Here is a 142,177-nt window from a genome sequence, read left to right on the forward strand (position 1 = left end):
TCTGAGAAGTTTCTTTTCTGGATCAGCGGAAAAAACATTGGGTTAGGGTTAGGCTTGGAGTAAAAAGAATAACAAAAATGCTGCTATTTTTCAGAAGGGGTGAATGAGGCTTGGATCAAGAAATAAAGATTCCTTCTTCCCTTTCTTGATGGACATCAGATCCTCTGCCTGCTAGATCAACACAATATCCAGCTTTATTTTATACTGCTTTACATATACTTTGCTCTATACTGCTTTGGTAAGACATCTGGTTTCGGTCACCACGGTACAAAAAAGGTGTCGAGAGTCTAGAGAGAGTGCAGAGAAGAACAACTGTTATGGAGGGTTGGTAGACCGCAACCTTCTTTTTTTTCATTTTTTTTTTTCTTCATTTTATTAAATTTGTATACCGCCCTACTCCCGAAGGACTCAGGGCGGTGAACAGCCATAAAATAAAACATATAAATACAAAATTTAAAATGGAGATAAAACAAACTAAATAAATTTGGCTGAACCATTTTAAAACCCCAATAATTTAAAACCAAATTTAAAATTCCCATTTAAAAAGAGGAAAAGTTTAGGTCAGGCCAGCTTGATGGAATAGGAACGTCTTAAGCGCGCGACGGAAGGTACGCAGATCCGGAATCCTCCGTTCTCTCCTTACAATTCACCAAACAGACAAGTCTCAGCAGAGTTTAAACTGAGCTGTTTTTATTTACATAAATAAAACAAAGTCTATTAAAAGAACATCGGTAGTCAGTTTTCTTTTGCAGTGTCCAGTCAGCTCTTTCTGCCATCGCTCTGTGCGATTGGAGTCCGGGTCTTTCTTCCTCAGAAGGAGGAGGCTTTAGTGACTTCAGCTTTGCCTCTGACCCCGAACTCAGTTGCCTGCTGGCTAGCAGCTCTTTATATACTGTCTCAGTGGCAGTTAGAAAAGCCCGGGAGATTCAAAGCCAGGAGCTGCGCTCTGATTGGCTTATTCAATTATCGAAGCTAAAGGTCATTAATAGGCACAGCAACTGGGAGGGAATTTTTCTCTCACAACAACAAAGATACTTAGGGGACTGGAGGCTAAAACATAGGAAAAACGGTTGCAGGACCTGGGAAGCAACCTAGAACTAAGGAGAAATTTCCTAACAGTTAGAATAATTCATCAGTGGAACAACTTGCCTCCAGAAGTTGTGAAGGCTCCAACACTGGAAGTTTTTAAGAAGAGATTGGACGACCATTTCTCTGAAATGGAATAAGGTTTCCTGCCTGAGCAGGGGGTTGGACTAGAAGACCTCCGAGGTCCCTTCCGACTCGGTTATTCTGTATTCTGAAATGATGAGATGCAGCTCAGCTTCAACATATGGCAGAAGAGAAAGCCCATCCCCCCCCCCAAAAAACGGAGAAGACTTCAACACCATCCTATTCTACGAGTCTTAGTTTAGAGATAACTAATTAGACTTGAGCCTGCTGGGAAGATTTGACTTGTTGTGTTTGTAATGCAGCTTTTCGGGGGGGGGTTCTTCTTCAGAATTGGCACTTTAATATATTGGAGAAAGCAAATCTTGAAGGGCATGTGTGCTCCAGTGGATCTGGGTTGATTGGTTTGACTGGATTTTGGTCTTTCAGCTGCAACCTTGGCCATGTTTTGGTCTTAATAAGAGGTTAAAAAAAAGAAACCTTGATTTGGATAGAGAGATAGACTTGATGCATCAAACAACTGCCGTGAAATCTAGTTGAGAGGCCCTTTTCCACACTGAAATATCCCTTGGATCTGCCAGCTCATAGGTGAACCTTCATACTTTGGGGGTTTTACATCTGACCCTCAAGTGTGAGAGAGAAGGTCAAGTTTTTTTTCTTTCTTGGCTCTGTTCCTGTTCATGTTTGTCTGAAGCCACAGGAAAAGCTGCATGTTCTTCTGTGAGTTTAATGTCAGAGAAAAAGCAAAATAAAAGCCAAAAAAGAGATGCATCTTGTGATTTTTCTTTCCCAATATTTCTTAGACAGCAGACTCACAAAAGGCTCTGAGAAGAGCTGCGACTTCCCTTGAGTCAGTCCCCCAACGCAACGACCAAGGGAGGAACTGCGTCATCAGACATAAAATTAAATAAATAGGGTTCTGACTTATAGGGGCCTCTTTCTTCTTCTCCTGAATTCAGCCTATCCTTTGTGGTTTTGGGTGGGAAGAACATTTGGAAGTAATGATGGGCCTTATCCCTTCCAGAGATGACCACTTGGCCATCTTTTCCACTCCGTGTTCAACTACTTCTGATGAACAGTTTAATAGTGGTTAGGTTTCTGAGCAACACTTTGGAACCTGGTAATTAATTTTGAAGATATGGCAAAGATGCTACGCTATGGATTGGCGGAGCTGGAGATGAAGGATCTTCTGGATCGGAGGTAAAAGAGGGGTTTTGGGTGCTGGGGGAGAAGCTTTGAAGCTGAGAGTAAAAGCATCATGTAAAGGAAATTTGGCATTTTGCTCTAAGTTTTGTCAGTTCCAGATACATTATGTTATTTCTGGCTCTTCTTAAGTTCCGTGGTTGCACAGAGGACTTGACAATGGCACGCCTAGGACCGGAGGCGGTGAGATGCCCTTGTGAGATTGCAGAAAAGGTTTTCTGTGGTCAAGAAGGCTTCAGAGCTGATCGCTGGGCCTGCTACGTGAAGAGGAGGGTGATAGAGAAATGTTGATGACGTGCTTCCTTTCTTGCTGTTCGCTGTCAAGAAAAAAGGCCAGGTTATCACCCTCAGTTCAGAAGCAGAGCAGCGGTGGTGCTGAGAAGACCTCAGCTCCACAAAATGGACCGTTTCCTGGAGAACGGAAGCCACCCGTGGAAGGATCGGTTGAACGTTTATCGCTTCTCTTGGCCTTCTTCAGCTTCTCTTGTTCCCACCATAAACTGTGTGGCTCGCTTCTTATTTCTTCCAGTTTTTCTCCAGATCCTTCTGTGTGAATCGACCGCCCAAGGTAAGCTTCATTTCTTCGCTTCTACTTTTTCCATTTTCTGAGATAAAATGGGAGGAAGGATCCGGAGCGGAAGATTTCTCTCCCAAGAGGTAGAGGGGAATAAATCCTCCCTATCACGCTTAGGAATTTGTGGTTAATATCAGAAGAATAGATAAAAGAGCTATCACTGTGGTATACAATCGCTGACTATTGGGGGCGAATCATTGGCCCCACGGAAAGGGCTCACAACTTGGGTGTCCTCCTGGATTCACGGCTGTCTTTAGAAGAGCACTTGACGGCCGTGACCAGGAGGATTTTTCATCAGGTTCGCCTGATTCCCCAGTTGTGTCCCTTTCTAGATCGGGACTCCTTACTCACGGTCACTCATGCCCTCGTCACCTCCCGTCTGGACTATTGTAACGCTCTCTACATGGTGCTCCCCTTGAGGAGCACTCGGAGGCTCCAACTGGTGCAGAGTGCGGCCGCACCGGTAGTGATGGGAGCGACGTGGCGCTCCCATGTAACACCTCTCCTGCGCGAGCTGCACTGGCTCCCGGTGGTCTTCCGAGTACACTTCAAGGTTTTGGTTATCACCTTTAGAGCGCTCCATGGCTTAGGACCTGGTTATTTACGGGACCGCCTGCTACCACCAATAGCCTCCCACCGACCAGTACGCTCCCATAGAGAGGGGCTCCTCCGGGTGCCGTCGGCCAAACAATGTTGACTGGCGGCCCCCAGGGGGAGAGCCTTCTCTGTGGGGGCACCTACTATCTGGAACGAGCTCCCCCCAGAGATACGGAGGATCCCGGATCTGCGTACCTTCCGTCGCGCGCTCAAGACTTTCTTATTTCATCAAGCCGACCTGACCTAAGTCTTTCCCCTTTTAAATGGAAATTTTAAATTTGGTTTTAAATTATTGGGGGTTTTAAATTTGTTCAGCCAAATTATTTAATTCGTTTTAATCTATTTTAAATTTTGTATTTATATGTTTTATTCTATGGCTGTTCACCGCCCTGAGTCCTTCAGGAGTAGGGCGGTATACAAATTCAATTAATAATAATAATAATAATAATAATAATAATAATAATAATAATAATAATACACTGAAAAATCTCCCTTTTTCCTATTTTCCTTTTTCTTATTTCTGAGGAGTGATTTTTTGTTTTTTGTCTTCTTTCCGAAAAAGAAAATCTCCATCCAGGAATTGTTTTTTAAACCGCAAAATAGAGAAAAGACTCCAAAGAGAAAGACAGCCGTTTGTATTTGATGAACAGAATAAATAATGAGATTTTGCTCCTTAGAAACGTTTATTTTTCTCACTTCCTTGCCTGAAATTTTAGAAATTTTAAATGTTCTTCCCTGTAACTGTCCTTCAAGTATTGGGAGATGCTATCGTAGCTCCCCTAATCCTTCTCTTTGTTAGACTAGACAAATCCCCTCAATCGTTCATCGTATAGTTTAGCTTCCAGTCCCCTTATCATATTTCTTGCTCTTCTCTGCACTCTTTTTAGAGTCTCAACATCTTTTTCATATCACGGTAAGCAAAACTGGACTCAGAATTCCAGGTGTGGCTTCACCAAGGCAGAATAAAGCAGTCCTATCACTTCTTGTGATAGAATAGAATAACAGAGTTAAAGGAGGTCTTGGAGGTCTTCTAATCCAACCCCCTCCTCAGGCAGGATACCCTACACCACTTCAGACAAATGGTTGTCCAATCTCTTCTTAAAAACTTCCAAAGTTGGAGCATTCACAATTTCTGGAGGCAAGTTCTTCCACTAATTAATTGTTCTCACTCTCAGGAAATTTCTTCCTAGTTCTAGGTTGCTTCTCTCCTTGATGAGTTTCCATCCATTGCTCCTTGAAACTCTGCCTCTGTTGGTGCAGCCTAGGACTAATATGGCTTTTTTGGCAGCTGCCACACACTGCTGGCTCATATTTAAGTGAGAGTCCACTAGGACTCCAAGATTCCTCTCACAATTACTACACTTGAGCCAGGTTCCACTTATTCTATACCTGTGTACTTGGTTTTTTTTTCTTCCCTGAGTGTAAAACCTTACATTTCTTGCATTTTGCTGGCCAGGGCTCAATGCTCAAGTCAGTCAACATGCTAACGATGAACGTTTTACCTCAGGATTTTTCACCTGGAGATTCTTGACCATAGATTAAGCAAAGTGCACGTCCCCTTTCCTTGGTCCAGTAAAATAGGCCCATTTTGCCAAATTCTTTATCACAGTCACAAAGTCACAATCGCCAGTCTTCACTAGCATTTCCTGTGACTTCGACATTTGTGGTCAGCCTCTTTAACTTCATGCGGCAAGTATCAAGTAGAAGTTAACCAAGTTCCTATTGTAACAATGGCTCCGTCAAGCAAAAGCATCGACAAAATGATTCAGATGGATTCAGATCTCGCTGACGCTAATTCACGGCACTCTTGCAATAGCCCTTTAATAGATAAATTAATAGGCCAGGCCAGAGACGTGAATCTGCAGGCAGAAGAAAGGATCTCTCTCAGAGGTGGGATTCAGCCGGTTCAGATCGGTTTGCCAGAACTGGTAGCGGAAATTGCGGTTGGGTTCGTCCACCCGCCCCGACTCTATGACATCCTATTTAGGCACGTTTTTTGAGGCAGGGTGCATGCGTGGAAGGCCAGGAGCATGCACTCGCTCACATTTGCAGAACGGTAGGGAAAGTAAGTGAATACCAGCCCTAATCTCTCTTCTGCTGAATTTAGGTAGAGGGTCCCTGTTTGTCAGCAGTATGAGACCCTCCAGATGTTACGGAATCCCAGCTATCATGAGCCCTGTCCAATATGGCCACTGCTAAGGGATGATGGGAATTGTAGTCCAGGGATACATGCAGAAAGACACGTTTGGTCCATCCTTAGCTCTCAATAGGTCTGTGTTGACTTGTCTGGATCTATGTTAAAGAATTGTTCATTGTGATTGGTAGAGTTGTTGAGAGTAACGGTCTACTCTCTAGACGTCAGACGTACACATACACGTTGGTTTAATGACTATGGGAAACCAGGCCTATTGTTTTTGCAGAATTGTAAGACATGCTAGCCTGTGGAGAAAATACATTGACTATGTTTCTTGTCAGGGTATGAAGATTTAAGAGCTGTAAGCTGATGAGAGGTTGTAAGCGGAGGCAACCGGAACTGATGCAACGGAATGAGGGCAGCATGTCATACCCTGACATTTCTAATCTCATGAGCTAGGCTGAAGCTTGAGAATTGTATTCTAGAGACAACCCTTAGGAACTAGGACCATAAAAGGTAACTCGTAAAAAAGGGCAGGGGGTGATAGAATTAGAGTAGTGGGAAGTATAATCAGGGGTGGGAGATAATGTATTCATTTTAGACCAGGGGTGAAATCCAGGAGGTTCTGACAGGTTCTGGAGAACCGGTAGCGGAAATTTTGAGCAGATCGGAGAACCAGCAAATACCACCTCTGTCTGGCCCCAGAGTAGGGAGGGAATGGAGATTTTGCAGTATCCCTCCCCTGCCATACCCACCAAGCCACGCCCATCAAGCCACACCACACCCACCAAGCCACGCCTACAGAACAGGTAATAAAAAAAATTGGATTTCACCACTGCTTTAGATGCTTCGGATAGGTAGTTACGACATGAGTAGTAACCCAATGAAGAAAAGGTGAGAGGTAAATTTGCAATAGAGAATATAAGGCAAACATATTGATGATTTAACTCCGCATTGGCGACAGGAAAGGCATCCGGCCAGAAAACACTCAGCTCCATTCAGTTGCCCAGACTCTACCCGGCAAGGATTTATGGGGTCTTTAAAAGATGATGATGATGAAGAGATCATTTGGTTGTTTCTGTCTACTTGTAGCCTGTGGGTTTCTCTTGGATTCTTGCAACACAATTCTGCTTATAAGCTTGCAAGGATTTTTATGGGATTCTTTTCAAATTTCCTTTGTTCCTCAGGTTTTCAGAGGAATTGGGCCCCAGCAGCTCCCACCTTGTCCTGGTCACCTTCTCACCAAACTCTCGTACAAGGAGAATATATTGAATTAATATGTTCCCCACCAGAAGGACAGAAGGGAGAGAAATACCTCTTTGATCGCATGAATGAAAAGGGTGACTGGAAGAGGTATCAAGAACAGATCGGAAATACTCTGCTGATTCCTGCATTGCGAATGGCTCCAAAAGCAACATTTTCTTGTTCTTACATGGGGAGAAACAGGGAAGGCAGAAGAGCTCTATCTCGAAAGAGTAAATCGGGTGAATTCTCTGTCATTGGTAAGGAACTTTCTTCTAATTTATAAAGTGTTTACATCAGGGCTTCTCCATCGTGACAACTTTAAGCTGTGTGGACTTCAACTCCCAGAATTCCATATGCTGGCTGAAGAATTTTGGGAGTTAAGGTCCACTAATTTTTTTCTCCAGGTTGAGAAATATTGTTCACATTGTTAGAAAGATGCCTAAGAGATTCCTACAACACAGAATGTTTCAAGGAGATTCAATGCTTGTGTTCATTAATTCATTAAATTAAATATATATATATATTTATTTAATTGTTCATGAAATAAAAAAGGGACCGTAAAAGATGTTCAAACAGACCAATTTGTTTTACGCCAGAAAGCTGAAGGAAATGTGATACAGGTAGTCCTCGACTTACGAGCACAATTGAGCCCCAAATATCTGTTGTTAAGTGAGAATTTGTTAGGCGAGTTTTGTCCCATTTTACAACCTTTCTTGCCACAGTCGTTAAGTGAATCACGGCAATTGATAAGTTAGTAATTCCGTTGTTAAATGAAACTGGCTTCCCCGTTGTCTTTGCTTTTTAGAAGGTCGCAAAAGGGGATCACAGCTCCCTGGGACACCGCAACCGTCATAAATATGAGTCAGTTGCCAAGTGTTTGAATTTTGATCACATGATCATGGGAATGCTGCAAAGGTTGTAACAGTGAAAAAGTTACTTTTTCAGTGCTGTTGTAACTTTGAATGGTCACTAAATGAACTGTCGTAAGTCTGAGGAGTACCTGTATTGCAGATTTTCACCATGTTGGAGCAGGGAGATTTTGGTGCTCCTTCGCCGAGATTCTGTCTCCTTAGACCAGCGGTGGCGAACTTTTTACTCACCGAGCACTAAACAGGTACGCGGGCTCCTCATGCATGTGGCTTTTGCGTGGTTCCCCCATGCGCGGTCATGCAATTGGCCATCTGTGCATGCGCAGGTTTCGCACAATTGCACCATTTGCACACGTGTGTGGTTTTGGCGCTCGCAATGCATGTGCGCAAATGCCGTCCATACATGTGCGCACTGCATGCAAGTACTCTGGCGTGCGTGCGCAAATGCGTGCGCATGCACAGGAGAGTTCTGAAGACCAGCTTGGTCCCCTGAATTGCGCGCATGTGCACCTGAACATCAGCATCTGCATGTGAGTCGGGTGACAGCTCGCGTGCCTGGAGAGATGGCTCTGTGCGCCACCTTGGCTACTCCTGCCATAGGTTCGCCATCACGGCCTTAGGCTATCCCTGACGAGTGAAGGTATATTGGTGAGATTTCAGGGATATTTCTGCCCCACTTTTCAGGCTGTGAAGCTGCCCAGCCTAGATTTCTTCAACCTCCTGATTCCAAGGAGTATATTATGAGGAAAGAGAACATGTCATCCATTCCTTTCTGTGTGGAGGAAAGTCCAATCGAGAACTCCAGTGAAGTTAGATGAGTTGATGGGTGTCAGTCAAGATAATCCTGGGACTGCCTGAAGGACGTTTGATATTCACTTCTTTTTCCCCTCTGGATCTATCTAGACCCTCCACCAGTTCCCAGCCTTTCTCCAGATCCTCCAGAAACCCTGTATCTGGTTGGGGAGAACATTACCCTCTGGTGCTCAACTCCCAACCTCCTTCTTCAAGGCCGGAGACGCTACCAGTTTTCCCACACAAGGCAAAACGAGGATCAGCCCTCTATAAAAGATCTGGATTGGCACGAAGGCAACATCTCCCTGGTCCTCACAGCCACAAGGGAAGATTCTGGATTATATAAATGCCGGTACCTAGAATGGAAATATGAGAGAGACATCTCTTCCAAGTGGAGTCGTCCGGTCTCAATTGTGGTGAGAGGTGTGGAATCTTTTTTCTTCATTTTGAAAATATAACTGGGGCTGTACAATCCTTGGTTGTATAAACAGAGGCGGAGAATCAAAATCATTTGAAGTATTAATACCGCTTTATAAAGCGTTAGTAAGGAATCCTACATCCTGGAATCCTACATCCAGTTTTGGTCACCACATTACAAAAAAAGATGTTGAGACTTTGGAAAAAGTGCAGAGAAGAGCAACTAAGATGATTAAAGGCCTGGAGACTAAAACATATGAAGAACGGTTGCCGGAATTGAGAATTGAGGTTATAAAGACTAGAGGGGACATGATAGGAGTCTTCCAATATTTGAGGGGCTGCCCCAAAGAAGAGGGGGTCAAATTATTTACCAAAGCACCAGAAGGCAGGACAAGAAACAATGGGTGGAAACTAATCAAGGACAGAAGCAACCAGGAATTAAGGAGAAACTTCCTAATTGCGAGGACAAGTAACCAGTGGAATAGCTTGCCACCAGACATTGTAGGGGCTTCATCACTGGAGGTTTTTAAGAGACTGGACAGCCACCTATGGGGTCTCCTGTTTGAGCAGGGAGTTGGACTAGAAGACCTCCAAGGTTCTTTCCTGATCTGTTCTGACTGATTGACAGTGGAGTCACAGCACCTCCAAGCTACAGTAATTCCCATTTCTTCTCTTCTCCAGATCCTCTGCCTCCCCCAGTGTTGAAGTTGCACCCTCCTTCTGGATCCCTGGGGATCTTGTCCATCCTGTGTTTGTCCAGCGAGAGCAACAACACCAAAAGGTTCCATTTCTCCCAGGATGGTGTGGAGATGACCTCCAGCAATGAAGAGCCTGTGAAGAGCAGCAGAGACTCTGGGCTTCTTACTCTAAATATGTCGGTAGCTTTTCTATATGCCAAAGATAACAAAAGCCTGCAATTTGCTTGCAGATATGAGGAAAACATAAATGGGCGCTGGATCATGTCTCCTTGGAGCCAGATGTTGAATGTCACAGGTGGGTCTTTTCAGGAGGTGGAGGCATCTGCTGCCTAAATTCCTGATTCACCAGTTGCGTCTGGATCGGGACTCCTTACGCACAGTCACTCAGGCGCTCGTCACTTCCCGCCTGGACTACTGCAATGCTCTCTACATGGGGCTCCCCTTGAGGAGCACCCGGAGGCTCCAACTGGTGCAGAATGCAGCCGCGCGGGGGATTATGGGAGCAAGGGGTCGCTCCCATGTGACACCTCTCCTGCGTGAGCTGCATTGGCTTCCAGTGGTCTTCCGGGTGCGCTTCAAGGTGTTGGTTACCACCTTTAAAGCGCTCCATGGCATAGGACCTGGGTATTTGCGGGACCGCCTTCTGCCGCCGATAGCCTCCCACCGACCAGTACGCTCCCACAGAGAGGGACTGCTCAGGATGCCGTCAGCCAGGCAATGTCGGCTGGCGACCCCCAGGGGGAGGGCCTTCTCTGTGCCAGCTCCTGCCCTCTGGAACGATTTGCCCCCGGAGATACGAAGGATATCGGATCTCCAGGTTTTTCGCCGTGCCCTAAAAACTTTTCCATCAAGCAGGGCTGGCGTGAAACCTCTCCCCCCCCCCTTTTTAATCTTTTTTAGCTTTTTAAACTGTCAAATGGGTTTTAGTTTTCAATGTTTTAAATTTTGGGGCCACAGTTATATAATTCTTTTAATAATTTTAAATTTTGTATTGGTATGTGTTTTAGTTCTGGCTGTGCACCGCCCTGAGTCCACTAGAAGGGCGGGATATAAATTGAATAAATAAATAAATGCAGAAGGAACACTTTGCAACACCTGATTTAACTATTTATTATACACTTTATGCAGTGGTGAAATCTAAAATTTGTTACTACCGGTTCTGTGGGCATGGCTTGGTTGGGCGGGGGGGTATGTAATGTGACTGGGTGGGCGTGGCCAATTTTTTTTTTTTACTTTTGAAACCATTTTTACATGTAAAACCATGTAAAAAAAATGCTTTCAAAAGGCTCTGACAATCCCAGCTGAGTTGCCTGATCGTCAGAGCTTGGATCGTCAGAGCCATTTAAAAGAAAAAAAGCCTCTGATGATCGCTCGGCTCAGCTGAGCATGGGGGGCGGGGCAGGGATTTTACTGCCCGCCGCCATTGCTACCTATTCACTCACGCCGGTCCGAACTGGGAGCATTTCATCCCTGACTTTATGTAACTGGCCTTGTGCTGGAGCACAGAGGTTAGGAAGGACAAATAAAAACCTATAGAAATGGCTTCTATGAGGTACCACAGAAGTGAGACTAAGGCAGCGGTCTACAACCTTAAACACTCAAAGAGCCATTTGGACCCGTTTCCCACAGAAAAGAAAACACCGGGAGCCACAAAACCCTATTTCTTGAGCAGCCACAAAACTAGCATATGTACTTGAATTAAACCTTCTGTTTTCTTCTGAAACTGCTCTTTTCTTTATCCATGGCTGGCCTACTGAGGCTTGAAAAGCTCAATAAATCGTGTGCAAGCGAGTGTCGCACATTGGCGGTTGCATATTTTGAGTGACAGGGAGCCACAGCAGAGGGGTGAAAGAGCCACATGTGGCTCCAGAGCTGCAGGTTGCTGACCCCTGGACTAACGCAAGAGGAATCCATTTCAATTGTACATGAAATAGCATCTAAACTTTCAATTACGGGGCACGGTTAAAATGTTCTACCAAGAAATACTTTCTAAAATCCTTCTCTTTTTTTTGTAGGTGAACCAGTTTGGAACCTAGATTTCGATTTTATTTGGAGTTATGCCCGGATGTCGATTCCTCTTATAATTCTGCTGGTTCCACTTGTCTTTTATTGCCGGAAGGAGAAAAGCAGTAAGTGAAGGGTTTGGGTTCAAGGGTTCCCTTATCTGGAGTCCTGATCTGGTTGGAGATTCTCTGGGGAGGCAGGAAAAAAGAGTCAGGTCAGGATTTGAGAGGAATGGACAGACATTACATGAGGTGTAACGTTAGGAGTTTTCGGAACTCGAACCGTTCAAGTTAAGGATTTCCCTTCCACAAGTCCATTTGCTTTGATTACTGTGAATACCTAAATTTCTTGACTTGATGGTTTCAACCAAAGAATTTAAGCTTTGTAGTACCCCCAGATATTTCTTTTAAAAATGGAGAAGAATAATTATCTTTATGGCCTTCAGTTTCACAGATCATTCATCGGCCAAGAAATTAAACGGACTTTAAGCCCAAACAAACAGATAGAGAGGAAGTAATATTTAAATAAACAAATAAAAAATGAAATATCTTAGAAGCCATTAAAGATTTCTCTAATCAAGTGTTGGAGGCAAAGTTTTAGGGGAAGGTCCCTGTAAGTTTCTCAGGAGCATCTCAAAATCATCGAGAATTTGAGAGAGGAAACTAGACTGCGTCAGATCTGATGCCGAAGGTCAATCTTTCTTTTCCTTGATTGGCTGGCCATCTTTCTAATCTAGGCTGTAGCAGATCAGTCAACCTTACTTATTCCTTAGAAGGCTGTAAAATGATGGAGAAACCCCTTGTTCTCAATGAGTTCCTGAGCTGCAGGTATGTTAAATACGGGAGTAACGTGTTCTTTCCTTACTTTGCCCAGATGTTGAGATCACATACAGTTGTACCAAGGACACCTTCACTCCATCTTCTCCTGAACCAACAAGGAAGAACCATCTTACACAAGAGAAAACAGACATTGTACAATAACCTTGTGTTTCAACCCAGAAAGAAGCAGCAAAATCATCCCTGATAGCAGCAAATTGTGTCTCTCTTGGTCCAGTCTCTTATTAGGCCTAAACATGGACCTCACCCTTGAAGAGACGATAAGATGCATCTCAGCTTCAATTTATGGCTGAAGAGAAACCCCATCAAAAAGTGGGGAGATCTTCAGCACCATCCTGTTCTACGAATCTTAGTTATGTCCAGACTTGACCATGCTGGGAAGATTTCTGTTTCTGTATTATTTTTCATCTTTCATATATGCTTTTATATATTAGCTTTTATTTTGCCTGTTCTCTTAAAAATATGCTATTTCAATATGATAGTGATATAATATACATATATGCTTAATATTCTATTATTTAGGTGCCTTAGAGCAGGCGTCTCCAACCTTGGCAACTTTAAGCCTGGAAGGACTTCAACCAGTGGTGAAATGTAAAATTTGTTACTACCGGTTCTGTGGGCATGGCTTGAACAGAAGGAAGCTATGCAAACTACTACATACGTGAACACACACATTCAGTGAGAGACCTGGGGTTATTAAAAAGCAGCATTTCTCAACCTTGGCCCCTTTAAAATGGATGGACTTCAACTCCCAGATTTCCCCAGGCAGCATATTCGGCTAGAATCAGAAGACGTTTCCCAGTGCAACGTTTCACCCCAGGCATTTCCAGATGTGGGTCCAGTTCAGTGGTGAAATCCGAATTTTTTTACTACCAGTTCTGTGGGCATGGTTTGGTGGGCATGGTGTGGCGTGGTGGGCGTGGCGTGGTGGGTGTGGCAGGGGAAGGATACTGCAAAATCTCCACTCTCACCCCACTCCAGGGGAAGGATACTGCAAAATCCCCATTCCCTCCCCACTCCTGGGGCCAGCCAGAGGTGGCATTTGCCGGTTGTCCGAACTATTCAAAAAGTTCGCTACCGGTTCTCCAGAACCTGTCAGAACCTGCTGGATTTCACCCCTGGTCCAGTTCCGTTTTTTCATCGCTGGGCCCCCCACTCGTCCCACAGAAACAGCTCCAGAAGTTTCTCATCCCATAATATCTCATAATATAATATCCCCCCTCTCCTCTGTTGCATTTATAGCACTCATCCCAAAGGAGCCATGGCTGAATAACCAGCTCCTTCTGTCCCTCTCCTCCACTTGGTCCAAACACCCTGATACCCGTCTGGGACATTTTTTTGAGGCTTTAATTCAGATAATCTCCCAGAATGCCACAGTCATTTTTTTCCCTCAGAATAAAAGTCTCTGTCTTCAACTCCCAGAATTCCCCAGCCGGCTTGGATGGACTCCAACTCCCAGAATTCCTCAGCCGGCTTGGATGGACTCCAACTCCCAGAATTCCCCAGCCGGTTTGGATGGACTCCAACTCCCAGAATTCCCCAGCTAGCCTACTGGGCTAGAACCAGAAGACACTCATTTCCCAGTGCAACATTTCACTCCAGGCCTTTCCACATGTGGGCCCAGTTCCATTTTTCCATCACTGAGCCCCCCACCCGTCCGACAAAAACAGCTCCAGAAGTTCCACATCCCATAATATCTCATATCCCCCCCATAATATCTCACAACATCCCATAATATCTCATAACATCCCATATTATCCCAGCTCTCTGTTGTGTTTGTAGCGCTCGCCCTCAAAGGAGCCTCTGGCCGATGACCGGCTCCTTCTGTCCTCCTCCTCCGATGACTGACCCGCCTGGCCCAACACCCCACCCCACCCCAACACCCCTTGGGGCATTTATGAGGCTTTAATTCAGATTATCTCCCAGAAAGTCACAGCCATTTTTTCCCCTCAGAACAAGATTTTCCCTCTCTATCTTTTCCCCTCAGGCTTTGAGATTTTTCTCCCCTCAGTCAGTTTTTTCCCGCCTTTTTCCCTTGGAATGCTGGGCCCTGTAGTTCTGCTCCCCTGCACTCTAATGCCCTCCTCCTGGGTGGAGCCTACATCTCCCAGAATGCCGTGCTCAGCTCCTCCTCCTTCTCCTCCTCAGAGCTTGAGGTGATGGCCAAGGGTGGCTCTAAATTCCTGCCTCCATATGCTGGGCCCCAATTAATATACATGGATTATTGCAAATCCCTTTGAAAGGAAGCGAGAAAGAAGGATAACTAAAATACAAGAAAACCCATGTTAGTTAACCAGTGCCATAGTACTACAAAGACCATGTTGTAAGTATTGCAAAGTCCATAAGGTGTGGCCCTCAAAGGGGCAGATTTATTTATTTAGCATATGGCTGGTCACACACAGTATTAAAACACTTCATTTTTACAGGTTAAAACAATTTTTTAAAAAAGCAGTAAGAAAACCTAAAAGGAAGACAGAAATAACATTTCAGAGTTTAATGCCGAGTTTGGAGATCCAGTCAGTACTGTCATTGTTATGCAGAGGAAGTCCCTAGAATCTCCTGGATACCTTCTGTTAGAGCATTCCCTCACTATATGTTGGATAGTCTGTCGAGGGGCCCCGCAATCACATTGTGCTGAAGGTGTCTTACTCCATTTATACAAGGAGTCGGCACACACCCTGTGAGTTGTTCTAATTCTGTTATATGTCACCCATATATGTCGGGGTAGGTTAAATCCTGGAGGTATGCTATTAGGATTAATATTTTATTTATTCATTTTATTTTATTCGGCTTATATGCCGCCCTATCTCACAATGGACTCAGGGCGGCTCACAATAAAACACAAGCCACAATAAAAATAAAGACTAAAATCTAAAAAATTTAAAATTAACCCTTAAAACCCTTAAAACCCCGTCATCAGTCCAGGTCAAGGGATTTGAAAAGCCAAGTTTTTAATTCCCGGCGGAAGGTGCAAAGGTCAGGCGCTAGTCGGAGCTCCAAGGGGAGTTGATTCCAGAGGGTGGGCGCACCAGCCAAGAAGGCTCTACCCCTCGGGGCCGCCAGCCGCCACTGTCTAGCCGACGGCACCCTGAGTAGGCCCTCTCTATGGGCGCGAACCGGGCGATGGGATGTTGTTGCTGGCTGTAGGTGGTCCGCCAAATATCCTGGTCCTAAGCCATGTAGGGCTTTATAGGTCAACACCAGCACCTTGAATCTCACCCGGAGGGCAACCGGTAGCCAATGCAAACCACGCAGGAGGGGTGTAACATGGGAGTATCGGGATTCTCCCATCACAACCCGCGCGGCTGCATTCTGCACCAGCTGAAGCCTCCGAGTGGTCCTCAAGGGCAACCCCATGTAGAGAGCATTGCAGTAGTCAATCCATGAGGATATGCTCAGAGATATCTTGGGGGGAATATCTACTCCACGCTTCCATCCACTTTTGTGTGGTGTTCTGACGATCGGCCATCAATTTAAGCGCTGTCAAGATTGGTGGATTTCTTGACTTTAATCGGCATTTTAAGAGATCAGGAATGTATCCATGAATGGGTAGAGAGGAATTTAACAGTGCGTACTCCCCCAGTACCTGGATGAATCGTCGTATCTGGATCCGTTCCAGTCGGGCTTCAGGCCTGGGTACAGCACGGAAACGGCATTGGTCGCGTTGGTTGATGATCTCTGGAGGGCTCGGGACAGGGGTTGTTCCTCTGTCCTGGTCCTATTAGACCTCTCAGCGGCTTTTGATACCATCGACCATGGTATCATGCTGCACCGGCTAGAGGAGTTAGGGGTGGGGGGCACCGTCCTACGGTGGTTCTCCTCCTTTCTCTCTGACCGGTCGCAGTCTGTGTTGACAGGGGGGCAGAGGTCGACCCCGAGGCCCCTTGTATGTGGGGTGCCACAAGGGTCGGTCCTCTCGCCCCTTCTGTTCAACATTTATGTGAAGCCGCTGGGTGAGATCATCCGTGGTTTCGGGGTGAAGTACCACCAGTAGGCTGACGATACTCAGCTGTACATCTCCACCCCGGACCACCCCAATGATGCCCTTGAAGTGATGTCCCGGTGCCTGGAGGCCGTGCGGATCTGGATGGGGAGAAACAGACTCAGGCTCAACCCATCCAAGACCGAGTGGCTGTGGTTTCCGACATCCCGATATAGTCAGTTGGCGCCATCACTGACTATTGGGGGCGAGTCATTGCCCCCCACGGAGAGGGCTCGCAACTTGGGTGTCCTCCTGGACTCACGGCTGTCTTTAGAAGAGCATATGACGGCCGTGGCCAGAGGGACTTTTTATCAGGTCCGCCTGATTCGCCAGTTGCGTCCCTTTCTGGATCGGGACTCGTTAAATACGGTCACTCATGCTCTTGTCACTTCCCGCTTGGACTACTGCAATGCTCTCTACATGGGGCTCCCCTTGAGGAGCACCCGGAGGCTCCAGCTGGTCCAGAATGCGGCCGCGCGGGTGGTTATGGGAGCGACGTGGCGCTCCCATGTGACCCCCCTCCTGCGCGAGCTGCACTGGCTCCCGGTGGTCTTCCGGGTGCGCTTCAAGGTTTTGGTTACCACCTTTAGAGCGCTCCATGGCATCGGACCGGGGTATCTACGAGACCGCCTTCTGCTACCAATAGCCTCTCACCGACCAGTACGCTCCCATAGAGAGGGGCTCCTCAGGATGCCGTCGGCCAAACAGTGTCGACTGGCGGCCCCCAGGGGGAGAGCCTTCTCTGTGGGGGCACCTACCATCTGGAACGAGCTCCCCCCAGAGATACGGAAGATCCCGGACCTGCGCACATTTCGCCGTGCTCTCAAAACTTTTCTATTTCAGCAAGCTGGCCTGGCCTAACTCCCCTCTTTTAAATTCTTAAATTTTAAATTTTTTAATTCGTGATTTCATAAATTGGGTGTTTTAATCTGTGTTTCGGCCGAAATATTTAATAATTTTAAGGGATTTTTAATATTTGTATTGTCTGTATTTTATCTTGGCTGTTCACTGCCCTGAGTCCTTCGGGAGTAGGGCGGTATAGAAATTTGATTAATAAATAAATAATAAATAAATAAACAGGATCTTACTCTACTCCTGAATGAGAGCTTCTTGTCGTCGTAAGTGCGGGGGAAGTATGTGACTAAGAACTGATAACCAGTAACTAGGTTTAGATTTTATGCACCCAGTAATTAGCCTCATCGTATGGTTAAGTTGAACATCAATAAGTCCTGTATGTGAGCTGTTTATCCATACAGGTGCACAGTATTTCGCTGCAGAGTAGCAAAGCCCGAAGGCTGCACATCGAAGAGTTGGGGCTGAAGCTCCCCAAGTTGTTCCGCATAGTTTTTGTAGGATGTTATTTCTGCTGTTAACCTTGGCAGCCATATTCTGAATATGTTTTTTAAAAGGCAGGGTCCTGTCTAAGGTAACCCCCAGGTATTTTGGTGTTACCTCGTATGGGAGCAGTTTGTTGTTTAGGTATACATTGAGTTCTCTTTTTGCCAATTTGTTGTTAAGGTGTAACTGTTTTACTTACACTTGGGATTAACCTCCATTGGTGGAAGTATGTGCTCAAAGTTGTAAGGTCAGCTGTCCTTGTGGCTATATGCTATTGCCAGGTCATCAGCATAAGAGAACTTTGTTGATAGCGTGGGTGGTATATCGGAAATGTATAAGTTTCTTTTAGCACAAAAAGTGGAAGAGTATTAATTCCTGGCCAACAACTGGACCATAGGCCAATATTTCTACTAGTTAGGAAGGGCAAAAGGTCAAGGCTGTAAGTTCTGAGTAATTTTGGTGGCCTCCCGAAGGTATGGCCCAGAGCTTCTCAATCCTGCCAGCTTGAAGATGGGTGGACTTCAACTCCCAAAAGTCCCCAGCCAGTCAGGACTTCTGGGAGTTGAAGTCCATCCACGTTCCAGTGGCCAAGGTTGAGAAACCCTGGGTTTCAACCATGTCTGTTCCGAAATACCTCAACAGAAGCAGAGCAAGCCCTCCATTCCTGGTGATCTAAAGGCTGGTCTTCTGAAAGTGGCCTTTAGAGAGAGGTGCTCATGGGGCTGTTCTGCTGGTTGCATGAACCCGGACCTCACTGTACATGACTTGGTATTCTTCCCTTGTCTTCGGACGATTCTTGGTTCTGGGTTCCAACGGGATCGTTGTAGATGACGTCCTGACCAAGGCATAAGTGAGCTCTGAATCCTAGAAAGCCAGGAAAAGACAAGCTTGAAATTCAACCAGAATCCATCATAAAGGAGACTTACTCACTTTTGTTTTGGAAGGTGTTTACAAGTGGAAAGTGGGTTGATTCTTCCAGCGTCCCATCCAGAATCCTGACCAACACTAAACAAGTGAAAACGGCAGCCACACCATACCAGGCCCAAACACAGATCCTCCACCTTCTGTCATCCAAAGAGCTCTCCTGGAGAGACTTCTACTGGGATACTATCCACTTTGATTTTTTTATGACCTGGGAGCAGTGGTGGGATTCAGCCAGTTCGCACCACTTTGGGAGAACCGGTTGTTAACTTTCTGAGCAGTTTGGCGAACTGGTTGTTGGAAGAAATCCTTAGGGCAGAGAACGGGTTGTTAAATTACTTGAATCCCACCACTGCCTGGGAGGATGAATCCCTAATACCTAAGATGCCCTCAAAGCAACCCTTCATATTGTATTGTATTGATCTACAAGCTCCCAAACCTTCCTAGTTTGGAAGTCAACAATTTATGAAAAATAAAACAAAATATTGGAAAACAAAGTCAAAGACTACTGGAGATAAAAGGGATGTTAGGCCTTGTCACTTAAGGGAGGAAGTAAATGAAGGTAGCCCTCAAAAATTGCTCTTCAGCTTCAGGTTTTATAATCTAGCGAGTGGAAGTCCTTCTCTCCTTCCAGAAATGGTTCCTCTTTCAAACTCCTCGAGCTCTCAGAAAGTTGTTCTATCATTCCATCAGAATTTCACTACCAGGAAATTTGGGGTGATACAAAAACAGCTCAGGAACTGCCCAGGATTCCTCAAATCCTTCATAAAAGGTCCTGCCCAGAAATGGAAGAGTCCTTGAAGTGGTTAAAAAGCTAAAGGTTCCCCTCGCACATACGTGCTAGTCGTTCCTGACTCTAGGGGGTGGTGCTCATCTCCGTTTCAAAGCCAAAGAGCCAGCGCTGTCCGAAGACGTCTCCATGGTCATGTGGCCGGCATGACTCAACGCCAAAGGCGCACGGAACGCTGTTCCCTTCCCACCAAAAGTGGTCCCTATTTTTCTACTTGCCTTTTTTACGTGCTTTCGAACTACTAGGTTGGCAGAAGCTGGGACAAGTCGCAGGAGCTCACCCCGTTACGCGGCACTAGGGATTCGAACCGCTGAATTTCCGACCTTTCGATCGACAAGCTCAGCGTCTTAGCCACTGAGCCACCGCATCCCTCTTGAAGTTCCCTCTTGAACTCTAGAAGTGGTTACCTACCTGTAAATCCTCCATCTCCAGATTCTCAGATCCGAGATCATTCAATCTGGTTTCCTCCTTCCCCTTTTTAGGATCCGATCTTCGTTGGCATCCTGATGCTTCCAGATCCGTGCAAAACAAGGACGACGGGAATAAACAAACATGACTTGCTCATCCTATCATATTATTTATTTATTCCATCATATTACAAACAAAGTAAAGGCGGATGCACCTTAAAGTTCAGCTTCCTAACAGTGAGAAGAATTTAACCAGTGGAACAGCTTGCCACCAGAAGTTGTGGGTGTTTCATCACTGGAGGTTTTTTTAAGAAAAGACTGAACAGCCACCAATCTGAAATGTTATAGGACAGTGATGGCGAATATTTTCGGCACCGACGGCCCAACCCAGAATGCGCATGCCTGTTTTTTGGCCATTTTGGGGGCCGTTTTCAGGCCGGCTTTCAGACCGTTTTTCAGGCCCAAAAAATGTCTTGAAAACAGCCCCAAAAAGGCCCGGAAACTCCCCAAAACACAGTCTAGTTTTTGGCCGTTTTCAGACCGTTTTCCAGTGCTCCAGCACCCATGAAGACCAGCTGGCTGGCGGAAACCAGAAAAGCACCTGGCGACGGCACGTGTGTCCACAGAGTGGGTTTTGCGTGCCACCTTTGGCACGCGTGCCATCAGTTCATTATCACGGGTATAGGAACTCCTGCTTGAGCAGGGGGTTGGACTAGAAGACCTCCAAGGCCCCTTCCAGCTCTATTCTGATTGATATTGATATTAAGAAGGGCCACCGTGCCTATCAGAGTAGCCTCCACTGCCTTGAAGAAGGACCTCTTGGAGGTTTACTCTTCCAAGTGGCTTCATCCACTTCTGCAATCAAGGCTCTTCTCTAGCCACACGAGTGGAGTGAAGGCAGTGGTGAAATGTAAAATTTGTTACTACCGGTTCTGTGGGCGTGGCTTGGTGGTGGTGGTGGGTAATATGACTGAGTGGGCGTGGCCAACTTTTTTTAAAAAAACTTTTAAAACCATTTTTTCTACAACCTCTTCGGCTGAAGAGGTTGTTTAAAAAATGCTTTTAAAAGCCTCTGACGATCCCAGCTGACTTGCCTGATCAGCAGAGGCTTTTCTTTTTTTTTAAGCCTCTGACGAGCCCACCTGACTTGCCTGATCAGCAGAGGCTTTTCTTTTTTTTTTAAGCCTCTGACAATCCCAGCTGACTTGCCTGATTGGCAGAGGCTTTTCTTTTTTTTTTTAAGCCTCTTTTTTTAAAAGCCTCTGATGATCCCAGCTGACTTGCCTGATCGGCAGAGGCTTTGTCTTTACTTTTAAAAGCGTTTTTTTGGCAGAAGAGGTTGTAGAAAAAATGCTTTTAAAAATAAAATTAAAAGCCTCTGATGATTGCGCGGCTCAGCTGGGCATGGGGGTGGGAAGGGATTTTTGCTACCGGTTCTCCGAACCACTCGCCGCCATCGCTACCAGATCGGGTGATCCGGTCCGAACCAGGAGCATTTCACCCCTGGGTGAAGAGTAGTTCCTGCTGCCTTTGATTGGGGCCTTGGACACCTACCGTTCTTACTCCTGCACCAGCAGAAGACCAGTGGGGCTCCCAGGAAGGGCACAAGGAGAACCAGCACTGCATAGACCATTGATGGGGCAAATAGAGCAGATGCAACTACAAAGGAAAAGGGGGAGAATTATCATTCTGCAAGATTTCTTTGGAGAGTTAAATCAAGTTTTGCAAAGTGTTCCTTCTACATTTGGGCAGCAGATGCCTCCACCTCCTGAAGAGACCCACCTGTGATATTCAACATCTGGCTCCAAGGAGACATGATCCAGCGCCCATTTATGTTTTCCTCGTATCTGCAAGCAAATTGCAGGCTTTCGTTATCTTTGTCCCATAGAAAAGCTGCCGACATATTTAGAGTAAGAAGCCCAGAGTCTCTGCTGCTCTTCACAGGCTCTTCATTGCTGGAGGTCATCTCCACACCATCCTGGGAGAAGTGGAACCTTTTGGTGTTGTTGCTCTCGCTGGACAAACACAGGATGGACAAGATCCCCAGGGATCCAGAAGAAAGGTGCAGCTCCAACACTGGGGGAGGCAGAGGATCTGGAGAAGAGAAGAAATGGGAATTAGCTTGGAGGTACTGTGACTCCACTGCCAACCAATCAGAACAGAGCTGTGTATAGTATAGTGTAACGCTCTCTACATGGGGCTCCCCTTGAGGAGCACTCGGAGGCTCCAACTGGCGCAGAGTGCGGCCGCTTGGGTGGTGACGGGAGCGACATGGCGCTCCCATGTAACACCTCTCCTGCGCGAGCTGCACTGGCTCCCGGTGGTCTTCCGAGTACACTTCAAGGTTTTGGTTATCACCTTTAGAGCGCTCCATGGCTTAGGACCTGGTTATTTATGGGACCGCCTGCTACCACCAATAGCCTCCCACCGACCAGTACGCTCCCATAGAGAGGGGCTCCTCCGGGTGCCGTCGGCCAAACAATGTCGACTGGCAGCCCCCAGGGGGAGAGTCTTCTCTGTGGGGGCACCTACTATCTGGAACAAGCTCCCCCTGGAGATACGGAGGATCCCGGATCTGCATACCTTCCGTCGCGTGCTCAAGACTTCCTTATTTCATCAAGCTGGCCTGACCTAAGTCTTTCCCCTTTTTAAATGGAAATTTAAAATTTGGTTTTAAATTATTGGGGTTTTAAATTTGTTCAGCCAAATTATTTAATTCGTTTTATCTTATTTTAAATTTTGTATTTATATGTTTTATTCTATGGCTGTTCACCGCCCCGAGTCCTTCGGGAGTAGGGCGGTATATAAATTCAATAAAATAAATAAATAAATAAAAATAGAGACTAGAAATAATGGGTAATAAAAATAGGGGTGAATTTGAAAATGGAAAGAATGAATATGATAATGTATATAGAATGTATAAAATCAATATGATTGTTAAGAAATATAATGTAATTAAAAGAGGAAGGGACAAGAAGAAAATATATATATATATATATATATATATATATATATATATATATATATATATATGTATGTATGTATGTATGTATGTATGTATGTATGTATGTATGTATGTATGTATGTATGTATGTATGTATATATATATATATATATATATATATATATATATATATATATATATATATATATATATATATATATATTGTGTTTTGTGTTTGTCATATTGTGTTATAATAAAAATAAAAAAAAATAAAAAAAAATAAACAACCAAGGATTGTATTAGCTCTTTTGGCTGTTGCTGCACATGGCTGGCTCATTAACAGTAACAGAGTTGGAAGGGATCTTGGCGGTCATCTGGTCCAACCCCCTGCTCACCCAGGAGACCTGTACTAGGGATTCAAACCGCCGACCTTTCTGATCGATAAGCTCGGTGTCTTAGCCACCTGAGCCACCTAGTCAGGCTCCTAGTCAGTCATGTTTAATTGATCGTCCGCTAGGACTCCAAGGTCCCCCTCACAGTTCCCGTTTTTGAGCCAGGCTTCGCCTCAGCTGTACTTGTGCCTTTGATTTTTCCTGCCTAAGTGTAAAATCTTGCTTCAAGGATTACATCATGGAAGACTTTCATAATCAGGCTCTAAATCAATAAAGCCCCCGTTACAGAAATCCACATTTTTAAAATGAAGAAAAAAAATTGCACACCTCTCACCACAATTGAGACCGGACGACTCCACTCAGAAGGGATTTCTCTCTCATATTTCCATTCTAGGTACCGGCATTTATATAATCCAGAATCTTCCCTTGTGGCTGTGAGGACCAGGGAGATGTTGCCTTCGTGCCAATCCAGATCTTTTATAGAGGGCTGATCCGCGTTTTGCCTCCTGTGGGAAAACTGGTAGCGTCTCCAATCTTGAAGAGGGAGGTTGGGAGTTGAGCACCAGAGGGTAATGTTCTCCCCAACCAGATACAGGGGTTCTGGAGGATCTGGAGAAAGGCTGGGAGCTGGTGGAGGCTCTAGATAGATCCAGAGGGGAAAAAGAAGTGAATATCAAATGTCCTTCAGGCAGTCCCAGGATTATCTTGACTGACACCCATCAACTCATCTAACTTCACTGGAGTTCTCGATTGGACTTTCCTCCACACAGAAAGGAATGGATGACATTTTCTCTTTCCTCATAATATACTCTTTGGAATTAGGAGGTTGAAGAAGTCTAGGCTGGGCAGCTTCACAGCCTGAATAGTGGGGCAGAAATATCCCTGAAATCTCACCAATATACCTTCACTCGTCAGGGATAGCCTAAGGCCGTGATGGCGAACCTATGGCAGGCGTAGCCAAGGTGGCGCACAGAGCCATCTTTCCAGGCACGCGAGCTGTCACCCGACCCACATGCAGATGCTGATGTTCAGGTGCGACCTTCTAAAAAGCAAAGACAACGGGGAAGCCAGTTTCATTTAGCAACGGAATTACTAACTTATCAATTGCCGTGATTCACTTAACGACTGTGGCAAGAAAGGTTGTAAAATGGGACAAAACTCGCCTAACAAATTCTCACTTAACAACAGATATTTGGGGCTCAATTGTGCTCGTAAGTCAAGGACTACCTGTATCACATTTCCTTCAGCTTTCTGGCATAAAACAAATTGGTCTGTTTGAACATCGTTTACGGTCCCTTTTTTATTTCATGAACAATTATATATATATATATATATATATATATATATATATATATATATATATATATATATATATATATATATATATATATATATATATATGTAGGTCTTTGGTTATTCGGGTCTTCTCCCACGTAAAATTGGAAGTGTCTTGGCTATATATATATTTAATTTAATGAATTAATGAACATAAGTATTGAGTCTCCTTGAAACATTCCATGTTGTAGGAATCTCTTAAGCATCTTTCTAACAATGTGAACAATGTTTCTCAACCTGGAGAACCAAATTAACTCTCAAAATTCCTCACCAGCATATGGAATTCTGGGAGTTGAAGTCCACACAGCTTAAAGTTGTCACGATGGAGAAGCCCTGATGTAAACACTTTATAAATTAGAGGAAAGTTCCTTACCAATGACAGAGAATTTACCCCAATTACTATTTAGAGACAGAGCTCTTCTGCCTTCCCTCTTTCTCCCCATGTAAGAACAAGAAAATCTTGCTTTTGGAGCCATTCGCAATGCAGGAATCAGCAGAGTATTTCCGGTCTGTTCTTTATATCTTTTCCAGTCACCCTCTTCATTCATGTGATAGAAGACATAATTCTCTCCCTCTTGTCCTTCTGGTGGGGAACATATTAATTCAATATATTCTCCTTTTATGAGAGTTCGGTGAGAAGGTGACCAGGACAGGGTGGGAGCTGCTGGGGCCGGATTCCAAGCAGACCTCTGAAAATCTGAAAAACAAAGGAAATTTGAAAAGAATCCCATAAAAATCCTTCCAAGCTTATAAACAGAATTGTATTGCAAGAATCCAAGAGAAACCCACAGGCTACAAGTAGACAGAAACAACCAAATGATCTCTTCATCATCATCATCTTTTAAAGACCCCATAAATCCTTGCCGGGTAGAGTCTGGGCAACTGAATGGAGCTGAGTATTTTCTGGCCGGATGCCTTTCCTGTCACCAATGCGGAGTTTTGTTCAGCAGATATATTCTCATCGTGTGCAGAGAGAAATATCCACCTCTACCTAGGATCGAACTCACGGTCTCCTGATTGTGAGGCGAGAGCTCCACCTCTAGGCCACCGCACCACTTACTGAATGATCTCTTCTCAAATAAAAATCTTTACAGGTAGTCTTTGACTAACGGACAGTTGTTTAATAAAAGTTCAAAGTTACAACAGACCTCAAAAAAGCAACTTACAACCCAGATTCAAAGTCCCGATAGGCACGCTCCATTATGGTCATGTGAGATTCGTTGTCTAGTTTTGAAATAAATAATCACCAGTCAAAACTTCCAAGAGAAAACAATGGTAATTTTATTTACTACTTTGCAAAGAGGGTGCCCCCACGCACACGCAGGTACAGTGGATACACCTTAAATCATCAATATGTTTGCCTTATATTCTCTATTGCAAATTTACCTCTCACCTTTTCTTCATTGGGTTACTTACTCATGTCGTAACTACCTATCCAAAGCATCTAAAGCAGTGGTGAAATTCAATTTTTTTTACTACCGGTTCTGTGGGTGTGGCTTGAGGGGTGTGGTGTGGCTTGATGGGCGTGGCTTGGTGGGCATGGCAGGGGAAGGATACTGCAAAATCTCCATTCCCTCCCTACTCTGGGGCCAGACAGAGGTGGTATTTGCCGGTTCTCCAAACTACTCAAAATTTCCGCTACCGGTTCTCCAGAACCTGTCAGAACCTCCTGGATTTCACCCCAGTCTAAAATGAATACATTATCTCCCACCCCTGATTATACTTCCCACTACTCTAATTCTATCACCCCCTGCCCTTATTTTATGGTCCTAGTTCCTAGGGGTTGTCTCTAGAGTAATTATCATATCAGTAAATTCTGACTCAGACCAGTTTCTAGCATAGCAGAGGCCTCTGATCCTAGCTCCTACGTACAATTCTCAAGCTTCAGCCTAACTCATGAGATTAGAAATGTCAGGGTATGACATGCTGCCCTCATTCCGTTGCATCAGCTTCCGGTTGCCTCTGCTTACAACCTCTCATCAGCTTACAGCTCTTAAATCTTCATACCCTGACAAGAAATATAGTCAATGTATTTTCTCCACAGACTAGCATGTCTTACAATTCTACAAAAACAATAGGCCTGGTTTCCCATAGTCATTAAACCGACGTGTATGTGTACATCTGACGTCTAGAGAGTAGACCGTTACTTTCAACATCTCTACCAACCACAATTAACAATTCTTTAATGGAGATCCAGACAAGTCAACGCATGCCTGTTGAGAGCTAAGGATGGACCAAACGTGTCTTTCTACATGTATCCCTGGACTACAATTCCCATCACCCCTTAGCAGTGGCCATATTGGACAGGGCTTATGATAGCTGGGATTCTGAAACACCTGGAGGTCTCATACTGCTGACAAACAGGAACCCTCTACCTAAATTCAGCAGAAGAGAGATCAGGGCTGGTATTCACTTACTTTCCCTACCATTTTGGAAATGTGAGTACGTGCCTGCTCTTGGCCTTCCGCGCATGTACTTTTCTGGCACGTGCGCCTTCCGCGCATGTGCCCTGCCTCAAAAACATGCCTAAATAGGATGGCATAGAGCCAGGGCAGGTGGGCGAGCCCAACCACGATTTCCGCCGAACCGGCTGAATCCCACCTCTGAGAGAGATCCTTTCTTCTGCCTGCAGATTCACGTCTCTGGCCTGGCCTATTAATTTATCTATTAAAGGTCTTTTGCAAGAGAGCCACGATGATTGGTCCATCTGTATCCTTGATGTGTTTGTTCGATAAAGCTATTTTTACAATCCGTCTACGTTGACATTTTTCACATGAAGCTAAGCAGCTCTGACCACAAACGTCGAAGACACAGGAAACGCTAATATAAGTTGGCGATTGTGGCTTTGTTACTGCAAGTGAAGAATTTTGCAATGTCGGCCCGTTACCGGAACACGGAAAGGAAACATCTTTCAATGTTCGGACTCTACAGTTAAGAATTTCCAGGAGAAGGTCCAAAAACAAAACCTTCCTTTTTATAAGACGTTGACTTAGAAAAAAAAAAACCAAATGTACAGGTACAGAATAGGTGGTGCCTGGTTCAAAAGCAGTAACTGTGAGACAGATCTAGGTGTCCTGGTGGACAACCACGAGTATGAGCCAACATGTTGTGGCCCATCAGCGGCCTGTGCAGCTAGTAGCTGATTCCGACAGCGAGGAGGCTGGTGTGGTGCTGCGCCAGCAGCATGTGCAGCTGGCACTCAAGTCGGACAGTGAGGAGGCTGGAGAAGATGTGGTGCCAGAGGCGGGGATTCAGCCAGGGCCTTCAGAACCTCCAGAAGCTCCCTTAAGTGAAGAAGAAGAAGAGGAGGAGCCTCTTCTCGATGCACGGGCGCGCAGAGCTGCCAAAAGGCAGGAGTGGCTCCTCAGGAGGAGGTCTCCTCGAGAGTAAGGCTTGGGGCTAATTGGACTCTCCCTTAGCCTATTTAAGGAGGAACGCCGACTGAGGCAATTTGCAGGGAACAACTTCGTTCACTCTCCTTCACGTCTGGATCTTAGTTCTTTTATCAGTGTCCTGCAAATTGCTTCTGGGCTTTCTGCCAATCCTAGTAAGATCACGATTATTTATTCTTTGGATTCTTGTAGGCTGTTCAGAAAGTTAATTAACAGCCTTTGTTTGAAAAAGACTGATTTAATTTAGTAAACTAAGGTTTGTACAGACTTTGTGTGTGCTGCGTTCTTTGGGGTCCGTAGCTGGGGCAGAACACAACTGCATGCTACAGCTGCCAAAATGTCCAATGCAGTTCTAGGCTGCACCAACAGAAAGATAGTTTCAAGATCACAAGAAGCTGATTGTACCATTTTACACCGCCCTGGTGAGGCCACACCTGAACGCTGCCCATCCTGATTCGAATAGAAGAGAGTAGCAGAGTTGGAAGGGACCTTGGAGGTCTTCTAGTCCAACCCCCTGCTTAGGCAGGAAACCCTACACCACTTCAGACAAATGGTTGTCCAATCTCTTCTTAAAAACCACCAGTGTTTACAACTTCTGGTGGCAGGTCATTCCACTGATTAATTGTTCTAACTGTCAGGAAATTCCTCCTTCGTTCTAAATTGCTTCTCTCCTTGATTAGTTTCCACCCATTGCTTCTTCTCCTGCCCTCAGGTGCTTTGGAGAAGAGCTTGACTCCCTCTTCTTTGGGGCAGCCCCTCAAATACTGGAAGACTGCTATCATGTCCCCCTTAGTCCTTCTTTTCATTAAACCAGACATACCCAATTCTAGCAACCGTTCCTTATATGTTTTAACCTCCAGTCCCCTCATCATCTCTGTTGCTCTTCTCTGCACTCTTTCTAGAGTCTCAATATCATGGAGACCAAAATTGGACGCCATATTCCAAGTGTGGCCTTACCAAGGCATTATGAAGTGATATATAACACTTCATTAGTGGTGGGATTCAAATAATTTAACAACCGGTTCTCTGCCCTAATGTTTTCTTCCAATAACCAGTTCACCAAACTGCTCAGAAAGTTAAACAACCGGTTCTCCCAAAGTGGTGCGAACCGGCTGAATCCCAACACTGCACTTCATGTGATCTGAATCCTATCTCTCTGTTAATGCAGCCTAGAATTACCGAGTCCACTTTCGGTCATAATAATACAAGAAAGATATTGAGACTCTAAAAAGAGTGCAGAGAAGAGCAACAGAGAAGATGGTTAGGGGACTGGAGGCTAAATCGTACGATGAAAAAGTGAAGGAATTAAGTCTAACAAAGAGAAGGACTAGGGAGAGATACAATAGCCTCTTCCAATAGGGACGCAGGGAAGTACATTTAAAAGTTCTAAAATTTCAGAAAAGGAAGTGAGAAGAAGAAAAGAGTGCCTTTGAGAAAAACGGACATTTCTGACAAGATGGCAGCCCAGTGTCTTCTTGAAAGCTTCCACTGATGAAGCTCCCACAACCTCCGAAGGCAACTTCTGTTCCATGGGTGGATGGCTCTCCCTGTCAGAAAATTCCTCCTTATTTCTAGGTTGAATCTCTCCCTGTTCAGTTTCCGTTCCATTATTCTAAGAATCTAAGTCTCATTATTCATCCTTTTCATCAGGGGCATTTCTCTTTTAGTCTTTTCACGTCTTTGCCACTTAAAATGAGCAAATGTTTGAAAAACGATCTGATTCCTGGACACGGATTTTTTTTTTAAAAAAAATAAGACATAGGATCATTTTTCACAAATGAGAAAAATTGGAAGAGTCCCTTGAGAGTTGGGCGGCATAGAAATGTGATAAATTAAAGTAAATTAAATTTCTGCTCGTGTCTCTTTGATGGCTCCTGTACCTGTTCTTCTATTAAGCACACATTCCCAATAATGGTGAAGATTTATTCCTCTCTACCTCTTGGGAGAGAAAACTACATTTCCAGATCCTTCCTCCCATTTGATCTCCGAAAACGGAAAATGGAGAAGCGAAGAAATTAAGTTTACCTTCGGCGGCGGATTCCCACGAGACGATCTGGAGAGAAATCGGAAGAATCCAGAAAAGAGCCACAAAATCGATGATGGGAACGAGAGAAGCCCAAGAGAAGAAGTTCACCTTCAACCCATCCTCCCGGGGATGGCTTCCATGCTCCACCCGATGGTCCATTTTGCAGAGCTGGGCTCTTCTCAGCGCTTACCACCGCTCTGCTCTCTATGCCGGGGGATGGAAAACTTGGGCCTGCAAACACCATCTCCTCTCAGCAATCGGCAGGAAAGGAAACACGTCACTGACACCTCTCCACCAGCCTCCTCTTCACGGAGCAGGCCCAGCAAGACCAAGCCAGCTCACAGCTCAGTTTGGAAGCCTTCTTGACCACAGAGCAAACTTTTTCTGCAATCTCACAAGGGCATCTCGCCGCCCCCAGTCCTAGACGTGCCATTGTCAAGTCCTCTGTGCAACCACGGAGATTAAGAAGAGGAAAAAAAATGTACGCTACAGGAACCATTTGCACCACTCAGGAGACTCTGAGGACACTCCAAGGGCTTCGACGACCCTCTAAAAAGGATGCAAAGGACCAGCTGTCTGCAAGGAATATCAATCCTTCCATTCCCCACCATCCCGTCAGAGCTGAAGAAGCTTCCTGGAGGAGAAGCGAAACGTCTTCAAAAGAAAAAAAAAACAAGGAAGTCCAGTTGCCTCTTGAAAAACACCTTTGGGACAATCTTGACCTGGATCGAGGGTACTATTTAGCAGTTTCTGACAGGTTCTGGAGAACCGGCAGCGGAAATTTTGAGTAGTTCGGAGAACCGGCAAATACCACCTCTGGCTGGCCCCAGAGTGGGGTGGGAATGGAGATTTTACAGTATCTATCCCCTGGAGTGGGGTGGGAATGGAGATTTTGCAGTATCCTTCCCCTGGAGTGGGGTGGGAATGGAGATTTTGCAGTATCTTTCCCCTGGAGTGGGCTGGGAATGGAGAAGGAGAAGGAGGAAGGAAGAAGGAGAAGGAGGAAGAAGGAAGGAGAAGGAGAAGGAGAAGGAGAAATGAAGGGGAAGGAGGAAGGAGGAAGGAGAAGGAAGAAGGAGAAGGAGGAAGGAAGAAGGAGAAGGAGAAAGGAAGGAGAAGGAGAAGGAGGAAGGAAGAAGGAGAAGGAGGAAGAAGGAAGGAGGAGGAAGAAGGAAGGAGAAGGAGAAGGAGAAAAGGAGGAAGGAGAAGGAGGAAGGAAAAAGGAGAAGGAGGAAGAAGGAAGGAGAAGAAGAAGGAGAAGGAGAAGGAGAAAAGAAGGAGAAGGAGGAAGGGAGAAGGAGAAGGGAGAAGGAGAAAGAGAAGGGAGAAGAAGGAGAAGGAGAAGGAGAAGGAGGAAGGAAGGAGAAGGGAGAAGGAGAAGGAGAAAGGAAGGAGAAGGAGAAGGAGAAGGAGAAGGAGCTGGAGAGTCACGTCTCATGAATGCTTGGATTGATTTTCGTGCAGCTGGCAGAAGGCTGGACCAGATGATCTTTGAGACCCTTCCAAATCCAGTATTGTAGGATTCCGTGAACTGAATTGTCTCTTTTCTCTATTAAATCACAGAATCGTAAGGGCTGGAAGCAGTGATGGGATTCAGCCGGTTCGCTCCACTTCGGGAGAACCGGTTGTTACCTTTCTGAGCAGTTTGGCGAACTGGTTGTTGGAAGAAATCATTAGGGCAGAGAAACCGGTTGTTAAATTATTTGAATCCCACCACTGGCTGGAAGGGACCTCAGAGGACTTCTAGTCCAACCCTTGCTCAAGGTAGGAGTCCTTATACCACCCGAGTCAAATGGTTGTCCAGTCTATTTTTCAAAAACCTCCGACGGGATGAAGCACCCACAACACAAGGACGCAGTCCGGAAGGCTTTAGGTGTCTCTGTTTGCGGCGGTTGTCATCTTGAAACCGATAGGTAGACAAACGAAAAGATCAACTCTCTTTCCGGTTAAGCTGGAGCCCTGGCGACTTCACAAAAATCTCTTTTTCCAGTTTAACAACAGCTTTACCCTTTCAAGATAATTAAAATTAACAGTACGTGCTGCCATCTAGCTACTTTCGAATGAAACGATCGCAAATACGGGGAATGATGTTAACTCACTTCAATTTATTCAACACGGTGGTGAAATCTAAAATTTGTGACTTCCGGTTCTGAGGGCGTGGCTTGGTAGGGGGGGGAGTAATGTGACTGGGAGGGCGTGGCCAATTTTATTTTATTTTATTTTACTTTTAAAACCATTTTTTTTTACAACCTCTTCGGCGAAGAGGTTGTAAAAAAAAATGCTTTCAAAAGGCTCTGACGATCCCAGCTGAGTTGCCTGATCATCAGAGGCTTTTTTTTTAAAAAAAAAAAAAAGCCTTTGACGATCCCTGCTGAGCCACACAATCATCAGAGGCTTTTTTTTTTTTTTACTTTTAAAAGCATTTTTTCGGCCGAAGAGGTTGTAGAAAAAATGCTTTTAAAAGGAAAAAGAAAAGCCTCTGATGATCGTGCGGCTTAGCTGGGCATTGGGGGGGCAGGGATTTTTGCTACTGGTTCTCCGAACCACCCGCCGCCATCGCTACCGGATCGGGCGATCCGGTCCGAACCGGGAGCACTTCACCCCTGATTCAACAGCATTCTAATTGAATTAAATCTAATTTTCGTTTTTGGATTGGTTCCATTATTTCTTTGACACCCACGCAACCATGCCGAAATAGTTCTCAACGTACGACCCCAACATTTATGTTGCTAAGTGAGGCAGTGGTTAAGGAGTTTGGCCCCATTTTGCAATTTTTTTTGCCAGATTTGTTAAGCGAATCACGGCAGTTGTTAAATGAGTAACACGGTTGTTAAGTGAAGCTGACTTCCCCATTGGTTGGAAGGTTGCAAAAGGGGACACTGCAACCGTCGTAAGTGTGAATCAGCTGTCAAGCCTCCTAACGCAAATCACGTGACCGTGAGGGATGCTTGCAACAGTCATAAGTGTGAAAAATGGTCATAAGACTTAGAATAACTTTATTGTCATTTTGAATATACGCTAATCGACGTACATTAAAATGAAATTTCTGTCAGGTTTCGTTACTATCTCAAAATAAATGAATTTCCAAACTACTGATCTTTGAGGAAATTTTCTCTTTATTGAGCATAGTGATCCGTCCCTGGCTCTTTCGCGGTCAACACTGACCTTTGCCCCCCCAATCCCTCCCTTTCCGATCCCCAATTCTCTGTGTCTCATTGGCTCTCTTCCAAGCCACTTTCCTCATCCCATCTCCGTCAGAACACAGGAATGTCCCCCCCTCCTCCCATCTCCGAGGAAACAGAATCTTCAAAGGAATTAAGTAGGCAAAAGTTCAAGCTTCTCCTCTCCTTTCAATATGTCAGCACTGGAACGCTGACAATTTCGTTGCATACAGCTCTCAAAGGGTCACCCCCTCCGATATACACTAAAGTCACTTTCTTCAGAGCCGTTGTAACCTCAAACGGTCATTAAACGAACTGTCGTAAGTCAAGGACTGCGTACCTGAATAGGTAATCCTCGATTGATAACTAAACTTGGGACCAGAATTTCCATTGCTAAGTGAAGTAGTTAAATGAGTCACGTCTGATTTTTTGACTTTTTTTTTTGCCACAGTTGTTAAGTGAATTACTGCAGATGTTAAGTGAATCCTGTTTTTCCCCCCCTCCCTCCCGCTATTTACTTTGCTGGTCGGAAGCTACCTGGAAAGGCTGCAAATGGGAATCACCTGATCCCAGGATGTTGCAACCAGGGGTGAAATCCAGCAGGTTCTGACAGGTTCGGGAGAACCCGTAGCGGAAAATTTGAGAAGTTTGGCGAACCGGCAAATACCACCTCTGGCTGGCCTCAGAGCGGGGTGGGAATGGAGATTTTGCAGTATCCTTCCCCTGCCACGCCACCAAGCCACGCCCACCAAGCCACAGCACGCCCACCAAGCCACGCCCACAGAACCGGTAGCTTTAAAAAAAATTGGATTTCACCACTGGTTGCAACCATCATAAATGACAGACTGGGCCCTATCTAACAAAATGTAGAGAAAAGTAAAGTCCTACACGTAGGCAAGAAAACCCAAAAGTACACATAGAGACTGGGTGAAACCAGGTTTAATGGCAGTCATCATGAGAGGGACCTTGGAGTCTTAGTGGACAACCAGCTAAATATGAGCCAGGAGTAATGTGGATAAAAGAAAGGAATCATACAGAGTCAGATATATGGGCTCTGGAGGACCCTCTCTATTCACATTATTATAAGGGGAAGACGTGCTTAGATACATGAACTCTGAGAGACCCTCTCTATTCACATTATTATAAGATAGAAAAGTGCTTGTTGGAGATTACATTAACAAACAGTTAAACCTCATTAAGTGGTAATATATCTTCTGATGAAACCTAGATGTCACGCAAGGACAGCCATATGGAAAACATCTGAATGACCTCACTGTGAATGACACAAAGACATATATGTTATAGTTACTTAATCCAATAAATTTACCTAAGCACAGCAGTAACTCTCCCATTAACAACTACAAGCATTTAAGGAAAAGTTGTGTGGCTGAGATAATTTTATAAACTAAAATTAATGGTTTAAGTAATTAGATGAACATATTATCCAATGTATGTAACCATATAGGGAAAATCGGACTCATGTTAACCATATACGGAAAATGTATGATCTCACTGAATCCTTTGTCTTAGAAATGTATAAAACCAGTTGTATCAGAGTTCTCCCCTTGTTCAAAGCTTCAGGTACAAAACTGGCTCTGAACCTTGCGCAATAAAACTGTCTCTGGCTGACCCAGGAATGTTGTTTGGTCTCATCATTCCACAACAGGAGTGTCCGGTGGCAGCCAAAAAAGCCAATACAATCCTAAACTGCATCAACAGAGGGATAGAATCAAGATCAAGGGAGGTACTAATACCACTCTCTAAAGCCTTAGTAAGACCACACCTAGAGTACAGCATCCAGTTTTGGTTACCACACTATTAAAAAAGACGTTGAGACTCTAGAAAGGGTGCGGAGAAGAGCAACCAGGATGATTAAGTGACTGGAGGCTAAAACATACGATGAACGGTTGCAGGAACTGGGCCTGGCTAGTCTAGTGAAGAGAAGGACCAGGGGAGACATGATAGCAGTCTTCCAATATTTGAGGGGCTGCCCCAGAGAGGAAGGGGGTCAAGCTATTTTCCAAAGCACTCGAAGGTCAGACAAGGAACAATGGATGGAAACTGAACAAGGAGAGATTCAACCTGGAAATAAGGAGACAGTGAGAACCATCAACCCATGGAACAGAAGTTGCCTTCGGAAGTTGTGGGAGCTTCATCACCGGAAGCTTTCAAGAAGAGATTGGACTGCCATTGGTCAGAAATGGTTTAGGGTTTCCTGCTTGGGCGGGGGGTTGGACTAGATGACCTACAAGGTCCCTTCCAACTCTGTTAATCTAAATAAATAGATGCCAGTTGAAAGCCCCCCAATTTTTTATATTTTAGTGTCTAGGTCAGGGGTAGGCAACCTGCGGCTCTGGAACCGCATGTGGCTCAATTCACTGTCGATGAAATAAAAGGGGTTTATCGGGACAAGGACTCGGCTTCGTGCTGCTGGGAAAGCCTAGGTCAGATCAGCTTGGTGAAGAAAACAGACGCTGTTGTTCACTTTGGAATTTGCACCATGCTTTCCACATATACACATACACCTCCATCTCTCACACACAAACACACACCCGCTCCTGCCCACAAATCACAGTTCAGAGTCCAGAGAGAGAGAGAGAGACCAAACAGGTCAGCGTGTCTCTTTTGCAACTCGACACAAAACAGCGACGAAGCAGGAAGAAACGATCTCTTCGAGCCGGCAGCCCATCAGCCCCTGCCGTGGGCACCATGGATCTTATCAATGCCTTGGCCCCCTCGTCTTTGTTGAAGTAAGTTCGTGGAGATGGGGGGGGCGGGGGAAGAGGTGGACGGTGGAGAGGTTGGGGTTTGGAAGTCTCGTCTTCCGATGTCCTTGTCATCCCGGTTTCTCCAGCTAGCTCTCAACGTCGTCTAGCCTACTTTGGTGGTTTAGTTGGATCGGCCGTCGCAGAGACCGTCTTTTCAACAGGTTACGGCAACCAACCCAAGGACGTTGGGGGACATGGAAGGGGAGGATTTCCCCCAGCCCTGTTTGCAGGAAATCAAGGAAGGCCCAGCAAACTAACTTTCCGACCTCCTGGTTATTTACAAAGATTTCACAGCTGGATTCAGCCGGTTCGCACCCCTTCGGGAGAACCGGTTGTTAAACTTTCTGAGCAGTTTGGCAAAGTGGTTGTTGGAAGAAATCATTAGGGCAGAGAACCGGTTGTTAAATTACTTGAATCCCACCACTGCCCATATGGTCGTCTGACTGAGGGGTTGCGGTTAGGGGAGAGGGTATATGTTACACAAACCTGGGTTCAAGAGACCCAGAAGGCGGCTTGTTTCAGCGATCAATTCAGCAGAATGTCGGTTCTGTTGGAGCTGAAAAGGGGGAGGAGAGAGAGAGAGAGATAACCAAGTTACACCTGAAATAACGCGAGCAGCATCTGAAATCAAAATGTCTTGGCCTTGAGTTGGCCAACCCCTGAAGAAGATTCGAATTCGGAAGCAGGGTCAATGTTTAAAACGGATCGCCAACGGAAGAGGTTTTCCGTTCTGAATTACCTCTTTTTTTTTAGAGCGGGGATCTCTCCACACTTGGCAACTTTTAAGACTTGTGGACTTCAACTCCCAGAATTCCCCCAGCCAGCAAAGTTGAAGTCCACTGTCATAAAAGTCACAAGATTGGGAAATCTTGTTCTAAAACAGGGGTCTCCAAACTTGGCTGGCGGAGGAATTCTGGGAGTCGAAGTCCGGAAGTCTTAAAGTTTGCCAAGTTTGGAGACCCCCTGTTTTAGAACAAGATTTCCCAACCTTGCCACTTTAAGATGCGTGGACGTCAATTCCCAGAATTCCTCAGACTTGGGGAATTCTGGGAGTTGAAGTCCATCCATCTTAAAGAGGTCACGCTTGGAAAACTCGTTATTTATAACCATAATGAAGGGGAAGAGAACTAAATATTAATATTGTGCCAACTCCCAAAACATGCATCAGATTAAATGGTTTATTTATTTTTTGTTTGTTTGCTTGCTTGCTTGCTTGTTTGTTTATAAATTTTATAAGCCGCCCATCTTACCTCAAGGTAACCCTTATTCTTAATAAGCCCAGCTCTACAGCAGCAACATTCATCCAAGTTTGGCTTATTTTTACAAATGCAAGGTAGGATCTGGCTTGTTTCATATTTCAGAAACTAAAAGAATCCACACTGCTCCATAGATATGTCTGTGCAATTCAGACGGACTCCCTTGCTACTCCATCACTACTCCATCCCTCCCTCTTTCTGGAGAAAATTACTTGGAATTTGGACTCTGCCCTCCACAGCTAAGGAGCAATGCTTCCAGTAATAAACAGTTCCACGTATTCCTGATCAATTGTGTCTGTTTGGGGAGCCCATTAGGGCTTATCTCTTAAAAATCAGGGACGGGAAAGTCTTCCAGAAGGACATTTTTCGTGGCACTGTAGAAGAGGAAGGCGTGTTTTTCTCTGGGCACTCTGCACGTGCCCCGCTGCACCACACTGCAAGATCACGTGACATGTTAATAGCGCTTTATAATGCCTTGATAAGGCCACGCGTGGAATATTGCATCCAGTTTTGATCGCCACGATGTAAAAAAAGATGTTGAGACTCTGGAAAGAGTGCGGGGAAGAGCAACCAAAATGATTAGGGGATTGGAGGATAAAATATACAAAGAACGGCTGCAGGAATTGGGGATGTCTAATCTAACGAAGAGGGACGTGGTGGGTCAGTGGCTAAGACGCTGAGCTTGTCGATCGAAAGGTCGGCAGTTCAGCGGTTCGAATCCTGAGTGCCGCGTAACGGGGTGAGCTCCGGTGACTTGTCCCAGCTTCTGCCAACCTAGCCATTCGAAACCCTGTAAAAAATGCAAGGAGAAAAATAGGGACCACCTTTGGTGGGAAGGGAACAGCGTTCCGTGCGCCTTTGGCGTTGAGTCTTGCCGGCCACATGACCACGGAGACGTCTTCGGACAGCGCTGGCTCTTCGGCTTTGAAACGGAGATGAGCACCGCCCCCTAGAGTCGGGAACGACTAGCACATATGCACAAGAGGAACCTTTATCTTTACTATATATAATATAGTATAGTATAGTATATATAATTTACCTTTAATTTAATGAAAAGAAGGACTAGGGGGTGACATGATAGAGGTCTTCCAATATTTGAGGGGCTGCCCCAAAGAAGAGGGGGTCCACCTATTCTCCAAACCACCTGAAGGCAGGACAAGAAGCAACGGGTGGAAACTAACGAAGGAGAAATCTAAACTAGAACTGAGGAGAAATTTCCTCATAGTGCGAACAATTAAACAGTGGGATTTCAGAAGTTGTGGGTGCTCCTACAATGGGGTGTTTTTAAGAAGAGCAATCTTCTTAAAACACTCCAATGTTACAGGGTCATAATGGTGAACCTATGGCACGCATTGCCCTAATTCAGCTCCGGTGTGTGCCAGCTGATTTTCGGGCCTTCCAAGCCCACCGGAAGTCGGGAAACAGGCTGTTTCCAGCCTCCAGAGGGCCTCCAAGGGGGTGGGGAAGGCCGTTTTCGCCCTCCCCAGGTTCTTAGAAAGGCTTTGGAGCCTGGGGAGGGCAAAAAACAGGCCTACTGGGCCCATATTTATTGATTGATTGATTCGGTTTATATGCCGCCCTTCTCCAGAGACTCAGGGCGGCTTACAATGCATTAAGCAATAGCCGCCATACTTTTGTATATACCTGCTTAGTAGGGCTTTCGCCCCCCACCCCCCAAGCGGTGTTCTTTTTTTATACAAAGTCAGCTTATTGCCCCCACAATCCGGGTCCTCATTTTATCTACCTCGGAAGGATGGAAGGCCGAGTCAACCTTGAGCCTGGTGAGATTTGAACTCGCAGTAATTTATTTATTTATTTTTATTTTATTAGATTTTTATACCGCCCTTCTCCCACAGGACTCAGGGTGGTGAACAGCCAAGAATAAAAAACATCACATCCAAAATTTAAATTTTAAAAAAGAATTAAACAAAATTTGGGCCCGATAAGTTTAAAACACCCCAACTAAAATCCATTTACAATTAAAAATATCTAAAGGGGGGTGGGGTTGTTAAGCCAGCCCGGCTTGATGAAATAAGAAAGTTTTAAGGGCACGGCGAAAAGCACGGAGATCTGGGATCCTACGTATCTCCGGAGGCAGGTCGTTCCAGAGGACAGATGCTGCCACAGAGAAGGCCCTCACCCTGGGGGTCGCCAGCCGACATTGTCTGGCCGACGGCACCCTGAGGAGTCCCTCTGTGGGAGTGTACTGGCCGGTGGGAGGCTATCGGTGGCAGAAGGCGGTCCCGTAAATACCCAGGCCCTAAACCATGGAGCGCTTTAAAGGTGGTCACCAACACCTTGAAGCGCACCCGGAAAACCACCGGGAGCCAATGCAGCTCGCACAGGAGAGGCGTCACATGGGAGCGCCCCGTCGCTCCCATAATCCCCCGCGTGGCCGTATTCTGCACCAGTTGGAGCCTCCGGGTGCTCCTCAAGGGGAGCCCCATGTAGAGAGCATTACAGTAGTCCAGGCAGGAGGTGATGAGTGCAGGCAGCTGGCAGCTAAGTGCTACTTAACAGCACTTTAGTCCGCTGCGTCACCAAGGCTCCTTATCAGGCCATCACATGCCAAAAGCAGGGGGAGCACGGAGGCGTCGTGCACGCATGCACAGGGGGTGGGGCGCATTGTATTATGGGTATGGGCACGCACGCACGCGGGCCCCCCGCACCCCCCCCCCACTTTGGGCACGCAACAGCAAAAAGGTTCGCCATCACTGATATAGGATTTCCTGCTTGAACAGAGGGTTGGACTAGAAGACCTCTAAGGTCCCTTCCAATCCTGTTGTTCTGTTAGTCTAACAAAGAGAAGGACTACGGACGACATGATAGTATCTTCCAATATTTGAGGGGCTGCCCCAAAGAAGAGGGGGTCCACCTATTCTCCAAAGCACCTGAAGGCAGGAGAAGAAGCAACGGATGGAAACGAATCAAGGAGAGAAGCAACCTGGAACTAAGGAGAAATTTCCTGACAGAACAATTAACCAGTGGAACGCCTTGCCACTAGAAATTGTGGGGACTGCATCGCTGGAGGTTTTTAAGAAGAGACTGGACAACCATTTGTCCGGAATAGTATAGAGTCTCCTGCTTGGACAGAGGGTTGGACTAGAAGACCTCCCAGGTCCCTTCCAACACCGTGATTCTGTTATTCTCCCTCAACTCAGGTCGGTCTCCAATGCGGGTTCGGAAATCTCCCGCCGGGTCTGGACCCCGAGCCCTCCGCCCCAACGGCCGTTCCGGGTGTGCGATCACAAACGCAACATCCGCAAAGGACTGATGGCAAGCACTTTGGAAGACTTACTTAACAAGGTTCGTGTATTAGTTCTGCGTAGTTTTTATTGTTTTAAACTCTTTGACGATTATTATTTTGGTTCGTCAGCCAGAGCTTCAAAAATGCTGGATTTGGTGTTTTGGTCCACCTAGCAGTTCCTTCTCAAGGACCCGAGATAGACAGATGTGTTTGTGTTAATTATTATCATCATTTTATCTCCCAGAAAATGTCCCCCCCCCACACACACACACATAACTGCTTTGAAGGTCAGGTGTAACTCACAAAGCATTCCTGGTCTGCTCTCGAGTTGCCACGGGCAGGAAAGTGGGAAGGACTGACGGAGCAGTTCAGCAGCCATGTTCAAAAGAACATTCCAGGCATTTCTTCTTCAAGGGTTGGATCTCAGATTACCAAAGCTGGGTTGTGAGGCGTGTTTCCTACAGCCCGCGAAAGTGCCTTGTTGGAGAATGTGATTTATGACACAGACTGAGAGAAGGGGAAACAGGGTCAGAAATTGAGCCGTAAATTACGTGCAGCAGAGTTGACTTCACTGGGTAGATGCTGACATGTTGCTCCTAATAAATAACTGGATTTCTTTTGAAACTTGGCTCGGGACTCATGAGTTAATTAGGGCATCTATCGGAACCTCGACAGTCAAGTTCTGAATTAGCAGCAGGTCACTCCAAGTCCACCTCACTTTTCCCTATCTGTGAAATGGGCATAAAATCTTGATGCACATATTTAACGCATCAAAGAAGCAATTTAAGGAAGATGGGGGCGGGGGAATGTGTCTTCGCCCTTGCATGCCTCAGCTTGGTCGGTTTCTTGTTTTGTAGGCCAGGGAGACCCTCTTGATCTCCGGCATGGTTTTCTTGGTGCTGGAAGAAGATGGGACCCTGGTTGAGACGGAGGAATTTTTCCAAATCCTGGAAGACAACACAGCCTTGATGGTGTTGCAGAAAGGACAGAAGTGGACTCATGGCAAGGTGAGTGTTAGCCAATCAAATCGAGAAAAGACTGGACATCCATTTGGGCGATAGAAGGTCTCCTGCCTTAGATACCTGGGGGCTAGACTTGAAGACCTTCAAGGTGCCTTCCACCCCTATGAGTCTAGTATCTATCTATCTATCTATCTATCTATCTATCTATCTATCTATCTATCTATCTATCTATCATCTATCTATATCTTTCTCTCTAGCTATCTATATCTATCACCTATCATCTATCATCTATATATCTTTCTCTAGCTATCTCTAGCTCTATTATCTATCATCTATCTCTCTATCTTTCTCTCTAGCTATCTCTATTTCTATCATCTATCATCTATCTCTATCTTTCTCTCTAGCTATCTATAGCTATATCTATCATCTATCATCTATCTCTATATCTTTCTCTCTAGCTATCTATAGCTATATCTATCATCTATCTCTATCTACCTACCTATATCTATTATCTATCCATCTACCTATCTACCTATACCTACCTTTCTCTCTAGCTATCTCTATCTATCTACCTACCAATCTATCATCTACCATCTATCTCTAGATCTCTCTCTAGCTATCTATAGCTATATCTATCATCTATCTCTATATCTTTCTCTCTAGCTATCTATAGCTATATCTATCTATCATCTATCATCTATCTCTATCTACCTATATCTATTATCTATCCATCTACCTACCTACCTACATCTATCTACCTATCTACCTACCTACATCTATCTACCTACCTACATCTACCTACCTACCTACATCTATCTACCTACCTACCTACCTACATCTATCTACCTACCTACCTACATCTACCTATCTACCTACCTACCTACATCTATCTATCTAGCTACCTACCTACATCTATCTACCTACCTACCTACATCTACCTACCTACCTACCTACATCTATCTACCTACCTACATCTATCTATCTATCTATCTATCTATCTATCTATCTATCTATCTACCTACCTACCTACATCTACCTACCTACATCTATCTACCTACCTACCTACATCTATCTATCTACCTACCTACCTACATCTACCTACCTACCTACATCTATCTACCTACCTACCTACATCTACCTATCTATCTATCTACCTACCTACATCTATCTACCTACCTACCTACCTACATCTATCTATCTATCTGAGGTTGAAGAAAAGTTTGGGCATCTATTTGTCCAGATGGTATAAGGCCTCCTGTCTTTGAACATCTGGGGGTTGGACTAAAAGACCTTCCAGCTCTGATGTTGTAATACAGCTTTTCACTGTTGGTTTTCCAATTTCACAAGCTTTTGGCCATTTCTATCATCACAAAATTATTCTAAACTCAAAAACGTTTCTTATTTTTTCACCTCAGTCAAAGGGGTCAGATGTGGGAAATAAATTTTGGAGGCATTCCAGATCAATTTGGGTCACGACCAAGGCCAACCACGCCCATCTCTGGTTTCCCTGCCTTTATTTCTTCATAAAATTTGGGTTTTCTGCCAGCTCAGCACCCCTTTTGTCACTTGTGGTGAACCGAAAGCTGGCAGGAAATGCCTCGGGTGCATTTTTTTTTTAAAAAACAAACCCCAAACCACAGTAAAAGGAGCTGCTAAAATTGGATTTGTCGGTTTGGGGTTTTTGGTTTTTGTGGTTTCACACAAACACACATCCTTTTTTTGGGGTTGCTTTGGTGTGGTGTTGCATTTTTCTTGTTGGGATCTCAATTTTGTTTGAATTATATATTCGATTTTGATCCTGCCTTTATTACTTTTATCAGTAACACAAGCAAAAATACTTAATCTTTCTATTTTCCTCACAAAAATAACAACCCTGTGAGGTAGGCTGAGAGAGAGAGAGAGAGAGGGAGGGAGAGAGACTGGCCCAAAGTCACTCAATTGCCTTTCATGCCTAAGGCAGGACTAAAACTTACCGTCTCCTAGTGATTGGGCTAAAGTTATCCAGGCGCCATTCATATCTAAGGCGGGACTAGAACTCACCATCTCCTGGTGATTGGCCCAAAGTCAGCCAGCCGGCTTTCATACCTAAGGTGGAACTAGAACTCCCAGTCTCCTGGTGATTGGCCCCAAAATCAGTCAGTCGATTTTCATGCCTAGGGTGGTACTAGAACTCTCAATCTCTCAGTGATTGGGCCCAAAAACAGCCAATTTTCATGCCTAGGGTGGGACTAGAACTCACCATCTCCTGGTGATTGGCCCCGAAATCAGCCAGTCGATTTTCATGCCTAGAGTGAGACTAGAACTCACCATCTCCTGGTGATTGGCCCCAAAATCAGTCAGTCGATTTTCATGCCTAGGGTGGGACTAGAACTTACCATCTCCTGGTGATTGACCCCAAAATCAGTCAGTCGATTTTCATGCCTAGAGTGAGACTAGAACTCCCAGTCTCCCGGTGATTGGGCCCAAAAACAGCCAATTTTCATGCCTAGGGTGGGACTAGAACTCCCAATCTCCCAGTGATTGGGCCCAAAAACAGCCAATTTTCATGCCTAGGGTGGGACTAGAATTTACCATCTCCTGGTGATTGGCCCCAAAATCAGCCAGTCGATTTTCATGCCTAGAGTGAGACTAGAACTCACCATTTCCTGGTGATTGGCCCCAAAATCAGTCAGTCGATTTTCATGCCTAGGGTGGGACTAGAACTTACCATCTCCTGGTGATTGGCCCCAAAATCAGTCAGTCGATTTTCATGCCTAGGGTGGGACTAGAACTCACCATCTCCTGGTGATTGGCCCCAAAATCAGCCAGTCGATTTTCATACCTAAAGTGGAATTAGAACTCCCAATCTCCCAGTGATTGGCCCCAAAATCAGCCAGTCACTTTTCATACCTAAGGTGGAACTAGAACTCCCAATCTCCCAGACTGGCCCAAAAACAGCCAGTCGATTTTCATGCCTAGGTTGGGACTCGAACTCACCATATCCTAGTGATTGACCCAGTCAAACAGGTGGTTTTATGGCTAGGTCAGGACTAGAACTCACCATCTCCTAGTAATTGACCCAAACTCACCCAGCCAGCTTTCAGGCCTAAGGCAAGACTAGATCTCATAGTCTCCACGTCCAAAATTAAGGCCACAATACTATTACTAGTAAAACTTTTTTTTAAAAAAAAATCACCCAGCCCCTTAGTAATTCTAAAGGGATGTATTTAAGGTAGGACAACACAAGTTGCTAGTCCTCAAGAGGCTAACAACAGGAATTTAAACCTACCGTAACTTCCTCAACCAGCGCTTTTGAGATGTCCTGTGATATCGAGACCCAGAGATCCCAGCCAACTTAGAATTGCACAAATGTCATCATCTTCTTTTAACGACCCCATAATCCCTTGCGGGGTAGAGTCTGGGCAACTGAATGGAGCTAGCAGAGTGTTTTAATGGCCAGATGCCCTTCCTGTTTCCGATGAGGAGTTTTGTTCAGCAGATATATTTTCTTCGTGCCCAGAGAAATATCTGCCTCTACCTAGGATCGAACTCACAGCCTCCCGATTATGAGGCGAGAAAGCTCCACCTCTAGGCCACCGCACCCCTCCTGCATTGCACCAAAGCGGCATGCGGTAATACCCCCTTTTTCCCTCCCAGAGCCTCAGTCGTTCGTTCGGCCTGAGCGGAGACAAGCCACGAAACAGCAAGGATATCGCCCGCATCACGTTCGACGTTTACAAGCTGAACCCGCGAGACCTTTTTGGCAGCCTGAACATCTCGGCCACCTTCTACGGCCTCTACTCGATGAGTTGCGACTTCAAATGCCTGGGACCCAAGAAGGTTTTGCGGTGAGCCCGGTTCCTTGGCCTCCCCCGGGGAGAAAATGCAGAGGGAGGTTTGGAGACGGCCCAAGAGCTTTCCGAGGAAGAGTTTCTGCCAATTCACGTAACAGGTTGGGAAGAACGCAGGAATCTTTTGTGTGGAAATGTGAGAAGAGAAAATTGGTGTTGAGAGACACTTCAGTTATTATAGGGATAAACCCATCTCCAGGTTGGTGTTTTTCGGTGATTTTCGGCCTTCCGGGCCCACCGGAAGTTGGGAAACAGGCTGTTTCCGGCCTCCGGAGGGGCCTCCAAGAGGGCGGGGAAGGCTATTTTCGCCCTCCCCAGGCTCCAAGAAAGACTCTGGAGCCTGGGGAGGGCGATAAACGGGCCTACCGGGCCCACCAGGCCATCGCGTGCCAAAAGCAGGGTGAGGTCGGGGGGGGACTGCGTGCATGCACGGGGGGAGTCGGGGCACGGGGAGCATTGAATAATGGGGGTGAAACTGTCTGCGCCACTCATTCTTCGTAACTTGACCTTGATAGATAATGTCTCTCCGGCAACAGAAGGTTCTCGTGCATTCCTTAGCTTCCCACACGCACTGCAAATGAAAGCGGAACTAGAACTCCCAGTCTCCTGGTGATTGACCCAGTCACCCAGCCGGCTTTCATGCCTAAGGCGGCACTAGAACTCACGGTCTCCTGGTGATTGGCCCAAAGTCACCTAACCAGCTTTCTAAGGCTAACTCACTTAGCAACAGAAACCTGGGGCTCTCTTGTGGCCGTAACTCGAGGACTAACTGTCCACACCTATGTTTGTGAATTCTTTTGACGGAAATCCCCTTTTTTCTTTCTTTCTTTCCGCCAGGGAGATCCTGCGGGTGGCATCCACCGTCATGCAAGGCGTCGGGCACGTCCTTTTGGGGGCGTCCAACTACATCCGCCGGCTCCTGGACGCGGGGGACAACTGGCACCCCCAAGTCAAGATAACCAACTATCAATATTGAGGCCTCCTGCCCCGCAAACCGCCGGAGAACCTCCCGGCTTCGAACTTGATCTCAAGGGAACCCACTTGATTCGGGAATCAGATTTAAAGGATATTTAAACCAGGGGTGAAATCTACTTATCTTCCCAACCGGTTCGGAAGTGCGCGCGCGCAAACTTTTCTGCGCACGCGCAGAGGGTAAAAAACAGGTAACGACGACCGGGGTGGATGGGTGGGCAGAGCCTCGCGTTGCCATCGCTACCGGTTCTTCAAACTACCGGCAGCCATCGCTACCGGTTCTCCGAACCACCCACTACCATCGCTGCCGAACCGGGCCGAACCGGGAGCATTTCACCCCTGATTTAAACCAAGGATAATCTTATCTGCAGATTTCTGTCCCCTTTTCAAAGATGAAGAGGGATTGATCCAGGCTGGCAAGCAGCATACGAGCGCTTCAGAATCTCCTCAGAAAAGAGCTTTTTGTAGGACTGCAAAACCCATCATCCCTGGCATTACGGTCACGATAAACCGCCTTTACGGGGCAATCAGGCTTGACAAAACCGGCCGACTGACCCGTATCCAGCAGCGCGAGGCTCTAATCAGCACGTTTAAGGCATAATCTTTTGCTTGCCAATGTTGGGCCCGTAGAGCCTCCAGCTCAGCTACCACTCTACCTGCATTTAACTGGGAAAGCGGAACTTACGACCATTCGCTTAGTCACTAATTAATACTTCTACAAGTAGTTCAGTAAACAAGTTGAAACTCGCAACGGTTCATTTAGTGTCGAGTTACGACGGCACTGGGGAAAAAAAATGTGATTTATGACCGGGTCTCGTATTTATGACCGTTGCACCATTCATTCCCTATGGTTACAAAATCAAAATCCAGGCGCTTGGCGACTGGCATTTACAGGTCGTCCTCAACTTACGACCACAATTGAGCCCAAAACGTACGTTGCTAAGTGAGTTTGGTCTCATTTTATGACTTCTCTTGCTACAGCTGTGAAATGAATTGCTGCAAGTGTTAAATTAGTAACACAGTTGTTAAGTGAATCGCATTTCCCCATTGAATTTGATTGTCAGGTCGCAAAAGGGGATCAGGTGATCCCGGGACACTGCCACCATCATAAATATGAGTCAGTTGCCAAGCAGCCGAATGTAAAATCATAGGATGCTGCAATGGCCACAAGTGTGAAAAAGTCACTTTTTTTAGTGCCGTTGTTAACGTCGGTCACTAAGCAAACTGTTGTAAGTCGAGGACTATCTGTATTTATGACGGTTGCAGTGTCCATACGGGATCGTCATCTGCAACCTTCCCAACCGGCTTCTGGCAATGGGAAAGCTGGATTTGCTTAGGGACTGCATGCTTCATTCAACGGCAGCGATTCCCTTAACAACCGGGGCCAAAAAATAATAATAAAGTGTTAAAATCAGGCGTGACTCGTTTAACGACCGCCTTATCAACAGAAATTTCAGTCACAAATTACGGCCGTAAATTGAGGACTACCTGTATTGCAAGGACCTACACTGTGCCTCTTATTCCTGCTGGTCAATATTTAGTCCGCTGATAATGGCTCCTAGTCCAACTTCCTACTTAAGACTTGCGGACTTCGACTCCCAGAATTCCCCAGCCAGCCGTGAGAATTCTTCAGTCCGGCAGCCATGCTGGCTGAGGAATTCTGGGAGTTGAAGTCCACCCATCTTCAACTTACTAAGGTTCCTAACAGCCATATTGGCTGGGGAATTCTGGGAGTTGAAGTCCACCCATTTTAAAGCCACTTAAGGTTGCTGACTCCCATGCTGGCTGAGGAATTCTGGGAGTTGAAGTCCACAAGTCTTAAAGTTGCCAACTTACGAGATTTAAACCCTGATTTAAACCATGGTTGTCAAACTCAATTTCATGGGGGGGGGAGGCCTGGGGGGGCGTGGCTAGTTTGGCACCACTCCCCAAACTGCTGGCATGTTTCCTCTTCACACTGGGTAGACCAGGATCGGATCAAACCATGTAGGCCGCATCCAGCTTGCAGGCCTTGATTTCGACAGGCCTGATTTAAACCAGCATTTCAAGGTTAGAGGAAGCTGAGGGCAAACGCAGATTGTCCAACCAATTTGTCTGCCTCAAAAGCAAGACATGACAGCTGCCTGCAAACAATTAATTGCCTTTAATACCTGCAAAAATATAAATAAATATCCATTTGAGAATAGAGTCAAGTTAAGGCGGTGCCTGGAGCCATTTTAAAACCTCCTGTCTTTTTCTTTCTTTCTTTTTCTTTCCTTCTTTCCTTTCTTTTTTTCTTTCTTTCCTTCCTTCTCTTTCTTTCCTTTCTTCCTTTCTTTTCTTTCTCCTTCCTTCCTTTTTTCTTTTTTCTTTTTTTTCTTCCTTTCTCTTTCCTTCCTTCCTTGCTTTCTTTTCTTTCTCCTTCCTTTTCTTTCCTTCCTTCCTTTCTTTCTTTTCTTTCTCCTTCCTTCCTTCCTTCTCTTTCTTTTTTTCTTTCTTTCTTTCTTTCTTTCTTTCTTTCTGACTACAGTTCCCATCACGAGCTATCCAAGAGCGACAGGAACGATTCCTATCCCATCCACATCCCTGAGGGCGAAGGAGACTTTTTTCAAAGGCTCTTCTGAGCAGATTCAGGCAGGGCGTGAAACACAAAGCCCGCTTAAGGAGCTAGTCCTCTTGATCCCATCGGTCGACAAAAAAAAAAAAATTAAAAAAATAAAATAAAATCCCGTCTTTGGCCAACCAAACCCCAGTTCAATCCTCCAAGATCTCGGCGAAAAGATCCCTCCGTTTCTTCTCCGCCTGCTGGTGGCTGTCCCAGTCCCGACGGCGTTTGAGGAAATGCGTCAAGGCGAAGTTACGGACGAGGTGGTGGCCGAAGGGGTCGTGTCGCAGCTGGGGCTCGTGCTCCGCTGGGAAGAGAGGGAGAAGAGAAGGTGGGGGGGGAAGCTAAAATTTGAGGAATGCGTTCACACGCGTCTTTTGTCCCGCTCGCAGCCACTGGAAGTGGGTGACTCCGAATTATGGCCTGCCAGGTTAAGAGAAGCTTTGTATGTTTTTTTTAACTCGGTGTTTCTCAACCTTCGGCCCTTTTAAGAAGTCTGGCCGGGGCCCTTTAAGCTATGCTGGCCGGGGAATTCTGGGAGTTGAAGTCCAAACATCTTACAGGCAGTGCTGTGGAGTCGGAGTCAGAGTCGGAGTCGAGGAGTCGGAGTCGGAGTAAATTTTGGGTACCTGGAGTCGGAGTCGGCAAACAATGCACCGACTCTGACTCCTACTAAATTTAGATTGGAATTTTAAAAAAAGCAAGTTTAAATGTCCCAATTCACAAAAAGTTATAATTAATGACTTCTCTACTGTAAGAATAAAGACCGGAGTCGGAGTCGGGGAGTCGGAGTCGGAGTCAGAAGTACAAAAAACTGAGGAGTCGGAGTCGGAACATTTATCTCCCGACTCCACAGCCCTGCTTACAGGGCCCGAAGTTGAGAAACATGGGGTCAACCCTGAAGCTGATTTGACCGAAGCCATTTTTAAATGGCTGCCATACTGCAGCTGAAGGACAGGGAGGGGGGGATTTGAGATGGAGGGGGGGGGTTTCTGTAGCCAAAACAATGTCTTTTCTCTTGAGAACCAAGGACATTTCTCACACCGAGGAAGGCGGAGTGATGCCATCCGGTTGCCGGACCACGCCGTGATGGGACCACGTGACCGATTGTTTTGAGAAAGTGAACAAACTTTTCATTAGGTGAAAACCGCGGGAATCTTCAGAGTCGGTTTTCCCCAGATAGGTGCCCATATGATAATTCCTAATAAAAGTAATCTTTGCGGAATCGACATGCCTCGGGAGTCTTGCCTGCTATAGATTTATTACCTGGAACCCTGACACGTGGCTTTAATTGAATGGACCCCTTTTCCAATATGCTTAATAACATATTTACAAGTTTAGTAAAAATACAGCCAGGGATATAGGGATCCTGTTTCCCCAAGGGTAGGGAAGAGGAAGGAAGTGGGAGGGGGAGAGGAAAGGAAGGTGAGGGAAGGGAAGGGAAGGGAAGGAAAGAAGGAGAGGAGAGGAGAGGAGAGGAGAGGAGAGGAGAGGAGAGGAGAGGAGAGAGTGAAAGGGTGGGGAAGGAAGGAGGGAGGGAGGGGAAGGAAGGAAGATGGAAGGAAGATAGAGGGAAGGAGGGAAGGGAAGGGAGGAAGGAAGAGAAAAGGAGGGAGGGAGGGAAAAGGAGGAAGGGAGGGAAGGAGAAAAATAGATAGGAAGGGAAGAAGAAAAATAGAAAGGAGAAGGAAGGAAGGAAGGAAGGAAGGAAGGAAGGAAGGAAGGAAGGAAGGAAGGAAGGAAGGAAGGAGAAAAATAGATAGGAAGGGAAGAAGAAAAATAGAAAGGAGAAGGAAAGAAGGAAGGAAGGAAGGAAGGAGAAAAATAGATAAGGGAAGGGAAGGAGAAGAAAAATAGAAGGGAGAGGAAGGAAGGAAGGAAAAAGGACGGAGGGAGGGTGGAAGGAGGGAGGAAGGGAAGGAAGGGAAAAGGAGGCAGGGAAGGAGGCAGGGAGGGAGGAAGGAAGGAAGGAGGGAGGGAGAGAAGGGAAAAGGAGGGAGGAAGGAAGGGAAAAGGAGGGAGGAGGGAGGGAGGGAGGAAGGAAGGAAGGAGGGAGGGAGGGAGAAAAGGGAAAAGGAGGGAAGAAGGGAAAAGGAGGGAGGAGGGAGGGAGGAGCAAAATAGATAGGAAGGAGAAGAAAAATAGAAGAAGAAGGAAGGAAGGAAGGAAAAAAATAGATAAGGGGAAGGGAAGGAGAAGAAAAATAGAAGGGAGAAGAAGGAAGGAAGGAAGGAAGGAAGAAAGGAAGGAAAAAGGACGGAGGGAGGGTGGAAGGAGGGAGGGAGGAAGGAAGGGAAAGAGAGGGAGGGAGGGAAGGAGGCAGAGAGGGAGGAAGGAAGGGAAAGGGAGGGAGAAGGGAAGGAAAGAAGGAAGGGAAAAGGAGGGAGGGAAGGGAAGGGAAGGGAAGGGAAGGGAAGGGAAGGGACCCGGAGGCTCCTTACCCAGCTCCTGAGCCAGCTCCCGTCTGGCTGGCAGGCTGGCTCTGCTCCAGATGGCATCCAGAACCCGGCTTCCATACTTGGAGCAGGCGAGAGGCAGGAAGTGGCCCTGAGAATCCAGAGCAAAAAAAAAAAGGGGGGGGGGGGGAAGAGATGGAAGGGTCGTTAAATCCAGGACCTGCTGTAAATAACGGCCGCGACGACGCCCTGCATTGTGCCGACTGCAGAAACGAAACGGGGACTTTTGCGGACAGAGGTTGACGCGTTATTGGCCAAGGACCCAAACGATTTCGAGAGGCGTTAAGAAAGATTTTTGCAAGGCCGCCAGGTGTGCCGATCGGGAAAAAAATAACACCTCGTAGGTCGTAGCTTTTTTTCACGACGACGCAAAAGGGGTTGAAAAAAATGGCAAATTGCCAAGGACGCCTCAATTTGCGACCGTTCGTTTCGCTTGACGTTAAGCGACTCGCCAAAAAAAAAAGAAAAAAAAAAGTCCTCGGACTTACAAACCATCACCGTCGAATGATCCAAATTCGGACGCTTGACAACTGGTTCCTATTTATGACGGTCGTAGCGTCCCCATTTGACGAGCAAAGTCCATGGGGAAACCCAGATTCACTTAACAACCGGGCTCCTAACTGAACAACTGCAGTGATTCGTTTAACAACTGTGGTGAGGAAGGTCGTAAAACGGGGCAAAGTTCCCTTAACGACCATCTCGCTTAGCAACCGAAATTTGGGGCTCAGTTGTGGTCGTATGTCCGAGGACTGTCTGTGTACCTTTGTATACTGCAGCTTTGCGAAACTGTGTCAAAGTCTGTAATTCGCTTAACAAATATGTGGTTCACTTAACAAATGCAGTGGTTTGTTATTTATGTATGTATGTATGTATGTATGTATGTATGGATGGATGGATGGATGGATGGCTGGATGGATGGATGGATGGATGGATGGATGGATGGATTGATTGATTGAATTTATATACCGCCCTTCTCCCCGAAGGGACTCAGGGCAGTGAACAGCCGAAAATTAAAATAACATACAATATAAAAGTTAAGATAACTTAATAAATTAAATTAATCGGCCCCCCAATTTTTCTTGCTGTAAAATTGGAGGTGGCTCACTTTCCTTACTTAGCAACAGAAATCCTTGCCCTAATTCTGGTCGTAAGTTGAGGACTACCTGTATACCTCTTGGATGAAAAATCAGAGCGAGTAAATGAATTTTTTACCTCTCTGTAGAATCTAAATTAAACATGGAAAAATAGAAACGACTGGAATAAATGGACTCGGAATGAAAGTCGCTTGGATGTAGAAATAAGTAACTGGTGTAAAAAGAAAGATATTGAAATGCTTTGATTAGATATAATTAATAATAACCAAATGTCATTCTGGGTATGATTGGCAAGAAAGTACGATAAATAAGTTATCAAATTTTTCAAGAAAGTACGATAAGTAAGTTATCAAATTTTTCAAGAAAGTACGATAAATAAGTTATCAAATTTTTCAAGAAAGTACGATAAATAAGTTATCAAATTTTTCAAGAAAGTACAATAAATAAGTTATCAAATTTTTCAAGAAAGTACGATAAATAAGTTATCAAATTTTTCAAGAAAGTACGATAAATAAGTTATCAAATTTTTCAAGAAAGTACGATAAGTAAGTTATCAAATTTTTCAAGAAAGTACGATAAATAAGTTATCAAATTTTTCAAGAAAGCACGATAAATAAGTTATCAAATTTTTCAAGAAAGTACGATAAATAAGGTATCAAATTTTTCAAGAAAGTACGATAAATAAGTTATCAAATTTTTCAAGAAAGCACGATAAATAAGTTATCAAATTTTTCAAGAAAGTACGATAAATAAGGTATCAAATTTTTCAGGAAAGTACGATAAATAAGTTATCAAATTTTTCAAGAAAGTACGATAAATAAGTTATCAAATTTTTCTTGGTAGATAGAAAGAGTGAAGTTACTACTTTCTATTGAGGCCCAAAAAGCAGAAACAGAATCAATGGATTATTACCAATAATCATAAACCCCACTGCTAATACTATGAGGACACGCTTGCCTTGAGGACTAGAAACCCTGTAAAACGAATGACTCCAGAAGCTTAATCCGGCACTCGAATGACCATGATGTGATGGTGACCAAGAATCAATTTCTGCGTTTCTCAACATTTGGCAATTTTAAGACACGGAGAATTCCATTCCCAGAATTCCCTTGCTGGCAGGGGAATTCTGGGAGTTGAAGTCCACATGTCTTAAAAGTTGTCAAGATGGAGAAATATTGGGTCTGTATGGTTTAGGGCCCCGTTTTGGGCCTAGTAGGCCTCCCTGCACTTACCTGGGAGCCAAATTGGGGCACGTGGGGACTCCTGGAAGGGGCGGGGCCAGCCAGCAACTTACCTACCGGTTCGCTGGAACTGGCACGAACCGGCTGAATCCCATCACTGCATCTGTCCCATCTCCCCCCCAGTTTGATACCCCTGAACATAAAAACAGATAAAGCCTTGATTGTTATCATCACAGCCGCCATTTTGACTTTTTTTGTGTCTGCGTGCGACATGACACCTCTACATGGTTGATCCCACGCAACAAAACGCACGCGATTGGCCCTTATTAAACGAGTTTAACCGGCAGCCTCCAAAACCCGGCGCAGAATCCCCGTCCCTCCCTCACCCCCGGGGACTTACCTTGAGCTGGCGCAACACTTTCCGCCTGGACTTTTTGGAGACGGAGGGGCTGACCAAGAGGGCGTCGAAGACGTGGCTCCCGGAGGGATCGCAAGCCATCGTTACCAGGTCCGCCGGCAGCATGGCGGCCAAACTGCCCAGCACGAGGGAAGGGTCTGCGAAGTGCAGGAGATGCTGGAGCATCAGGGAGCCGTGGTAGGAGACGGCGCTCAGGGCCGGGGGCGTCGCACCTTCCTGGAGTAAAAGAGAATCCGACAAGTGTGGTGGAATGAAGTCTGGATTCCCAGGAGGGAGGAGCCGCATTCCAGAGGACCGAGAGACAGCCAAGTTTGGTTGGGGGGAAAAGAGTTAAGACGGCTCCTCCTTAGCAGCTCACAGAGCAGCTCTTTTAACAACACAAGCATAGGAATAGAAAGTCCTCAACTTACAACCATTTGTTTAGTGACCGGAGTTACACCACACTGGAAAAAGTGAATTACGACAGAAAAATTCGATCAATCTGGGGAGCTAATCAGCATGAAGGCCGAGTAAAGGACACGCAACGCAACAATACAGGTAGACCTTGACTTACAACAGCTGTTGCGATGGTTCAATGACACTGGGAAAAGTGACTTATGACCGTTTATCGCACTTACGACCGTTGCAGCCTCCCCACAGTCACAGGCTCGCTTGGCCACTGACTCCTATTTATGATGGCTAGCGTCATACGATCCCCTTTTTACGACCTTCTGACAAGCGAAGTGAATGTGGGAGCCGGATTCGCTTAACGACCTAACGGCAGCAATTCGCTTAACCATTGTGGCAAGGAAGGTCGTAAAACGGGGCAAAGCTCGCTTCACAACTCTCTCTCTCACTCGCCAAGAGAAATCTGGGGTTGAATGGTGGTCGTAAGGGCGAGGACCACCTCTAGCTGTCACACCTACCTGCTCCTTCTCTTCCTCCTCCCCAAAGTAGACCTCGTACGCCAGGACGGAGGCGAGGAGGGGGGCGCAGGCCAGTTGACGGGCGGGGGGCTCCCAACAGTGGAAGGCCTGTGGGGGGGAAAAAAACCCCACCCAGCTCAACAATTTGGCAGAGAAGACGGAGCCGAAAACTAACCAGAAAACCACGCAGGATTTGCTTACCTCCAAGAGGAGCTGCAACACCTCCGGCTGATGGGCGCCGTGTTTCCGGCAGGCGCCTAGGAGCGCCGTGACGATGCCGAGATGCTCCAGGGCCAGGATTTCTTCCAAGCCGGGGCCCAGCTCCTGAAATAGATGCCCCAGCTGGGGGACGGGGTTATACATGAGGAGACCCTCGTAAATCAAGAGAAGGGCCCCTTCCCCCTCTTCTAGGCCGGCAGGGATCTAATTGATCGATCTGCAACGGGTCCTATCAGATCGCTAGCCGTTGAGGGAGCATTCCTGTAGAATGTATTTATTTTTATCTTGACTTTTATTATTTTTATAAGGAACTCAAAAGTGGTTGAATAGACCATTATCTCATATTCCTCGCTCCTCCTATTTCCTCCACAATAACAACTCTTTGAGGTTGGGTTGGGCTGAGACAGACAGGCCCAAAGTCACCCAGCTGGATTTCCTGCTTAGGTGGGACTAGAACTCACAGTCTCCTAGTGATTGGCCCAGTCACCTACCTGGCTTTCGTGACTAGGATGGGACTAGAACTCACCATCTCCTGGTGACTGGCCCAAAGTTACCGAGCTAGCTTTCACACCTAAGCCAAACTAGAACTCACCATCTCCTGGTGATTGGCCCAAAGTCACCCAGCTAGCTTTCATGACTAGGATGGGACTAGAACTCACAATTTCCCAGCAATTGGCCCAGTCACCCAGCTAGCTTTCACGCCTAAACCGAACTAGAACTCACCATCTCCTGGTGATTGGCCCAAAGTCACCCAGCTAGCTTTCATGACTAGGGTGGGACTAGAACTCACAATTTCCCAGGAATTGGCCCAGTCACCCAGCTAGCTTTTATACCTAAGCCAAACTAGAATTCACCATCTCCTGGTGATTGGTCCAAAGTCACCCAGGATGGGACTAGAAATCACAATTTCCCAGCGATTGGCCCAGTCACCCAGCTAGCTTTTATACCTAAGTCAGAACTAGAACTCACCATCTCCTAGTGATTGGTCCATAAACATCCAGCTAGCTTTCATGACTGGGGTGGGACTAGAACTCACAATCTCCTAGTGATTGGCCCAGTCACCCAGCCAGCTTTTATACCTGTCAGAACTAGAATTCACCATCTCCTGGTGATTGGCCCAAAGTCACCCAGCTAGCTTTTATACCTAAGTCAGAAGTAGAACTCACTGTCTCCTAGTGATTAGTCCATAATCACCCAGCTAGTTTCCATAACTAGGGTGGGACTAGAACTCACAATCTCCTAGAGATTGGCCCAGTCACCCAGCCAGCTTTTATACCTGTCAGAACTAGAACTCACCATCTCCTGGTGATTGGCCCCAAGTCACCCAGCTAGCTTTCACATCTAAGCCAAACTAGAACTCACCATCTCCTGGTGATTGGCCCAAAGTCACCCAGCTAGCTTTCATGACTAGGATGGGACTAGAACTCACAATTTCCCAGCAATTGGCCCAGTCACCCAGCTAGCTTTTATACCTAACCCAAACTAGAATTCACCATCTCCTGGTGATTGGTCCAAAGTCACCCAGCTAGCTTTCATGACTAGGATGGGACTAGAAATCACAATTTCCCAGCGATTGGCCCAGTCACCCAGCTAGCTTTTACACCTAAGTCAGAACTAGAACTCACTGTCTCCTAGTGATTGGTCCATAATCACCCAGCTAGTTTCCATAACTAGGGTGGGACTAGAACTCACCATCTCCTGGTGATTGGCCCAAAATCACCCAAGCCAGCTTTTATACCTAAGTCAGAACTAGAACTCACCATCTCCTAGTGATTGGGCCATAATCACCCAGCTAATTTCCACGACTAAGGTGGGATTAGAATAAACCATCTCCTGGTGATTGGCCCAAAGTCACCCAGCCAGCTTTTATACCTAAGTCAGAACTAGAACTCACCATCTCCTGGTTTTTTGCCTGCTGCCTGAACAGCCCCGTCTGCCGTGGAGGAGCCAAAATCTGGCCCTGCCCTTTCGAAGCCTTACCCGGGTCTGTCCCTTCTTAGCTTTTCAAGATCAACCAAAATGGACGACACAACCAATCTAAGCCAGTTGAGAGGCCATCGCAACACCCCTTACCAGTTTACGCGAGGCGGCCTGGATGAGCCGTTGCAAAGTGAAGTTGGCCACTTTGTGAGCCGCCAGGACGCGCAGCTGCCCCTTGACGTGAGCCTTGTAGAACGAGCGCAACGCCTTCACATCCGACACCTCCAAGACTTTGTCCAGAACTCGGCTGCAGGTCGCGTCCTTCAGAAACACCAGGAGGTTGCTGAGCAGGGAGGAACAAGCAAGACAAGGAGGAGGAAGGAATGCACCTCCTTGGTACTATTTTCTATAGTAAGGAAAATGCGTATTTGATGATTCGTGGGATAACTGCGGCTAGAATTGCATTTGCGCAAAATTGGAAAATCGAAGAAATCCCTAAAGATGAAAAGGCGATGAAGAAAATATTGTTCTGCCTCAGCTACGGACCCCAAAGAACGCAGCACACACAAAGTCCGTACAAACCTTAGTTTACTAATTAAGGACTACTAACGAGCTTTCTTAGTAGTTGTTCGAACGCAAGCACAGTTTAAATCAGTCTTTTTTTGAACAAGGGCTGTTCATTTAACTTCATGAACAGCTGACAAGAATCCAAAGAAGAATAACTCAATTCTGAGGTACAGTATTTCAGATAAGCGTAATCTTACTGTGGTTGGCAGAATGCCCAGAAGCAATTTGCAGGAAAACTGACAAGAGAGAAACAAGAGCCGAATCAAACGTTTCTGGAATCAAGACGCGAAGGAATAGGAACAAGGTTGTTTCCTGCAAATTGCCTCAGTTGTTGTTCTTCCTTAAATAGGCTAGGGGAGTGGCCAAATAGCCCCAAGCCTTACTCTCGAGGAGACCTCCTCCTGAGGAGCCTTTTAACAGCTCTGCGCGCTCGTGCATCGAGAAGAGGCTCCTCCTCTTCTTCCTCTTCACTTCACTGGAGGTTTTGAAGGCCCTGGCTGAATCCCCGCCTTTGGCACCACATCTTCTCCAGCCTCCTCATTGTCTGACTCGAGCGCCAGCTGCACAGGCTTGCTGGCGCAGCACCACACCAGCCTCCTCGCTGTCGGAATCAGCTACTAGTTGCACAGGCCGCTGACGGGCCACAACGAATATTAAGATTGTGCAGAAATGAGTAGATTAACGCTCGCAATTAAAGGAAAGGAAGAATCTGGTTATGATAATATATGGGGGTTATTTTATCATTGGTCAGAAAATGAATATGGATAAAAAGGATAAAATTAAATCATTTAGGAAGAGAAACGTTGTATTTAGGAGTTCTGTTAAGTTGTAATGTCAAAACAAGAATAGATGTACATAAAGAATTCGATGGTAAGCTATAACTATTATGACACAAAAAAATTGTACTCAGATAACACACTGATTAATGAACGATGAAATGTCTGTTTTAAAGGGGAAAAAATAAAAAAGTTTTACAAAAAAAGCACCTACATTTTGATCGCATTACCGTACGGATGCTGGAATGGTCACAAGTGCGAGGACTGTTTTTTTCAGGACCGTCGTGGCTTCGAACGATTGCTAATTGAGTGGTCTTAAGTCAAAGGTTTTAATGCTACGTTGTGTCGAGAATGTGGGTCTCTCTAATACAATATTTCTTAGACGGGTAGTCCTCGAGTTATGACAATTGAGCCCAGAATGTATGTCGCTAAGTAAAACATTTGTTAGGGGAATTTTGCCCCGTTTTACGACCTTTCTTGCCAACCGTTGTTAAGCGAATCACTGCAGCTGTTTAGTAACACGGTTGTTAAGTGAATCTAGCTTCCCCATTGACTTGGCTTGTCAGTAGGTTACAAAAGGGGATTATATAACCCCTGGACCCTGCAACCGTCATAAATATGAGTCAATTTTGATCATGTGACCACAAGGATTCTACAAAGGGTGTTAAGTGTGAACAACAGTCGTAAGTCACTTTTTTCAGTGCCGTCGTAACTTTGAATGAACTCCTATAAATCAAGGACCACCTGTACTTTACCACTTTAAGACAGATGGACTTCAACTCCCAGAATTCCCCAGCCAGTCTTGCAAACTTTGCAAACTTTTTGCAATGACGCCTCCCACCAATCCCCACCCACCCCCAAACCATCCAACCAATCCAACTGCCTACCTTTGCTCAGCAGCCGGGTTACAGCTGCTCAGGTAGCCAATCAGGGCCTGGCAGAGCTCAGCACACTCTTCAGGCAGCTTTCGGTGTAGGATCTCCAGCGCCACCTGCAGGCAGAGGCTGAAACATTTGTTGGTGATGAAATCTAGAGGGAAAACAGGGTTTAGTTTAATAAGGATCTTGGTTAAAGTCAGACCAGAAAGGAAGGATTTATAAATGATCATCGTGATCGTGATCATCTTTTAACGACTCCATAATCCCTTGCAAGGTGGAGTCTGGGCAACTGAATGGAGCTAGCAGAGTGTTTTTTAATGGCCGGATGCCTTTCCTGTCACCAATGCGGAGTTTTGTTCAGCAGATATATTTCTTAAGAGAAATATCTATCTCTGCCTAGGATCGAACTCACAGCCTCCTGGATTGTGAGGCAAGAGCTCCACCTCTATGTACGACCTTCCCTAAACGTATGTCAAGCTCACACTTTCCCATTCAGAGGTCGCCCTCACTTAATGACCATTCGCTTAGTGACCTTTTGAAGTTACGACCGACCCCATCAAAAGGATTTAAGACCTCAAATTTATGACTGCCCCCCCCCGTGGTTATGGATCACAATAACCGACCTCATAAAAGGTACTTACAACCCATCCTCAAAGTTACGACTGTCCCACCCCCTCCCCGTGGTCATGTGATCGCATTTCAGACACTGCAACAGGCTCATATTTACAAGTTGCAAAGTCCCTGAGTCACGTGACCCCAATTTGCACTATTTTTTGTTAGCAGGCAGGAAAAAGCATCCATTCTTACAAGGGATTCGCTTAGCGACCTTTTGATTCACTTAACGACTGCCATAAAAATGGCCGTAAAATCAAGTCAGCTCATATGGAGACCCGCTTAACAACTTCCAACTACTTAATCACGGAAATTCCACGCTCGCTTGCTGTCATTAAACGAGGACTACCTGTATTCGCTGGAAAGCTGTGCAAGACTGCTGTTTCCCCACCTGCCCAGCAGATGGCAGCATCTCACCTGAAATTTGTTCCTGAAAGCAGCCTTTGAATTCCCGCAAGAGGGAGAGAAAACTCACAGGGACCTCAAACACCGCTGGTCCTTCACTCCCCACCTTCGAACTCTTGGCCCCGGGACGAAGAGCCCCTAAGATGGTGGAAAGGGGGCAGAAAAGGGGAAGGGGTAAATTAAACGCCCTGATTTTCCCGCAAGGAAAAGATTAATGCATTGCCGCTTGGCGTAAACACCTAGCAAAATATGGGATTAACCAGCATGTCCAAACAACCTTGGCAATTTTAAGACTTGTGGACTTCAAATCTGCATCATGGCTGGCTGGGGAATTCTGGGAGTTGAAGTCCACAGGTTGAGGACATCATACGATGATGAGTCGAGGACTTCATATAAGGAGTTATTTGTAAATATAAGAAAGGTGGGGTACAAATAAATAAAATAAAAATAAAGTAAAATAACATAAAAAATAAAAAATAAAAAATATATAAAAAATAATAAAATGAATAAAATAAACATAATAAATGAATATTATTTATTTATTTATTTATTTATTTATTTTTAAATTTGTATACCGCCCTTCTCCCTGACGACTCAGGGCGGTGAACAGCCAAGTAAAAGCATAAATTATAAACGACAAACATTAAATAAATAAATTTAAATAAATATATAAATAACATAATAAAATAAAATAATATTGGGACCTCCACTAATGTCATTGTACATGTTGGCGTTGTTGTTGCTATTATTATATAAATGAATAAAATAAAAATAATAAAAATATATCAAATAAAAAAATAAAAAAGTAAAATAAAAAAATAAATCAAAATAATAAAAGAAGTAAAATAAAATGAAATAGAATAACAAAATAAAAAATAATAAAAGAAAATATAAAACAAAGAAATAAAACAAAAAATAACATTAAAAAATAAGTAAAATAAAATGAAGTAAATAAAATAAAAAAGAAGTAACAAAATAATACATAAAATAAATAAAATAATGAAATAAATAATAATTTAAAATAAATTAAAAAATTAAATTAAATTAAATTAAAATAAATTAAAATAAATTAATAAAATTAAAAAATAAAATAAAATAATAAAATAAAATAAAATAAATAAATAAAATAAAATAATAAAATTAAATTAAATTAAAATTAAATAATAAAATAAAATAAAATAAAATAAAATAATGAAATAAAATAATAAAATAAAATAAAATAAAATAAAATAATAAAATAAAATAAAATAATAAAATAAAATAAAATAAAATAAAATAAAATAAAATAAAATAAAATAAAATAAAATAAAATAAAATAAAATAAAATAAAATAAAATAAAATAACAACAAGGTGGGGTACAGTGGGCTGAGCAGAAGGAGCTGACCAGGATTCATCCAGGCCTTTTGGGGGGGTGGGGGGGGGTCGGGGGGGGGAAGGGAATTAACCCAGGTCTCATCATTCTCACATTCTTCCCACATTGGATCTCAACATGCAGGAAACTCTGAGATGCCAGAAAGGGGGCAAGAGCTTCCACCCCCTACTATCCATCACAGGATGGGGGACGCATTCAGTGGCCACGTCTCACCTGAGCCCGGGAGCCCCCGTCCTCCGTCCGACCCGACGCGGGCTCCTCCCAGGACCTGCAGCAGGGTCCGCACCACAAAGCTGGCGTGCGCGTCCAATGCGAAAGTCGATAACTCCTCCCGAAGACTCTTCCCCAGATCCAGGACGAGCTCTTCCAGCGCCTGGGCCTCCTCGCCTCCTTCCGAGATCAGCACTGGGGCCCTCCACAGGGCCCCTTCCAAGATGTGGGCCCCGCAAGGGTGGCAGACGGCCGGACGCAGGGAGGGGAGCAGGGCCCGGAGCAGAGGCTCCAAGCTGGCCCCGGAAGCAGACGGCAGCAGGGCCTGGAGGAACAGAGACCCCGAGGCATCCAGGGCCAGCGGCAACGCCGCATCGGTGGCCTCCGTCAGGACGTTGCTCACAAACAGACCTACGGGGGCCAAAATAACGACCATTACTGGGAGTCCTCGAGTTACGACCACAATGTGGGGGGAGCAGTACTTCCCCTTGTTAAGCAAGGCGATTGTGAGTCGGGTGCCCTTTTGCAAACCTTTTTTTGTCAAGCGAATCACCACCATCGTTAAGTGAATCACATTGTCGTTGAGCGAATCCGCCCTCCCCCATTGATTTTACTGATCAAAAAGCCAGTCGGGAAGGTCGCAAATGGCGATCACGGGACACTGTCAAGGCAGGGCAGTCCTCAACTTACAACAGTTCATTTAGTGACCGTTCAAAGTTACAACGGCGCTGAAAAAGGGACTTACCGCCATTTTTCACACTTACGACCACGGCAGCATCCTCATGACCGTGTGATCAAAATTCAGAGGCTTCGCAACTGACTCGTATTTATGACGGTCGCAGTGTCCTAGGACAGTGACGGCTAACCTTTTTGCCATCGCGTGCCAAAAGTGGGGGAGTGTGAGGGGGTGCGCGCACATGTCCACACCCGTAATTCTATGTGCCCCACCCCCCTGCGCATGGTGCGCGACCCCCCCCTGCCCTCCCCCCATTTTTGGCACACGATGGCCCCGGTAGGCCCATTTTGTGCCCTCTCCAGGCTCCAGAGTCTTCCTAGGAGCCTGGGGAGGGCAAAAACAGCCTTTCCCACCCCCCTGGAGTCCCTCAGAAGGCTGGAAACGGCCCATTGGCCAACTTCCGGTGGGACTGGAAGGCCCGAAAATCAGTTGGCCAGTGCATACATGCGCGCCGGAGCTTAGCTCACGTGCCCACCGATATGGCGGTGGCACGCGTGCCATAGGCTCGCCATCAGTCCTAGGTCACATGATCCCCTTTTGCGACCTTCTGACAAGCAAAGTCAGCGGGGGAAACCCGATTCACTTAACAACCGGGTTACTATCTTATCAACTGCAGCGATTCACCTAAAAATGGCGTCGAGCGAGGTCGTAAAATGGGACCAAGCTCACTGAACAAATGTCTCCCTTAACAACAAAAATCTGGGCCTCAATTGGGGCTGTAAATCGAGGACTAACTGTCCATTGCCAAGCTCCCTAATTTTGAGCACGTGATGGTGGGAACGCCACACAATAGTCGTTAAGTGTGAGGAACAGCTATAAATCATCTTTTCAGCGCTTCGAATGGTCGCTAAACGAACTGTACCATCCGGTTCAGCTGAAGACGGGTGGACTTCAACTCCCAGAATTCCTTGCAACACCTCCCATCTTCCCAAATTTCTGAATTCCCAATGGATCAGGCTATGGCCTGGTACTCCTCAATTTACGACCGATCGCTTACCAACCGTTTGAAGTTACTTCCCTGGGGAGACTTATAACCCAGATGTTGAAGGACCAATGGCTGTCCCCCGTGGTCACATGACAATTACTGCCATTTGCATATAAACAGTCACGCGACCGCATTTTACGGCCATTTCGCCCAAAAAAATGGCATATACATCCAGCTTACGGCAAACCAGCTCATAGTGAAACACGGATTCACTTAACAACTGCTCCCAAAAAAAAAGGTCATAAAACTGAGTCGGTCCCATGGACGACCCAAATTACAAACATCACGAGTCGTGATGCTGATGGGCAGCGTCCATTACGGTCGTAACCCGAGGATTTCTCCTACAAGCTTCCCCCCACCCCGGGAACAATTCTTACTTTTCTCCTCATCGGAGGCAAAGCCAGATTTGAAGGTTTCGTGCGCCTGGCGGAAATAGTCCGCCACCGCAGGCTCCAATTTGACAGCGCCGCCTCCTTTGATCTCCTCGGGGTCTCCTTTCCCAGGCTTAGAAGCAGGCGAGCCACGTCGTTTCTTCTGTTGCTCTTTGCTGCTTTTCGCGGTTTTCTGGCGGTGGGCGGTGGGTCCCATCCTTCTGGATAGCTCCAGCCAGCCTTCAAAGGGGAAACCGAGGAAATTAACGGCAAGGAAAAATGACAACTTTGGACGGCGAGACGGGCAGCATATAAATTCACTACATAAATAAATAAATAAATAAACCACATATATTTAATAAAAATAAAAGATAAATGTAATAAATGAATAAAACAAAACATACATTTAATAAAAAAATAAAACGTAAATAAAAATAAAGCCAATTTAATCAACGAAAAATAAACCGCATACATTGAATAAAGCATCCATTTAATCAATAAAAAAGAAAACATAAACATTTAAATTAAGAAATATTAAATTAAAACGGAGAGAAAGAGACAAGAGCAATGCGGAGGGATGATAAATAAGGAGCAGGTAAATCCGCTCGCTATAACAAGCCCAGGAAAATATCCAGGTTAAAAAACTCTTGGCAGTTTCAGCCTCCTTGAGCCCACCTCACAGGGCTGTTGTGAGGAGGAGATGGACCAAAGAAAGAGCAGGCGAGACCCTGAGGGGGCCTTTGGACGCCTCAACAACATCCCACTTGAAACAACCTTTGGGCCACCAATATTTCGGAAACATCCCATGATCACAGGGGGCTACATATAATATTGCTTTCTATGATAAATGTAAAATTATATAATATGCTATACTTATATTCACACACACACATGTATGTATGTATGTAGCCAGTTCGATCAAGACTAAGTGGTTGAGTGTTTGCCAGTTTGTTAATAAACAATGTTTATTAACATTTCATCTAAATTAATAACACTGTAAAATATGAAATAGAAATAAAATATTAACATACATATATACATGATATACATATTATATGTATACACACGTGTACGCATGCATATACAGTATGCATGTGTGTATATATATTGTGTGTATGTATATGTGCATGTGTGTATGTGTGTATATGTATGTGTACATGTGTATATGTGCGTGTGTGCATATATGTGTGGGTGTGTATATACCTACGTGTATGTGTGTGTATATGTGTGTATGTATGTATGTATATATATATATGTATATATATATATATATAGAGAGAGAGAGAGAGAGAGAGAGAGAGAGAGAGAGAGAGCGCGTGCATATATATATGTATATATTGTGTATATAAATTGTGTGGATGTGTATGTGTGGATGTGTGTGTATATATGTATATGTGTGTATATATATTGTGTGTATATATCTTGTGTATATAAATTGTGTGTATGTGTGCATGTGTGTGTATATGTGTATATATGTATGTGTGTGTATATATATATTGTGTATATATTGTGTATATATATCTTGTGTGTATATATCTTGTGTGTATATAAATTGTGTGTGTATATGTGTATATAACTGTGTGTTGTATATTTGTGTACCTGTGTGTATATAGTGTGTGCGTGTGTATATATGCATGTGTGCATATATATGTGTGGGTGTTATATATGAATGTGCATGTGTATATATATTGTGTGTATATATAGTGTGTATATATTGTGTATGTATATGTGTGATAAATAAAATAAAATAACATTTTAACTAACTTATTTAATATGATGTGGGAAAACACCTGAGATTTTAATTTTTTGCATATATATATTGTGTATATATATTGTGTATGTGTATGTGTGCATGTGCGCATGTGTGTATATGTGTACATGTGTATAGTGTGTATGTGTGTAATGTGTGTGTATATGTGCGTGTGTGCGTGTGTGGGTGTGTATTTGTGTGGGTGTGTATATGTGTATGTGCATGGGTGTATATATGTACGTGTATATATATATATTGTGTGTATATATTGTATGTGTGTATGCGTGTGTGCATATATGTGTGCATATACGTGTGTGTACGTCTGTGTATGTACGCCTGTGCATATCTGTGTGCGTGTGTATCCACATATCCACCTGTGTATCTTCCATTGATAACGCCCAATTTCCCTAGAACAGAATCCAATGAATCCAGGGATCCTGGATAGCTCAACAGACTAATAGCCTGTTATTAATATCCAGCTGCCTGCAATTACTGCTGGTTCGAATCTCACCAGGCTCAAGGTCGACTCAGCCTTCCATCCTTTCTAAGGTAGGTAAATTGAGGACCCAGATTGTGGGGGCAATAAGCTGACTTTGTATAAAATATACAAAAGGATGAAGGCTAATGCATTGTAAGCCGCCCTGATTCTCCGGAGAAGGGCGGCATATAAATCAAATTTAAAAAAAAAAAAAAAAAAGATTGGAGGGAAGAGGGGAGGGGAGGGGGGGGTTGCCTTTCAAAGCCCACATCCAAAAATAAAATACCCCCCCAAGCCCCGCCCCCCCAGAGCTTTCCTCATCCACCACCAGCGGGGAAAGGAGCTGCAAGTCGCCTGCCCTGGCCGCTTCACCGGTTGCATTTCTGCCTGCAGCCAACCTATCCGGTCACCGGGAAGGCTGGAAGACTCCAATAAAAGCTACAAAAAAAATCAGAATATATATATATATATATATATATTTATATTTATATTTTGCAAGACTTACAGGAAACGGCCCGGCCCAAAGTTTCCACTGGCGGCTGCTGCTGCTGTGATCTACTGGATTGCAACAGGATCCTGCATCTTTTTTTTTTTTTTTGCAAACCCGCGCAGAGCACGCGGAGGCCCGGGCTTTTTCTGCGCCTGCGTAGGACTCTCTCTCTCTCTCTCTCTCTCTCTTTCTCTCAGGCCACGCCCTCCCCGGAACCACGCTGCCTCCCGACCTGCCCCCCCTCCTTGCGCGCGAGGAAGCGATCAGCGCAGGCCGCTCCTCCCAGAAGGCATTGCGCCCGTGACGTCGTCCTGCCGTTCGTCTATTGGCTCGTTCGTTCATTGCGTCACCCATTCATTCATTCATTCATTCATTCCTGGGGTCTGCGTGGCTTCTAAAATGACCGAATGAAGTCTCAAAGGGAAGGAGGGAGGGAGGGAAATGTCTTTAAATTCTCTGAAAGTGCCAGTAACTACACTTTGTGGGGTGGGGTGGACTGCCCTGGCCATAGAATGGGACTGTCGTACCCATCCTCCCCAGCCAAAGGAATGGAATGGAATGGAATGGAATGGAATAGAATAGAATAGAATAGAATAGAATAGAATAGAATAGAATAGAATAGAATATATGGAATAGAATAGAATAGAATAGAAAATATGGAATGGAATGGAATGGAATGGAATAGAAAATATAGAATAGAATAGAATATATGGAATAGAATAGAATAGAATATATAGAATGGAATGGAATAGATAATATAGAATAGAATAGAATATATGGAATGAAATAGAATAGAAGATATAGAATAGAATAGAATAGAATATATGGAATGGAATAGAATAGATAATATAGAATAGAATAGAATATATGGAATGGAATAGAATAGAAAACATAGAATAGAATAGAATAGAATAGAATATATGGAATGGAATAGAATAGATAATATAGAATAGAATAGAATAGAATATATGGAATGGAATAGAATAGAATAGAAAATATGGAATAGAATAGAATAGAATAGAATATATAGAATGGAATAGAATAGAATAGAATATATGGAATGGAATGGAATAGATAATATAGAATAGAATAGAATATATGGAATGAAATACAATAGAAAATATAGAATAGAATAGAATAGAAAATATAGAATAGAATAGAATAGAAAATATGGAATAGAATAGAATATATAGAATGGAATGGAATAGATAATATAGAATAGAATAGAATATATGGAATGAAATAGAATAGAAGATATAGAATAGAATAGAATATATGGAATGGAATAGAATAGAATAGAATATATAGAATGGAATGGAATAGAATAGAATAGAATATATGGAATGGAATGGAATAGATAATATAGAATAGAATAGAATATATGGAATGAAATACAATAGAAAATATAGAATAGAATAGAATAGAAAATATAGAATAGAATAGAATAGAAAATATGGAATAGAATAGAATAGAATAGAATATATGGAATGGAATAGATAATATAGAATAGAATAGAATATATGGAATGAAATAGAATAGAAGATATAGAATAGAATAGAATAGAATAGAATAGAATAGAATAGAATATATGGAATGGAATAGAATAGAATAGAAAATATGGAATGGAATGGCACAGAATAGAATATATGGAATGGAATGGAATAGAATTGCAAAAAATTGCAAGCCGCCCAAAGTCGCTGGACAGGGAGAAGGGTGACGCCACACTGCATTTGATAAATAAAACTAAATAAGATCATTTATACGGTATCCAGAACAAGCAACCTGCAGGAAGAGAAAATGGCAGCCTGGGCAGGTCTGTGAACTCAGCGGCTCCTTGGGTGAAGTTGGGCCAAGACGATGTTGACGCCTGAGAAAACTCCCCGTTTCTTGAGAATTCGAAGGCAATAATGCCATAAATATTTGCTTTTCCCCACCTGTCTCCTGGATGATGGGAAAGGCCCTGCAAACACGTCTACAGGTGAGTGCAGCTTCCTCCTTCGAAACCTCGGGTTGATTCATAACAGCTACTCAGGGCAGGGCAGCCCCACAAGGGAAGAGCCTCTTTAATGGGAATCTTTCCCCCTTTGTCACGGTGGCGAGGAATACAGCTTGACTTACAACAACAATCGAGTTCATCATTCCCGTTGCTAAGCGAGACCGTTGTCAAGTGGGTTTGCCCTATTTTACAGCCTTTCTTGCCAGAGTTAAGTGAATCCCTGCCGTTCTTAAGTGAGTAACACGCAGGGGTGAAATGCTACCGGTTCGGATCGGTTCGCCCGAACTGGTAGTAAAAAATGCTACCAGTTCGGTCGGAACAGGTATTTCCGACGATCAGCTGTGACGCGCCATTTAGATTAGGTAGAATCGTCGGATTTCCTGCTTTCTAGCTAATTAAATCGCGTGGCACAGCGGACTCCCCTCCCCCTCGCTGTTCTACTTACCTTTGCAGACTCAGAAGGCTTCAAAATGTTCCTCTTTTAGCGCTGCGCAGGCACACCACATGAACACACACAGAGTGCTCGGTAGCAGACTCACAGAATCCATAGCAGGCTTCAGAGGATTTCACCGCTGGTAACAGGGTTGTTAAGTGAATCCGGCTTCCCCCTTGACTTTGCTTGTCCGAAGGTCGCCAAAGAGGCACATGTGACCCCGAGGAAACTACAATCGTCGTAAGTACATTCCAGTAGCCAAGCATCTCAATTTTGATCATGTAACCATGGGGAAGCTGTGAAATCCAGCAGGTTCGGGAGAACCGGTAGCGGAAATTTTAAGTAGTTCGGGGAACCGGTAGCGGACATTTTGAGTAATTCGGAGAACCAGTAGCGGAAATTTTGAGTAGTCCGGAGAACCGGCAAATACCACCTCTGGCTGGCCCCACCCCCATCTATTCTCTGCCTCCCGAGTCCCAGCTGATCAGGAGGAAATGGGGATTTTGCAGTATCCTTCCCCTGGAGTGGGGAGGGAATGGAGATTTTGCAGTAACCTTCTCCTGGAATAGGGAGGGAATGGAGATTTTGCAGTATCCTTCCCCTGGAGTGGGGAGGGAATGGAGATTTTGCAGTATCCTTCTCCTGGAGTGGGGAGGGAATGGAGATTTGCAGTATCCTTTTCCTGGAGTGGAGAGGGAATCGGGATTTTGCAGTAACCTTCTCCTGGAGTGGGGAGGGAATGGAGATTTTGCAGTATCCTTCCCCTGGAGTGGGGAGGGAATGGAGATTTTGCAGTAACCTTTCCCTGGAGTGGGGAAGGAATGGAGGTTTTGCAGTATCCTTCCCCTGGAGTGGGGAGGGAATGGAGATTTTGTAGCATTCTTCCCCTGTCATGCCCACCAAGCCACGCCCACCAAGCCACACTGTGTCCACCAAGACACGCTGACAGAACCGGTAGTGGTTTTTCAGTGCCATCATTAACACCAAACGGTCGCTAAACGATAAACTAAGCATCATATTTATGGCCGTTGCAGCCTCCCCAGGGTCATGGGATCAGAATTCAGACCCGTGCCGACAGATTCAGATTTATGACGGTCACAGTATCCCGGAGTCGCATGATTTGCGACCTTCAGACAAGCAAAGTCAAACGGGGAAGACAGATTCACTTAAGGACCACATTACTCCCTTCACAACTGCAGCAATTCACTTAACAACTATGCCAAGGAAGGTCTAGAATTGGACAAAATTCACCCGTCTCGCTTAGCAACAGAAATGATAATATAAATTATACATGATTACCATCTAAACAAGCGCTTATATTAGCGGGACGTTTGTGAAGTGAGTTTTGCCCCGTTTGGCCGCTTTTCTTGACACCGTTGTTAAGTGAATCCCTGCGGTTGATAAGTCAGTAAGCCGGGTGTTAAACGAATCCGGCTTCCCCGTTGAGTTTGCGTGTCCGAAGGTCGCCAAACGGGGATCACGGGACCCCGAGGACATTGCAATCCTCGTAAGCAGAGGTGGTATTCAGCCGGTTTAGACCGGTTCGGGCGAATCGGTCCTCCCCGTGTAAACATTTTGCGGAAAACTCCCCGACTAGGTGTGTTGCGTTCTTCTTCCAAAATTACCATTTAATTGCCGGCATAAATCAGGGCTGCACAAATGCGAATTTATAATATCAGGTTGCCAAAGTCTCCTTCGGTCCCTGCACTCGGGCAGACGAGACTTCGGCAGGCGTTTCCCAAACTACAGGAATATATTGTAAATCAATCCCATCACCTCCATTCCTTCCCCGTTCCTCCTGGCTTACATACGCACCCCGTTCTTCCCCGTGGGAAATCCGGCTTGGCTCGACTTGGCGATGACTTCATCCCCACACCCCTAATTTTCATCTCGGCCTCTGTCACCCAGGAGAGACAAGCTTGTCATAAAAATCAGATTTCAATCCTACCCCTTCCTATCCGAACCTTCGTTTCAACTCTGTGATGGACGGCCACAAATCGGGCCCCCAACCTTTCCCTTGCAAAGCCAGGCGGTGGTTCAGTGGACTTTTGCCCCATTTTACGACCTGCCTTGCTACGGTTATGAAGCGAATGGCTTTAAGGTTAAAACGAATCAGGCCGTCATTAAACGAATTTGGCTTTGCGCATTGTCTTTGCCAGCTGGGAAGGTCGTCAAATGGTGATCGCATAACCCCAGGATACTGCAACCGTCATAAATATGAATCAGTTGTCAAGCGTCCGAATTTTGGTCGGCATGCTGCAACGGTCATAAGTGTGAAAAACGGTTATAAGTCACTTTTTTCAGTGCTGTTGTAACATTGAACGGTGACTAACTGTTGTAAGTTGAGGACTACCTGTATAAGAAGTCCTCAACTTACAACAGTTCATTTAGTGACCGAAGTTATAACGGTCCTGAAAAAAAGTGACTTACGCCCACCAAAACGGCACCCGTGGTCGCGGGATTTACATTCGGATGCTTGACAAGTGACTTACAGTTATGACGGTTGCAGTGATTCCAGAGTTACGTGATTCCCTTTTACGACCTTCTGACAAGCAAAGTCAAGGGGGGAGCCAAATTCACTTAACAACCATGTTACTAATTTAATACAGGTACTCTTTGACTTACAACAGCTCGTTTGGTGACCGTTCAAAGTTGCACTGAAAAATGAGACTTGCGACCGTTTTTCACAATGACCGCCTTGCAGCCTCCCCATGGTCACGTGATCAAAACTCAGCTCGTTGGCAACCGGTTCATATTTATGACGGTCGCCGTGCCCCATCCGGGCAGGTGAGTGGGGGCCCACAGTCACCGATACCGATTCCCACACCCACAGTCACCGATACCGATTCGCCCGAACCGGTCTGAACCGGCTGAATACCACCTCTGCTTACGACGATTGCAATGTCCTTGGGGTCCCGTGATCCCCGTTTGGCGACCTCCGGACACGCAAACTCAACGGGGAAGCCAGATTCGCTTAACAACCGGCTTACTGACTTATCAACCGCAGGGATTCACTTAACAACAGTGTCAAGAAAAGCAGCCAAACGGGGCAAAACTCACTTCATAAACGTCCCGCTTAACAACCGAAATTTGGAGCTTCGTTGCGGTCATGCGGTAACTGATTGTCAATGTAACAGTTCACTTCACAACAGGGTTACCGACTTATCAAGTGCAGCGACTCGCTTAACAAACGCGGCGAGAAAAGCCGTACAGTGAGGCCAAACTCCTTTCACCGATTTATTTTTAAATGACAGAAATGTTGGGCTCACTTACAGTCATTAAGTCGAGCGCCGCCTGCGTTTTAAGATTATCGCAGGATCTCTGCTGTCTAATAACGCTTTCCGAAAATCAAATCCCAGCCTTTCAAAACTGTCAACGATCCTTGGCGTGTCCCTGACGAAGAAGTTAATGAAAGAAAGGGAAGTGTTTCTTTCGTTAAAAAAAAAAAAACCCGCCTAAATTCCTTTCCCCCCCCCCCCCCGCTGACTCAACGGCTCTTTATCATATCGGCCCCCACCCACCGAAAGCAGCAATTAAGGATGGTTCATACATCAACGTCTCTCTCCCGTCATTCCGAGAAAGCAAGAACGGCACCGAGTTTGGGGTGAACAACAGGACAGTCGAAATGCGAATCCTTTTCGGAGAACTGGATTTCCAAGCGCACGCCCAAAAAAGTGTGTAAGCCCTTTTTCCTCTCCCTTCTGGCTTAAATCATCCTTCTTCTGTGGTTTCTCACCGGGGAACGTGACCTCAATTACAGAAATTTATCATATTACTTGATAATTTAACATATACCCGAAAATAAGACCCACCCGGAAAATAAATCCTAGCATGATTTTTCAGGATGCTCGTAATATAAGCCCTACCCTCAAAATAAGCCCCCGTTAAGATTGTCAACCAGATGGAAGCATTTAGTACCGGTTCGCAAAGGGATCGTGCGTGGCGAACCGGTAGCTTCTGTGCATGCACAGATCGCCAATGACAACATCCGGGGCAGTGGCCGGGGCCTCCCACAAGTTTTACTCCCGGTTCTTGCAAACCAGTCCGAACCGGGGGCAACCCACCACTGTTAGTACCATATTTCCGCCCAAAATAAGACCTAACCAGAAAATAAGGCCTAATGCAGGGGTGAAATGCTCCCGGTTCAGACTGGATTGCCCGATCCGGTAGCGATGGCGGCGGCTGGCTTTGGAGAACCGGTAGCAAAAATCCCTGTAGCCACCCCCCCCCCAATGCCCAGCTGAACTGCGCAATCTTCAGAGGCTGTTTTAAAAGCATTTTTTTCTACAACCTCTTCGGCCGAAAAAATGCTTTTAAAAGTTTAAAAAAAAAAAGCCTCTGATGATCGCACGGCTCAGCTGGGATCATCAGAGGCTTTTAAAAGCAATTTTTTTTTTTTGCGGCCGAAGAGGTTGTAGGGAAAAAAAATGCTTTTAAAAGCCTCTGGCGATCCCAGCTGAGTTGCCTGATCATCAGAGGCTTTTAAGAGCATTTTTTAAAAGCCTCTGCTTTTAAAAAAAAAGTTGGCCACGCCCACCCAGTCACATTACTCACCGCCACCACAGAAGCCACGCCCGCAGAACTGGTAGTAACAAATTTTACATTTCACCACTGGCCTAAGGCGTCTTTTGGAGCAAAAATTAATATAAGACCTGATCTTATTTTCGGGGAAACATGGTTTGTGTGTGTGTGTGTATCCTCGACTGTGACAGAGTCCCACATTTCTTGATTGATTGATTAGTATAATAGTTCCATCTTCCATTAAACAGTGTGTCATCTGGATACATGTATCTTTGTGCAATAATAATCAAAATTTACAATAGTATTCCTTACATTAATACAGTATTTCCCCAAAAATAAGACCCTGTCTTATATATTTTTTTTGAACCCTGAAATAAGCGCTTGGCCTTATTGCCGTGCGCTCAAAAGCCCGATTGGGCTTATTATCAGGGGATGTCTTATTTTGGGAGAAACAGGGTATTACTTCTCTAATTCTACAATATTGAACATTATAAACCTATTCACTTCTCCCTCTTGACATATCTTCTAATAGGAATATCATAATAATATTAAACATCGTAATCCTAATAGTCATAAAAATAATCATCATCATAGTGTTTCCATCTCTCTCTGAACATATTTTCTATATTTCGCTGATCTTCCTCTTTGGTTTCCCTATTTTTAACTTCCATTTTTATTCTCTAATTATCGATAAAATAGATCCCATGTCTTATAATATTCAGAGCATTTCTGAATATTACATTTCTGTCCTTAAGCGAGATGGTAGTTAGGTGAGGTAGTTTGAGATGATATTCCAGGGGGTACGAAAACTTGGGTTTAGAAGTTTTAGAATTATAGTGTATATGTATAAATTATAGAGATATACCGTGTTTCCCCGAAAATAAGACCCTGTCTTATATTTTTTTTCAACCCTGAAATAAGCACTTGGCCTTATTATCAGGGGATGTCTTATTTTGGGGGAAACGGGGTAATTATTTGGTTTTTTTTAAGGGGGCGAGAATATATTAGAAGCATTATAGGAGCAGTGGTGGGATTGAAATAATTTAACAACCGATTCACCCGAACTGCCTGAATCCCACCACTAGGCATAGGGTATAGAAAAGGTTGGGAACCCCTGCCCGACAGGAACAATTGAGCCCCAAATTTCCACTGCTAGCAAGGCGAGCCGTAAAAGTGAGTTTTGCCCCGTTTTACGACCTTTCTGAAGAATACAGCTAGTCCTCGATTTACGATGACAATCAAGGCCAAGATTTCTGCTGCTAAGCGAGACCGTTGTTGAGCGAGTTTTGCTTTATTTTACGGCCTTCTAGCAGCAGTTGTTAAGTTAGGAACACCGGCTGCTAAGTGAATCCGTCTTTCTTATCGACTTTGCTTGTCAGAAGGTCGCCAAAGAGGATCCCCTGACTCTGGGATACTGCAAACCGTCATAAATACGAGTCGGTCGCCAAGTATCTGAATGTTGATCCCGTGAACACACGGGGGCGCCACAACAGTCACAAGTGTGGAGAACCATCGTAACTCACATTTTTCAGGGGTGTTATAACTTCAAACGGTCACTAAACAAATCGTTGTAAGTCAAGGACTATCTCTAATCAGTTAGGGAACGCATACTATGCTGGGAAATGCAGAGTTTCTGAGAACGCACAGATTTTGCTTAGGAAAATGCTAAAAACAGAGCAGGGGTTGGACTAGAAGCAGAGGTGGCATTCAGCCGGTTTGGACCGGTTTGGTAGCGGCGACTGCAGGTGAGCGCCCCCCCCCGCCGGCGTAAAGGCCCTGTCTTAAAAATATCCTATGTAGCCACGTTTCTGAGGCCGGGCGCATACACGGAAGGCATGCGCGTTCGCGAAGCAGACACAGGTACATGCAAAGTAAGCGGGCGCGTGCATGGCGAACCAGTGGTAAGAACCCACCGCTGACTAAAAGACCTCCGAGGTCCCTTCCCTCTCTGTTATTCTAGGTGGCTCAGCGGCTAAGACGCTGAGCTTGTCAATCAGCAAGGTCGGTAGTTCGGCGGTTCGAATCCCTAGCACAGGTCTCCTGCGTGAGCAGGAGGTTGGAATGATCGGGGCCGCTCTCTCCCTGTCCATCCTGGGGTCTCTCTCCGCCCCCCCCCAAAGGAGATGGAGGACAATCTTCGGTGCCTGTAGACTTGTGGCGGAGGCACCTCCTGCCGCTGTAGAGCGTGGTACAATGTATCGCCGCAGCTTGCTCCGTCATGAGCTGCTTACGGGTTTTCTGGGAATCACAAAACAAAGTTAGTGTTTCTTCCACACCCAGAAAAGTTTCTTTGTTCCCTGAATATCAGCTGCTTCTGTCCCGTCAACTAAAGTAAAGGTGATGATAGATACACCAAAGAATAATTTGGTATTTATACTTTCCCGTTAATCTGATATCTTTATTTTGTGTCCCAGCAGGCCCAGAAACTCAGGCGGGTGAGGAGAGCTGTTTAACAAACCCTGGCTTAATAGGATCCTTAAATGCCAACAGCTCAGACCGACATTAGATCCTGAGACTCCACGGAGTCCTTGAGTTACGACCACAATTCAGCCCCAAATTTCCATCGCTAAGCCAGACGGTCGTTAAGCGAAACTTGCCCCGTTTCTCACCACAGTCGTTGCGAAGAAAGCGATGCGGTGGTTAAGCGAGTCTGGCTTTCCCCCGTTGACTTGGCTCATCCGAAGGTCGCAAAAGGGGATCAGGTGACCCCTGGATGTTGCCACCGTCGTAAATACGAGTCTGTTGCCCGGCATCCGAAGTTTGATCATGTGACCACAGAGATGCTGCAATGGTCGTACGTGCGAAAAACGGTCGTAATTTGGCAGTTCGAACCTCACCAGGCTTGAGGGAGGGAGGGATGAAGGAGAGAGGGAAGGAAGGAAGGAGGGAGGGAGGGAGGGAGGGAGGAAGGAAGATGAAAAGGAAGGAAAGAGGGAGGGAGGGAGGAAGGAAAGCGGGAGGGATGAAGGGAGGAGGGAGGGAGGGACGGAAGGAAGGAGGGAGGGAAGGAAGGAAGGAGGGAAGGAAGGAGGGAGGGAGGGATGAAGGGAAGATGGAGGGAGGGAGGAAGGAAGGAGGGAGGGAGGAATGAAGAGAGGGAGGGAGAGAGGAAGAAAGGAAGGAGGGAAGGAAGGAGGGAGGGATGAAGGGAAGAGGGAGTAAGGAAGGAAGGAGGGAGGGAGGAGGGAGGGAGAGAGGAAGGAAGGGAGGGAGGAAGGAGGGGAGGGAGGGAGGGAGGAAGCCATCTTGGTGCAGTGATTAGAGTGTATTATTGCAGGCTGACTCCGCCCAAAGCCAGCAGTTCAACTGTCACCTGGCTCAAAGTTAACTCAGCTTTCCATCCTTCTGAGGTCGGTAAATGAGGACCCAGATTGTTTGGGGGCCATAAGGCTGACTCCGTAAACCGCGTAGAGAGGGCTGTAAAAGCACCGTGAAGCGGTATATAAATCTAAGGGCAAATTTGCTATTGCTATAATTCACCTTGTTTGAATACCGTTGTAACTTCGGACGGTCACTCAATTGTAAGCCTGACTTTGCTGAAATTGTGTGGAAAGTCCTCAGCTCACAGCAAACTCACATTCTGACGTGATCAATGGCTAAAAGGGGTGAGTAAATTTAGAGTAATTAAGGGGAGGCCTTGAAAGCTCAATAGCGGAAACTCCCCGAAATCCCCAGCCTCGCCCACGCTGGCTGGGGAATTCTGGGAGTTGACGTCCACCCTTCTTACAAGTTCCCAAGGTTGGGAAACACTAATCTATGGATTTCATGACACAACTCTATGTCCACATTTCTTAGCTCAGGTGTGTGTACAGGTAGTCCTCAGCTAACGACGACCCAAATTGATGTGGCTAAACGAGACATTTGTTCGGTGCGGGTTTTTTTTTTCTGCCCCGTTTTACGACTTTCCTTGCCACATTTGTTAAGTGAATCCCTGCGAATGTTAAGTGAGTCACATGATTGTTAAGTGAATCTGGCTTCCCCACCGGCTTTGTCAAAAGGTCGCAAAAAGGAATCCTGTGACGCACAGACCCCCAGGGTACTGCATCCGTCATAAACACGAGTCAGTGGCCAAGCACCTGAATTTTAATCGCGCGACCACGGGGATGCCGCAACAGTGGCGCAGTGGTTAGAGTGCTGTACTGCAGCTACTTCAGCTGACTGCTAGTTCAGCAGATCAGCAGATCAAATCTCACCGGCTCAAGGTTGACTCAGCCTTCCATCCTTCTGAGGTGGGTAAAATGAGGACCCAGATTGTTGGGGGGCAATATGCTATTTAGTATACTGTCGATTGTTGTAAGCCGCCCAGAGTCCTCGGAGAGTGGGCGGCATAGAAATATGATTAATAAAAATAAAATAAAATAAACAGTCATAAGTGGGGAAAAAAAACGAACATAAATCACTTTATTTTCCGTGTCATCGTAAAACGGTCACTAAACAAACCGTTGTAAAAGCGAGGTGTTTACCGTATTGCCGTACCGTATTCTGTGTTTGCTGATGCGTAGATTCATGACTGCTTTTGGATAATAATTAACTTTTTGTTTCAGATGGATGTCCTTGCATCCTTGACAGCTACGCCCCTCAGAAGATATATATTACATATGGATGTCCTTGCATCCTTGACAGCTAGGCCCCTCAGAAGATATATATCACCAAGAATGGAATTTAGCTGACTTAGTGTAATCTCTAAACAAGCACATTTCTTTCTTATAATAAGGTGAATAAAGAGGGCCCTTCAGTGTTCATATAGCTGACCCTGTACTATTCCTACGTCATTCACATTAGCGCTAAATACATTTTTTCTTGCTTGCTTTCCGACCGATGTTTGGTTAACTGGGACAGCCAAATATTTAAATGGCTCTAGGGTGCTGCCATGCGTACCAGGAATGCGCTACTCCCCTGTCAGCCAAAGAAAACAACATATTTATTTATCTAGCCCCAGATTCCGTGAAGCTGATGGGAGCCAGAAAAGGAATAACTGTTTTCAGGAACAAGGAGCGCCTTTGATTGCTGTTTCTAGTCCCTTTGAAGTAACAAGCAAGAATGTGAAATTCTGATCGAAAACGGTTGAATAACAGAATCACAGAGTCGGAAGGGACCTTGGAGGCCTTCTAGTCCAACCCCCTGCTCAAGCCGGAGACCCTACACCGTTTCAGACAAGAGATTGCCCGATCTCTTCTTGAAAACCTCCAGTTTTCAAGCACCCACAACTTCTGGTGGCAAGTTGTTCCACTGATTAATTAACAGAATCATTGGCATCCTTCAGTCTCAAAAGACGATGGTATCGTGCTCTGGAAAGAGGTCCTAAAACAGCATCTAATGCAGTGGTGAAATGTAAAATTTGTTACTACCGGTTCTGTGGGCGTGGCTTGATGGAAAGGGAGGGGTTTAATGTGCCTGGGTAGGCGTGGCCAACTTTTTTTTTTTTTTTACTTTTAAAAGCATTTTTTTCTACAACCTCAAGAGGTTGCAGAAAAAAATGCTTTTAAAAGCCTCTGACGATCAGGCAACTCAGCTGGGATTCATCGGAGGCTTTTAAAAACATTTTTTTCCACAATCTCTTCAGCCGAAGAGGTTGTAGAAAAAGTGCCTTTAAATGCCTCTGACGATACCAGCTGAGCCGCGCGATCATCAGAGGCTTTTTTTTTTTACTTTTAAAAGCATTTTTTTGGCTGAAGAGGTTGCAGAAAAAAAATGCTTTTAAAAGCCTCTGACGATCAAGCAACTCAACTGGGATCGTCGGAGGCTTTTAAAAGCATTTTTTTTCCTACAACCTCTTGAGGTTGTAGAAAAAAATGCTTTTAAAAGCCTCCGACGATCCCAGCTGAGCCGCGCGATCATCAGAGGCTTTTATTTTTTTACTTTTAAAAGCATTTTTTCGACCAAAGAGGTTATAGAAAAAATGCTTTTAAAAGTTAAAAAAAAAAAGTCTCTGATGATCGGGCGGCTCAGCTGGGTATGGAGGGAGGCAGGGATTTTTGCTACCGGTTCTCCGAACCACCCGCCTCTATCGCTATCGGTTCGGGCGATCCGGTCTGAACCGGGAGCATTTCACCCCTGGAATGGAGAGTTTACAGTATCCTTCCTGCCACACCCACAGAACCGGTATTAAAAAATTTGAAACCACCACTGCTTCCAAGCCCGATATCTTTGAACTGTACATAAAGTTATTTCTCTCTTTTTTTCTAAGGGTCATCTTCTCTCCTTGTCCCAAAGGTGCTTTTTTCAGGAGGCAACTGGACTTTTTGGGGGTTTTTTTTTTCCTTTTGAAGACGTTTCGCTTTTCATCCGAGAAGCTTGTTCAGTTCTGACAGGACGATGGGGAATGGAAAGATTTATATCAGGGGTGAAATGCTCCCGGTTCGGACCGGATCACCCGATCTGGTAGCGGAGGCGGGTGGTTCAGAGAACCGGTAGCAAAAATCCCTACTCCCCACCTACCCAGCCACACAATCATCAGAGGCTTTTTTTTTTTTTTACTTTTTACTACAACCTCTTTGGCCGAAAAAATGCTTTTAAAAGTAAAAAAATAAAAGCCTCTGATGATCGTGCAGCTCAGCTGAGATCGTCGGAGGCTTTTAAAAGCATTTTTTTTTCTACAACCTCTTGAGGTTGTAGAAAAAAATGCTTTTAAAAGCCTCCGACGATCCCAGCTGAGTTGCCTGATCGTCAGAGGCTTTTAAAAGCATTTTTTTCTACAACCTCTTTGGCCGAAAAAATGCTTTTAAAAGTTAAAAAAAAAAAGCCTGATGATTGCGCGGCTCAGCTGGGATCCTCAAAGGCTTTTAAGAGCATTTTTTCTACAACCTCTTCAGAAGTTATAGAAAAAATGCTTTTAAATGCCTCTGACGATCCAAGCTGAGTTGCCTGATTGGCAGAGGTTTTTTTCTTTTAAAAGCCTCTGACGATCCAAGCTGAGTTGCCTGATTGGCAGAGGTTTTTTTTCTTTTAAAAGCCTCTGACGATCCAAGCTGAGTTGCCTGATTGGCAGAGGTTTTTTTTTCTTTTAAAAGCCTCTGACGATCCAAGTTGAGTTGCCTGATTCGCAGAGGTTTTTTTTTCTTTTAAATGCCTCTGACGATCCAAGCTGAGTTGCCTGATTCGCAGAGGTTTTTTTTTCTTTTAAAAGCCTCTGACGATCCAAGCTGAGTTGCCTGATTCGCAGAGGTTTTTTTTTTCTTTTAAATGCCTCTGACGATCCAAGCTGAGTTGCCTGATTGTCGGAAGCATTTAAAAGAGAAAAAGCCTCTGCCAATCAGGCAACTCAGCTGGGATCGTCAGAGCCTTTTGAAAGCATTTTTTTACCACCTCTTCGCCGAAGAGGTTGTAGAAAAAATGCTTTTAAAAGTGTAAAAAAAAATTAAAAATTGGTCACGCCCACCCAGTCACATTACCCACCACCACCACCAAGCCACGCCCACAGAACCGGTAGTACCAAATTTTAGATTTCACCACTGATTTATATTCCTTGCAGACAGCTGGTCATTTGCTTCCTTTTTTAGAGGGTCGTTGACGCCACTTGGAGGTTTATCCGTGTCCTCAGGGTCACCTGAGTGGTGCAGATGGGTCCTGTAGTCTGCAATGTTTTCCTCTGGAAATCCATTCCTATTCCCACACCATTTCAAGGATGGGTAGATTATCGACTGTCTGCAAGGGGTATAAATCCTTCCATTCTCCACTATTCAGTCAGAACTGAAGAAGCTTCTTGGATGAGAAGGGAAATGTCTTCAAAAGAAAAAAAAACCAGAAAGTCCTGAAAAAACAGCATCTTTGGGACAACAATTTCAAATTGACATTTGAAATTAGAGAACAGGAAGATAAACAATATTTATATGGTATGGGATTTATTTTATCAATGGCTGGATAATCAAGCATGGAAATGAGGTATGAAATATGAAATAAATGTAATAAAATATATGAAGCGGGGTTTTTTTTAACGGGAGACAAGCCATTGTTAAATAACTGTTCAATGAGAATAATAGCATAAAGGGGTATAATAAATTCTTAAATAAGAGAAATTAAATAACGGATTAAATTTAACTTGTGAATTTTGGATATGGGGTTAAGCACAAAGAATTGTCACCGGATCGACACGCTTTCTGTAATTGTAATGGGTAATAATAATAATAATAATAATAATAATAATAATAATAATAATAATAATTTTATTTCTATACCGCCCTTCTCCCGAAGGACTCAGGGCGGTGTACAGCCAATTTAAAAACACAGGACACAACAATAATTAAAAATTAAAATAATTAAATAGATTTGGCCAATTTAAAACCCCAAAAATTTAAAATACCCCAATTTAAAATTATGTTGATAGCCCTGCCTGGCGGAACAATGACGGATGACGGTTGTTTTATGTTTTGTTTTGTTTTAAAAATAAAAATTTAAAAAAAGAAAAAGAATTCCAGACAGCTTGGCAACTGGTTCACACTTATGACCGTTGCTGTGCGTGTCACATGATATCATTGGATTGGGCAGCCTTTTGACAAGCCAAGTCAATGCGGGAAGCTGGATTCCCTTAACAACCGTGTTACGTCCTGAACGACTGCAGGGGCTCGCTTAACGACTGCGGCGAGAAAGGTTGTAAAATGGGGCGAAAGTCACTTAGCACTTAGTTTGGGCTCAACTGTGGTCGTAAGTCGAGGACTGCCTGTACAAGTCAATTCAAAACTAAAACTGTTCCTTTAAAGGATGAGGACGCTCCGTCCCGCCGGGAGGATTCAACTCGATAGCCTTCGGACCTCAGTGGTAGTTCCCATCCGTATCCCCAATTCTCTCTCTCCCCCCTCTTAATTGGATTCGCCCGAAGGGACCAAGTCTACGCGGGCGAGACCACTCGCCACCGACCGATCTCATGTCCTCCCCCTGTCCTCACCGTCCGGTTGGTATCTCCCCCTAGAGGCTGCTAGGTAGGATTAGCCCGGCGCCTCTTTTCCGCTTTTACGACACCCCTACGGGCGTGTTCAGAATGGTCTCGCCCCGTAGAAAGTCGATGTAGACATTTCCGGGAAAGACCACTTGGCGGCTTCCCGGAGGGGGGAGAAACTAGGAAAGGAATTGGTGAGTGCTCTGGATTTGTAGCTGGTTGTGCATTAATCCGAAGGCAAAGGAGAAAAAAATTGTGCATGAAGGTAAAATGAGTGGGGGGGGCCCTCAGGCTGCCTCCCCCAGGTTTTGCTCGAGAATGTTTGCTTTCTGGGCCAATCCAAAGGCTTACGTGCTAAAGGGAACGTGTGAATGTTGGTTTAAGCCTGTGCATGTTTTGCATTGTTTGAACAAGCCACCATTGGCTGAACTCATGCTTGGCCTTACAGCTGACACATGGTTGAACCCACAGCAGTGGCTTGATTTTGCATAAATGATCAAACCATGGTTTGCATCCTGGTTTAAGTGTCATGCACAAATCTAGCTACGATTCAGCAGATCTGGGGTTTAAGGGAGCCTGGGGTTTTAGCAGATTGGGGCAACGTCCCTGGGGGTAGAATTGTTGCCCTGGTTGTGGGTTTAGTCCAGTTTCTTTTTTAAAAAAACAACAACTGGATTTCCCACAATGCCCTGAGTGATGGGCAATGCATTATGGGAAACAAACCGGCTTCAGATTTTTGGATTTAAAAAAAAAAAAAAAGATGTTAAGGAGGCCAAATATTCCATATTTTTATTGCTCCTGAATTTCCCTTGCAAGGTTGCTGGCAGGAAAATGTTTGGTGTGCTTTCACCATTTCTTTTTTTTAATTTATATATATGTAAAGAAAGAAGCAGACATTCTGCGAGCTCCGGAACTTAAAATTTTAAAATAATTTTAAAAATTTTATTCCACTAAGCTTTCGTCAGCCATCTGCTGACATCGTCAGAGTATTAAATTACCATTACAAAGATCTCTGCCTTTACGGCTGACGAAAGTTTAGTAGAATAATTTTTTTTAATTATTTTTAAATTTTAAGTTCCCGAGCTCACAGAATGTCTGCTTCTTTCCTTACTAATATACCTGGAACTCGTATTTTTAGAATAGTTTGTATAATATGTATGTAAGTATGTATGTATGTATGGATGGATGGATGGATGGATAGATAAATAGATAGAAAGATAGATAGATAGATAGATAGATAGATAGATAGATAGATAGATAGATAGATAGATAGATAGATAGACCTGGAACTCGTATTTTTAGAATAGTTTGTATAATATGTATGTAAGGATGGATGGATGGATGGATACATACATACACACACATTTTTCTTAACATATATTAATAGATTAATTAATAGATTAATTACTATTAATTATTAATAGTAATTAATAGATTAATTACTTAATCTGTTTCTTAATAGTTTTTAACTTCTATATGTATTTGTATTTATTATGGCTGTTCACCGACCTGAGTCCTTCGGGAGTAGGGCGGTATACAAATATGAAAAATAAATAAATAAATAAATAAATAAATAAATAAATAAATAAATAAATATAAGTATTTAGTAAACAATGTATTGTCTGGGTTATTTTACACACACATCATTCCAGTAACAATAATATTCTTTACTTGTATAGAATAGTATTCTTCCAGTTTCCAATTTATACCTTTATTGTCTAACCATCAATAAAACATGTTGAAAAAAAATCTATTCTGTATCTTCTTTATGCTTTAACGTTAACCTATCCATTTCCGCATCCTCGCACCATTTCTCACCAGGTTGTAAAACCAGGTTCCACCTTCCCTTTTGGCCCCTAACTATGTTTTTTAGCTCCGTCAAATTCTCTAGGCTTGGCGGGAAGATAAGACGGAGAGGAACTTGAGTCGCTGGGAAATTGAAAACTGGAAAATTATTCTTTTTTTTTTTAAATTGTGTGGTTCGTTTTTAAACCTGACATTCCATCCGAAGGTCAAGACTACATTAAACGTCAAGTGGGTGGGTTGGACGAGTTAACCTACGAGGTGCTTTCCAATTTTGTTAATCTATGTAATCGTTAGGACTCTAGTTCCCATCATCCTCAGCTTGTCATCTGGGTAGTTGAACTGCAAACGTCACTGAGATTTCTCTTTCTCGTTTCACATTTCCTAGGACGCGCGATTCATTCTTCGCCTCTCTCTTTGGAGTCGGTCAAGATGGTGAGTTTTCTGTCTGGTCCTTTGATGGATCCTTCTGGATGTTTCTCATGGCTTCCCCGAAGTCTCCCATCCTCAGCTCCCTCTCTTTGGTTTCCTCCCCACCAGCACGGAAGGCTGAAGGTGAAGACGACGGAAGAGCAAGCCGAAGCCAAACGTCTGGAACGGGAGAAGAAGCTCCAACAGTATGTGACAGTCACCAAGGCCATCTTTGAGAAGGTAAAAGACATGAGGCTGGGATTTCCTCTTCTGCTCCTGGGTGAAAAAGATACTGGGAGATCTTGTTTTTGGTTGGGACACCTTGCCATGTGGGACTTCGAAATCCTGGCCCTCACTCGGTTGAAGAACCCTTGGTGTTGGGATGTCTGTCTGTCTGTCATCTCTCCATCCATCCATCCACCCATCCATAGATCCACACAATGGATGGGTCATCGATGGAGGGAGGGAGATGATAGATAGATAGATAGATAGATAGATAGATAGATAGATAGATAGATGGATGGATGGATGGATGGATGGATGGATGGATGGATGGATGGATGGATGGATGGATGGACGGATGGACGGATGGATGGATGAAAGAGAGAGAGAGATCATAGATAGATGATAGCTGGGTAGGTGGGTATGTAGGTAGGTAGACAGACAGACACATATTAGGTAGGTAGATATATAGATGGTGAATAGCTAGATGGATGATGGGTGGGTGGATGGATGGATGGACGGATGGACAGACAGACAGAGAGAAAGTCAGATTTAGAGATGGATGGATGGATAGGTGAGAGAGAGAGATATCGTAGATAGATGATAGCTGGGTAGGTGGGTATGTAGATGATGGGTAGGTGGGTATGTAGATGATGGGTAGGTGGGTATGTAGATGATGGGTAGGTGGGTATGTAGATGATGGGTAGGTAGATATATAGATGATGGATAGCTAGATGGATGATGGGTGGATGGATGGATGGACAGACAGTCAGATTTAGAGATGGATGGATAGATAGACAGACTGGGTGGGTGGGTGGATAGACAGACAGAATGGCTGGATGGAGAGAGATGATGATGATAGATAGATAGACAGACAGACAGACAGACAGACTATGGATGGGTGGGTGGGTGGACAGACAGAATGGATGGATGGATGGATGGATGGACGGACAGACAGACTATGAATGGATGGATGGATGGTTGGACAGACGATGGATGGATGGACGGACGGACAGACAGACAGACAATGGATGGGTGGGTGGGTGGATAGACAGACAGAACGGCTGGATGGAGAGAGAGATGATGATAGATAGATAGATAGATGATGGATGGATAGAAGATAGACAGACAAATAAACAGACAGACAAATAGATAGATATACTATGGATGGATGGATGGTTGGACAGACAGAATTGATGGATGGATGGATAGATAGATAGACAGACAGACAGACAGACTGACTAACTATGCATGGATGGATGGATGGATGGATAGAAAGAAAGAAAGATAGATAGATAGATAGATAGATAGATAGATAGATAGATAGATAGAATAAAAGGACAAACAGATAGATATGATGGACGGATACGATAAATAGATGGATGCGATGGATAGGTAGGTAGCACTGCCCCAGATTTGGTAGCGAATTGCCATTTTGAGGCCACACAATTTTTTTGCCATTCTCGGGGGGGGGGGGGGAAGCCCGAACACCGTTGTGAAAGAGCCCTGGGAGAGCTTTTAAGGGGCCTAAAGTTGGCACGCCCAAACCTCCATCTGTCACCTCCGTCACCCCAAGAAAGTTCCAGAAAAAAAAAAAAGGTCAGCGTGCCTTCCGAAGCCCTTGGAGGTATTCTTTTTTTTTAAAAAAAATTAAAAAAAAAGATGAATTGTTTCAAAAGGCCCAAAACAATGGCGTTGGCCCCGAATGGACTCAGATCGAGTAACCAGATCCACATGACCTGCCAAAAAGTTTTGGCAACGATTCGTACAATGCATTCGGATTGTGGCTCCCGGTTGTTGTTTTTTTCCCACTGCTAGTGTTTTGGGTACAGGGAGACTGCGTTGTGCGGTCCTGCGAAATTTACCTGTTCATTACCTCTTCAATTGAATTTGACCAGGAATATAAGATTGGGATTGTTTATAATTGCAGCCAATTCCTTCTTTCCTTGCTTCCTCCTCTCTCTCTCTCCCTCTGTTTCTGTCTATCTTTACTTCTTTACTTCCTTCTCTCCTTTTTTCTTCCTCTTTCCCTCCCTGTCTCCTTCCTCCCTCCCTCTTCTTCACCTCCCTTCCTTCCTATATCTACCTACCTACTTACTTTCCTCCCTCCCTCCCTGTATCCTTCCTTCCTTCCTTCCTTCTTCCCTCCTTTCTTTTCTACCTCCCACCCTGTCTCCTTCCCCTTCCTTCCTTCCTTTTTCCTCCTTCCCTTCCTTCCTTCTTTCCTTCCTTCCTCCCAGATTCCTTCCTCCCACCCTCCTTCCTTCTTTCCTGTCTGATCCTTCCTTCCTTCCCCCCTCCCTCCCTCCTTTTCTACCTTCCTCTCTCCCACCCTGTCTCCTTCCCCTTCCTTCCTTTTTCCTCCTTTCCTTCCTTCTTTCCTTTTTCCTCCTTTCCTTCCTTGCCATCCTCCTTTCTTCCCTTCCTTCCTTCCTTTTTCCTCATTTTCTTCCTTCCTTCCTTTTTCCTTTTTCCTACTTTCCTTCCCTTCTTTCCTTCCTTCCTTCCTTTTTCCTCCTTTCCTTCCTTTCCATCTTCCCTCCCTCCTTCCTTTTTCCTTCTTTCCTTCCTTCCTTTTTCCTCCTTTCCTTCCTTCCTTCCTCCCTGATTCATTCCTCCCTCCCTCTTTCCTTCCTTCCTGTCTGATCCTACCTTCCTCCCTCCCACCTTGTCTCCTTCCCCTTCCTTTCTTTTTCCTCCTTTCCTTCCTTCCTTCCTTCCTTCCTCCCTGATTCATTCCTCCCTCAATCTTTCCTTCCTTCCTGTCTGATCCTACCTTCCTCCCTCCCACCTTGTCTCCTTCCCCTTCCCCTTCCTTTCTTTTTCCTCCTTTCCTTCCTTCCTTCCTTTTTCCTCCTTTCCTTCCTTCCCATCCTCCCTTCCTCCCTTCCTTCTTTCCTTCCTTTTTCCTCCTTTCCTTCCTTCCCTTCCTTCTTTCCTCCTTTCCTTCCTTCCTGTTCAACTCCACTTATCTTAACACAGTTAAGGGGACCCCATTCCCCCCCACAACTTCCTTACTGGGTGTGTGAGGGGGAGAGATGGGGAGCGAAGGGGAGTTTGGGACGCCGCCATCTTAACTCTCTCCTTCAGAGGAAACTGGGACAGCTGGACAAGGAAGGCCTGGAGCTGAGCAACAAAGTCCTTGGTGCCAATCCGGATTTCGCCACCCTCTGGAACTTCCGGCGAGAGACCTTCCTGCACCTGGAGAAGGAGGAGTGAGTAAGGGGTGGGTGGGCGTTTGTCTGTGAAGAGGAGACGGGGGGTCTCCCCGTGGGGTCCACATGTCCACCCCTTCCATCTCCTGCCAGGAGCCCAGAAGAGATGCAAACCTTGTGCAAGGCCGAGCTCGCCTTCCTGGAGTGCTGCTTGAGGGTGAACCCCAAATCCTACGGCACGTGGCATCATCGCTGCTGGGTAATGGAGCACATGCCCGAACCGGACTGGGCCCGGGAACTGGAGCTGTGCGGCAAGTTTTTGGAGATCGACGAGCGAAATTGTGCGTAGTTCCTTCCTTTCTCTTGCAATGCCACCTTGACTAACAAGATAACAGAACCAAGGTAGTCCTCGGCTTACGGCCACAAGGGAGACCCCCGCGTTTCCGTTGCTAAGCGAGACGCTCGTTCAGGGAACTTTGCCCCCATTTTACGACCTCTCCGGCCGATGTTGTGATGTGTATCGTCATATTTGTTCAGATTCTGGCCTCCCCCGTGGGCTTTGCTTGTCAGAAGGTCGCAAAAGGGGGGGTCATGTGACACCCCGGGACGCTGCGACCGTCGTAAATAGGAGTCGGTGGCCAAGCATCTGGAGTTTGATCATGTGACCGTGGGGATGTTGCAACGGTCGTAAGTGTGAAAAGTGGTCATAAGTCACTTTTTTCAGTCCCGTTGTAACTTCGAACGGTGACCAAACAAACTTGTAAGTCGAGGACTACTTTTTGAGGACAACCTTTTGAGCTTGGACAGCCATTTGTCTGAAATGGTCTAGGGTTTCCTGCCTGAGCAGGGGGTTGGACTAGAAGACCTCTAAGATCCCTTCCAACTCTCTTATTCTATTCTAACGTGTTGACCTGGCCTGCTTTATCTAGCCAGTTAGCTGAAAGCATCCGGTTACCGTTCAGACAAACATTATCCTCACACAAACACATCAGGTGTTCAGTTACCCTTTTTCTTTCTTTCTTTCTTTCTTTCTTTCTTTCTTTCTTTCTTTCTTTCTTTCTTTCTTTTCCTTTTGTCCTCCCTCCCTCCTTTCTTCCTTTCCTTCCTTCCTTCCTTCCATCCATCCCTCTATCTTATATATCTTTCTTTTTCCTTCCTTTCTTTCTTCCTTCTCCCTCCCTTTCTTCGTCTCCTTTTCCCTTCTTTCTTTCTTTCTTTCTTTCGTTCTTTTTCTTTCTTCCTCCCTCCCTCCCTCCTTTCTTCCTTTCCTTCCATCCATCCATCCATCCATCCATATATATCTTTTTCCTTCCTTCCTTTTCCTTCCTTCCTTCCTTCTCCTCCCTTTCTTCCTTCCTTCCTTCCTTCCTTCTTTTTTCTTCCTCCCTCCCTCTTTCCTTCCTTTCCTTCCTTCCTTCCATCCATCTATCTATCCATCTATCTTATCTATCTTCCTTTCTTCCTTCCTTCTTCCTTCCTTCCTTCCTTCCTTTCTTTTTCTTCCTCCCTCCCTCCTTTCTTCCTTTCCTTCCATCCATCCATCCATATATATCTCTCTTTTTCCTTCCTTCCTTCCTTTTCCTGCCTTCCTTCCTTCTCCCTCCCTTTCTTCATCTCCCTTTCCCTTCCTTCCTTCCTTCTTTCTTCCTTCCTCCCTCCCTTTTCCTTCCTTCCTTCCTTCCTTCTTTCTTTCTTTCTTTCTTTCTTTCTTTCTCAAACTTACATAGCTGTCCTTCTCTTGTCTATGACTCTGTGCAGCTTATGAACAATTTTAGCCAATTAATGCTAAACGTTTTCCTGTCTTTCATGGAGACCTCAGGAGCTGGAATTCAGCATGTCTAAGGAAGGCTAACCTACGGGATCAATAAAGGCCACGTTTCTCAAACATGGCGACTTTTAAGTCGTGTGGACTACATCTCCCAGAATTCTTTGCTGGCTAGGGAATTCTGGGAGATGGAGTCCGCCCGTCTTAAAGTCGCCATGTTTGAAGAGTCGGACGATGGAGAGAAGGAGGGTCGGTGGGCCAACTTAAGATTCCACCCTTCTCTGTGGTGCCCCCTTCAGTTCATTGCTGGGACTACCGGCGTTTCGTGGTGCAGCGGTCCAAGGTGCTACCCGAGGACGAGTTGGCCTTCAGCGACAGCCTCATCACCCGGAATTTCTCCAATTATTCTTCCTGGCATTATCGCAGCCTCCTCCTCCCGCAGCTGTACCCCGATCCCCAGCAACAAGGCCGGATCACGGAGGAAATCCTTCTGAAAGGTGGGAATCGGGAATGGATGGGTTGGGGGGGAGGCATTGGGAGGGGACCCCTAACCCTCCCTTATAAGAGATTCAGGGATTTCCACCGGTGGAAAGGGGGCTGTGCTCCCCAGGAGGAGAAATAATACAATACTGCATTGCCATGGGCTGGGCAAAATGCTCTCCGGATGGCTGAAAGGTGGGGAAAAAATGGATTTCAGTTTTATTCGGCTGGGGAATTCTGGGAGTTCAAGTCCGTAGGTGTTGGACAGACAAGATGGATGGATGGGGTAGGTAAGTAGGTAGATACAAACAATTAGATAATAGATGATAGAGATAAACTATTAGATTATAGATGATACTATAGAGAGAGGGAGGGAGGGAGAAACAATTAGTTTATAGATGGATGGACGGATGGATGGATTATAGACAGATGACAGATACTTAAAATTAGATGGATGGATAGGTAGGTAGATACAAACATTTATCAATTGTCAAAAAGAGGGCTGTGAAAATATCTACAGACCCCTCACATCCTGGACATAAACTGTTTCAACTCCTACTCTCAAAACGACGCTATAGAGCACTGCAGACCAGAACAACTAGCTAGACACGAGGACAGTTTTTTCCCAAACGCCATCACTCTGCTAAACAAATAATTCCCTCAACACTGTCAAACTATTCACTAAGTCTGCACTACTATTAATCTTCTCATCGTTCCCATCACCCATCTCCTCCCCCTAACACTATAACCTTGTTGCTTGTATCCTTACGATTTATATCAATATTGTTTCCTGATTGCTTATTTGTACCCTGTGACTATCATTAAGTGTGGCACCTTATGATTCCTGACGAATATATTTTATTTTTTCTTTTATGTACACTGAGAGCATATGCACCAAAGACAAATTCCTTGTGTGTCCAATCACACTTGGCCAATGAAGAAGAAAGAATTCTATGGGTGACAGAAAATTAGATGAATAGAATAAGAATAACTTTATTTTCACTTTGAATGTACACTAATAGGCATACATTAAAATGAAGTTTCGTTGCATCCAGCTTTCAAACTTCCACTATATATAGATATGACAAGATAGATAGGTAGGTATGTAGATAGGTAGGTAGATGATAGATAAGTATGTATCTGTATGTATGTATGTATGTATGTATGTATGTTTTCTGAGGTTTTCATGGGTATTTGTATGTAGGTCTTTGGTTATTCGGGTTTTCTCCCACGTAAAATTGGAAGTGTCTTGGCAACATTTCGACAAAGTCTCATTCGTCATCTTCAGGCTGGTGTTTTCGGCTTCTTGCTTCTAGGAGCAATGTGAGATTGCAGCTGTTTCTTCCTTTTAACTGCTAGTGGGGATGTGAACTGATGTATGTATGTATGTATATACCCACATATATGACACGGATAATAGATGAGAGAGAGAGAGAGATAAGATATTAGATTTTAGATAATAGAAAAGAATAGAATAGAATTCTTTATTGGCCAAGTGTGATTGGACACACAAGGAATTTGTCTTGGTGCATAAGCTCTCGGTGTACATAAAAGACAAGATACGTTCGTCAAGAATCACAAGGTACAACACTTAATGATAGTCATAGGATACAAATAAGCAATCAGGAAACAATATCGATATAAATCGTAAGGATACCAGCAACAAAGTTACAGTCATACAGTCGTAAGTGGAAGGAGACGGGTGGTGGGAACGATGAGAAGATTAAATAGTAATGCAGACTTAGTGAATAGTTTGACAGTGCTGAGGGAATTATTTGTTTAGCAGAGTGATGGCGTTCGGGGGAAAAACTGTCCTCGTGTCTAGCTAGTTGTTCTGGCGTGCAGTGCTCTATAGCGTCGTTTTGAGGGTGGGAGTTGAAACAGATTATGTCCAGGATGCGAGGGGTCTGTAGATATTTTCACAGCCCTCTTTTCAACTCGTGCAGTATACAGGTCGTCAATGGAAGGCAGGTTGGTAGTAATTGCTTTTTTCTGCAGTTCTAATGATCCTCTGAAGTCTCTGTCTGTCTTGTTGGGTTGCAAAGCCAAACCAGACAGTTATGGAGGTGCAGATGACGGACTCCATCATTCCTCTGTAGCAGCTCCTTGGGCAGTTTTACAGAATTAAATTCTGCATTAAATACAGAATTAGATCTAGAAAGAGGGAGAGATAAACAATTAGATAGTTTATAGATAATACAGAATTACAGATGGGTGGGTGGATGATAGGTAGGCAGGCAGGCAGGCAGACACAGACAATTAGATAGATAAAGTTGAACTCCAAAGATTTTAAAAAGTAGATGAGATTGAGGATCTGGCCTAACGAAATGGCCCATCCATTTTCCCCTCTGCTCGCTGCTTGCTGCTTCTCCTCAAAAAGGCAAACAAATCGTATTTCTTAACTGCTGTTCTCTTCTCTCTCGATCATCACCTCACCTCATTTTTGCTGCTTTTTTTGCCCTTTCTTTCTTTCTTCCTTTGTTCCTTCTTTCTTTCCTTCCTTCCTTCTCTCTTTCTTTCCTTCCTTCTTTCTTTTTCTTTCTTTCTTTCTTCCCTTCTTTCTTTCTCTTTCTTTCTTTCTTTCCTTCCTTCTCTCTTTCTTTCCTTCCTTCCTTCCTTCCTTTCTTTCCTTTCTTCCTTCTCTCTTTCCTTCCTTCCTTCCTTCTTTCCTTCCTTCATTCCTTCTCTCTTTCCTTCCTTCCTTCCCTTCCCTTCCTTTCCTTCCTTCCTTCTTTCTCTTTCTTTCTTTCCTTCCTCCCTTCGTTCCTTCTTTCTTTCCTTTCTTCATTCCTTCTCTCTTTCCTTCCTTCCTTCCCTTCCTTCCTTCCTTCTTTCTTTCCTTTCTTCATTCCTTCTCTCTTTCCTTCCTTCCTTCCCTTCCTTCCTTCCTTCTTTCTTTCCTTTCTTCATTCCTTCTCTCTTTCCTTCCTTCCTTCCCTTCCTTCCTTCCTTCTTTCTTTCCTTTCTTCCTTCTTTCTCTTTCCTTCCTTCCTTCTTTCTTTCTTTCCTTCCTTCCTTCTTTCTTTCTTTCTTTCCTTCTTTCCTTCCTTCCTCTGTTCCTTCTTTCTTTCCTTCCTTCCTTCTTTCTTTCTCTTTCTTTCCTTCTTTCTTTCTTTCTTTCTTTCTTTTTCAAATTTTGAGTTCTCTGGAAGCCATATGTGGTTGAAGGCTCCATGCCAGCCGTGACTGCCGAACCCTCCCAAAAAAGCAGCCGATCTTAATCACGATTCCCAGCTTTTGCATGGCTGCGCCGTTCCCTTCCTCCTTCCTCTTCATCCGAAGAAACCCAAACTTTTATTTATTTATTTTTTCTCTTCGTGACGGTGCACACACCCACCCCTCCTTCGTTTAATTGTGCCATAAATCATCTTCTCGGACAGATTCTTTTCTCCCGTTTAGTTTTGAGTGATTTAATCAGATGTTCTTTTTTGAATGAAGGGAGGAGTGGGGAAAAAATCGGTTTTTCTTTTAAATGTCTGGCAAATAACTCCGGGAAGGGAATTTTCCCCTCATTGTTGCCCTCACAAATTATTTCTGGGAAGTGAAACGCATAGCTGAAATTCAGGAGTTTTTTTTTTTTTTCTCAAAAGTGTTTTTCAGGGAGGAGATAACTCCTGATTTTCTATGCCGGTGACCCCAGATTCAGCCTTCACACAGGCTATTTTAACCTGCATGTTTTCCTCGCAACATGCGATACAGGTTGTCCTCGATTTATGACCACAATCGAGACCGGAATTGCCACTCTTAAGCTAGGTGGTTAAGTGGGTTATACCTGATTTTGTGAGGGTTGATTTTTTAATTTTTGTTTTTTTTGCTATGGGTGTGAAGGGAATCGCTGCGGTTGTTAAGTGAATCATGTGGTCGTTAAACGAATCCGCCTTCCCCGATGGGCTTGGCTTGTCGGAAGCCAGCCGGGAAGGTTGCAAAAGGGGAAAATCACATAACCCCGGGACATTGCGACAGTCATAAATACATGCCGGTTATCAAGCCCCCGAATTTTGAGCATGTGACTGTTAGGATGCTGTGACGGTCGTAAGTGGGAGGACTGGTCATAAATTGCTTTTTTCAGTGCTTTTGTAAATTTGAATGGTGACTGAATGAATGGTCATAAGTCAACCTGTAGGGTTTTTTTTCCCTTCCTTCCTTCTTTTCCTTCTTTTTCTTCTCTTAATTTCTCCTTTCTTTTTTTTTCTTTTATTCCTTCCTTCTCTTCTCATCTCTTCTCTCCTCTTCCTTTTCTTAACTTTTCCTATCTTTTTTCTTTCCTTCCTTCCTTCCTCCCTTCCTTCTTCTTCTCCCCTCTCCTTTTCGCTTCTCTTCTTTTTCTTCTCTTAACTTCCTTCTTTCCTCTCCTCTCCTCCCCTCCTCTCCCTTCTTTTTCTTCTTTCTTTTTTCCTTCATTCCTTCCTTCCTCTTCTTTCTTTTTTCTTTCCTTCCTCTTCTTTTCTTCTTCCTTTTTCTTTTCTTCCTTCTCTTTTCTCTTCTTCTCTTAACTTCTTCCTCTTTCTTTTTTCCTTCTTTCCGTTCTCTTCTCTCCTTTTCTTAAACCCTTTCCTTTCTTTCTTCTTCCTTCTCTTCTCTCTTCTCTTCTTCTCTTAACTTCTTCCTCTTTTTTCCTTCCTTCCTTCCTCTCCTCTTCTCTCTTCCTTTCTTTTTTCTTCCTTCTCTATTCTCTTCTTCTCTTAACTTCTTCTTTTTTTCCTTGCTTCCTCTCCTCTTCTCTCTCCCTTTCTTTTTTCTTCTTTCTCTTCTCTCTTCTCTTCTTCTCTTAACTTCTTCCTTCCTTCCTTCCCCTCTTTTTCCTTCCTTCCATTCCTTTTCCTTTCCTTTCTTTCTTCTTTCCTTTCTCTTCTCTCCTTTTCTTAACCTTTTCCTTTCTTTTTTCTTCCTTCTCTTCTCTCTTCTCTTCTCTTAACTTCTTCCTCTTTTTTTCCTTCCTTCCTTCCTCTCCTCTTCTCTCTCCCTTTCTTTTTTCTTCCTTCTCTATTCTGTTCTTCTCTTAACTTCTTCTTCTTTTCTTCCTTCCTTCCTCTCCTCTCCTCTCTCCCTTTCTTTTTTCTTCTTTCTCTTCTCTCTTCTCTTCTTCTCTTAACTTCTTCCTTCCTTCCTTCCCCTCTTTTTCCTTTCTTCCATTCCTTTTCCTTTCCTTTCTTTTTTCTTTCCTTTCTCTTCTCCTTTTCTTAACCTTTTCCTTTCTTTTTTCTTCCTTCTCTTCTCTATTCTCTTCTTCTCTTAACTTCTTCCTCTTTTTTTTCCTTCCTTCCTCTCCTCTTCTCTCTCCCTTTCTTTTTTTTCTTCCTTCTCTCTTCTCTTCTTCTCTTAACTTCTTCCTTCCTTCCCCTCTTCTTCCTTTCTTCCATTCCTTTTCCTGTCCTGCCGATTTGAAACCCTCTCCTGCCTCAAAGACGGATGGAGGGAGGCCCCTTGCCAGTAGGAGCCCAGTCCAATGGATGAAAGTGGAGCTCCGGTTCTCCTCTTAGCCAACCCACGCTCGAAAAAATAATAATAATAAAGTTTGCAGAAGATTAAATAAACAGAGGATAAGCTTTACTCCTCCTCCTCCTTTGGAGGAGAACACTAAAAGGCAATTAATCATAACCCTTTTCAGAGAAAGTGATGATTTCCATGACAAGGTTCCCTTTTAACCTTCTCCTCCTCCTCCTTTTTTTCGTTCCCCTTTTCAGCCCCTTTCGAAATAAGCAAAGGAACACAAACGGGAGCGAGCCACACCTGCCTGATCTTGGCTTGGTCACGATCGAAAAATGTTGAGTGGTTTCTGTTTGGAAAAGCCACGATAGCAACCCGTCTTGGTGCCAACCTTGGCATCAACGGCATCGCACACAAGGCTGCCAATATTTTTATTTTTTTTTCCCCCCCCTGGAACATTTTTATCTGTCCGTTGTTGTTGGTCTGGGGTGCTGCTTTCGTTACAGGCGAGGAAAAAGGGATGCTCAGCTCAGGACAATCCACGAGGAAAACGAGAAAAAAAAAATCGGTGTCCGCCACCCGTTCGCCGCAGGCCGTTTGCCGCCGATCACCGCGAACGGGCGGCGATAGGCCGCAGCAGCGATCCCTGCCACCTAGAACAGCTGATTGGCGCCGCACCAATCCCTCTCTCCCCCTCCCCTCACCGCAATATTCACTCTATAAGACGCACAGACATTTCCACCCACTTTAGGGAGAGGGAGTGCGTCTTATAGTCTGACAAGTACTGTAATCAAGGAGAGAAGCAATGTAGGACTAAGGAGACATTTCCTGATGGTGAGCACAATTACTCAGTGGAACGACTTGCCACCAGAAGTTGTAAGTGCTCTAACACTGGAGGCTTTTAAGAAGAAATTGGACAACTGTTTGTCTGAAATGGCATAGGATCTCCTGCTTGAGCAGGGGGCTGGACTAGAAGACCTCCAGGGTCCCTTCCAGCTGGGTTATTCTGTTAAATAAAATTAAGGTTCATTTCTCTCTCTCTCTCTCTCCTTTCCGGAGGGGGAATTCATCCTGCAGTTCAGTCTGGACCAGGATGGCTTAAAAGTCAGCTGCCATACAGGCAGTCCTCAATTCATGACCAAAATTGGAGAAAACTGGAAAATTGGTTTTTAAGTGGAACAGTCATATTTGCGACCTTCCCTGCTTCCCCATTGGCTGAGAGGATCACAAATGACGATCATGTGACACCCAAGAGACACTGCAACCGTCATAAATACAGGCGCAGTTGCGAGCATCCAAATCATGATCCCAGGATTGCGACGGCCGTAAATGCGAAGACCCGGTCGTTGAGTCACTTTTTTCAGTGCCGGAAGTTGCTAGGACTACTTCCAATGGGGCATTTTGGATGTGAAACTTTAAATGGATGCCTCTTCTTGTTTTTAAGCATAAATATCAACTCTTTCCTGGCAGTTGCCGAGGGTTCCAATTCCTATTCTGATCCTGTTGTTGTTGTTATTATTATTATTATTATTATTATTATTAATCATTATTATTATTATTTATCATTATCATTATTTATCATTATTATCATTATTTATTAGATTTATACACTGCCCATCTCATTGTCGAGCAACTCTGGGCAGCTTAAATCATCATAAAAGCGCAATATGAAACCATGGAAAATATTTAGGAATAAGAATAAAGAACATTTTACCCAATCTTCTCTCTTCCAGAGCTGGAACTGGTGCAAAATGCTTTCTTCACGGACCCCAACGATCAGAGTGCTTGGTTCTACCACCGTTGGCTTCTGGGTAGAGGTAGGAGCCAAGCAGCCATCTTGCTTTCAGGGAAATTCGGCTTAAGGCAAATTCTGGGGAGGGGGTTGTTTCCGGCTTCTCCAGAATAGGAAGGGGGCAAGATGGAGGATTTATCGAGAGATAAATGAAGATTGTCCCCTCAGAATCGTCTATTGAGGGATATTAGAGGCTGGGAGACTGAGTTGGTGGGGTCCTTGGTGGTCTCTGAGCTTTGTGGCTTCCTTGCAGACATCTCATGACCCAACTAGGTAACATTATCAGTGTAGCGTTACCTACAAGCACTGATGATGTTACCTAGTTGGCTAATGAAATGCCTGCAAGAAAACCACCAAGCGCAGAGATTACCAAGGACCCTACAGATCTCCTCCTCCCTCATCATTCAAAAAAAAGAAAAGAAAAACCACCACTGCCTTCTAGCACTGATGATGTTACCTAGCTGGGTCATGAAACGTCTGAAAGAAAATGACCAAGCTCAGAGAGCACCAAGGACCCCACAGCCCTTTTCCTCCTCCTCCTCCTCCTCCTCCTCCTCCCCCATCATACCAGAAACCCCATGGAGATTCTCAGTCATCCAGGTCATGGTTGTCCCAAAGGTGCTTTTTCAAAATAAACCCCCAAGTGGCTTCAAGAATTCTCAGAGGGAGTACTAACGACCAGATGACTGCAAAGGAATATAAATCCTTCCCTCCTCCGCCATTCAGCCAGAACTGAAGAAGCTTCTTGGATGAGAAGCGAAATGTCTTCAAGGGAAAAAAAAAAGTCCAGTTGCCTCTTGAAAAAGCGCCTTTCGGACCCATTCCCTTTTAGCGCTTTTGATGTTCCTCAGTTGGGTCACGAAACGCCTGCAATTAAATCACCCGCAGTTCAACCCTGACCTTCGAATATTCCGTTTTATTGACGTTCTCCTGAATTAAGAGACCTTTTCAGGCCTGGGGAATCTCAACTTTCGGAATTCCCCAACGGTTAAAAATCCTGGGAGATAAACTCTGGAGCACGCTTCCTGTACGGGAGGCGTTTAACAAAACCCATCTTCCACTCCCCTGTCTGGATGCCTTTGTTTCCCCCTCTTAGGTGATCCGGAGCCAACCATTCGCTGCGTCTACGTCAACAGGGAAAACACCTCCTTGGCGGTGGCCTTCTCTCATCCTGTGGCGGTGAGTTCCAGAGGCTCTCGAGGAAAAAAAAATAAAGATTTTCAGAAGCCCGCCAGCCACGGTGACCGTTTCTTTCTCTCCGTCTTTAGGTGGCTCCGGCGTCGCATGACCTGATCGTGTTCGGAGACGAGTCCCCGCTGGTGGTCCGTTGGCGTACGCCGGATAGGAAAAATAAACCCGGATATATGTGGGTATCTTTTGAGACTCAGTCGGCCAAGGACGAGCCATTGATGGATTTATGGGGGAGCAGAGAAACAAATGGGGGTGCCCTTTAGTTAATGTTTGCATAAAATATCCAGCCTCCCTTTAAAAATAAATCTATGCAAGTAGTCCTTGACTTACAACCATTTGTTTAGCGACCGTTCGAAGTTATAGCGACACTGAGAAAAGTGACTTACGGCCGTTTTTCACACTTAACGACCATTTGCAGTAACCTCAGGGGTCAAATTATTCTCCAAAGCACCAGAAGGCAAGACAAGAAACAACGGTTGGAAACTAATCTAGGAGAGAAGCAGCCTAGAATTAAGGAGAAACTACCTAAGAGTGAGGACAGTTAACCAGTGGAACAGCTTGCCACCAGAAGTTGTGGATGCTCCAACACTGGAGGCTTTTAAGAAGAAACTAGAGAGCCACTTATCAGAAATAGTATAGCTTCTGATTGAGAAGAAGGGGTGGACTAGAAGACCTCCAAGGTCCCTTCCAGGTCTGTTCTATTCACAGTTATGTGTTCAAATTGAGAAACTTAGCAACGGGTTCACATTTACGACGGTCGTACTGTCCCCGGGGGATCACGTGATCCCCCCTTTTGCGACTTTCTGACGAGCCAAGTCAACGGGGAAAGCCACTGAACAGCCGTGTCCCTATCTTAACGGCAGTGACTCGCTTAACAACGGTAGCAAAGGTGGTCGTAAAATGAGACACTTTAACAACTGGTGTTGCTTAGCCGTAGGGATTTCGGGCTCGGTTGCGGTCGTAAGATGAGGACTTGCTGCCAACGCAATGCACACTGTCGGCCTTACACTCAAGGGTTGTTGTGTGTCTTGCGGAAATCCAGGAATTTTTAATTTGCCTGTTAACCCAAGGAGAACAGAGTGGATTTAATTACTCTCCGGAGACCAGATTAAGAGAGATCCATTTTAGGAAGAGAGACGGAAGGTCGAAAGAAGAAAAGAGTTGGGAAAAGATTAAATCAGATTCTTAGGCCGTGTTTGTAAACCTGAGGGATGGACTACAACTCCCAGAATTCCCCAGCCAGCCATGCTGGCTGGGGAATTCTGGGAGTTGAAGTCCATCCATCTTAAAATGGCAAAGGTTGAAAAAATATCACTTTAGGAGTTTCCTAAAATGGAAAAGAAAGATTCCCACAGAGTCTGTTTAGCAAGATTCCTGCCGAGGAATGTGCAGGATCCAAGAAATTCCAACAATGGCGATTTAATTACTATTTAGAACCCCTCTATGGTGTAATTTAGCCTACTTCACGTTTCCAACGAACAAGAGGCAGCTGTTTTTATTTGAATTTTCAGACTGGCTATTTACAGGCTAAGCATATCCCTAAAGTTGTTAAGTGAATCAGGCGGTCATTAAGCGAATCCGGCTTGACTTTGCTTTGTGGAAATGTCTCCCGTGGCAATCAGGCGACTCTGGGCTCCTGCAACGATCGCTAAACAGGACAGTTGTTAAGAGGGAGGCTTGCCCCCCCCCCCCATTTTACGACCTTTCTTGCCACAGTTGTTAAGCGAAACACTGCCGCTTTTAAATTAGAAACATGGTTGTTCAGCGAATCTGGTTTCCCCCGTTGACTTTCCTCGTCGGAAGGTCGCAAAAGGGGGAATCGCGTGAGACACACATCCCGCCCCCAGGGAACACTGCAACCGTCGTAAATACGAGTCATTTGCCAAGCGTCTGAATTTTGGATCACGTGACCCCGAGGATCCGACAGCGGTCGTAAGTGGGGGGGGAAAAAACCATCCCAATAAGTCACTTGGTTTTATCTGCCATTGGGACTTCAACTGGTCACTAAATGAGCTGACGTAAGTCGAGGACTGCCTGAATAAGAAACGGGAACACAACGGTCGTAAGTGTGGGGGAAAAAACCCATCCCAATAAGTCACTTGGTTTTATCTGCCTTTGAGACTTCGACTGGTCACTAAATGAGCTGACGTAAGTCGAGGACTGCCTGAATAAGAAACGGGAACACAACGGTTGGAAGTGTGGGGAAAAAACCCATCCCAATAAGTCACTTGGTTTTATCTGCCATTGGGACTTCGACTGGTCACTAAATGAGCTGACGTAAGTCGAGGACTGCCTGAATACGAAACGGGGAAGCCGGGCAGCTGTTTTTGCCATTTTCCAGAATTCTGGTTTGTTTGTTTGTTTTCCTTAAATCCGGCCACTTTTCCAGCTGTGTGACTTGCCAACCTCTGCCCTCAACGACCACTGGCCTCAACACACTTTTCGCGTCCTCTGGGCTGAAGGACACGTGCAGAAGGAATGCGTCCTCTTCAAAGGTGATGCGACCGCACCCCCTGTCCCGTCCCGTCCCCCTCAATTTTCCTGCGTCCGCAGTCGGACCCCTGACCTCCCCCCCCCTTCTCTCTCTCTTCCCCTCCCAGGCCACAAGGACTGCTGGAACCAGGATTCGGTGACGGAGGAACAGGTGTTCAGGTAAGGGAGACGGCCAAAATCTCGGGATGTGGGGGGGTGTCTTGGGCTGGGTTCACACAACACCTATAATGGAGAAGCGACTTGGGAGGGTTTCGGCCAAAGATGCAGGCCAGAGTTCATCGGATGGAGCATCAAGGAAAGGAGGCGAATGATTGACAAAAGGAAAGCCGATTGGTGTCTCAGCAGATAGGGCTAGGGAATTCTGGGAGTTGAAGTCCACCCAATGCTGGTTGGAGAACCATGGGAGTTGAAGTCCACCCAATGCTGGCTAGGGAATTCTGGGAGTTGAAGTCCACCAAATGCTGGCTAATGCTGGCTGTTCACCGCCCTGAGTCCTTCGGGAGAAGGGCGGTATACAAATATAATAAAAACTAAAACTAAAACTAGACTAATGAATTCTGGGAGTTGAAGTCCAAATGCTCGCTAGGGAATTCTGGGAGTTGAAGTCCACCCAACGTTGGTTGGAGAATTCTGGGAGTTGAAGTCCAAATGCTGGCTGGGGAATTCTGGGAGTTGAAGTCCAAATGCTGGCTGGGGAATTCTGGGAGTTGAAGTCCAAATGCTGGCTGGGGAATTCTGGCAGTTGAAGTCCAAATGCTGGCTAAGGAATTCTGGGAGTTGAAGTCCACTCAATGCTGGTTGGAGAATTCTGTGAGTTGAAGTCCAAATGCTGGCTGGGGAATTCTGGGAGTTGAAGTCCACCCAATGCTGGCTAAGGAATTCTGGGAGTTGAAGTCCAAATGCTGGCTAGGGAATTCTGGGAGTTGAAGTCCATCCAATGCTGGTTGGAGAAACATGGGAATTGAAGTCCACCCAATGCTCGCTAGGGAATTCTGGGAGTTGAAATCCACCCAATGCTGGCTAAGAAATTCTGGGAGTTGAAGTCCAAATGCTGGCTAGGGAATTCTGGGAGTTGAAGTCCACCCAATGCTGGCTAGGGAATTTTGGGAGTTGAAGTCCAAATGCTCGCTAGGGAATTCTGGGAGTTGAAATCCACCAAATGCTGGCTAAGGAATTCTGGGAGTTGAAGTCCACCAAATGCTGGCTAAGGAATTCTGGGAGTTGAAGTCCACCCAACGTTGGTTGGAGAATTCTGGGAGTTGAAGTCCAAATGCTGGCTAGGGAATTCTGGGAGTTGAAATCCACCAAATGCTGGCTAAGGAATTCTGGGAGTTGAAGTCCAAATGCTGGCTAATGAATTCTGGGAGTTGAAGTCCACCCAATGCTGGTTGGAGAATTCTGGGAGTTGAAATCCACCCAATGCTGGCTAAGGAATTCTGGGAGTTGAAGTCCAAATGCTGGCTAAGGAATTCTGGGAGTTGAAGTCCAAATGCTGGCTGGGGAATTCTGGGAATTGAAGTCCACCCAATGCTGGTTGGAGAATTATGTGAGTTGAAGTCCAAATGCTGGCTGGGGACTTCTGGGAGTTGAAGTCCAAATGCTGGCTGGGGAATTCTGGGAGTTGAAATCCACCCAATGCTCGCTAGGGAACTCTGGGAGTTGTAGTCCACCCACCTTAAAGTTGCTGCGTTGTGAGAAACACCGCTTTAGGATACAAATCCTCTCAATGCCGATTTGACACCCTGGTTTTACTTGATGGAGAAAAGAGGCATGTTAATCTCTACTTAGCACCTCAGACGCTCCTGTGGGGAAGACAGGTAGCTAATCCCCGTGTAACAAGCCTCAGTCACCGCAGCAAATCTTGGCAACGCACAAGAGCAAAGAGAGAAAGCGCGAGAGGCCCGTCCTTCAAGAGCGCGACTCAAACACGTTGTGCAACAACCTACACATCCATCGGTTGACCCTACAGGTAGTCCTCAACTTACAACCACGGCGGAGCCCCAAATTTCTGTGGCTGAGGGAGACCGTTGTTAAACGGGTTTTTGACCCATTTTACGACCTTTCTTGCCACCATTGTTAAGTGGACCGCTGCAGTCGTTAAGTGAGTCACACGGTTGTTAAGTGAATCCGGCTTCCCCTTGCTCGTCGGAAGGTCGCCAGAGGGGATCGCGTGACACACACACACCCCACCGGGACGTTGCGACCGTCGTAAATATGAGTCCGTGGCCAATTGCCTGAATTTTGAACCCGTGACACCCTGGGGAGGCTGCAACGCTTGTTAAGTGTGAAAAACGGTCATAAGTCACGTTTTTCTGTGCCGTCGTAACTTGGGACGGTCGCTAAGCGAACTGTTGTAAGTCAAGGACTACCTGTATATCTCGTATTTCAAGTAAGAGCATAACGTGGATGATGGAGCGCTCCTTTCTCCATTCTGCCCAAACACGCAGCTCCCTGCCAGGTTTTTAGCAATAGGAAAGGGAGGAAGGAGAGAAGGAAGGGAAGGAAAATGGAAAAGAGGAAAGGAAAGAGCATGGGGAGGGGGAAGGAAGGGAGAAAAGGAAGGAAGGAAGGGAAAAAGGAAACAGGAAGGAAGGAGCATGGGGAGGGAGGGAAGGAAGGGGGAAATGGAAGGAAAGAGGGAAGGAAGGAAATAAGAAAGGCAGGAAAGAGAAAGGAAGGAAAGCATGGAGAGGGAGGTAAGGGATGAAGGAAGGAAGGGAGAAAGGAAGGAAAGAAAGAAAAGGAAGGAAGAAAGGAGCATGGGGAGGGGAGGAAGGAAAATGGAAAGAAGAAAAAGGAAAGAGGAAGGAAGGGAGAAAGGAAGAAAAGAGCATGGGGAGGGAGGGAAGGTAGAAAGAAAAAAAGGAAAAGAAGGAAAGAAAGAAGGAAGGAGCATGGGGAGGGAGGGAAGGAAGGGGAAAAGGAAAGAAGGAAAAAAGGCAGGAAAGGAAGGAAGGGGGAAAGGAAGGAAAGAATGGAAAGGGAAGGAAGGAAGGGAGAAAGGAAAAGCGGCAGGAAGAAAGGAACATGGGAGGGAAGGAAGGGGGAAAGGAAAGAAAGGGAAAAAGGAAAGAGGAAGGGAGGGAGAAAGGAAGGGAAAAAGGAAGGAAAGAATGGAAAGGGAGGGAAGGGAGAAAGGGAGAAAGGAAAGGTGGCAGGAAGGAAAAAGGGAGGGAAGGAAGGGGAAAAAGGAAGGAAGAAAGGAAGGACAGAGGAAGGCATGGGGAGGGTGGGAAGGGAGAAAGGAAGGAGAAAAGGGAAAGGGAAGGAAAGGAAGGAGCATGGGGAGGGAGGGATGGAAGGAAGGGGAAAAAGGAAAGAAAGAAAAAAAGGCAGGAAAGCAAGGAAAAAAGAAAAGGAAGGAAATCATGGGGAGGGAGGGAAGGAAGAAAGGAAGGGGAAAAGGGAAAGGAAGGAAGGAAGGGAGAAAGAAAAGGAAGGAGCATAGGGAGGGAAGGAAGGGGAAAAAGGAAGGAAAACGGATAGAGCAAGGAAAGAAAGGAAGGAGCACGGGGAGGGAGGGAAGGAAGGAAGGGAGAAGAAGAAGAAAGGAAGGGGAAAATGGCAGGAAAGAAGAAGGAAGGGAAACGATCCCGGTTTTCTCCCATCATCGCCCCCTTCTCCACCCAACCACCTCGCTTCCCTTTTCCGCTCTCGGGGCATCCAGAGCCCGTTCTCAGGGCCCCAGGGCGGACCGAGATCTTGCCGTGAGCTGGCCAAAGGGGAAACTCGAGTCAGCCGGGGGTGATTTATGGGCCAACCCAGTTTTACGGGCACGCGTCAGCCGAGGAAGCGCTGAGCCCTGCCTGACTCACCGGAGGAAAACCGATCCACCAGGGTTAACAGGTTGGGAGATGCGCTCACCGCGTCGCGGTGCCTGATGTCAGTGGGGGAAGGAGGAAGGGTCAACCGGTTCGGATTAGGGGTCCTCCCCCCCCCAGCAATGTTGCACTGTATAACAGGGGGGGGCATAAACATTGTTGCAGGCCAGTTCAATGGTTCAAAATGGGGGGGGGTCTGCCAGGGAGGGGGGGGAGTGTTTCTCCCCCTCGGCAACCTTGAGATGGGTGGACTTCGACTCCGAGAATTCCCCCCAGCCAGCCTGTTTCAAGGCCCAGAATCCCCCCTGAGGGGTGGGCTCCAATGGAAGCTTTTTTCTCTCTCTCTGTTGGTTTTCTGCGAATAGCAAGGATGCGTTGGGTGATTTTTGCAGGGTCTTTCAGAAGGGGATTTATCTGTTTTATTACCCGTTTAATTGCCTTCTGATCAGCCGTTGGGTGAATGAGGGGGGTTCATAATGGCTACCCGTTCCTTCCTTCCATTCCCATCTGTTCCTTCCTTCCATCCTTCCTTTTTCCTTCTCCCTCTCTCCTTCCTTCCACTCTTCCTCCCTTCTTCCTCCTTCCTTCCTCCCTTTCTCTTTCCCATCTGTTCCTTCCTTCTTCCTCCTCTCTCCTTCCTTCCTTCTTCCTCCTCCCTCCCTCCTTCCATCCTTCATTCTTTCCTTCCTCTCATTCCCATTTCTTTCTTCTTTCCTTCTTCTTCCTCCCTTTCTCTCCCATCTGTTCCTTCCTTTCTTCCGTCTCCCTTCTACTTCCTTCCCTTCTTTCCTCTCATTCCCATCTCCACCCTCCCTCCCTTCATTTTTCCTCCTTCCTCCTTTCCTTCCTTCTATCTTTCCTTCCTTCCTCCCTCCCTTTCTCTCATTCCCATCTGTTCCTTCCTTCCTGCCTTCCATCCTTCCTTCTTCCTCCTCCCTCCCTCCTTCCCTCCCTCCTTCCTTCTTTCCTTCCTCTCATTCCCATCTCCTCCTTCTTTCTTCCTCCTCCCTCCTTCCCTCCCTCCTTCCTTCTTTCCTTCCTCTCATTCCCATCTCCTTCTTCTTTCTTCCTCCTCCCTCCCTTCCTCCCTTCCTTCCTCTCATTTCCATCTCCTCCCACCCTCCCTTTCGTTTTTCTCCTTTCCTTCCTTCCTTCTTCCTCCTCACTCCCTCCGTCCCTCCCTCCTTCCTTCCTTCTTTCCTTCCTCTCATTCCCATCTCCTTCTTCTTTCTTCCTCCTCCCTCTCTTCCTCCTTTTCTCTCATTCCCATCTGTTCCTTTCTTCCTTCCTTCTTTCTCCTGCCTCTCTTCCTCCCTTTCTCTCATTCCCATCTGTTCCTTCCTTTCTTCCTCCTCCCTCCCTTCCTTCCTCTCATTCCCATCTCCCTCCCTCCCTCCCTCCCTCCCTTTGTTTTTCCTCCTCCCTCCTTTCCTTCCTTCTATCTTCCCTTCCTTCCTTTCTCCCTCCCTTCTTCCTTTCTCCCTCCCTCCTTCTTTCCTTCTCTCCCTCTCCTTCCTCCCTTACCTGTGGCCAAACACCTGCTTTCGCTCCCTTCCTGACCCCTGCCTCCTCTTCCTGCCCCAGGTGCGATCTCTCCATCGAGAAGTCAACGGTGCTGCAGTCGGAGCTGGAATCTTGCAAGGAGCTGCAGGCCTTGGAGCCGGAGAACAAGTGTAGGTTTGGGATCTCGGGTGGATCCCGAGAAGAGACCTCAGTAGCAGCCTCAAATGTTTTTTCCTAAGTTACTAGTCCTCAAGACTGTCCTGGCAGTCTGTAGAACCTGTCTAGAGGGTCACAAGAGCTGGTCCCGGGGACACCCCCCCCCCAGTCTTAATAAACATCCTTCAGGACTAGCAACTTGAAAGATACAGGTACTCCTCGACTTACAACCGTTCATTTGACGACCATTCTTGTTAAAATGACTCACCACCAGTCCTCGCACTTACAACCGTCACAACATCCCGGCGGTCTCCCCGTTAAAATTTGAGTGCGTTATTTATGACAATCGCAGCTCCCCGGAGTCACGTGACTGCCATTCGAGACCGTCCCAGCCGGTTTCCGACAAAGCAAAGTCGGGCGGTTTGTTTAACGACCGTGTGATTCACTGAACGACGTCGGGGATTCACGAGGCAAAAAAAGGTGGCAAAGCCAAGCGCGGCTCAAATAACCACTGCCTTCCTTTCCGTAACAACGGCAATCCTGTTCCCAGCGGCCGCCGTAAGTCGAGGACTACCGATAAAACAGATGATCACAGCTTGATGAAACCTGAATCTGTCCTTTTTTTTTTTTTTTTTTTTCCTCCTCAGGGTGTCTCCTAACCATCATCCTCCTCATGAGGGCTTTGGACCCCTTGGTTTACGAGCAAGAGACTCTCCGCTATTTTGCTGCCTTGAAGGTCAGCTCGGGAGAGACATATACCAAAATCTGGTGTGATTCACACTTTATTCGGAAGCTAATCTTGCGCATGTAGCATGCGACATTTTGCTTCAGCAGCTGGGGATTTTGGTCGCTGTCCTCCCAGCAGCGGTGGGTTTCACGGATTCTTACCACCGGTTCACTTCCATGTATGCACCCGTCCTTGAAAACGTGGCTACATTGGACATCTTTACGGCGAGGCGGATCGGCGGGGCAGGCAATCACCGTTAGCGGTTCCCCCGAACCGGCTCGAACCGTCCCGAACCGGCTGAATGCCACCTCTCCTTCCCAGTGCACCTGAAGAGGGTCAGGCTGTAAAAAAGCCACAATAAGCCAACCTTATCTCTGCGGGATGCCTTCTCGGGACGACAGCACCCCTGAGCATGTGCAGAGCTGTCCTACTTCCTTTAACCAATCTTTCTTCTTCTTCTCACTCGTACATCCCTATAGGGGAATTACAGAAGGTCCCCGGTTTACAAATGAATTTGAGAAAACATCTCAAGATTTCTATTTTGTAAGATTCCGTATTCTCAGTGTTTTATCCGACAACTTTAAGAAGGGTGGACTTCAACTCCCAGAACTCCCCAGCCGGCAAAGATTTACCAGAATTCAGCATGGATAAAAGAACAAATCATCCTTATCGACATTTTTTGGATAGGGTAACTTTCTTAATAGAAAGTGGGAATGCGGTAAACATAATATATCTTGATTTCAGCAAAGTGAAGAAAAGAGCCGGCCGGGGAATTCCTTGGAGTTGATGTTCACCTATCTTAAATCAAGCTGGCTGGGGAATTCTGGGAGTTGAAGTCTACCCATTTTAAACCACAGTGGCTAGGGAATTCTGGGAGTTGAAGTCCTCCCCCTATCTTAAAAGCATGCTGGCTGAGGAGTTCTGGGAACTATAGTCCACCCATTTTAAAGCAGAGTGGCTAGGGAATTCTGGGAGTTGAAGTCCACCCATTTTAAAGCACAGTGGCTAGGGAATTCTGGGAGTTGAAGTCCACCCATCCTATAAGCATACTGGCTGGGGAATTCTGGGAGTTGAAGTTCATCTATTTTAAACCACAGCGGTTAAGGAATTCTGGGACTTATGGTCCACCCATCTTAAAAGCATGAAGTCCACCCATTTTAAAGCAGAGTGGCTGGGGAATTCTGGGAGTTGAAGTCCACCCATTTTAAAGCAGAGTGGCTAGGGAATTCTGGGAGTTGAAGTCCACCCCCCATCTTAAAAGCATGCTAGCTGAGGAGTTCTGGGAACTGTAGTCCACCCATTTTAAACTACAGTGTCTAGGGAATTCTGGGAGTTAACGTCCACCCATTTTAAAGCAGAGTGGCTGGGGAATTCTGGGAGTTGAAGTTCATCTATTTTAAACCACAGCGGCTAGGGAATTCCGGGACTTCTGGTCCACCCATCTTAAAAGCATGAAGTCCACCCATTTTAAAGCTGAGTGAGCTGGGGAATTCTGGGAGTTGAAGCCCACCCCTCTTAAAAGTTGCCAAGGATGACAAACCCTGCCGTATCTTTATAATAAAATGACCCACCTGGATATATTCACATGTCAATCTTGTTGATAACCGAGCCAATGATGCTCTCGTATCCTCACTTCGGTCTTTCCTTCATCAGGCCGCAGACCCCATGCGCTCCTCGTACCTCGACGACCTCCGGAGCAAGTTTCTGATTGAGAACAGCGTCCTCAAAATGGAGTACGCCGATTCGCGCGTGGTGGACCTGTCCCAAAAGGTAGTTGGCCAGGGATGAGGGGGATGGAGGGTCCCTTCAGGTGGGCAGATCTAAGAACCAGGTGAGCAATCCAGAGAGCGTCCTCGGAAAACGGCGAGGAATGTGACCGCCTGATTAATTCTTGGGGTACCAAAAACAGAGGAGAGGTTACCTCTTCGAACTTTGTAAAGAGCCAGCCAGATGTCGAGATGGGATTCGGAATTTTTCTCCGCCTATCCAGTCGTTCCCAAGGACCTGAGATAAGACAGATGTGGTTGTTTGATGGCGTTAAAATGCCTCATCGTAGGATGTCAGCCCTTTCCAAGTCAAGCTGCCTTCCGCAATTGACCGATGGGGATTTTGTCAATGCCGACGGTGCTCCAGATACAATTATTCCTTGATTTTTACAGCCGCAGCTGTCCCGAAATTTTAACATTGCTAAGCCAGACGGTTGTTAAGTGAGTTTTGTCCCGTTTTGCGACCACTGCTGTGGTCGCAAGATTGTTCAGCGAATCTGCCTTTTCCGTGTCAGAAGAGTGCAAAACTTGATCACGTGACTCCGGGACCCGGCAGGCGCCATCAATACCCGCCAGTTCTCAGGCGTTTTGACTTTTGATCCCGTGACTTAAGGAGTCACGGGATCAAATCTCCTTCATTCCATTCCATTCCAAACTTCCTAACGGGGAGGGCAATTAACCAGTGGAACAGCTTGCCACCAGAAGTTGCGGGTGCTTCCTCATTAGGAGGTTTTTCAGAAGAGACTGGACAGCCATTTTTTTTTCTGAAATGGGATAGGATCTCCTGCTTGAGCAAGGGGCTGGACTAGAGGACCTCGAAGGCCCCTTCCAGCTCTATTCTAGTTCTGATTCTGACTTTGGGGATCGTTGTTTTCCACACGACGGCCGTCGGTGTGAAAAACGGCCGTAAGTCATTTCTTTTCAGTGCCGCTGCAATTTCAAAATTGTCACTAAACAAATGGTCGTAATTCAAGGACTACCTATATTCCTCACTTTTCTGCACACAATACACACCCAGAGAGAGACGGAGAGACAGACAGGTGTCAAACACAGGACCCCTGTTTACAGAACTTGAGCTACAGATGTCACCCATCGTGGCAGCCACTTCCTCCTTTTGTGGCTGCCAAGGAAATTGGTCCATAAGCTAAAGGTGTGCCAACTTCACCGCTTTAGCGGTGTTGGGAAATACGGAGGGCCCGGCCTGAGAAAAAAAAAAAACGCCAATTTTTCTCCCTTGGGGAGAACCAGACTTAAGTTCTGCGGGGTGGAAAGTCAATTTTTGGACTGGTTTGACGGGGGTTTTCGTGAAAAAAAAATCTCGTAATTGTGGAAGGAGAAACCGAAGGCTCGGAAGGCGTCATTCGCCTCATCCTTGCGAATTGCATATTGATTTCCCGATGTTTTTTGTACATTTAGATGAACAAGAGTTCTGTAAATTTAGAATAACAGAGTTGGAAGGGACCTTGTAGGTCCGTGAGGCACGTGGAGCCATATCTGTGGGCACGCGAGCATTGCCCTAGCTCAGCTCCAACACATATGCGCATGGCGGCCAGCTGATTTTCGGGCTTTCCGGGCCCACCGGAAATCGGGAAACGGGCTGTTTCTGGCCTCCGGGGAGGTAGGGAAGGCCGTTTTCGCCCTCCCCAGGCTCCTAAAAAGGCTCTGGAGCCTGGGGAGGGCGAAAAACGAGCCTTCCGGTCCCACCGAAAGTTGGGAAACAGGCCGTTTCCAGCCTCCTGGGAGGTAGGGAAGGCCGTTTTCGCCCTCCCCAGGCTCCAAGAAAGACTCTGGAGCCTGGGGAGGGCGAAAGCCTGGGGAGGGCCCACCGTGCCATCACATGCCAAAAGCGGGGGAGCGCGGGGGGGTCACGCACACATTTAATTATGGGCGTCGGCACGCGTGTGCGTGACCCCCCCCCGTGCTCCCCCCTGGGTTTTAGCACGCGACGGCAAAATGGTTAGCCATCACTGTTTTAGGTCATCTAGTCCAACCCCTCCCCCTCCCCGCCCAGGCGGGACACCCTACACCCAGTGGTGGGATTCAAATAATTTAACAACTGGTTCTCTGCCCTAATCAGCGGCTGGGTGGGCGTGGCCATGGTGGGCGTGGCCATGGGTGTGTGACAGGCAGTACTTGGACTCCTGCATTCCCCGCCCCCCCCCCCCCTCGGAGCAAAAACGGGCTTAGTGGGGAACCTCCACCCCCTGCGCCCCATTTTGGGCCTAGTAGGCCTCTCTGCAGCCTCCTGGGAGCAAAAACGGGCCGCTGAGGGGCCGCACCGCCCCCTGCGCCATTTTGGGCATAGTAGGCCTCCCTGTACTTACCTGGGAGCCAAAATGGGGCACGTGGGGACTCCTGGAAGGGGCAGGGCGGGAAGGGGCAGAGCCAGTCAGCAGTTTATCTACCAGTTCGCTCGAACCGGCCCAAACCGACTGAATCCCACTACTGCCTACACCCTTTTCTGACATTTCTACACCATTTTTCTCCTAAATTAAAACAGTCACTGGTCCTGGGTGCAAATCTCACATCGGTTGCAATCCCGGGAAACCTCAGCCCTCGTGCCATACAGGTAGTCCTCGACGTACGACCGCGACGGAGCCCAATATTGCTAAGCGAGGCGGTTGTGAAGTGAATTCTGCCTCATTCCACGCCCTTTTCTTGCCACAGCTGTTAAGCCGATCGCCGCAGTTGTAAAGCGAGCAACACAGTTGTTAAGCAAATCCGGCATCCCTCGTTGACGTTGCTTGTCCGAAGGGCGCAAAAGGGAATCGCGTGATCCCGGGGACGCTGCGACCGTCATAAATATGAACCGAGCGTCTGAAATTTTGATCACGGGAACCTGGGGGACGCTATAAGGCAGCAACTGTGGAAAAACGGTCGTACGTCACATTTTTCGGCGCCGCAGTGATTTTGAGCGGTCACTAAACGGACTGTTGCAAGTCGAGGACTACCTGTATTCAAGAGAGCGAAGGAGGATTGGAAAAAGAGAGGTTTCGACTGCATCTGAGATTTTTAAAATGTGAAATATTAAAAATATGAAATATTGGTATTAAAAATATTTAAAAGCACTGCAAGAAACTGAAAGAAGCCACGATTGACAGGCGAGTAGATTTACTTGCCTATAAAGTCAGGTAAAGAGTTAAAAGAACAGTAAGAAATTCTGATTATTATTTATTTTTTGCTTTCCTTAGGGCCTGACCAACCTGTGCCACCTCGAACACCTGTTGCTGGTCACGCACCTGAATCTCTCCGACAACCTTCTCTCGGCCTTCCCCCCCACACTGGCCATGATGCTTTGCCTCGAGGTAAGGTCACTCCCCCCCCCTCACTCCCCTCATCCTCTTTCGGAGCTCGGCTTCTCCAACCTGGTGCCCGCCCCCTCCTAAGAGAGCCCTGAAACCATCAGCCACAGCTTTGCTTTCTGGGCTGAGCACAGGTTCTCCTCGGGTGGCCGGATTTGGCCCGCGATGTGGCCGAATTTGGACCGCGGGGCCAAATTCACCTTCCGATGAGCAGAGTCAATGGGGAAGTTGGATTTGCGTGATTCACTTAACAACGGGGGGAAAGCCATCAAGTTGGGCGTGACTCATTGTATGACCATCTTGTTCAGCGATGGAAATTCTGGTCCCTGTTGTAAGGGGAGGACTACCTGTAGTGAATGAGCTGTACAGGCAGTCCTCAACTTACGACCGCAATGGTGCCCACAAATTCTGTTGTTCAGCGAGACCGTTGTCAAGTGCATTTTGCCCTGTTTTACGACCTTCCTTACCACCGTTGTTAAGTGAATCACTGCCGTTGTTAAGTTACTAGCTTGTTTATGAAGCGAATCTGGCTTCCCCCTTGACTTTGCTTGACCACGGGACCCCTTTTGCAACCGTCATAAGTCCAGGCCAGTTGCCGAGCGTCTGAATTTTGATCACGTGACCGCAGGGATGCCACAACGGTCATAAACGGTCCCGGTCACTTTTTTCCCGGCCGCGGCAACCCCGAACGGTCACTAAACGGACGATCGTAAGTGAAGGACTCCCCGTATCTCCCATTCTCCGCTTTTTTCTTCCCCAGGTGATGGAAGTCGACGACAACCAGATCGAGAGCCTGGAAGGGCTGCCCCCTCTGCCTTCTCTGGAGGAACTGTCACTCCGTAACAACCGTATCCTTGCGTCGCAGGACGAGGCCGGTTCCTGAATGGAGCTGGGGAGATTGACAGGCGGTGGGGGGTGGGGTATCGCTGACCAAAGCCCTCCTTAACTCGTTTTGCGTCCATCAAGGCATCCAGCGAGCCTCCGCCCTCAGGAGCCTGGCCGCCTTCCCCGCCTTGGCTCAGCTCAACCTGCAAGGAAACCCCCTGTGCCAAATCCCAGGCGTCCAATCAGAGCTGGCCACGCTGCTCCCGAACGTGACCACCATCTTGACTTGATTTCCTGACGTGCGGAGAAAGGAGAGTGACAGCACCGGAGACCCTTAATTTATTGCCAATTAAAATCATCCCAATCAGAGGCTTTGTGGTGTGAGTTTCTTTATTTATTTGCATCCCTTCTTTATTATTATTTTGTTATTATTATTATTTTAAGGCAACCGATAATTCCAGAACCACTTTCTTTGTCCTGTGTTCCCCACAACAACAACAACAACCCTGTGAGGTAGGCTGGGATGAGAGAGACCGATCCGACCAAAGTCACCCAATTGGCTTTCATGTTTAAGGCGGGACTAGAACTCACCATCTCCTGGTGATTGGCCCAAAGTCACCCAGCTGGATTTCATGCTTAAGGCGGGACTAGAACTCTCTGTCTCCTGGTGATTGGCTCAAAGTCACCCAGCTGGCTTTCATGCCTGAGGTGAGACTAGAACTCCCAGTCTCCTGGTGATTGGCCCAAAGTCACCCAGCTGGCTTTCATGCCTGAGGCGAGACTAGAACTCACCGTCTCCTGGTGATTGGCCCAAAGTCACCCAGCTGGCTTTCATGTCTAAGGCGGGACAAGAACTCCCAGTCTCCTCGTGATTGGCCCAAAGTCACCCAGCTGGCTTTCATGTCTAAGGCGGGACTAGAACTCCCACTCTCTTCGATTGGCCCAAAGTCACCCAGCTGTCTTTCATGCCTAAGGCGGGACTAGAACTCCCAGTCTCCTGGTGATTGGCCCAAAGTCACCAGCTGGCTTTCATGTCTAAGGCGGGACTAGAACTCCCACTCTCTTCGATTGGCCCAAAGTCACCCAGCTGGCTTTCATGCCTGAGGCGGGACTAGAACTCTCCGTCTCCTGGTGATTGGCCCAAAGTCACCCAGCTGGCTTTCATGTCTAAGGCGGGACTAGAACTCCCACTCTCTTCGATTGGCCCAAAGTCACCCAGCTGGCTTTCATGCCTGAGGCGGGACTAGAACTCTCCGTCTCCTGGTGATTGGCCCAAAGTCACCCAGCTGGCTTCCTGAGACGGGAATAGAACTCCCAGTCTCCTGGTGATTGGCCCACCCAGCCAGTTTTTGTTCTTAAGGTGAGACTAGAACCCTCCGTCTCCTGGGGATTACGACTAGTCCCTTTAACGACTGTTCAAAGTTACGACACACCTGCCCAGGGGTACTTCAGTCAATCAATCTGAATAGAGTGGGGAGGGACCTTGGAGGTCTTCTAGTCCAACCCTGTGCTCAAGCAGGAGACCCTATTCCATTTGAGACGAGTGACTGTCCAATCTCTTCTTGAAAACCTCCAGTGTTCGAGCACCCACAATTTCTGGTGGCAAGCTGTTCCACAGGTGAATTGTCCTCACTGTTAGGAAGTTTCTCCTTAATTCCAGGTTGCTTCTCTCCTCGATTAGTTTCCATCTGTTGTTTCTTGTCCTGCCTTCAGGAGCTTTGGAGAATAGTTTGACCCCCCTCTTCTTTGGGGCAGCCCCTCAAATTCTGGACTACTGCTATCATGTCACCCCTAATTTGTCTTTTCTTTAGACAAGCCATACCCAATTCCCACAACCGTTCTTCGTATGTTTTATTCTCCAGTTCTTTAATCACCTTAGTTGCTCTTCTCTGCACTTTTTCCAAAGTCTCAACATCTTTTTTTGTGACGTGGTGACCAAAATTAGTTGCAGGATTCCAGGTGTGGCCTTACTAAGGCTTTACAAAGCGGTACTGATACTTCACCTGATTTTGATTCTACGCCTCTGTTTATCCAACCCAGGATCGTATTCGCTTTTTTGGCTGCTGCCGCAAACGGCCAGCTCATACTTAACAACCCACTTCTGAAGTTACGACGAGCGCCCCGTCTCCACCACAGTCACCTGACTGCATTTTGACACTCGGTAACCGCGGACCTCTTGACTGCATTTTCCAATATTTGGGCTGAAAACCAGCAACTTACTGGTCGCGGTGATTCTCTTTACGGCCGTCGTGACTTTAAACAACCATAATGTACAACTTGCAATGTTTGTTTGTTTGTTTGTTTGTTTTATTAAATTTATATACCGCCCTACTCCCGAAGGACTCAGGGCGGTAAACAGGCACAAAATAAAATACATAAATACAAAAGTTAGAAACATAATTAAAACCAAATTAAATAATTTAGCCCAAGACAATTAAAAATCCCAATAATTTAAAACCAATTAAAATTTCAATTTAAAAATTTAAAAGAAAGGGGAGAAAATTAGGCCAGGCCGGCTTGCTGGAATAGGAGGGTCTTAAGAGCATGGCGGAAAGTGCGTAGATCCGGGATCCTCCGTATCTCTGGGGGGAGCTCGTTCCAGATAGTGGGTGCCCCCACAGAGAAGGCTCTCCCCCTGGGGGCCGCCAGTCGACATTGGCTGACGGCACCCGGAGGAGCCCCTCTCTATGAGAGCGTACCGGCCGGTGGGAGGCTGTCCCATAAATAACCAGGTCTTAAGCCATGGAGCGTTCTAAAGGTGGTGACCAAAACCTTGAAGCGCATCCGGAAGACCACCAGGAGCCAGTGCAGCTCGCGCAGGAGAGGTGTCACACGGGAGCGCCATGTTGCTCCCATAACCACCCGCGTGGCCGCACTCTGTGCCAGTTGGAGCCTCCGGGTGCTCCTCAAGGGGAGCCCCATGTAGAGAACGTTACAATAGTCCAGGCGGGAGGTGACGAGGGCATGAATGACTGTGCGTAGGGAGTCCCGATCCAGAAAGGGACGCAACTGGCGAATCAGGCGAACCTGATGAAAAACCGTCCCGGTCACGGCCGTCAAGTGCTCTTCTAAAGACAGCCATGAATCCAGGAGGACACCCAAGTTGCGAGCCCTCTCTGTGGGGGCCAGCGATTCGCCCCCAATAGTCAGCGATGGCGTCAACTGACTATATCGGGACGTCAGAAACCACAGCCACTCGGTCTTGGATGGGTTGAGTTGTACTCCTTGGAACCCTGACACAGGCTCCATTCAATTAAGGGTTTCCCGTTTGTCGTGGCGCTAAATAGCCTTCGCCGTTTTCTCCCTTCCATCTCTAAAATGTGAATTATTATGGATTATTCCGGGCCCCTTGGTGTTGCGCACAAGTACACACTCGTACAGGTACAAAGCAATCCGTTAATGTGGCAAAGCATGACGTTAATTCTCGGGGGAAGCGTGTGTGAGCCTGTGAGGGGAAAAAAAACCGGGAACGCCTCTTCGTCCCCCTGAACTATTTATAGTCAGAAGTCACGAAACCTTCGGCTTCTTCAGGCTGGTTTTTATTCGCCTTTTTTTTTTTTTCTAAATCCGGGTGGGGTGGGGTGTCCAACCTTGGCAACTTTTAAAGACCTGTGGACTTCAACTCCCAGAATTCCCCCAACCGAAGCCACCCCCGCGAAGCGTTAATACCGCTTTATAAGGCCACACTTGGAATATTACATCCAGTTTTGGTTGCCACGATATTAAAAAAAAGACGTTGAGACTCTGGAAAGAGTGCAGAGAAGAGCAACAAAGAGGATGAGGGGACTGGAGGATAAAATTATATGAGGAACAGTTGCGGGAATTGGGTACGTCTAATTCAAGGGTCGGCAACCTTAAATACTCAAAAAGAGCCATTTGGATCTGTTTCCCTCAGAAAAGAAAACACCGGGAGCCACAAAACCTGGGTGGGCGTGGCCAACTCGATGTCACTCACTTCCACCAGTCACATGACACCCCCCCCCTAGCCATGCCTACCCAGCCGGTCATTAGGGCAGAGAACCAGCTGTTAAAAAACACCGGGAACCACAAAATCCTTTTGACATCTCTCTCCCTCCCTCCCTCCCTCCCTCTCTCTCTGTATCTCTCTCTGTCTCTCTCTCTCTCCCCCTCTCTGTATCTCTCTCTCTATATATATATATCTCCCTCTCTCTCTCTATATATATATATATATATATATCTCCCTCTCTCTCTGTATCTCTCTGTCTCTCTTTCCCTCTCTGTATCTCTCTCTCTCTCTCCCTCTCTCTCTCTGTATCTATGTCTCTCTCTCTCTTCCCCTCTCTGTATCTCTCTCTATATATATCTCTCTCCCTCTCTCTCTCTCTATATATATATATATATCTCCCTCTCTCTCTGTATCTCTGTCTCTCTCTCTCTTCCCCTCTCTGTATCTCTCTCTATATCTCTCCTCCTCTCTCTATATCTCTCTATATATCTCTCTCTCCCTCTCTCTCTGTATCTCTCTATGTCTCTCTCTCCCCCTCTCTGTATCTCTCTATGTCTCTCTCTCTCCCTCTCTTTATCTATCTCTCTCTCTCTCCCTCTCTCTTTATCTCTCTATGTCTCTCTCTCCCCCTCTCTCTGTATCTCTCTATGTCTCTCTCTCTCCCCCTCTCTCTGTATCTCTCTGTCTCTGCCCTGGCCGCTTCTCCATCCATCACCATCACCCTTACCTTCTCAGGCCAGGTGAGGAGTGACTGGGAGGGGAGGGCGAGGGGTGGGGCCAGCCAGTGGTGGGATCACCTGACAGGGAGCCACAGCAGAGGGCCCAAAGAACCGCATGCGGCTCCGGAGCCGCAGGTTGCTGACCCCTGGTCTAATTTAATAAAAAGAAGGACCAGGGATGATATGATGACATCTTCCAATATTTGAGGGGCTGCCCCAAAGAAGAGGGGGTCTACCTATTCTCCAAAGCACCCGAAGGCAGGACAAGAAACAATGGGTGGAAACTAACCAAGGAGAGAAGCAACCTGGAATTAAAGAGGAAATTTTCTGACAGAACAATTAACCAGTGGAACTGCTTGCCACCAGATGTTGTGAATGCGACAGGTTTTTAAGAAGAGATTGGATTTGTCTGAAATGGTATCGGGGGTCTCCTATACTTGAGGGGGTTGGACTAGAAGACCTCTTGAAGCCCCTTCCAACGCTGTTATTTTATTAGTCTAACAAAGAGAAGGACTAGGGGAGATATGATAGCAGGGTTCCAATATCTCAGGGGCTGCCCCAAAGGAGAGGGAGTCAAGCTATTCTCCAAAGCCCCTGAAGGTAGGACAAGAAGCAACGGGTGGAAACTAACCAAGGAGAGAAGCAACCTAGAACTGAGGACAAATTTCCTGGCAGAAGAATAATTCACCCGTGGAACGACTTGCCACCAGAAGTTGTGAATGCTCTTATCGCGGGAGGGTTTTTTAAAGAAGAGATTGGACAACCGTTTTATCTCCAATGGGGTAGGAACTCCTGCTCGAGCAGGAGGTTGGACTAGAAGACCTCCGAGGTACCTCCCAACTCCGTGATTCTGTTCTCTTGCACTTTTGCACCCAACCGACCAACTTCCCCCCACTCTCCCCACTCCCCACTGTTCCAAGGAACGGAAATCCTGTTTTTTTTTTTAACATATATGCATTGCTTCATTTTTGGGTGGAAGTTATGATTCAGAGGGCTGCATGCGTCCTAGGTTCACGCACTCGGATTATGCCACCTCTGCTGTGCAAGGGTGTGTTGTGTGCTAGGAAGTGGTTGCACAGCGTGCTGGGATGTGTCAGGAGCTCCTCTCTGACGTGAGCTGTCGGTTTACCCTTCACTTCTCTTATCGAAAAACGCCTGGATTTCAAGGCCGAAATGCTGATGAACTCATGGACCGAGTGCCTCATTGAGAGATCTCTCGAAAGAAGGCCATGCCTGTTCTTTTAGAGGCAGTCCTCGACTTACGACCACAATGGAGCCCCCAGTATCTGCTGCTAAGCGAGACTTGTCGTTGCCACCACGGCGAAGCGATTCGCTGCAGTTGTTAAGTGAGCCACACGATTGTTAAGTGGATCCGGTTTAGCTGGTGAAGTGAGTTTTGCTCCATTTTGCGACTTACCTCGCCACTGTTGTTAAGTGGATCGCTGCGGTGGTTAAATTACTAACACGGTCATTGAGCGAATCTGGCTTTCCCGTTTCGCTTCAGTGTATCTGCAGGGGAGTCCTCCGCTAACAACAGTTGAGCCCAAACAAATTTACGCGGCTCGGTGAGAAATTGGGTGAAGCGAGCTTTTACCCCGTTTTACGACTTTCCTTGCCACCGTTGTTAAGTGAAGCACTGCAATGGTTAAATTGCTAACATGGTCATTGAGCAAATCTGGCTTTTCCGTTTCGCTTCAGCGTATGTGCAGGGGAGTCCTCCGCTAGTGACAGTTGAGCCCGAACAAATTTACGCAGCTCGGTGAGAAATTGGGTGAAGCGAGTTTTTACCCTGTTTTACGACTTTCCTGGCCACCGTTAAGTGAATCGCTGCAGTGGTTAAATTACTAACACGGCCATTGAGCGAATCCGGCTTTCCCGTTTCGCTTCAGCGTATGTACAGGGGAGTCCTCCGCTAACAACAGTTGAGCCCGAACAAATTTACGCGGCTTGGTGAGAAATTGGGTGAAGTGAGCTTTTACCCCGTTTTACGACTTTCCTTGCCACCATTGTTAAATGAATCGCTGTGGTGGTTAAATTACTAACACAGTCATTAAGCGGATCTGGCTTCCCCGTTTGACTTTGACTGGTCAGAAAAGGTCGCAAAGAGGGGAATCGCGTGACACACACCCCTCCAGGATGCAGTGGCCGACATAAATACGAGTCAGTGGCCCAGTATCTGAATTTTGATCATGTGACCACGGGGGCTTTGTCGCAATGGTCGTAAGTGTGAAAAATGGGTCTTAAGCAGCGGTGGGTTTCACATTTTGTTACAACCGATTCGCCCCGACAAGTGTGGAATTGTTATTTCCACAAGCAGTTCAGGCGAACCGATCCAAACCGGCTGAATACCACCTCAGTCTTCAAAGAACAACAGGAAGTCCAGTTGTCTCTTGAAAAAAAAGCATCTTTGGGACAAAGTCCATGTGGCGGGTACTACAAAGTCCATGCTGTGTGGACTTCAGCACCCAGCTCGGAACCGGGCTCGGGTTCGAATCCCAGAAGGGTACAGGACTACCTGCGGAGAGCTAAATAGCTCGAAATAGATCTTATACTACTCTCTCTTTATTTCTTTGGTCAGTAAAACATACAATTCAACACAAACCACTGATGGCTTCAATTTTACGCATCGCAGGCCAGGCGAGGCCGTTTCCAAAACAAAGGTGTAAGTCTCGCCTCTGGCTAAGCCAACGACGCGTACGTCCCTCTTTCACACCCCGTGATGGTATGTGAGAAAGACGTTAGGAGGCTGGGCAAAGAGACGATGCCAAGGAGCGGTCTGGTAAGAGTCAGCCGAGCCCACAGCCGCATAATGGGTGGGAAAAAAAAGAGAGACTCGGAAAAAAGAAACCCTCCCTAGTGTCTCCGGCTGTATACAGGGGAAATTGTACTGTTCAAAATTGTAAGGTTCAGAAGAACAAGAACCGGGAGGGACCTTGGAGGTCTTCTACTCCAACCCCCTGTTCAAGCAGGCAGTCCACGCAAATTCCCTCATCTGCTTGTGATCTCTTACTCCTCCCCCCCCCATGAGACCGGCACATCCCAACATGCAGCCACATAGGTTATGTTGCACAATCGACACTGTGAGTAGCACTGACGACGTCATCTAGTTTAGGTCACAAAACTTCTGCAAGAAAAGAACCAAGCTCAGAGAGCACCAAGGACCCCACATTATTCCTCCTCCTCCTCCTCCTCCTCCTCCTCGTCTCTGCAAACCCCACTCCCTTCCAGCACTGATGATGTTCCCTAGCTGGGTCATGAAAAGTCTGCAAGAAAACCACCAAGCTCAGAGAGCACCAAAAACCCCACCATCCTCTCCCTCCTCCTCCTCCTCCCCTTCTTCTCTTCCACTCACCAAACCCCACCCAGCACTGATGAGGTTCCCTAGTTGGGTCCTGAAACGTCTGCATGAAAACCACCAACCTCAGAGGGCACCAAGGACCCCTCAATTCAACCCTGAGCTACAAAACTCCTCTTTTATCGTCCCCACCGACACTCCCCAGCTGACTCCAGCTCTCTCCAACCGACAGAAGTGGCAGCAGGAACTGGAAGAACAGGGAATAAATATAGATTGGTGGCCCTATTTGCAATTAAAATCACGGTATATAAAAGATAAAGATGAATATGGAATTGAAATGTTGCCACAACAATTAGACAAAATATTGATTGGCCCGGATGAAAAACTGATAACCAAAATTTACAACTATTTATTAGAATTTGACAGAGCCGAAGATATAGTGAAGGGAGCTACAGTATGATAGCTTGGGCAAAAAATGTCGGGCATAATATTGAATTAGAGGATTGGGAAACAATTTGGAATAGAAATTACAAATTAACTAGATCGGCGAAATATAAAGAAAACACAATACAAAATGTTCTATCGCTGGTATTTGAAACCCTCTAGATTAGCAAAGATACATCCAAATTTAAGCCCAAACTGTCGGAAATGTGGGCAAAAGCAAGGTACCTTCCTTCATACATGGTGGTTACGCTCCAAAACGAAAAGACACTGGAAGAAAATATACAGTTGGTTAGAGGAAGTTTGTTTCTTCTAGTGATAACAAAAAGGAAATAAGTGATACAATTGGATCGGAAACAGAAAACTGGGAAAGAAACAGACCAAGCAGAACGTAGATTTAGTAAAAATGTATAGAGTATAGGTGAACTGTAGTGTTATCAGAAGTGGGTTCCAGCAGGTTCTGACCAGTTCTGGAGAACCGGTAGCGGAAATTTTGAGTAGTTCAGAGAATCAGGAAATACCACCTCTGACTGGCCCCGTCCCCATCTATTCTCTGCCTCCCGAGTCCCAGCTGATCAGGAGGAAATGGGGATTTTGTAGTATCCTTCCCCTGGAGTGGGGAGGGAATGGAGATTTTGCAGTATCCTTCCCCTGTAGTGGGGAGGAAATGGTGATTTTGCAGTAACCTTCCCCTGGAGTGGGGAGGGAATGAAGATTTTACAGTATCCTTCCTCTGGAGTGGGGAGGGAATGGAGATTTTGCAGTATCCTTCCCCTGGAGTGGGGAGGGAATGGAGATTTTGCAGTAACCTTCCCCTGGAGTGGGGAGGGAATGAAGATTTTACAGTATCCTTCCCATGGAGTGGAGAGGGAATGGAGATTTTGCAGTAGCCTTCCCCTGGAGTGGGGAGGGAATGGAGATTTTGCAGTAACCTTCCCCTGGAGTGGGGAGGGAATGGAGATTTTGCAGTAGCCTTCCCATGGAGTGGGGAGGGAATGGAGATTTTGCAGTAACCTTCCCCTGGAGTGGGGAGGGAATGGAGATTTTACAGTATCCTTCCCCTGGAGTGGGGAGGGAATGGAGACTTTGCAGTAGCCTTCCCCTGGAGTAGGGAGGGAATGGAGATTTTACAGTAGCCTTCCCCTGGGGTGGGGAGGGAATGGAGATTTTGCAGTATCCTTCCCCTGCCACTCCCACCAAGCCACGCCCACCAAGCCATGTTTAATTGTTGAAATTCAATAAAATAAATGAAGAAGAAGAAGAAGAAGAAGAAGAAGAAGAAGAAGAAGAAGAAGAAGAAGAAGAAGAAGAAGAAGAAGAAGAAGAAGAAGAAGAAGAAGAAGAAGAAGAAGAAGAAGAAGAAGAAGAAGAAGAAGTGGCAGCTATCTAGATTTTCCACAAATGCCAGGAAAACCCTCCTGACAGTGGGGCTTCGAAAGAAAAAACGGACCGCCGTCACTCCCGGGGTTCTTTTCAAGCAGAGGCTTTCGCCGTGGGGGTTGGACTAGATGACCTTTGGGGTGTCCCTTCCCCGCTCGACAATTCGGCGAAGCCTGAACTCCACCGTGGCTCTGTCCTTACTCACTTTTCCCATGCCCGGCCTGCTCCCTTTAGCAGCTAGTCGAACTGGATTCGTAATTTTCCTCAACCTGCAAGGGTGTGGCGCGGTGTCCCCTCGGGCGTATGTCGCAGCAGATCTCCCCAAAAGTAAAAAAAAAAAAAAAAAGCTGGCTTCCTCGCCCGTCTCCACCCTGCCTTCTCATGGGCCAAGTGCAGCACCCGACACTGGCAAGAAAGTTGGCGAGGCCGACTCAGCCCTGCCCGACCGCGGGAATCCTCCACCGGCCCAGAATCGTCCTCTCCGCAGCGTCCTCGCAAATTAATAGAACAGAAGTTGCCTTCAGAAGTTGTGGAAGAAGAGACGGGATGGCCCTCTTGTCAGAAATGGTGCAGGGTCTCCTGCTTAGGCAGGGGGTGTTGGACTAGATTTATTTTATTTATTTATTTATTTATTTATTTGATTTTTATTTGATTTATATACCGCCCTACTTCCGAAGGACTCAGGGCGGTGAACAGGCACAAGATAAAACACATAGAATACAAAAATTTAAGAGCAGAAGTAAAATCGAATTAAATCAACTTAGCCCAATACAAATTTAAAACCCCAGGTTAAGAACAAATTAAAATTTACATTAAAATTTACATTAAAAAGAGAATGGGAGAGGTTAGGCCAGACCAGCCTGGTGAAATAAAAAGGACTTGAGAGCGCAGCGGAAGATGCGCAGATCCGGGATCCTCCGTATCTCCGGGGGGAGCTCGTTCCAGATAGAAGGTGCCCCCACAGAGAAGGCTCTCCCCCTGGGGGCCGCCAGCCGACATTGTTTGGCCGACGGCACCCGGAGGAGTCCCTCTCTGTGAGAGCGTACCGGCCGGTGGGAGGCCGTTTGCGGCAGCAGGCGGTCCCGTAAATAACCAGGCCCTAAGCCATGGAGCGCTCTAAAGGTGGTAACCAAAGCCTTGAAGCGCACCCGGAAGACCACCGGGAGCCAGTGTAGCTCGCGCAGGAGAGGTGTTATATGGGAACGCCATGTTGCTCCCATAACCACCCGCGCGGCCGCACTCTGCGCCAGTTGGAGCCTCCGGATGCTCCTCAAGGGGAGCCCCATGTAGAGAGCGTTACAGTAGTCCAGGCGGGAAGTGACGAGGGCATGAGTGACCGTGCGTAGGGAGTCCCGATCCAGAAAGGGACGCAACTGGCGAATCAGGCGGACCTGATGGAAAATCCTCCCGGTCACGGCCATCAAGTAGATGACCTACAGGGTCCCTTCAACTCTGTTATTATTCTGTTATTCATCCATGGAAGCTTTCAAGAAGAGACCGGACTGCCCTGTTGTCAGAAATGATGTAGGGCAGTGACGGCTAATCTTTTTGCCGTCGAGTGCCGAAAGCCGGTGGGAGCACCAGGGGGGGGGATCGCACGCACGTGTGGCTACACCCATAATTCAATGCACCCCGCCCCCCTGCGCATGGATACTTGACCCCTTCCATGCGACCCCCGCTTTTGGCACGTGATGGCACGGTGGGCCCGGTAGGCCCGTTTTTCGCCCTCCCCAGGCTCCAGAGGCTTTCTTGGAGCCTGGGGAGGGTGAAAACAGCCTTCCCCACCACCCCAGAAGCCGGAAACGGCCTGTTTCCCGATTTCCAGTGGGACCGGAAGGCCTGTTTTTTGCCCTCCCCAGGCTCCAGAGGCTTTCTAGGAGCCTGGGGAGGGTGAAAACGGCCTTCCCCACCAACCAGGAAGCCAGAAATGGCCTGTTTCCCGATTTCCAGTGGGACCGGAAGGCCCGTTTTTTTGGCCTCCCCAGGCTCCAGAGGCTTTCTAGGAGCCTGGGGAGGGTGAAAACAGCCTTCCCCACCACCCCGGAAGACGGAAACGGCCTGTTTTTTTCTCGATTTCCAGTGGGACCGGAAGGCCTGTTTTTTGTCCTCCCCAGGCTCCAGAGGCTTTCTAGGAGCCTGGGGAGGGCAAAAATGGCCTCCTCTCCCCCGCCCCCGGAGGCCGGAAATAGCCTGTTTCCCAACTTCCGGTGGGCCCGGAAGGCCCGAAAATTAGCTGGCAGGCACGTGCGCATGTGTGCTGGAGCTGAGCTGAGGGCAATGTTCACATGCCCACCAATATGGCTGGTGGTACGCGTGCCATAGGTTCGCCATCACGGATGTAGAGTCTCCTGCTTGGGCAGGAGGTCCCCTCCGAGGTCCCTTCCCACTCTGTTCATCTGTTTTATTGTTATTTTTTTTAAAAAAAAAAGAGAGAAAAATTTTGACAGATAAGCCCTGAGGTGACTATAGGCAGTCGACATGCAATCATTCGTTTAGTGACCGTTTAGCGTTACAACGGCACTGGAAAAAAAAGTGACGACCGCTTTTCACACTTACGACCGTCGCAGCATCCCCGTGCTCACGTGGTCAAAATCCAGACGCTCGGCAGCTGACTCGTATTTATAACGGTTTGCAGTGTCCCCGGAGTGATATCATCCCCGCTTTTGCGACCTTCGGACGAGCAAAGTCAAAGGGGGAAGCCGGATTCATTTAACGACCCATGTTCCTAACGTAACAACGGCAGCGATTCGCTTCACCACAAAAAAAAAGCCAGAAAGATCGTAAAATCGGGCAAAACTCGCTTGACGGCTGTCTCGGCTCAATGGTGGTTGTAAGTCGAGGACGAGCTGCTCCAACTCCCAAAAGCGCTGCACCTGTTGGTTTTCCGCCTGCCGTGTTTCTCTACAAGCACAGGAGGAAAAAAAAAAACAAAAAAACAGTTTGGCCACATTGTGAGGAAAAATGGCTTGTGTGTGCCGTCTCTTCTGGGCTTGATTTTAACCAGGGTTTAATCGAAGATTGTTTGCCTGCAGGGCTGAGGTTCAGCCGCAGGACAAAGACACAGTGCCCCTGAGCAACTGCAGAGTATTTTTCTTTGCAAGGCGATTGGCTGTTCCTGCTGACACAGACGCGGACGGGTGTGTTTGCCACACACCTGGGCAAAATTGCACTCAGGCCCAACCACCCACGCGTAGGCCGCACAATTATTTTGTCCCTGGCATGCTTTGTAGAGCTCACCACTCGTGGTGTTGTAACAGAGGTGCTTGAATACAAGCTGGGCTAAAGAAGAGTGCCTCTGAGCGAGTACAAAGTGCGCGGCCTGAGGAGGAACAAGCAAGGCTGGCTGGGGAATCCTGGGAGTGGAAGTCCACGCATCTTAAAGTTGTGGAGCTGAGAAAGGTTGACGTATGCCGTGCAAACACTTGAGACACAGGTCGTCCTCGACATACGACCACAACTGAGCCCAAAATTTCTGTTGCTGAGTAAGACATTACCCTAACCCTCCCTCCCTCTCCCTTCCTTCCTTCCTTCTCCTCATTCCCATCTCCTTCCTTCCTTTCTTTCCTTCTCATTATCATCTTCCTTTCTTTCTTTCCTACCTTCCTTCCTTCCCTCCCTCCTTCCTTCCTTCCCCTCCTTCCTTTCCTTCTCCTCCTTCCCATCTCCTTCCCTCCTTCCTCCCTCCCTCCCTTCCTTTTATTCTCCTTATTCCCATCTCCTCCCTCCCTCCCTCCCTTCCTTTCCTTCTCCTCATTCCCATCTCCTTTCCTCCTTTCTTCCCTCCCTCCCTCCTTCGCTCCTTCCTTCCCTTCTCCACATTCCCATCTCCTTCCTTCCCTCCTTCCTTCCTTCCTTTTCCTTCTCATTATCGTCTTCCTTCCTTTCCTTCCTTCCTTCCCTCCCTCCCTTCTTTCCTCCCTCCCTCCCTTCCTTTCCTTTTCCTCATTATCATCTTCCTTCCTTTCTTTCCTACCTTCCTTCCTTCCCTCCCTCCTTCCTTCCTTCCCCTCCTTCCTTTCCTTCTCCTCCTTCCCATCTCCTTCCCTCCTTCCTTCCTCCCTCCCTTCCTTTTATTCTCCTTATTCCCATCTCCTTCCTCCCTCCCTTCCTTCCTCCCTTCCTTTTATTCTCCTCATTCCCATCTCCTTCCTCCCTCCCTCCCTCCCTTCCTTTCCTTCTCCTCGTTCCCATCTCCTTTCCTCCTTCCTTCCCTCCCTCCCTCCTTCCTTTCCTTCTCCTCCTTCCCATCTCCTTTCCTCCTTCCTTCGCTCCTTCCTTCTCTTCTCCACATTCCCATCTCCTTCCTTCCTTCCTTCCCTCCTTCCTTTCTTCCTTTTCCTTCTCATTATCATCTTCCTTCCTTTCCTTCCTTCCTTTCCTCCCTCCTTCCTCCCTCCCTCCCTCCCTTCCTTCCCTTCCTTCTCCTCATTCCCATCTCCTTCCTTCTTTTTCCTTCTCCCCATTCCCATCTCCTTCCTTCCTTCCTTCCTTCCTTCCTTCCTTCCTTCCTTCCTTCCTTCCTTCCTTCCTTCCGGAAGTAGGACGGCTTTCAGAATGCCCAGTGCCAATCGATTGGGGCATTTGAGGGGCATGATGGCATCTTCAAAATCTGGAAGGTGCCAGGCTGAGAAAAAAATCTCCCTGAAAAAGTTATACACACAGACACCAGAATCAGAGTAGAGGGGTTGAATTACTTTAGGAGAGGAATGGGTTGGATTATAGCTCCCATCTGCTGCAGGCTGGAGATGGGAGTTGTAGTCCAGTGCCCTGAGGGAAGAAAGTTGATTTCTGTCCTAGCAGACAGAAAAAGGGCCTTTTCTTAGAAATAGAAATATCCAGACTGAAAAAATATACGTTTCTAACAGTAGGCAAGGTTTGTGCAAATATTGGCCACATGAAAAAAAACTAAATTAAATAATATAATAATAAAGTAAAACAAAATAATATAAAAAATAAAATAAAATAATAAAATAAAATAATAAAATAAAATAAAATAAAATAAAATAAAATAAAATAAAATAAAATAATAATAAAATAAAATAAAATAAAAATAAAATAAAATAAAATAAAATAAAATAAAATAAATATTTTCTTATCTTATTTGTGTCCTGGCCTGGCTAGAATTCCCCTGCTACTCACAATTCTTTCCCAACATAAAGTAAGAGCAGAAAGTCCCATTTAAGGTAAATTTTATTTTCTTTTTCCTTCCATTGTTGCGCTGACCAAGCAATTCCTGGAAGGCAGTTTATAACAAAAGTGAAAGTGGGGAATTTTGCTCCCTGGCCTTCAAATGGGGTCTTTCCAGCTGGAGGAAAAAAAACCATTATCAGCCTCTCTGCCTGAATGGAGCCTCCCCATTCCAAGGCAGTCTACCTCATCTTCAACCTTGAACAGTCTCAGTTAGAGAGGGATCCTATCTTACAGGCCTTTATGGGGAGCCATGAAACTGCTCCGGCGGTTTAATTCAGGAGGGAAAAGTTTTAAAACTTTTTAAAAAGTTTGAAAAGCTTCCAAACTTTGAAAAGCTTTTAAAAGCTTCACAACTTTGAAAAGCTTTGAAAAACTTCAAAACTTCGAAAAGCTTTGAAAAGCTTCCAAACTTTGAAAACTTTTCGTATGTTTTTTAAAAGTTTTGAAAGTTTTTAAAACCGTTTTTCAAGATTTTAGAAAGTTTTGAAAGTTTGAAAAGAAGCTGGAAAAAGTTGGAACGCTTTTAAAAGCTGGAAAAGCTTTCAGAGGCTCAACACTTTTCATACGTTTTTTTGAAAGCGTTTAAAGTTTGTAAAGGTTTTAGAAAGTTTTGAAAAGTTTTGACAAGTTCGAAAAGAAGTTCGAAAAGTTCGAAAAGAAGCTCGAAAAGTTCGAAAAGAAGCTTGAAAAGTTTCAGGGCGGGGAGGGGGGAAAAAAGTTGGAAAGAAGTTGGAAAAGAAGTTTTGAAAAGTTTGCAAAGTTTCTCTTTCATTGGCGATCGCCTAAGGCAAAAAAAATAAATAAATAAACATCGCAATCACCGATTATGGGGATTGGGTGTCTGGGTGTGATTATTTTTATTCTTCTTCTTCTTATTTATTTATTTATTTTATTTATTTATTTGTCAAGGATATATAATATGCTTGATAGATATGCTTTAATAGAATTTTAACTGGGTTTTTTTCATTGAATTTTTCTTAATGGCTTAATGGTTTAATTTTTCTTAATGGTTTCTCTGTTTTAATGGTTTGTTTGCTTTATTTGTTGTGAGCCGCCCTGAGTCTGTTGGAGATAGGGCAGCGTGCAAGGTCCATTAGTAAATAAAATAAATAAATACATAAATAAGATAACAGATAAGAGCATAAACTTAATTTGAATACCTGAAAAGGATACGAGTAATGAATAATAATAATAATAATAATAATAATAATAATAATAATAATAATAATAATAATAATAATAATTTAGAATTTCTAAATAGCGGGTGAGCCCTTGGAGCAATACCCAAAGGGCTACCCCGCTATTTAGAAATTCTAAATTTTCCGGACTTTAACATTTTGACTCTACAAAAAACCACCTTACTCAGAAGAGCTTACATCCTCCGACGATACCTTAACAGTTCCTAGGTCCTTGGTTAGGACTCGAGCTGCTGAGCTATTAACCAGCCTCAAAGGTTGTGAATCTCACTAAAGATTAACCAATAATAATAATAATAATAATAATAATAATAATAATAATAATAATAATAATAATAAATAATTTAATTTAATTTAATTTTTTTTAAAATTTATGTATTTTTATATGCCGCCCTTCTCCGGAGACTCAGGGCGGCTTACAAGGCGTTAAGCAATAGCCTTCATACTTTTGTATATTTTTTTATACAAAGTCAGCTTATTGCCCCCACAAACCGGGTCCTCATTTTACCCACCTTAGAAAGGATGGAAGGCTGAGTCGACCTTGAGCCTGGTGAGAATTGAACTCGCAGTTCAATTGCGGGCAGCTGGATGTTAAATGCTGCCTTAGTAGGAGGCATTAGCCTCCTACGCCACTCAGGCTTTATTATTATTATTATTAATAATAATAATAATAAATAATAATAATAATAATTAATAACAATTAATAATAATACTTTTTAAAATAATCTAAATTTTAAATTGAAATTTTAATTTGTTTTAAATTTATTGGGATTTTAATTGTCGTGGGCTAAATTATTTACTTTGGTTTTAAATTGTTTTTAACTTTTGTATTTCTGTATTTTATCCTGTGCCTGTTCACCGCCCTGAGTCCTTCGGGAGTTGGGCGGTATACAAATTTAATAAAACTAAACTAAAACTAAATAATTAATAATAATTAATAATAATAATAATAATAATAATTTATAATAATAATAATTTATAATAATAATTAATAATAATAATTAATAATAATAATTTTTAAAATACTCTAAATTTTAAATTGAAATTTTAATTTGTTTTAAATTTATTGGGATTTTAATTGTCGTGGGCTAAATTACTTAATTTGGTCTTATATTGTCTTTAACTTTTGTATTTCTGTATTTTATCCTGTGCCCGTTCACCGCCCTGAGTCCTTCGGGAGTAGGGCGGTATATAAATTTAATAAAACTAAACTAAAACTAAATAATTAATAATAATTAATAATAATAATTGATAATAATAGATACTAATAATTAATAATTGATAATAATAATTAATAATAATTAATAATAGTAATAATTGATAATAATAATTGATAATAATAATTAATAATAATTAATAATAATAATTGATAATAATAATTGATAATAATAATTAATAATAATTAATAATAATTGATAATAATTGATAATAATACTTAATAATACTTAATAATAATAATTAATAATAATTAATAATAATTGATAATAATTGATAATACTTAATAATACTTAATAATACTTAATAATAATAATTAATAATAATTAATAATAATTAATAATAATTGATAACAATTGATAATACTTAATAATACTTAATAATACTTAATAATAATAATTAATAATAATAATTAATAATAATTGATAATAATTGATAATAATACTTAATGATACTTAATGATACTTAATAATAATAATTAATAATAATTGATAATAATACTTAATAATACTTTATAATACTTAATAATAATAATTAATAATAGTAATAATTGATAATAATAATTGATAATAATAATTGATAATAATTGATAATACTTAATAATACTTAATAATAATACTTAATAATAATAATTAATAATAATTGATAATAATTGATAATACTTAATAATACTTAATAATAATACTTAATAATAATAATTAATAATAATTGATAATAATTGATAATACTTAATAATACTTAATAATACTTAATAATAATAATTAATAATAATTGATAATAATTGATAATACTTAATAATACTTAATAATACTTAATAATACTTAATAATAATAATTGATAATAATTGATAATAATACTTTATAATACTTTATAATACTTAATAATAATAATAATAATTGATAATAATTGATAATAATACTTAATAATACTTTATAATACTTTATAATACTTAATAATAATAATTTATAATTATTATAATTAATAATGAGTAATGAAGGAAGGGTTCATTCAGACCCCTCCCCACTGTAGAAATATGGGTTGGGGGGGGGAGAAATCCATGGGGGTAAAAATGCCAGTGGGGGCCAGGACAGCCTGACCCCTTCCCCCCTTTCTCCTGTCTGCGGGGGCCAAGGAGTGCGCCCTCCCCCGCCGCTGACCCTCTGACTCAGGCCTTGCCCCCACGCCTGGGGAGTTCCCCTGCGGGGAGGGACCAGCAGCCTCTCCCCTCCCCTCCTCCTCTCCCCTCCCCGGATGCTTCTCATATTTGTGACTCCAGCCGGGGCTCCACCCCAAGACTTTTGACAGGAGTTGCGCATCCTTCTGCTGCTGCTCCAGAGCGCTTCGGGGAGGGCGAAGCGAGCCGGATTGCGAGCTCAGCCGCCGAGTGCCAGGTGAGTGCGGGCAGGTGAGGGGCGGGAGGGCGCCCAGGGACCAACCTGGGCGCCTGGAGAGGGTCTCTCTGCAACTTTGGGGGAAGGGGAGGTCGGAGGAGGCGTCGTGAGTAGGGAGGTGGAAGGCAGACCGTCGTTGCTGAGAGATCGGAGAAGGGTAGGTAGGAAAGAAGGTAGGCAGGAGAAAGGTAGGAAGGAAGGTAGGTAAATGGTGGGAAAGGAAGGGAGGAAGGAAAGAGGATAGGTAGGTAGGTAAGTAGGTGGGAAAAGGGGGAAGGGAAGGAAAGAAGGAAGGAAAGAGGGTAGGTAAGTAGGTGGGAAAAGTGGGAGAGAAGGAAAGAAGGAAAGAAGGAAGGAAAGAAAGAGGGTAGGTAGGTAGGTAGGTAGGTAGGTAGGTGGAAAAAGGGGGAGGGAGGGAAGGAAGGAGGGTAGTAAGTATGTAGGAGAAGGGTATGTAGGTAGGAAGGTGGGAAAAGGGAGGGAAGGAAGGAAGGAAGGAAGGAAAGAGGATAGGTGGGTAGGTAGGTAGGTGGAAAAAGGGGGAGGGAGGGAAGGAAGGAGGGTAGTAAGTATGTAGGAGAAGGGTATGTAGGTAGGAAGGTGGGAAAAGGGAGGGAAGGAAGGAAGGAAGGAAGGAAAGAGGATAGGTAGGTAGGTAGCTAAGTAGGTGGAAAAAGGGGGAGGGAAGGAAGGAAGGAAGGAAGGAGGGTAGTAAGTATGTAGGAGAAGGGTATGTAGGTAGGAAGGTGGGAAAAGGGAGGGAAGAAAGGAAGGAAGGAAGGAAAGAGGATAGGTAGGTAGGTAGCTAAGTAGGTGGAAAAAGGGGGAGGGAAGGAAGGAAGGAAGGAGGGTAGTAAGTAGGTGGGAGAAGGTTATGTAGGTAGGGAGGTGGGAAAAGAGAGGGGAGGAAGGAAGGAAGGAAAGAGGATAGGTAGATAGGTAGGTAGGTAAGTAGGTGGGAAAAGGGGGAGGGAAGGGAGGAAGGAAAGAAGGAAGGAAGGAAAGAATGAAGGAAAGAGGGTAGGTAGGTAGGTAGGTGGAAAAAGGGGGAGGGAAGGAAGGAAGGAGGGTAGTAAGTAGGTAGGAGAAGGGTATGTAGGTAGGGAGGTGGGAAAAGGGAGGGAAGGAAGGAAGGAAGGAAGGAAGGAAGGAAGGAAGGAAGGAAGGAAGGAAGGAAGGAAGGAAGGAAAGAAGGAGTGAGGAAGGACAGAAGGAAAGAAGAAAAGGAAGTTGGTAGGTAGGTGGAAAAGAGGGAGAGAAAAAGGAAGGAAGGAAGGAAAGAAGGAAGGAAAGACTAGACTAGGGAGGAAACCTTTAAGCAGGTGGTAGCTCCAAGGTGTCTCCAGCTGTGCGCACAGGTAGCCGGGGCCGCCTAGAGCAGCCGATGCATACCGGGCAGGTGTGGGGAGTTTTACACACACACACACACACACACACAGAGAGAGAGAGAGAGAGAGAGAGAGAGGGAGGGAGAGAGAGAGAAACACTCGAGAAGGAGTTGCGAAGAAGTTTGGGGTGGAAAGAGATCCTGGAGAAAATCCACAGCCCGGGGATTCCCGTGGGAATGGGACGAAGGCAGCAGAGAAGGGGAAATGGGGCGGAGGGGGGCAGATCCCCCAAAGTGGGGGGGGATCCCTTTAATCCCACCAAGTGATCCAGCAGTGGGGTCAGGACAGAAAATTAGGAACCCAAAGCGGCTGTTTGTAAGAAACGCGTAAAAAAGAGGGAAGGAAGAAAGGAAGGAGGGTAGGTAGGTGGGAAAAGAGGGATGGAGAAGGGAGGGAGGGAGGGGGGGAAAGCAAGAGGGAAGAAGGAAGGAAGGAAGGAAGGAAGGAAAAAGGGAGAGGAGAGAGGAAGGGAAGAAGGAAAGAAGAAGGGAAGAAGAGAAAAGAAAGTAGGTGGGTAAGTAGAAAAGAGGGGAGGAAGGGAGGAAAGGGAAAGGAGAGAGGAAGAAAAGAAAGTAGGTAGGTAGATAGGTGGAAAAGAGGGGAGGAAGGAAGGAAGGAAGGAAGGAAGGAAGGAAGGAAGGAAGGAAGGAAGGAAGGAGTGAGACTCCTGCGCATGGGAATCCAGTGCTTTTGAAAACCCCGGGGGAGAGTGTGTAGGACTACAGTGCCCATCATCAGGAAGATGGGACTTGTAGTACGGAGTGGAGCTGGGGAAGGAGAGTCCCAAGGCTTTAGCTTCCCCCTCTGGGGGTCGGGACGGGACTTTGGGAGGTCCTAAAGTCGTGCCCACGCAGAGGATTGTGAGTTTCGACTCACAACAACAACAACAACAATCCTGCAAGGCAGGCCGGGCTTCCCAGAATCCGCTCCCGAGTGGAGCAGAGACCCCGCTGGACCTGAACCCCGAACCCACTCGGGGACAAATCCGTGGGCTGCTGTTCCCGCAAGACCAAACGGGTTAAAGCTACCCACGAGTTAATACTTCACTTAAACTCAAGTTTAAGCAGATCCTTTAAGGACCCGGTTGAGCGAGTTTGTGGCGGAGTGCCTGTTGCGGATACACCACAATAGTTATTGTGGGTCCAAAAACAAACAAACAAAAAAAAAAAAACAGTGGTTGGAAATTGGGGGGGGGAGGGTGTCCTCTTGTGCGCCTTTTTTTGGGTGGGGGTCCGGAGCCCCTTTTGATAAACCTAGATTGACAAGCCGAACGTGGCTTGCTGGCTTGGTCACCAAATTGTGTGAATATTGCAGGAGGAAAAGTAGTGTGTTTGGTCTATATAATGGTATATAATGCCATCACTCTGCTAAACAACTGTCAAACTATTTACTAACACTGTATTATTATTATTATTATTATTATTATTATTATTATTATTATTATTATTGTTATTCTCATCATCATCCTTTCTAGTACCTATCTCTTCCCACTTATGGCTATAACCATGTTGCTTGTAGCTTTACAATTTAGATTGTTTGATTTAGCTGCCTAGTATGATTTGATTGCTTATTAGCATCTTGTGACTATCGCTAAGTGTTGTGCCTTGTGATTCTTGATGAATATATTTTCTTTTATTTTTCTTTATGTACATTGAGAGTATATGCACCAAGGACAAATTCCTTGTGTGTAAATAACTCCTATTCTATTCTATTCTATTCTATTCTATTCTATTCTATTCTATTCTATTCTATTCTATTCTATTCTATTCTATTCTACTCTACTCTACTCTACTCTACTCTACTCTACTCTATATTCTATTCTATTCTCGTTCCGTTCCGTTCCGATAAATATATTCTATTCTATTCTATTCTATTCTATTCTACTCTACTCTACTCTACTCTACTCTACTCTACTCTACTCTATATTCTACTCTACTCTACTCTACTCTACTCTACTCTACTCTACTCTACTCTACTCTATATTCTATTCTATTCTTGTTCCGTTCCGTTCCGATAAATATATTCTATTCTATTCTATTCTATTCTATTCTATTCTATTCTATTCTATTCTATTCTATTCTACTCTACTCTACTCTACTCTACTCTACTCTACTCTACTCTACTCTATATTCTACTCTACTCTATTCTATATTCTATTCTATTCTCGTTCCGTTCCATTCCGATAAATATATTCTATTCTATTCTATTCTATTCTATTCTATTCTATTCTATTCTATTCTATTCTACTCTACTCTACTCTACTCTATTCTATATTCTACTCTACTCTACTCTACTCTACTCTGTTCAGTTCCATTCTGTTCCGTTCCATTCCGTTAAATATTTTCTATTCTATTCTATTCTATTCTATTCTATTCTATTCTATTTCTATTCTATTCTATTCTATTCTATTCTATTCTACTCTACTCTACTCTACTCTACTCTACTCTATTCTATATTCTACTCTACTCTATTCTATATTCTATTCTATTCTCGTTCCGTTCCGTTCCGTTAAATATTTTCTATTCTATTCTATTCTATTCTATTCTATTCTATTCTATTCTATTCTATTCTATTCTATTCTATTCTATTTCTATTTCTATTTCTATTTCTATTCTATTATTTCCATTCTATTCTAATTCCATTCCATTCCATTCCATTCCATATTTTCTATTCTATTCTATTCTATTCTATTCTATTCTATTCTATTCTATTCTATTCTATTCTATTTCTATTCTATTCTATTCTATTCTATTCTATTCTATTCTACTCTACTCTACTCTACTCTACTCTACTCTATTCTATATTCTACTCTACTCTATTCTATATTCTATTCTATTCTCGTTCCGTTCCGTTCCATTAAATATTTTCTATTCTATTCTATTCTATTCTATTCTATTCTATTCTATTCTATTCTATTCTATTCTATTCTATTCTATTCTATTCTATTCGCAGTGTTTTCCCAACCTTGGAAACTTTTGAACATGGGGTGGACATCGACTCCCAGAACTCCCAACTTTTCAGGAGGGGTGGACTTCAATTCCCACAATTGCCCAGCCAGCACAAGGGTGTTGTAGTCCACCCTTCTTAAAAGTTGGGAGTTTCGGGGAGTTGAAATTCAGCCGTCTTGAAAACTTTCCAAGGTTGAGAAAGACTGAGCTACAGTGACAAAAATAAAATAAAATAAAATAAAATAAAATAAAATAAAATAATAAAATAAAATAAAATAAAATAAAATAAAATAAAATAAAATAAAATAAAATAAAATAAAATAAAATAAAATAAAATAAAATAAAATCAGAATTCCCTTTTGCAGGAAAGGCGGCTCAAGGGGCTAAGACGCTTGAGCTTGTCGATCAGAAAGGTTGGCAGTTCGGCGGTTCGAATCCTTAGTACAGGGACTAGTACTGTTATGTATGTACGTTTCTGACAACGAATAACAATGGTTTGTCCGGAAAGGGCTTTCCAGCTTCTTTATATTGTGTGAATGAAGCTGCAAGCTTTTTTGCCTTCATTTCATTATCAGTCTTGCGCAAAAAGCAGAGTGGAGGAAATTCCCCGTTTTGGAGATTTAGAGGGTAAACAAAAAATATATTGTCCTTCACCCCACCCCGTCCTTAAGTACTTATTTTCAGAGTGCGGGACACAAATTCAGTTTTACATTTTTGGAAAAATTCATTCTGGTTCGAAGTTGGAGAAACGATGAGCCGTGTGATCGCAAGACCCATCCGTCAGTCCGTCCGTCTGTTGGGCATGCTTCAATCTCTCAATCAGAATAGAGGTGGAAGGGACCTTGGAGGTCTTCTAGTCCAGCCCTCTGCTCGAGCAAAAAAAAAAAAAACCCTCTACCATTCCAGAAAAAGTGGCAGTCCGGTCTCTTCTTAAAATACTCCAGGGATGGAGCAGCCTACAACTTCTGGTGGCAAGCTGTTCCACTGGTTAATTCTGGTTAATTGGTTAAATAAATCCGGAGGGTTGGATTGGATGACCTCAATGCCTCCCCTCTCACTATGAAGTTTGTAGGAGTCTGGTGATTTTTTAGGGGGGGATTCAGTGGCAGGAGCTCTGGTGGCTCAGCAGACTAAAGCACTGTTATTAACATCCACTTACATCTGCTGCTTGCAATCGAGTTCGAATCTCGCCAGGCTCAAGGTTGACTCAGCCTTCCATCCTTTCTAAAGTAGGTAAAATGAGGACCCAGATTATGGGGGCAATAAGATGACTTTGTATAAAAATACAAAAGTATGAAGGCTATTGCTTAACACATTGTAAGCCACCCTGAGTCTCCGGAGAAGGGCGGCATATAAATCAATTTTTTAAAAAAAATAAAATCTTCTTGTACAGACTACGATCAATGATGGCTTCAGAGATTAAAAGCCCACAAACAGATCTTCCGTGCTCTAATCCATCATAAAGAGATTTTTCAGGTGTGACTCTGGTTTGAGAGACCATTTGGTACCGGTAAAAAGTCAAAATAACGTGCAAAATTCTTGCGCAAAGACGGGATATTTTTCTTTCTCTCTTTCTCTTCAAATGTGTCTGCGCTCAAATATTTATTTCTTGATTGAGAATCTTTTAATAAATTGGCTCTGCGCATCGGACAGTTCGGTGCCGTTTGCCCTTTCGCGACCCTGCCGACGACCCTGGTCAGATCCTCCTACAGGCGATCCTCGTTTAGCGACCGTTTACAGTCGTGAGAGGGGATGATAAAGGAACGTGGTGACCAATCCTCTCATTTGCGACCTATTCAGAGCCGTAACTCTGAGGAAAGCCGAAGGAAGAGCATAAGCATGTCTTCACTTAGAGACCATTTTGTTTAATAACAGAGTGGCGGTCACTAAATGAGGAGTGCCTGTAAAATGGGCAGATTTTTTTAGTCACGGCTAAGAATATCCAAACAGGTTACTCCTGGACTTAAATCTCTGTGTGTGTGTTGAAGAGTTTTTAAAATTGATTTTTCACTTTGCCACTCAGCTCACGATCACACCTGGATCTGTCAAGTTGTTGTAAATTGGGGCTTTTATTTAGGGCCGGGCCGATGGCCTTTTTATGACTTGTGGACTTCAACTCCCAGAATTCCTGAGCCAATTCCAGTCAGGAATTCTGGGAGTTGAAGTCCGCAGGTCATAAAGGGGGCCATCGTTCCCCATGCTGGTTTAGGAATTCTGGGAATTGAAGTCTATGAGTCATAAAGGGGATCATCGTTCCCCATGTTGGCTCAGGAATTCTGGGAGTTGAAGTCCACATGTCATAAAGGGGGCCATCGTTCCCCATGCTGGTTTAGGAATTCTGGGAATTGAAGTCTATGAGTCATAAAAGGGCCATCGTTCCCCATGTTGGCTCAGGCATTCTGGGAGTTGAAGTCCACAAGTCATAAAGGGGCCATCATTCCCCATGCTGGCTCAGGAATTCTGGGAATTGAAGTCCACAAGTCATAAAGGGGCCATCGTTCCCCATGCTGGCTCAGGAATTCTGGGAATTGAAGTCCACAAGTCATAAAGGGGGCCATCGTTCCCTATGCTGGCTCAGGAATTCTGGGAATTGAAGTCTATGAGTCATAAAGGGGCCATCGTTCCCCATGCTGGCTCAGGCATTCTGGGAGTTGAAGTCCACAAGTCAAAGGGGGCCATCATTCCCCATGCTGGTTTAGAAATTCTGGGAATTGAAGTCCACAAGTCATAAAGGGGCCCGGTCTAGGACATCGTCTTCCAGAAATATCATTACAAAAAGAAATGTACTTTGTTCATGCTCAGAGGAACTCTTCCCTTCTTTCTTGCAACGGCCTGTTTTCCAAAACAGAGTCCTGCGCATGAAATCATTCTACGAACTGAGCGGATCGCTCGATAGTGTCAGATTTTTCTTCCTTTCTCAAATGTGCCCAGACTCTATCCTCCCACAGGGCTAAAAAAAAAGAAAAAAGAAAGAAAGAAAAAAGTGCCTCGCTTAACCATGGTTTGTCAAGTAAACCACAATTGGTAGTGTATTCCTCAGGTGGCGACACCCCCAACCCTGGGTTTGCAAGCCACAATTTTAAACGATAAATAAATGTTCTTTAGTTAATCTGTCGAGTTGCTCGTGTCGCTGGATTCAAAAAGAAGCCGGCCAACATATTCAGTAGATTAAAAAAAAGATTTTAAAAATTACCATTTGAATAAACAGACCAGTTTGACAACTATAGAGTGTGGCACTTCCTAGATCGGCTCGATCATGGCAAACGGGGTAGACTGCTCCTGATCGCGGTGCCAGCCACCCAGGAGGGACCCCCTTCCTTGGAGACTCCGTTCCGGCAACCCACAAATTGTCCTGGCCTTCCATTATAAGTTATTTTTAAATTCCCTGTCCTTATATATACAAACCAAACACCCCACCCTGGTGACTCTCTTAAAATTCAGCAAACGTCGGTATTGCTGATTTTTCTCTCTGTGTGAGAACGGTGTGACTTAGCTTCCCAAGGATCCACCCTGGGAAACCGGTTTGCTGATAGTAGTCCTCAAACAGGTCTCTTGGGATGAAAGGTTCGAGATGGGCAGCTTTTTCCTCCCGTCTGGGAAATTAAAAAAAAAAAAAAGACTTTCCCGACTTCAACTCCCAGAATTCCCTAGCCAGCTTAGTAGCTTTATTATATTAATGCAATGTTTCTCAACTTTTGAGACGGGTGGACTTCAACTCCCAGAATTCCCCAGCCAGCTTGGTAGCTTTATTATATTAATGCAGTGTTTCTTAACTTTTGAGACGGGTGGACTTCAACTCCCAGAATTCCCCAGCCAGCTTAATAGCTTTGTTATATTAATGCAGTGTTTCTTAACTTTTGAGACGGGTGGACTTCAACTCCCAGAATTCCCTAGCCAGCTTGGTAGCTTTATTATATTAATGCAGTGTTTCTCAACTTTTGAGACGGGTGGACTTCAACTCCCAGAATTCCCCAGCCAGCTTGGTAACTTTATTATATTAATGCAGTGTTTCTCAACTTTTGAGACGGGTGGACTTCAACTCCCAGAATTCCCCAGCCAGCTTAATAGCTTTGTTATATTAATGCAGTGTTTCTTAACTTTTGAGACGGGTGGACTTCAACTCCCAGAATTCCCCAGCCACCTTAATAGCTTTATTATATTAATACAGTGTTTCTTAACTTTTGAGACGGGTGGACTTCAACTCCCAGAATTCCCCAGCCAGCTTAATAGCTTTGTTATATTAATGCAGTGTTTCTCAACTTTAGAGATGAGTGGACTTCAACTCCCAGAATTCCCCAGCCAGCTTAATAGCTTTGTTATATTAATGCAGTGTTTCTTAACTTTTGAGATGGGTGGACTTCAACTCCCAGAATTCCCCAGCCAGCTTAATAGCTTTATTATATTAATGCAGTGTTTCTCAACTTTAGAGATGGGTGGACTTCAACTCCCAGAATTCCCCAGCCAGCTTGGTAGCTTTATTATATTAATGCAGTGTTTCTCAACTTTTGAGATGGGTGGACTTCAACTCCCAGAATTCCCCAGCCAGCTTAATAGCTTTGTTATATTAACGCAGTGATTCTCAACTTTTGAGACGGGTGGACTTCAACTCCCAGAATTCCCTAGCCAGCAAAGCATTAACCTAGCCAAGCTATTAAGCTGGCTGGGGAATTCTGGGAGTTGAAGTCCACCGAATGTTGAGTTGCTAAGATTGATAAACTGTATGCACGGTTCAAGCAGAAACTCTTTCCCAGACTAACTGGCAGGCTGGTTACCCATCTGGGCACTGCCCTCGATGGAGCCCGTCCCCATGTGTGGTGACAAGGGCCAAGGTGGGGCACAATGGCGGATGAGTAACCTTCCGGAGCATCTCAAACATTCCTTCTCTCCGCCTCCCCCATATACCTCCCCAGGCAAGTTTTTAGCTTCCTGTCTCAGCTCATTTCAAACCATCCATCAGGCACAAAAATTCCCATGGATTCAGCCGGCCGGTTTGAGCTGAGAAAGCTAGCCGGGTGCGGAAAGCCGTGGTGCCTCTGAGGATGTGCAGAGTGAAGGAGCGAGGAAAAAGCTCCGCTTGTCTTGTTAAAAATGGAGGAGCGATTCTGTGGAGATCATTTTGTTTTATCCCTGTATTTTCTCCAGCCTTTAAAAATATGAAAGACGAGAAAAAGATCACAGAGTTAGTCCTCAGCTTATGGCCGTTATTGGGGTCAGAATTTCTGTCGCTAAGCAAAGAAGTTGTTAAGTGAGTCGTGCCCGGTTTTATCACCTTTCTGCCACGGTTGTTAAGCGAATTCCTTCACTTGTTAAGTGAATTTCCATTGACTGTTGTTGAGCGGGTTGTGCCCCATTTCACGACTTTTTCTCCCACGGTTGTTAAGCGAATCACCACAGTTTGCTAAGCGAATCGCAGGGTTGTTCAACGAATCCGGCTTTCTCCGGTTGTCTTTGCTTGTCAGAAGCCGTCTGGGAAGGTTGCAAATGGACCTTCTCCGCTAAGCGCCCGAATTTTGATCACATGATCAGGGGGATGCTGAGATGGCCATAAGTGTGAGCACCGGCCATCCATCCCTTTTTTCAGTGCTGTAGTCACCTCGAATGGTCACTAAACGAATGATTGTGCAAGCCAAGGATTGCTTGTATAACTTACGACCACCGTTGAGCCAATATTTCTGCTGCTAAACGAGACGTTAAGTGAGTTTTGCCCCATTTTACAACC

At 45.3% G+C, this 142,177-nt stretch overlaps 5 protein-coding genes across 10 annotated transcripts in view; 3 read left to right on the forward strand and 2 right to left on the reverse strand.

Annotated features, from left to right (window-relative positions):
* Positions 1-17,237: 17,237 nt before the first annotated feature.
* LOC148113598 (uncharacterized) lies at positions 17,238-24,346 on the reverse strand. The gene is made up of 5 exons (XM_087891647.1): positions 23,638-24,346; positions 21,757-22,068; positions 21,529-21,633; positions 19,979-20,076; positions 17,238-18,720 (listed from the first exon to the last, which is right to left on the reverse strand). The coding sequence occupies exons 2-5, from the start codon at positions 21,938-21,940 to the stop codon at positions 18,571-18,573; spliced, it is 537 nt and encodes a 178-aa protein (XP_087747773.1). The 5' UTR covers positions 21,941-22,068; positions 23,638-24,346; the 3' UTR covers positions 17,238-18,570.
* Positions 24,347-35,826: 11,480 nt separating this feature from the next.
* Positions 35,827-47,010, forward strand: CIDEB (cell death inducing DFFA like effector b). The gene is made up of 5 exons (XM_034406693.3): positions 35,827-35,974; positions 40,410-40,554; positions 41,353-41,502; positions 45,094-45,284; positions 46,125-47,010. The coding sequence occupies exons 1-5, from the start codon at positions 35,934-35,936 to the stop codon at positions 46,261-46,263; spliced, it is 666 nt and encodes a 221-aa protein (XP_034262584.1). The 5' UTR covers positions 35,827-35,933; the 3' UTR covers positions 46,264-47,010.
* A 1,373-nt stretch (positions 47,011-48,383) lies between these two features.
* On the reverse strand, positions 48,384-66,900 carry NOP9 (NOP9 nucleolar protein). The gene is made up of 11 exons (XM_060684927.2): positions 66,683-66,900; positions 63,956-64,189; positions 61,861-62,268; positions 60,287-60,412; positions 59,267-59,408; positions 57,190-57,379; positions 55,099-55,239; positions 54,898-55,005; positions 53,975-54,208; positions 51,285-51,390; positions 48,384-49,150 (listed from the first exon to the last, which is right to left on the reverse strand). The coding sequence occupies exons 2-11, from the start codon at positions 64,164-64,166 to the stop codon at positions 48,993-48,995; spliced, it is 1,824 nt and encodes a 607-aa protein (XP_060540910.2). The 5' UTR covers positions 64,167-64,189; positions 66,683-66,900; the 3' UTR covers positions 48,384-48,992.
* A 1,538-nt stretch (positions 66,901-68,438) lies between these two features.
* Positions 68,439-113,697, forward strand: RABGGTA (Rab geranylgeranyltransferase subunit alpha). Of its 6 annotated transcripts, XM_060684921.2 has the most exons (18): positions 68,516-68,645; positions 72,627-72,770; positions 84,681-84,727; positions 84,833-84,943; positions 88,016-88,140; positions 88,234-88,421; positions 90,145-90,342; positions 97,486-97,569; positions 98,641-98,723; positions 98,813-98,914; positions 101,125-101,230; positions 101,336-101,387; positions 106,634-106,722; positions 107,356-107,444; positions 109,089-109,205; positions 112,393-112,506; positions 113,264-113,351; positions 113,470-113,697. In XM_060684921.2, exons 2-18 carry the CDS (start codon positions 72,722-72,724, stop codon positions 113,616-113,618), a joined length of 1,791 nt encoding a protein of 596 aa, XP_060540904.2. In that variant the 5' UTR covers positions 68,516-68,645; positions 72,627-72,721; the 3' UTR covers positions 113,619-113,697. The 6 variants fall into 6 exon arrangements, with proteins under 6 accessions (XP_060540907.2, XP_060540904.2, XP_060540906.2 ...); XM_060684924.2 differs by lacking the exon at positions 72,627-72,770 and having other exon boundaries at positions 68,439-68,645; XM_060684923.2 differs by lacking the exons at positions 68,516-68,645; positions 72,627-72,770 and adding an exon at positions 82,354-82,754.
* An 18,308-nt stretch (positions 113,698-132,005) lies between these two features.
* Positions 132,006-142,177, forward strand: part of TGM1 (transglutaminase 1) — a 66,227-nt gene continuing 56,055 nt past the window's right edge. The window contains exon 1 of the mRNA XM_087891646.1: positions 132,006-132,122. The gene's annotated coding sequence lies outside the window, so the exon portion shown is untranslated. The remainder of the gene's footprint in view (positions 132,123-142,177) is intronic.

Source organism: Pantherophis guttatus, chromosome 4 (assembly GCF_059756535.1).
Source record: "Pantherophis guttatus breed Tessera chromosome 4, ASM5975653v1, whole genome shotgun sequence".
NCBI classification, from domain to species: domain Eukaryota; kingdom Metazoa; phylum Chordata; class Lepidosauria; order Squamata; family Colubridae; genus Pantherophis; species Pantherophis guttatus.

Excerpts from the sequence above, each read along its gene's own strand:
- LOC148113598 (XM_087891647.1), bottom strand. The coding sequence starts at position 21,940 with ATGACCTCCAGCAATGAAGAGCCTGTGAAGAGCAGCAGAGACTCTGGG. Across the intron at positions 20,077-21,528 it reads CTGGTGCAGGAGTAAGAACG|CATCAGGATGCCAACGAAGA; the intron begins GTAGGTGTCCAA and ends CGGATCTGGAAG. Across the intron at positions 18,721-19,978 it reads TGGAGATGGAGGATTTACAG|GATTCAGAGCTCACTTATGC; the intron begins GTAGGTAACCAC and ends CTGGCTTTCTAG.
- CIDEB (XM_034406693.3), top strand. The coding sequence starts at position 35,934 with ATGGATCTTATCAATGCCTTGGCCCCCTCGTCTTTGTTGAA. Across the intron at positions 35,975-40,409 it reads GCCCCCTCGTCTTTGTTGAA|GTCGGTCTCCAATGCGGGTT; the intron begins GTAAGTTCGTGG and ends CCCTCAACTCAG. Across the intron at positions 40,555-41,352 it reads TGGAAGACTTACTTAACAAG|GCCAGGGAGACCCTCTTGAT; the intron begins GTTCGTGTATTA and ends CTTGTTTTGTAG.
- NOP9 (XM_060684927.2), bottom strand. The coding sequence starts at position 64,166 with ATGGGACCCACCGCCCACCGCCAGAAAACCGCGAAAAGCAGCAAAGAG. Across the intron at positions 62,269-63,955 it reads TGCCTCCGATGAGGAGAAAA|GTCTGTTTGTGAGCAACGTC; the intron begins GTAAGAATTGTT and ends TGGCCCCCGTAG. Across the intron at positions 55,240-57,189 it reads AGGCCGCCTCGCGTAAACTG|CTGGGGCATCTATTTCAGGA; the intron begins GTAAGGGGTGTT and ends CCCGTCCCCCAG.
- RABGGTA (XM_060684921.2), top strand. The coding sequence starts at position 72,722 with ATGCGAATCCTTTTCGGAGAACTGGATTTCCAAGCGCACGCCCAAAAA. Across the intron at positions 98,724-98,812 it reads CCTTCTCTCATCCTGTGGCG|GTGGCTCCGGCGTCGCATGA; the intron begins GTGAGTTCCAGA and ends CTCCGTCTTTAG. Across the intron at positions 101,231-101,335 it reads GGAATGCGTCCTCTTCAAAG|GCCACAAGGACTGCTGGAAC; the intron begins GTGATGCGACCG and ends TTCCCCTCCCAG.